Consider the following 142896-nt stretch of genomic DNA (forward strand, 5'->3'; position numbering starts at 1 on the left):
TGATTCCACTGGGCCACCTGAGTCATCCAGGTACATCTCCCTGTCCCAGCGACCTTCATTCCATCTGGAATGTTAATTCAATTCCCCATTGCCACATGATATAACATATCCAGAGGTTCCAGGGATTAGGATGTGGGCATAGCAGCAGGTAGGGCTGTGGCTAGGGGGATGTCAACAGGAGTTGCCTAGGGATCCATGTGCTGGGCAGGAGGGATGGAGAGAGGGAGGGATGGATGGATAGGTGGATGGATGGATGGATGGGTGAATGGATGGATGAGTATTTGAGTGGATGTATATATGGGTGTTTGAGTAGATGGATGGGTGGATGGATGGATGGATGGATGGGTGAATGGATGGATGAGTATTTGAGTGGATGTATGTATGGGTGTTTGAGTAGATGGATGGGTGGATGGATCGGTGGATGGATGGATGGACAGATGGGTGTTTGAGTGGATGGTGGATGGTGTTTGAGTAGATGGATGGGTGGATGGATGGATGGATGGATGGATGGACAGATGGGTGTTTGAGTGGATGGTGGGTGGATGAGTGGATGGATGGGTGGAGTTTGAATGGCTGGACGGGCGGATCAACAGATAGAGAGACAAAGGTAGCTTTATAACAATGACAGCCAGAATTTCCCCCTTTGGGTCAGAAAGCGGGAATTACACCTCCAGGCCTGTGTCATTTTGTCAGCGTGGGGCCCTCTTCCCAGCCTCCCGGTGTCCAGAGAAAACCCAGTGCAGATGTAGAGTAACCCTGGGCGGTGAGCCCAGCTGTCTCCTCTGTGGGGCGATCTTCCCCAGATCCTTGAACTGTCCTCGGTCTCCCTCACCTCCTTTGTCAAGTGGAAGTCTCTGGGGTTCTCCTCCTCTGTGACATGTGGCTCTTCAGTATCCGGAGGAAGGGGGGGCAGCCTGAGCCTCTCTGGGAACCCCTTCCTGCCCACCACCTCCTATCTCTTTGGACCACACTTGAAACTCTAGGATGGGCTGCTCGGGTTTCTCTTCCGGGGCTGTTTGTGGGAGTCCCCGCCCCACAAATGCACAGATGCCTTCCCTCACCCATTCCATCCTCTCCTTCCTGCCAGTGAGCCGCCCCTGCTGGCATCAGCCACTTGCTGACACAGGGACCCTTGTTCAGAGCTCGCTGACAAGGCGCCGCCGCCTGAGTGGGAACCCCGCGGGGCACAGCCCACTGCAGGACATTTTTGCAAAAGTCACTCAAATTCCTGGTCGTTTACATCCTGTCTGCAAACACATCTGAACATGCTTTCCTCCCCACTGGGCACATGACTCCTTGCCCTTTCACCGCCAAACCAAGGCGGGGTAGGGAGGGTTGTCTATACTGCCCACGGGATGGCCGGAGACAGAGTCTCTGAGTGTTTGAAAGTGGGGTCAGAGTGTCTGGTTTCTCCTAGAAGCCAGGCATGTGGCACTCAGGGCCACACCAGCTGAGTTTGCGAGTGGCTGGCGGGGCAGCTGAGCGACCAACCAATGAAACGAGGCCCTGGGAGAGCTGGGGGGCTGGGATGCCATTTCCCTGCCCCAGTAAATTGCATTTTTTTGTCCTAGTTCTGGAGTCTTCCAGCTCTTTTTCCATCCCAAGTGGGCAATGGGATGTCTTTGCCTCTAGCCTGTCCCTGAGGTATCACCCCACCGTGCACTAAGAAAGACAGAACATGGACCAGGAGACCCAGCTTTTTCAGTCAGTGTGTGTATTCTTTTCCCCCATGGTGCGCACTAACTTATGGACACAGGCAACAGACCGCAACAGTATTCGAGCTGCCTGTGGATTTGTGACCAATCGTAATCACAGGTATTTTCATATCACTGCAGTGGACTTTCAAATATCTTAAAGTATCCTTCATGCTCATCACCACAGCAAAATTATCACGGTTATCGTGCCTATAGATGCTTTAATTTAACGGATCTCTAAGTGCATGACAGGGTTTACCTGACAGCAAATGAAACCATGATTTACCAGTTGCCCAGGTGAATTGAAGCATGTTTGACAGCTGGGAAAAATCATTCAGGATTTTTAGAAGTCCCCTATGTAGCTGGATTTTAGACTTGGGAGTCAATCTCGTAGGATTTGCTGCCCGATTTTAAGATGACACACATGTTTGAAGACCTTGACTGTAGAATAGGTTTTGAAATGCCACGTTGGTTTCTAACAGCAGATGGATCTCATGTTGGGGCAAAACTGTATAGCCTTGGTAGTATCTAGTGTACGCTTGTGTGGGCACGTGTGAAAATTTGCAATTCTTTTCTATATTCATCTAAAGTGGAAGAGAACTGGAAATAGAGTGTGCTTCTTTTGCAATTCCCATACCTCTGCTTTATTCGTATATCAATTTCTAAGAGGAGCTAGTGGGCTGTTTTGCCTCTCAGAACAATACTCTTCCCTGACCCAAAATTTGAGCTGACCTAGAACCATCCCCACTGGACCCAACCGGGGACATGCCAGCCTGAATTTTAGTGCTGTTTAAAATACATTAAAACCTCAATTGCTTTTTGAAGAGCTACCTTACCCTAGAACAAATGTGGAGATGTTCTCATGTGGAAATTAGACATCTATCAGAGCAACCCAAGCTCTGCTTTACATAAGAGACCCACAATTATTAAGAAATGTCGATTCCTTGGGATTTGGAAATACAGTTCTAACCAGAAAACAGGAACTGCATGAACCCTTCCTCTAAACACTTTCAGTCGTCTTTCTGTTCAGAGTTGCATTTCCACCTTCTGTACAAATGCAGCGATGACAAGGAGGTCATGAATGCATGACTGAGTTCACTTCTGTGTGACCGGAAAGCTTCCGTGTTGTGAATGTGGGCATCTGTGATTCTCTCCAAAGTTTTCTCTTTAGTGTGGTGAATGTGTGATGGAGGTGAAAATGTTCCATATTCTGAGGATGGTCCATTTTCCTCCAGACCACAGTCAAGCACTGTGGCTTCAAAGGTAGATGTTCAAGCTCAGTTTTGCCCACAGACAGAGGCTGGTCATCACCTGTTTAGCAAGGGCACCATTAACAGTTGTGATCTCCCCAAGAGGAAGGTGATGGTTGTTGTCATATTTTTTAAATTTATTTAATTAATTTATTTATTTTTGGCTGCATTGGGTCTTTGTTGCTGCGCGCGGGCTTTCTCTAGTTGCAGCGAGAGAGGGCTACTCTTCGTTGCGGTGCGTGGGCAACTCATTGCGGTGGCTTCTCTTGATGAGGAGCACAGACTCTAGGTGCGCGGGCTTCAGTAGTTGTGACGTGTGGGCTCTAGAGCGCAGGCTCAGTAGTTGTGGCGCACGGGCTTAGTTGCTCCGCGGCATGTGGGATCTTCCCAGACCAGGGCTGGAACCCTTGCACTGGCAGGCAGACTCTTGACCACTGCGCCACCAGGGAAGCCTGTTGTTGTCATTTTAATCGTGCCTGAATTTTAGCTGACATCCTGGGGGTGGAAAGCTCTGTGGGTGATACCCATTTCTCAGCCAAGGTGAGAAGCAGGGGTCTTACCTCCTGTGTCAGGGGAAGAGGCATGGACACGTGCACAGAATCAGAGTGTGGAGTGATGGGAAGGCAATCAAGGGCGTCTACTATAAACGTTTATGATGAATCTCTCCCACCTATCGACACTGGTTACGGTGCATAGCCCCAGAGGGAAGAATACCCTGGAACAAACAAGCATTGAGGAGAGAGTGAGGCTCAGGGCCTGGGTCCACCCCACCCGGGAGGATTCCAAAAAGCCTCAGGCAGCTCATTTCTGTTTCCTCTTTGGAGGACTAGCTTCGGCGACTCATTCATCCAATCAAACGTTGCACAGATAGCCACCGAGCTAACCTGTCTCAGAGAAGCAGCCCAGAGGTGGAGACACAGGAGCAAGGGATGGCTGGGGCACCCGGGGAGGGCATAGGAGACAAATCCTCGTGAGTGACGTCCGTGAGCGTCACTTTGAGGGATGTGGTCAGCAAGAAAGGGGTGAATTTTCATTTCAGAACGTTTGCTCTGGGAGCAAAGGATGGATTTAAGGAGGACCAGAACAGAATTGCAACGATGTGTCCTGAAGGCCAGGGGGGTTGGATGATGGGCAGACGCGAGTGTGAAGGTGACGAGGAACCCAATGGTGACGAGTTCATGGAAGGCTATGCAAGATAACCAAGGGTCATCTTTGTCGACTCATTCATACATTCTTCTGGCGGAAAGCACTGAGCCTCACCGTGCCCCACCGAGCGTGTGTGTGTGTGAGAGAGAGAAAGAGAGAGAGATTTAGGGTGATGTAGCGGGGAGGAGAGAGAGATGGCAGGGCGCATTTGCTGAGGTGTGAGAAGAAGGAAAGAGTTCCTCCTTGGGACTTCCCTGGCGGTCCAGTGTTTAGGACTCCGAGCTTCCACTGCAGGGGGCACAGGTTCGATCCCTGGTCGGGGAACTAAGATCCCACATGCCTTGTGGTGTGACAAAAAAAAAAAAAAAGAAAAGAAGATTTCCTCTTTGGAGGAAGGAAGCGGTTGCCTACATCTATTGCCTCCGTGTGAATTACAAGACTTGGAGTGTCATGTGGGATCTGGCTTGGATGGAGATGCCCACTGAGTACCACATGTGTGATGGTGGCCATGCCAGTCTCCACGAGACAAAGGTATTCTGGTCTCCTTGTACCTGGGGTCCTATGGAGGGCCAGGAAGGGGAAGAATAAAGCAATATTCTCTTCCTGCATCTTGAAAGAAAGCATCACGGGCACCATCTCTTCCATGCAAAGGAGAAGACACACTCCACTCGCCAGTGACGTGGTTGTCAACGCTCCAGTGCAGACGGTCCTAGACTGTGTCCAACTTTCTTCAGGTTTGAGATGAGTGCGTGAAGGTTCAGGTCTTCAGGTCTGAAGCACGTCTCATCTATTTGGGGAGTGTGCACTTAGGAATAGGATGACTTATTCTTATGCGCTGGGCGGAGGGGTAAAGATGGGGGTGATGAAGAGAGACAGAATTGCCCAGCACTGGGGCAGTCTCCGGTGAGACACACGCAATTTTTTGCCTCTGGGTCTGTGCTGTGTTTTTAAAACTATCTGTGGCTGATAAAATAACAAAATACTCAAAATATAGGAAAAATAAGATCCCTAAGATACCATAAAATATCTTCAGTTTATAGAGATCACCATAATGTATCTTCAATTTGGAAAGGATTCAAATAGATACATATAGAAACTGCACGATGGAGTGAATTTTATTCTGATCAAAAAAAGAATAATTTTTTTTTTGTCCTTTGGACAAAAGATTCCTAAGAAGGAATAAGATTTGAAATATCAATGCTTACTATAAAGTTGCTTAAAGAAAAAAACTCAAAAAAAAAAATCCATGGCAATAGTAAGAAGCTTTTAAAACCTCAATCTGCTCCCGCATCTAACATTTTTCAGTTCCTGCAAACAAAACCTGCACCGGGGCAGGAAATCTTACTAATCTTCAGCCCTTCATTCTTTGTGGTTTAAAAAAAGCCCGGTTTAGAGCTGCACAAGATCTCCATGGAGAAGGTGAAAACAAAACAGCAGAAGCCAGAAGAGTCGGCGGGAAGCCCGAGCTGAGCCATGCGGAGACCCGGCGGCGGCCGGGGCGGGGCAGCGGGCAGGCATCTGGGTGCAGGGGGCCTCTGCTGCTTCGGTATAGCTTTTGCTTGCGTTCCACTTGGTAGCGAAGCAAAGCAACACGGCCGTGCAGAAGCACCTTCATTTGTCCTGACCCCAAGCGAAGGGTGCTCCTTCTAGACCAATGAATATCTTATTTTAACACCACGGTCGGAGGGAAAAAACGGACCTGGAGTTTTCCCTGAGACACATTTTACTTAATTTATGATTAAAAAAAATTTGTTTTTAATTTTTAATTTAACTCATTTTATATTGGAGTAGAGTTGATTTGCAATATTGTGTTAGTTTCAGGTGTGCAGCAAAGTGATTCTGTTGTACATATACGTATATTCATTCCCTTTTAGGCCCGGTGTCACCCTGACCGGAGCACACTGGCTGCCAGAATGATTTTTACGTGGCCGGTGATACCAAATGTCTTCCAGATGCTGGATGACCCATTTTTGAAAAAGTCGAATTCGTCATTAGAAAATGAAAAAGTATATGGGTGTCCTTTTCATTTTCATGGAGTGAAAGTCGCCTTTGCTCACACTGATTTTTAGGGCCATTAGTGGGTTGAAACTTGGGGACCCTTCAAAGACACGTGGGAGACCCCGAAATAGGCTAAGCTGAGGGAGTGTTGAGATGGGAAACGGAGTTTCGAGGCAAATAAGCACGGCAGCTGGAGCGCTCTCCACGTGTGATTATTAATGAACGGTTCCTGACGGGCTGTGTGTTGAAAACATTAACAGAGCAGATTCACGCGTCCCGGGAGATGAGGAACCTTATCATTTTATTTATTTTATTTTTTTCTCTTCTATTTTTTTATTTTTCTTGGCTGTGTTGGGTCTTTGTTGCTGCACACGGGCTTTCTCTAGTTGCGGCGAGCAGGGGTTACTCTTTGCTGCGGTGCGCGGGCTTCGCATTGCAGTGGCTTCTCTTGCTGCGGAGCACGGGCTCTAGACGCATGAGCTTCAGTAGTTGCGGCACACGGGCTCAGTAGTTGTGGCGCACGGGCTTAGCTGCTCCACGGCGTGTGCGATCTTCCTGGACCAGGGCTCAAATCCGCGTCCCCTGCATTCGCAGGAGGATTCTCAACCACTGCGCCACCGGGGAAGTACCTCTATTTTTATTTGTTTTATCTTATTCTCTTCTATTCTACTTTATTCCTACTTTATTCTATTTATTTAACTTTATTTATGCTTGTTTTATTCTTAGTCGCACTTATTTTATTCTATTTATTCTATTCTATTCTACTGTTCTTATTTATTTTGTTTTAGTTTAGTTTAGTTTTAGTTTTTCACAATTTATGGGATTTCTTTGTATTCCAATTTAAGCAATTCAACTGTAATCCAAGTATTTTAAGACAAAGTGTAAAGATATTCCCTGCCTTGATATTTGATGAAATTGTGAATTATTGATCTTATTTTTTTTTTTTTTTGGTACACAGGCCTCTCACTGTTGTGGCCTCCCCCGTTGCACAGCACAGGCTCCGGAAGCGCAGGCCCAGCGGCCATGGCTCACGGGCCCAGCCGCTCCGCGGCCTGTGGGATCTTCCCGGACCGGGGCACGAACCCGCGTCCCCTGCATCGGCAGGCGGACCCTCAACCACTGCGCCACCAGGGAAGCCCTGTAGTAGTTTTTAAATATGAAATTTCACCTTCAGAGATACTCGAATATTTATCGATCATTTTTAGGGTGTAATAGTTTTTAAATATGAAATTTCACCTTCAGAGATAGTTACTCAAATACTTGCAGATGAAGTTTTATGATGTCTGGGATTTGTTTGTAAATAATGCAGGGTGAGATGAGCAATAGATGAAACGAGGCTGGCTGAGTTTGCAAGCGCACGCTATTCTTCTCGCCTTTGAAGAAAGGAACCTCCCATTTTAAACGAGACATTGAACACAGACTATACGGCGCACTCACAGCGGTGACAGGGAAGGACTTCGCTGAGTGGAGTTTGGCTCCGTGGCGCCTTGACACATCCTAGCGAATGTAGGGCCATTAAGAAGTGGTTCGTGAAGCCCATTGCTCATGGCAGGCTGAACAGAATGGTGACAACTTTCCCACGTCTGGGCCACTCCCCTCCCCGCGAACTCCAGCGCAGGAGCAACCTCAGAAGACATTTCCCAGTTTCCCTTGCAGTTGGAGGAGGGGACCTGAATCCTGGGGTCTGTGACCAGATGCATCTGTTCCCAGGCTTTTCATGGGGGCCTCGAGACACAGCTGGAAGTCAGTCTCTCCAGAGGCAGAGATGGGACAGCAAGGCTGAGTTCCCGGGGCTGTGGTGCCCAGAGAAGTATCCTCACAGGCCAGTTTTGGGGGTTGGTTTGGGGGCATTTTCCTGTCTGCAGGGTCCCAAGGCTGCTTCTCCAGTTGAAGTCGTTTTCTGATAGTGCATAACCAACTAGTGCAAATTTAGCATCTTAAATCAACACACGTTTGTTATCTCATGGTTTCTGTTGGGCCAGGAGTCCAAGCCTGGCTTAGCTGGGTTCCTGCTTCAGGGTCTGAGCAGGCAGCCATCCTGGGATAAGCTGGGCTGTATTCTCATCAGATGCTCAGCTGGGGTCAGGTCCACTTCCTGTGGTGTTTGAGGCTGTTGGTGGAATTCATCTCCCAGCAGCTGCAGGCAGGGCTGATGCTTCAGTATCTTGCTGGAAGCAGCTCTCAGGTCACCGATCCTTCTGTATCATGTGAGCTCCTCTATCTTGGTCATTTACCTCATGGCAGCTTGGTTTGCCAAAGCCAGTGACTAGAGGAGAGAGAGAGAGAGAGAGAGAGAGAGAGAGAGAGAGAGAGAGAGAGAGAGAGAATGAGAATAGAGCTTTTCTTGCTAAGAAAGCTACATCGTGTGTAATCATGGCAGGGACATCCCATCCTTTTTGCCATATTCTCTGGGTTAGAAGCACATCTCAGATCTCACCCACACCGAAGGCAAGGGGATTATACAATATTATAAACATATAAACATTTCATATCTGGGCACCCACCGGCTCTTTTAGCAATTCTGCAAATATCCAAATTCCTTTTTTTTTTTTTGCAACATCATTCAGAAGTCTATTCTTTGCTTGCACCTAAGAAACTGAATAGAGGACAGATCAACGGTGCAGCAGAATGACCCCAAACAACACTTGTGTCCCTTAATTATTTCTGCCTCTGACTGTCATATGTCTCTCCACCCTCCCTCACACACACACACAAAAATGATGATGTGAAGAAAGGCACGTGAGTGCAGAGAGGATATCGTTAAGAGCATGGACTCATCATTGTTTTATGGGAAAGACTGTCAGCACGGGTCTGATCTTTGTATGTATTTCCAGGGGCTGCCAAAACAAATTACCTCAAACTAGGTGTCTGAAAAACAACAGGAATTTATTTGCTCACAGTTCTGGAGACCAGAAATCTGGAATCAACAGGTCAGTGAGGCTAATTCCTTCTGGAGGTGCTGGGGGGAGAATCTGTTCCACGCTGCAACCTCCACTGCATTCATGTGGCCTCAGAGGCCACCTGTGTCTTCAAAGAGGTCTTCTTGGACCACCTCCTGCCTATCATCCTCCATCCTCATCACCCTCTCTGCCCATCACCCTCTGTATTTGTCAGGGTTCTCCAGAGAGACAGAAAAAATAGGATATGTGGACATACGTATAAGAGAAGATTTATTATAGAAATCAGTGGTGGTCCAGTGGTAAAGAATCCACCTTCCAATGCAGGGGACGCAGGTTCTATGCCTGGTTGAGGAACTAAGATCCCACAGGCCACAGGGCAACTAATCCCGCACACCACAACTACTGAGCTCGAGCACCTCAACTAGAGAGCCCGCGTGCTGCAAACTACAGAGCCCACATGCTCTGGAACCCGTGCACCACAACTGCAGAGCCCACACGCTTTGGAGCCCACGTGCCACAACTAGAGAAGAGAAAACCCGCACGTCACAACTAGAGGGAAGCCCACGTGCCCCAATGAAGAGACTTTGTATCACAAAGAAAGATTCCGCATGCCTCAATGAAGATCCCGCGTGCCACAACTAAGACCCGAAGGAGCTAAATAATAAATAAATAAATAAATAAATAAAATAAAATCATGAAAAAAAAAGAAAGAAAGAAATGGGTTCATGGTTATGGAGGCTGAGAAGTCCCACAGTCTGCTGTCTGCAAGCTGGACACCCGGGAGAGCTGGTGGTGGTGTCAGTCCAAGTCCAAAGGCCTGAGAACGCTGAGAAGATGGATGTCTTTGCTTAAGCAGAGAGGGAGCAAATTCCTCCTTCCACCATCTTGCTTCTCCATTCTAGCACTCAGTGGGTTGGATGAGTCCCGTCCACATGGGGTGTGACCTCATTCTTTTGGTTTCCAGCTTTCTGGAAGAGTCTTAGCCAACAGCTTTACACTCCTGACATGGCCTCGGATGTAAAATTAAAGACATATGGACTTGCTTGCCGGCATCTGCTTTTTTGTGTGTACCACCAAAAATGAAGTATTTCTTATTCATGATCATTTCCAGTCAGTGGCATTTAAACAGGAAAAAATTACGGTTTTGACTGTGAAACATTTCCTGTGACTTTTGGCTACACTAGTGTTCTACTTGTGCTTTTTTTTTTTCTTTTTTTTTCCTTTTCTTGATACACTCTCTTTACATTAAGAAGCACCAATATTTCAGATATAATTAAAGACTATTTCAAACACTCCTATATATATATTTTTTAGTCTCAATTTTCTAATATCGGTTTGATGACAGATAGATGAGGGAAAAAATGATTCCTACCAATGAGAAATGCTGATGATAAGAAATAAAGTTCTAGTGGGCAGGTAGCTGTGTAGGTGGGGGCTTGGAGGAGGGAAATGCTTGTGGGCTTGGCCCTGGTGACTGCCAAAGGCCAACGGGTCAGGTGCTGCCCAGGCTTGAAGATTAAAGCCTTAAGCTTGAAAGGGCACTAGAGCTGACCTGATTCAGGGTAGCGGGCTGGCTGAATATACACCAGGTTGCAGATCTGTCAAGTTTGGCTGACTACCCAAGAATAATTTAAACATCGGGAGAAAGTCTGGTGAACATGATTCGGTGTGGCCAGGTGCTAATAACATTCATCCGTCCATCCCTCCATCCATCTGACCTTCCTTCCCTCCATCCTCCCATCCTTCCATCCATCCACTCATTGATCCATCCGTCCATCCACCTACTCCCCATTCACCCATCCATCCATCCATCCACCTACTACCCACCCATCCATCCATCCATCCATCCACCGACTCCCCATTCACCCATCCATCCATCCATCCACCTACTACACACCCATCCATCCATCCATCCATCCACCTACTCCCCACTCACACATCCATCCATCCAACCATCTATCCATATATCCTTCCCTCCTTGCTATCTTCCTTTCTTCCTGCCATCCATTTTGTGTACATGTGAGACTTCAAGTTGACCATCCCATATCCTTTAGCCCTTCTTCCACAGTATGGAGCTTTGATTTTATTGCGGGTGGTGATGTAGTGGACATTGTTGATGTTCCCCAAGCCTGGACACCTGACTGCCAACAGCTATGAGTGTTAGCTATTAACTGCCCCTTCTTCACAGAACGGTCCTGGCCTGAAGGTGAGCCACCTTACCCTAAAGGTTATGCCCGTATACTCCCTTCCTAGGGTTGAAGGCAGTGCCTGGCCAACGACTGACGACTGGGGTGGACAGAAGCCCCTCTGGCCTCTAGGAGATACATTCCACGCTCCAGAGTGCCCGGCAGGGTCAGGGTAAGCCCCATCCCCAGCTGACACTACCTCCTTGCTCAGCTCTTGGCCCTGTCCTGGCCAGCCTCCCTAACTTTCTCCTCCCGCGAGCTCTCCCTCCATAACCCACTGGCACAAGAATGCCCATCTCAGGTTCTGCTTCTGGGAATGCAACTCGAGCCTCCTCTTTCTCAGCAGCAGTACTTGATATTTTCTGCCAACTCCAGGAGGGCACTCTGCTCATATATTTTCTGGACTTCAGGCTTCCCATGGTCCTTCTGTCTGTTCTCACTGCTTCCACGTCCACGGGTGAGAGGGGAGGTCAGACTCCATCCTATTAAATTACCATCATATTTCCAGGCCCTCCTTCCTGAACTAGGTCACACTCTAGGGCGTTCTCCAAATTTCCACTCTTACAATTTTAAAATACATTTACCTCCTATTCAAAAATAATGCAGTGCAGAAAATTTAGAAAACACAGACGCCAAAACATCCCTCATAATCTAAGAACTAATCCTTACTAAAGGTTTAGTGTGTGTCCTGCTATTCACTTTCACTTGTTTATAGAGAGTTTCTATAGAACATGCATTGGCTTAGGCTGTGCCTTTAAGATTTACGAGTATCTGCAAATCATTAAACGTTCGTCTACGATGCTTTCAAATGGCTGCGGAGTTTCCCAGTACACACTGATTTCCTGTAGTGCCTATAGTTGTTTTTTGTTGTGTTTGTTTTTACTATTTTGCTGTTGTAAAGAATATTCTTGATGGATGGAGGTGGTTATGGACTGAATGTGTGTGTGTTCCCAAAAATTCATATGCAGAAGCCCTGATTCCTGAGGTGATGGTGTTAGGATTTTAGGAGGTGATGATGGTTAGATGAGGTCATGAGGATGGGGCCCCTGTGATGGGATTAGTGTCCTTATAAGAAGAGGAAGAGACACCAGAGCTGTCTCTCCATCACGTGAGGACACAGCAAGAAAGTGGCATCTGTAAGCCAGGAAGAAAGCCTGGCCAGGAACTAATCTGCCCATGCCATGATCTCAGACTCCCAGCCTCCAGGACTGTGAGAAATAATGTCTGTTGTTTAAGCCACGTGTGAGCGTGTGTTTTAGAAGAAATACATACGTATGCATGAATATCTGGCTTGGAGAGCAGGTTATGAAGGGACCAAAGTCAGATGCATTAACAGTTAAAAACTGAAGAGATAGATGAGGTCCCAGCTTAAGACGGGGAGTCACCAAGGGTAACGCTGAAACACAGAATTGCCCTTTGCATCCATCAAAAATGGTCCAACCTTGGTCACATCCTGTGGTTCAACCAGCATAATGCATGTGTTACTGAACCAGGTGTGTTTGCCTGACACCGAGCAAACCAAACGCTGTGATGCTGAGGTCTGCAGCAGAGAGAAAGGGCTTATTCACGAGGCAGCCAGGTGGGGAGACAGGAGAAGAAATCGCACCTTGGCCTCCCTGAAGGTGAAGGGCTTTGGGTATGTATGGGGCAGAGCTGAGGTGTGGGGAGTGTGTGGAAAGGTGACTGAAGATAAGAAAAAAACGTGTGATCACATTGGTCAGAATGGACAACAGTCAAAAGTCTACAAATAATAAATTCTGGAGAGGGTGTGGAGAAGAGGGGCCCCTCCTACACTGTTGGTGGGAATGTAAATTGATACAGCCACTATGGAGAACAGGATGGAGGTTCCTTAAACTAAAAATAGAGCTACCAGCAATCCCATTCCTAGGTGTATATCCAGCTAAAACTCTTAATTCAAAAAGATACATGCACCCCAGTGTTCATAGCAGCGCTATTTACAATAGCCAAGACGTGGAAGCAACGTAAATGTCCATCAACAGATGGATGGATAAAGAAGATGTGGTACATATACACAATGGAATATTACTCAGCCATGAAAAAGAATGCAATAATGCCATTTACAGCAACACAGATGGACCTAGAGATGATCATACCAAGTGAAGTAAGTCAGAGAAAGACACGTACCATATGATGTCACTTATACGTGGAATCTAAAATTTTGTGTTCTAAAACACAAAAGAACTTATCTACAAAACAGAAACAGACTCACAGGCATAGAGAACAGACTTGTGGTTGCCAAGGGGGGGGTGGGTGGGGGAGGGATGGATTGGGAGTTTGGGGTCAGCAGATGCAAACTAATATATATAGGATGGATAAACAACAAGGTCCTACTGCAGAGCACAGGGAACTGTATTCACTGTCCTGTGATAAACCATCATGGAAAAGAATATAAAAAAAAGAATGTGTGTGTGTGTATCTATTTATGTATAACTGAGTCACTTTGCTGTACAGCAGAGACTGGCACAACACTGTAAATCAACTATACTTCAATTAAAAAAAAATTTTTTTAAAAAAGTGAGTTGATCGTCACTCTGAGAAGGTGCAACTAAGGTCCAGGCTTCTTCATGGGACCATTGTTCAGAAAATGTTGGCATTAGCTTGTTCTGAAGGTTGAGTTTTTGGCCCTGGGATGTGAAAATGTCATCAAGTGGACTCTCAGAAATGCCCAGTTGGAGGGTCTGTGGTGTTGACCAGTCTTACCTGGCCTGAGCTCAAACTGGACACAGCTGAACCCAAGTTCCTGAAAAATAACTCTGGCAAACATCTAACAGTTTAGGCTCTGTGATGCTTGGGGAGCGTGTGAGGCTTTTTGTTTTCTGGGTTTTTTTTTTTTGGTAGCAACAATTAAAGTGATCAGTGAAGGCAGGTTCCAAGTTCATTATGTATTAAGCACGTTACAGTTTAACGCATCTAACTGATGACTCCCCTGGGTTCCCCACTCGGAACAAGAAGCCTGTTCCCAAATGCGTTCCATCCAGCTCCCAGTCCAGCTTATGGACTTCACATGGGTTCTGTGGTGTTTGGATACAAGGGAGGAAGCTTTTTCAAGTAATTTAATTTTCATTCTGGAAGTTAGAGCTTTCTGAAGCCAAAGCATCTGCATGATGTTATGGAAATTTTTATTTTGAACTAAGGAAGGCAGCGCTTAAAAAAAAAAGAAGAGAAGTAGCCAAAAGTCATCTTAATAAATTACAGAAGCCTTCAGAATGCCTCCCTGTAGGGACATAAATCTAAAACCTCCAACCCTGGCATTCAGAGAGCAATGGTGCCTGAGGTTATGGCTGATGATGGGGACTCAGCCCCTCAGTGACCAAATGCACACAGCCTCCAGAAGCTTCTAAAAAGAGAAAAGTGTCAGCCGTGGTTCAGCTCAATTGTCGGAGGCTGGAGATTTGCCAGGTAGGACCTTTCTTTTGAAGGTAATTGGGGTGAGCTGAAAAGTTCCCAGGGAAGGGTCTTTGGAATTTGACCTTGGCAGGAAGCACATGGTTTCTTTATCTATGCTTCTTTCAGAGGCTGGCTTACCTCAAGGTGCCAAAATGGCTGCAGCAGCTCCAACATCCCCTTCCTCCCTCAGAAGTGCCCTGGACGTCCTCTTGTTTACAACTGACCAGGGTCCATATGTCCTCTATTGGCCCCAAGACTGTGGTCTGGGAAAGCGAAAGTGGTAATTGGCAGAGTCAAGGCTGAAAAGCGAGGGGTAGAAAAACATATAGAGAGAAATTTCCCTGGAGGTATGGGGCTCTCTGGCTGAGTGGTCAACCCACGTTAGCTACAAGAAGGGACACTTCAAAGACGGGTTTTTTGGTTTTTGTTTTCGCGCGAAAATGATTACATTACCTTCCTGCCTGTAGAGTACAATCATGTGTTGGGGTTTCAGTTGGCCGAGAAAAAGAACCACCTTCTCCCTGCGTCCAGGTGTGTTTGTTCAGACTGCTGGTCTTGTAAGATAAGCAGTCTGGGGGCCCTGGGGTGTGGGTCCAGGCACCTCTGGCCAGATGTGTGTCTGACCCAGTGCGTACACGTGTCCGTTGTGCATGGCGGCAGATGGCGGCGGAAGGACAGGTGTCAGGAGGGCAGGGAGGAGGGGCCCTGAGTCATCGCGGGAGCCGCAGGGGTGTGATGGGTAAGACCTGGCCCTGGATGGGCAGGGTCGGGAGGGTACAATCCCGGAATGTGACTCAGGGCTATTTCTGTCCGACACCTTCGTTCCAGTGTCCTGAAGGAACACGGATAGAATTTTAAGCTAATACCTTAATTTAAAAAATATTGTAAGCCCGGGACAGGGAAGGGCACCCACATTGCAGCTGTGGCTTGTGACTGTCGCCAGAGATGCCTCTCCTCCCCCCCAACCTGGGCGCCAGCTGCCTCGGATGGGGGAGGGGAGACATGTCCCACCCCTCCCCACCTCCGGCTCGGCGGGGAGACGCTTCCGGAGCCCGGAGGCTCCTGCAAAGGAGGTCCTTGGTCAGGCTGGGAAGTAAGGGCGGCCCTGCGCCCCGAAACCCCTACCCGTGCTCTGCGCTCTGCTACTCCAGACTGGACTTTGGGGACCGCGGGCTGTTGCACCCGAGGCAGGGGGTCCACTCTTAGCAGACCCCGGAGCGGGGGCTTCACTCCGTTGTCTAGAGAGGCCGCCCGGGGGGGTCCCCGTTAAAGAGGGGTGGGAGGGTGGAGACGCGGCCCTCCACTTTGGGAGCAGGAGAGACTGGCCTCGCCCCGCCTCCCGAGCGCGTGCCCTGCCCCTGCGGCTCCCTGTGGCCTAGGGGTGGGGCGGCCGCCAGCGGGGAGAGCTGAGGCCGGGGCGGGGCGACCGCGCTGCACCCTGACCCGGCCCCGCCCCGGGGGTGTCCCTCCCGCCGCCGCCGTCCGCGCGCCACTCCCGGGACAGACACTGTGCGTCGCGGGGCGCACCATGGCGCGCCGGGCAGCCCTCGCGCTGCTGCTGTTCGGCCTGCTTGGCACCCAGGTGCCCACCCGGGGTGAGTGAGCGGCGGCCGGTGGGGCTTGGGGACCCGCGTCGGGGCCCCAGGGAAGGGCCGCGGGAGGGGGTCGAACCTTGGGGGACGGACGCTCCGTGTGGGGTGGACATACTTCGGGGGGCATAGTGCGTAGGACACGCAGTTTGGGGGGCGCACTGGGGAAGCATGCACCTCGGGGGCGCGCTGTGCGGGGCCTACACACTTTGGGGGACGCATGGCGAGGGACGTATTTTGGGGGCGCACTGTGTGTGGGGGGGTGGCGCGTGGAGGGCGACGCGCCGGGGAGCCCCGAGCCGTCCTTCCCGCCTAGAGGGACCCGCTGTGCCAACGGGTGGCCAACGGCCCAAGGAGGCGGCCTTACCCTTTCCTTCCCGCTTTCTTCCCGGGCGCCTTTGGACTCACTCCGCAGGCGGAATGTCAGCGTTTGTTTTCACATTCACAGACTCTTAAAAGTTGGAAGGCCCTGGGTGGGGCGGTGGCCCCCGAGTCCCCTCCCCTCCCCCTCCCCCCGGGGTTCCCTTCAGTTCCCGGGCGCGGGTGTGCGCCTCTGCGGCCGCCCCGCGCCCCGGCCAGAGCGCTGGCAGGGCCCGGGGACCGCGTCTTTGTTTCAGGCGCTCTGTGGCCGCCTCCGGGCGCCACGCCCTGCGGCCCGGGACTAAATTTGGACTCGGCCTGGGAGCCTGAAACCCGGGAAAGGGGGAGGAAGCCAGGAAAAACTCGGGGCTCTAGAAACGCTCAGCAGCTCTTGCGGTGTCCGGGCCGCGGGGACTTTTGGCGAGCGCGCGGTCGGGTGCAGAGCGCCACCGCCAAGGGACACGTGTTCTCAGCCGATCGTCCGTGTGTCCGAGTAGATAATTCGGAAAACCGCACCCAAAAGTGTCAGGAGCAGGACAGGACGCCCGGGACGCCCACACTCCCCAGCCACCCTGGCCTGTTTCTGGTTCTTGCCCGCGTTTTTCTTTCTCCTTTTAAAATGGAAGTTGAGATCCAGTTTTCCTGTCTCTCTCTTCTTTGAAAAGGAAAGTTGGGATCCTGCTGGGCGTGGCATAAAAAACGGGTTTCTCCGACTAACGGTTGTTTTCTGTCCTTACGTGGTTATTTTCAAGTGCACAGCCACTAGGGCAGTGTCTTTTCAGGAGTGGTCTGGTCGGTGGAGGACACGTTTTAGGAGCCAGACACAGGACAGAGAAGGCCCGGTGTTTACCTGGAAATTTCCAGCTCAGCGCTAGAGGTTGAATGTTGAGCCCTGGTCCCCCGCCTGAGTTTTATTTTGGGGAGGATTTGCTAATCGATGTCTGCATTTTTAAAATGTGTGCCACGTATTCTAGAAGTTGTGTGTTCGTTGCAGGCTTTAGAACCAATTCAGCCTGATCCACGAGAAACTCTTGGAATAGTTTACAGCTTGGTGGGGAGGACCTGGGATGGGTTTCCTGTTTCTCTGTTTCCTGCCCTAAATCCCACCTAGCTGCCTCACCACAGAGTTCTTCATTAGTGGTTTTGTTTTTTTTTTTTCCTGCCGTGTGGTTGAGTCCCACCTGCTCACGAGAATTTTTCGTGCACCCCCCTGGCTACACCTTCATTCATGTTTCGTGAGTTAATTGCCCTCTGAGCCCTTAACTGTGTGCCTCGCCCCAGGGAGATGGATCACAAGGGGTTCTGGTCGCCCAGGAAGGTCCCATCTGCTGGGGGAAGGGAAACATCTCATCAGGCAGATAGGACACAGGGCCAAAGAATGGTGACAGTCCCACAGTTCAAGGACTCAGGGGTGGGGAACACAGCCTTGGCCAGTGCGAGGGTGTGGCTGAGTTGGAAGCTGTCTCTGGTGACAGTTGTTTTTCGTGTGTTTGTTTTTTAACAGGTTTCACGTACAGGTTATATTCTACCCTGTATATAAAATGTGTAATTTTCAGAAGAAACCCAGAGCACCGTTAGCCTGGAATTGCCTGATTTCTATGCAGCTACTCGGGGTTGGTTGATGCTTTCAGCCAGCAGATGTTGGGGATTGAATGGCAGGGGGATGGGAGGGGGGCACAGAGCAGTGCGGGGGTGGAGAGCCAGCCTCGCCCCGAAAGAGCAGAGGGAGAACAGAGCCTTGATACGTGCTGATCTCTTGGAGGGCGCCTCCCCGCCCCTGGCTGATCCTTCTGGGGTCCGAGGCAGGGAACGGACTGTTCCTAAGATACAAATGGGGTTTTATCAGGAAAGTTTGCTTTCGAGTTGCTGAAGTTCAGAACACACTTCCCTCTAGAAATCGGGGTTTGGCTTCGTTTCCATTCTGGCTACAGAAGTCCATTGAGTCGGGGGTAGATCTTCATCGGGATGCAGGTATCACTGGCCTGGTTTCTGAGGCCTTGGGACCCAGGGCTCTTGTGTTCCCAGGTTTTTCTGGAAACCCCCGTGGGACAGCGTGGGGTGGAGAGACGCGGGGGCCCTAGAAGGCAAGAGGCAGCTTCGACTTTCAATGGAGCCCTGCTTCCTCCCGCCACCAGGGACCCTTGGCCATGTCTGGAAACGTTTGTGATTGTCTCAACGGTAGGGGGCGTGCTCCTGGCATGTGGCGGGTGGAGACCAGGGCTGCTGGTCCACAGCCCGCAGTGCCCAGGACGCCGCGTATTAGTCACCCAGCCCCAGTGTCAGTCGTGCTGAGGCTGAGAAACCCTGACCGAGCGTGGAGACTTAATATAAACCATTTATCTATGTATCCATCTATCCGTCCGTCCATCCATTTGCCTACCTGTGGCTGTGGTTTGCAACCTGGGATGACTTGGTTCCCCAGGGGGACATAGGACAGTGTCTGGGGCCGTTTTTGGTTGTCACACTGCGGGGAGGGGGTGCTCCTGGCATCCGGTGGGTGGAGACCAGGGAAGCTGCTGCACACCCCGCAGTGCCCGGGACGCCCGACATCAGAGGGTCCTCCAGCCCCAATGTCAGTCGTGCTGAGGCTGAGACACCCAGACCGAGCATGGAGACAATATAAACCATTTATCTATGTATCCATCCATCCGTCCATTTGCCTACCTGTGGCTGTGGTTTGCAACCTGGGATGACTTGGTCCCCCAGGGGGACATATGACAATGTCTGGGGACGTTTTTGGTTGTCACACTGCGGGGAGGGGGTGCTCCTGGCATCCGGTGGGTGGAGACCAGGGAAGCTGCCGCACACCCCGCAGTGCCCAGGACGCCCCGCATCAGAGGGTCCTCCAGCCCCAATGTCAGTCGTGCTGAGGCTGAGACACCCAGGGATTTGTGTCACACGTTCCAGGTTGCTGGTGGCTGGGGGTTTGGTGTCCGTAGTCTTCCTCCAGGTAGGACACTCACATCCCGGGCTTTAGAACTCCTGGCACCTGGGCGACCTAAGTGCGGACCGGGTGGGAAATGGGTCCAGGAAGGTGCTGACTCCAGGACCCCACGCTCCATGCCAGCCTCTGCACAGTAGCCAGTGCCGTTCGAAAATCCAGAAACGCCTATAGGGAAAGCGACACTTCCTGGGCAACTGCTGGGTTTCCGGGATTCCCTCCTCGTCCCCGCCCGAGCAGGTGTGGCTTCTCCGGCTTCCCGTCCGGCTATTCCTGTTTCTGCCTGCCACGCAGAGAAAGTGAGTTTCATTGTCCTGCCTGCGTGTTCGGCTCTGATAAAAAGTTAATTGCGTGTTATTTCCTTTAGGGCTTTGGCTTTTTCTTCATTCTCCGTTTATGATGGTTCAACCCCCCCCCCTTTTTTTTTCCATCTGGAGATATTAAAATACTTGATTTTGGGGGGCGGTTTCTTCATGGGGGGAGATGCACTTTGCTTCATCTGGGTGATATGCTAATTGTTCGGAAAAAGAATGCAGGTGGTCGAGTAGTTATATCCATCCGACGTGTAGGAGGCAGGGTTTTCACGGATGAAATGTGGAATTTTTTCCAGCTGAGGTTTTCCTCCCAAAGGAGACTGACTACCACACACATGGAGTCCATGTGTTTGTTCCTACTGAGATTTTCCAATCACGATGGCTTCTTTTAGGGAGAAAAGAATCCCATGCTGTGTATGACTTACAGACGGGGTTAGAAAGAAGACGGAGGTTGTCTTGGGGTGAGGTGTCAACTCATTCAGCGTCCTGGCTTTCCACAGAATCCTTCAGACACCCAGCTGTTGGAGGACGCCCAGCCCTGGTGGCAGCTGGGGAGACACATCTGGCACAAGACATCTCACTGAGTCCCCATGTGGTTTGTTCTGACACCCGGGTGTCCGTCCCATGTACATCAGTGGAGATTGCCCTTTGATCTCCTTTGCCAGTTCTTAGGGTTAACGATGGAGTGTGTTTACAGATCTCCGAAAGTCCTTTCGGGGGGATACAGTGGTTTTGGAAGTGTTTTCTGCAGACAGAGGCGTGTGTTCTAACCCTCAGAGGATGACACATACTTGAAAATGAACTACCCGCAAGCACTGTTATCAGCATGGGTTTCATGATACAAGTCACGGCAGCCCCTTCGTGGCGGTAGTGTTTACCAGAGCGTCTCTGGTGGAACAGGGAAGGTGTTGTTGGGGGATTAGAATTCAACCCAACATCAACCCAGAAAGCCTCTCTGCCACGGTAGAAGGGAAAGAAACCCATTTTATGATTGAGTGAGTGTGACGCCAGGATGTGACATGCATCACAGGTGACCCACTAAGGCCGCAAAGACGCACTTTTAAAAGTAACTAAGTAAATGTTACCCGTTCTATACAGGTTGTCAAAACAGGCTCCTTTAGCCACTGAAAATATTTACCCACCCTGGAAAAGGACAGAGAAAGATCTTCTGGAAGCAAAGGGTGAGGGAAGAAAAGTCTCTTCGTTTCCACCAGGGCTTTTATTTTTAATTTACAGTCACCCTTCCAACCTTACAGGACAAAGACCCACATCACACACACACACACACATGCACACATACACATGCACACATACACAACACACACATATACACACATGCACACACATACACACACAGAGACACACAGAGAGACACACATACACACACACACACAGACACACACACACGCACTTCGATCACAGTCAGCAGCCGTGAATATTCTGTTATATTTGTGTCCTTCTGGAAGAATGGCCAGGTTGTGTAGGATACACAAATGGTTGGTCTTAGGAGATGCTGCCGTACTGCTTCTGATTTTGGCCCTATCCTCCCAGGGAGTTCTGGTTGCCCACCCAACACTACGTGTTCCTTTTTTGGTCGTGCCTAATCTCTTGGGTGGGAGAGGTTAACTAACCAGAATTCCTACGTGTATTTACCTAATTAATAGGACAGGCACACCTCAGAGAGATTGCGGGTTCGGTTCCAGACCACCCCAGTAAAAGCAAGTCACATAAATTTTTTGGTTTCCCAGTGTATGTAAAAGTCATGCTTACATTAGACTGTAGTCTGTCAGATGTGCAGTGACATTATGTCTTTAAAAAAAAACAATGGGGCTTCCCTGGTGGCGCAGTGGTTGAGAGTCCGCCTGCCGATGCAGGGGACACGGGTTCGTGCCCCGGTCCGGGAAGATCCTACATGCCGCGGAGCGGCTGGGCCCGTGAGCCATGGCCGCCGAGCCTGCGTGTCCGGAGCCTGTGCTCCACAACGGGAGAGGCCACAACAGTGAGAGGCCCGTGTACCACAAAAGAAAAACAAAACAAAACAATGAACATGGCTTAATTGAAAAATACTTTATTTCTAAAAAATGCTAACCATCCTCTGAGCCTTCGGAGAGTTGTAGTAGTAACATCAAAGATCACTGATCAAAGGTCACCGTCACACACATATCATAATGAAAAAGTTTGAACGATTGCGAGAATTACCAAAATGTGACACAGAGACACGAAGTGAACAAAAGTTGTTGGAAAAGTGGCACCAATAAATTTGGTCGAAACAGGGTTGCCCCAAACCCTCAGTTTGTAAAAAACACAGTAAAGCTAAATGCAATAAAATGAGTTCTGCCTGTGTCTTTCACATCTGCATCTGTATCTGTCCACATAGGGACACGGGAGTTCCTTTTTTTTTTTTGCTTTTTGGAATCTCCTGTTTGTATTCTTCGCCTAATTCTTTTTTAAAAAATTAATTAATTAATTAATTTATGGTTGTGTTGGGTCTTTGTAGCTGCATGTGGGCTTTCTCTAGATGCAGCGAGCGGGGGCTACTCTTCATTGCGGTGCACGGGCTTCTCATTGCGGTGGCTTCTCTTGTTGCCGAGCGCGGACTCTAGGCACGTGGGCTTCAGTAGTTGTGGCACGCAGGCTCAGTAGTTGTGGCTTGCGGGCTCTAGAGTGCAGGCTCAGCGGCCATGGCTCACGGGCTTAGCTGCTCCGCGGCATGTGGGATCTTGCCGGCCCAGGGCTCGAACCCGTGTCCCCTGCATTGGCAGGCGGATTCTTAACCACTGCGCCACCAGGGAAGCCCCTCTTTGCCTAATTTTTATGGCACTTTTGGGAGTTGGTACACGGCTGTGTTAGTTTCAGCTTTGTCTTGAATGACTCGGTATGGCCACCGTCTCGCTACTCGTATTATTTTTTAAAAATCCCGTAAACAGAAAACCAGAAACTTGCTTTTTTTTTTTTTCCTCCCCCTAGAGTTAGATACAAGCCCTCTAAGCGGTGTTTTTCCAGTGGCGATCAGGGACCCTTGGACAGGCTGGGAATGTAGTGCACGTCCAGCAGCGTTGAAACAAAGAATATCAAATAGATTAGAGTAGAAAACACCAGCATACTTTACCCACGCTTTGCTAAGTAAGCATCGGTGTGGCTTCGGTGCCAGTTCAGCTGTCTGGGTGGACTGGGCCGTGTCGTAAAATGTCTTTATTTCCGCAGAAGGCAGGCGGGGGCGTTTGAAACCCGTTGCAGATCTGAGCCCCTTTTCCATCGCTCTTGCTTTCTGCACTTGGACGTTTTTGATAGAAGCCCTCTGTTTTCAAAAAGGGCCATAAAGCCGCAGGGCATCAGCAACTTTTCAAAGAGCCAAGTAATGACTCCCAAGGGTGCTTTTGAGAAGGAAAAAAAAAGAGAGAGAGAGAGAATTCATTTTCATTGCTGCCTGTTCACCGCCCTTCGTGAGAAGGCGAAGAGCCAGACCTGTTGTATTCCGGGACTTGGAAGGCATTCGTCATCCGCAGACAATGCAGCCAGCGAATTCCGGCTGTTTCTGTTTGTGCATCCGCAGGGCGTTCCACCCTCCCCTCCCCTCCCCCCTCCCCCTCCCCCCGCCCTGACTCGACTCCATGCTGAGGAATTAATTAAAGACTAGAGGCCTGGCTGGAGTGAGGTAGCGCTGGACAGGTGTGATTGATGATTGATTGGTGCATGGATGATAGATAGATAGATCATAGGTTTATAGAGGATGGATGGATAGACAGACAGATGGTGGAAGATAGATAATGGATAGATGATAGATAGACACACGATAGATGGAGAGATGTCAAAAGATAGATGATGGATGGATGAATGGATGGATAAAAGATGATAGATATGACAGATTAGATAGAAGATAGATAGATAGATGATAGAGAGATAGATAGATAGCTGCAGTACCTATCTCAAGTGGTTGCCATTTGGAGGGGGCCATTATCTCACTGCTCTGAAACCACCAGCACCTAGACTCACCGTAAGCACATCACCAGGCAGTGGGTTATAATCTCTGCATTCCTACAAGATAAGGAGCTGACTCAGAGTTGGGGAAGGAATCAGGGCATGCGAAGGACAGAGCAGAAGATGAGTCTCCTCTGGGGTGTGGACTGCATCCTGCTACCACAGAGAAAGCTTTCCTGGTCACCTCTTGGAAGGCAGATGCTGGTTCCTCTGCAGTCCCGCCCCCAGATCTCTCTCCACCCTAGGCTAACTTCCATAAATGCTGATAGATCTGGTCCGTCTGGATGCGCCCACGGTGTCTACATTGCTCCATATCCCGGGCTTCTCATGATGTTCTCCCAGGCCGGCATGTCCTCCTTCACTCCTGCTTCTTGTGATAGGACCATTTGCCCAGATTCTCAAAATGAAAAGTCAGCTTTCATTCCTGCCAGCTCCTTCTCCCATATCCGATGTTAGCGAATCCTGTTGATTTCATTTTCTAAATCTTTCTCCACCTATGCTCCTGTCTCCATTTCTGCTCTCATTTTTAAGGCTCCCCCCTTACCCCCCCGCTCCCCGAAATTCTTCCAGGAAGAATATAAGAAGCCCTTAACCAGTTTCTTCCCTGGATGCTCAGGTACTTTGAGAAGGCCTAGGGACTCCCCCTCAGAATAACATTTCTTTTTAATGCATAAAATAAAATACATAGGACTGCCAGGGAAACCGATTATATTAAACCAGCTACCCAGTGTGCAGGGGAAGGAGATGCTGGCCTTAGCCGAGGGTGTTGGTAGAGCCTGGACCAGGACAGCAGAAATGAGAGAGAAGGGACCAGCTGTGGTAAGGAGTAGTAAGGAAATAAAAATCTATACTAGCGGCTTGCGAACCGGCTCCCAGAGTTTTTTCTTTAATTGGCCTGGGGCACAGCCTGGGCTCGGGACTTACGAGGTCTCCTTGGATGTGCAGCCAGACATGAGAACCAAGATCTGTGTTTGAGCTTCAGAAACTGTAATATGCATAGGAATCACCCATGGAAATGCTTTAGTCTGGCTGGGAGGGATGCTGAGGGCTTCCTGTAGGAGGGCAGCATCTTATCGGGGCTTTGAGGCCTGAATAGGAGTTTTCCTGGTATGGACAGAAGAGATTGGCATTTACGGCCAAGTAGAGGATTCGAGGGAAGCCCCAAGGACGGGCAAGGTGCCCAAACTGTATGACCCCTCAAATCATTCACAGGATGCTGGGGGGATTGTAAATCTGCAAGGGACATAGAGTGACATCTATTGCATTTCCATAACATCTTACCGAAAAACCCGAGTGAACTTCTTGGCCAGTCATAGTAGTGATTGTACCATCCATCCTCAGCATTCAGACTCCATATTTGCAAATCTGCCTACTTGCTACAATTTATTGGTAACTCCCAAATTGATACTGAGTTCGGGGATTTGTGCCCAGCTGCAAAAACACGGAGTCACCTCTCCGGTCTTAGATTGTAAACAAGTATCTGTGTCGTGCCGCATTTTTGTGCTTTATGCTTGCGATTTTGCTTCTAAGCACGAGAAGGTTGCCACGTGCCTGAAACGTGTGTGAGATGAGCTTCCTTTAGGCGGGAGAAAGAGTGCTGTGGGCATCAACAGTCTAGATTAAATAAGGTCAAATTCCACAGAAACATGCATGAAACAAGGTTATGTGCGATTAACTGATGGTGGTGTGACCTGAGGGCGCAGGGACTCAACCCTGGAGTTCCCCAGGAGCCATGGTTGAATATTATTAGCTCATTCAGCATTTCCGGCGACTGTAGGAACAGAACCACTACGGATGACGTGCCTTGACTGTGATTAATAAACAGAACTGTCAGGTCTAGGTTAGGGGCCTTGGGCCAGTTTCTGGAGATGCAAAGCCTCTGTGAACTGATCAAGTTTGGGGCCTTCTGACGGGTCATTTAGGGCCAGTGCGAAGGGGCAGGGCGGTGACCCAGGGTGAAGGGTGATAAAATTGGAAATGGATTTGGGGCTTTGAATCAGATCCTGGAGATTATCTTTGAGGGTGACAATGACTTGGTTTCCTAGCTCAGGGAGACTGAATTTACCGGGGTCCTAGAACTACCTCCCTACAGCCGGGATGAGGGTCCTGGGCCGCTCTTGCCATCCCAGCCCACCCACCAGGATCAGCACCACCTGGAGGTTGTTAGAAATTCTGAGTCAGTGTCTTTGGGATCGGGGCCCAGGAATCTGGGCTCCCCAAATTCTAAAACTCACTGGTCCACGGCACCCGGAGCCCAGCCCACAGCGTCCCCGGATGCTCTGGGTTCTTCCAAAGCTTGACCCAGCCCAGAGTGGCACCCCCAGGGTTATGGTACAAGAGAAGAACCTTTCCCCTCCTTGTCACAAAATCTGTAAGGCAGAATGTTCAATGACATGGCTTGAGAAACGGCAAAACTATGTCTGGAGCAATTCCTTCCTAGCTACAGAAAAGTAAGGGCATCTCTAATATTTAGAAATAAAATAAGATCAAACAGCATTCACCATCACCTCTGGCCCTGGACCAGCCCTGAACAGCAGTGACCAGCCTGCACGGGGCCAGGGCCGGGGGGACCCTGGTGTTGCCGTTGACATTGCAGGGGATTGGGGGCGAGTTCTGGGGTCTCCGTTTCTTCCTCCCTAAAAGAGGGTCTTGCAGATCAATGGTATTATCTAGACAGCTCCAGGAGCATGCAGGCCGTCCAGAAAATTCATCCATGGCTACTGTTAGTTTTACGTGATTCTTACCTCATTAGTAGGAAGATCTGAAAGCCCAAGGAATCTTTTAACTGCCTAATTTTTATTTTGATTCTAACTTTATTTCTAGAATTTATTTCTATTTTGTTTGTGCCTGTATTTATATTATTAGGTTCTGTGTATAAATGATAAGATTTATGTATAATTCATAATTTCTATAATTTATTATTATAAAAATTTAAATTTTATCTCTACCCTTTTTTCTTTCTAGAGTTTGTTTCATGTATACATATATCCATTGATATAATTCATAGGTTCTGTGTATAAATTATAAATTATATAATTTATAGTTCATTATTATAAAATTTATATTTTCTAATTTTATTTCTAGAATTTATCTCTATTATATTTAAACATATATTCATTTACATAATGATAGGTTCTGTGTATAAATTATAATTTATATAATTTGTAATTTATTATTATGCAACTTTATCTTATTTCTTTTCTAATTTTGCTTGTATAATTTATTTCTATTTTATTTGTATATATTTATTTATATAGCTTATAAATTCTGTCTAAAGTATAAATGACATAATTTGTAACTTCTATAATTATATTTAATTTCTCTTCTAATTTTGTTTCTAAAGCTTATTTCTACTTATTTTTATATATTTATATAATTTGTAAGTTCTGTATATAAATGATAAATTCTATAATTTGTAATTTCTGTAATTATTATTGCAACTATATTTTCTTTCTGTTCTGGTTTTCTTTTTTCTTAATTTTTTACTTATTTATTATTTTTGGCTGCGTTGGGTCTTCGTTGCTGCGTGTGGGCTTTCTGTAGTTGCGGCGAGCGGCGGCTACTCTTCTTTGTGGTGCGCGGGCTTCTCATTGCGGTGGCTTCTCTTGTTGCGGAGCACGGGCTCTAGGCTCGCAGGCTTCAGTAGTTTGGCTCACGGGCTCAGTAGTTGTGCTTTGTGGGCTCTAGAGCGCAGGCTCAGTAGTTGTGGTGCTCGGGCTTAGCTGCTGCGTGGCATGTGGGATCTTCCAGGACCAGGCCTCAAACCCATGTCGCCTGCATTGGCAGGCGGATTCTTAACCACTGCACCACCAGGGAAGCCCCGATCTATATTTTGTTTCTGTTCTAGTTTTGCTTCCAGTATTTATTTCACTTCTATTTACATTTGTATAATTTATAAGCTCCGTGTATAAATTGTGTAACTGATCATCTCTATAAATTATTATCAGCAGGATTTATATCCTCATTGTGATGTCTACGTCAGTGCGCCACCCTGATGGAATTTAAGGGAAACCGGATTCGGGCCTCGTGCTGTGCGCTCGTCACTTGCACAGCTCATGCTTGTGGAACCTCAGATTCGCGGTTCAGCGGGTTTGTGAGGCACGTGCAGCTGCACAGCTCCCCCGGAGGAGCCGGCGCCCAGGGTGGCCTTGGGGACGTCCTGGGGCTTGTCCTCGGTCTCCGGGAGGAGGGAACCAAACAGATGGCTGGGGGGTGGGGGGTGCACGGCGGTGGGGGAGGGCGCACGGCAGGGGGTGTGTGTGCTGTGGGGATGACTCAGGCCCTGCGTCTGGCGGGGCCGCCTCACATCTGGAGGTGTCCCCTTCCGCATCTGGAGGTTGGAGGGGCCGCCTGGAAGCTGCAGAGGCAGTGCAGGCTGCCTCCGATGGGCTGGGCAACGGCAGCCGGAAGAGAAATGCCTGGGTGTCCCCGTCGGATGCCCGGCCCCTCCCCCAGCCCCACTGGGTCTGCTGTTCCTGGGTTTTCGTGCGGGACCCCGGGGGCTCAGCAGAGGGCTCTGAGTTGAGCCGTGAGCTCTCCTCTAAGCGAGGCCACGTCAACGGTACTCAGGAGCCCAGATGCACGGGGAGCGGGGCGGGGCACGGGGCCCAGGTGGGCTGGGGAGGCTCCAGGCCCTGGACACGGAGCTACCAGGCAGACAGACAGACATGTGCACACACACGTGCACGCATGCTCACACGCAGGGCACAGACACGCATACATACACAACACTCATGCTCGACGCATATTTGCGCGCGCGCACGCCCATGAGCACATACCTGCACCGCACACGCACCAGTGCACGTGGACATGCATGTGCACAGGTACACGTGGGCACGCGTGCAGTGCACCCACATGCAGTGTGCACGCCCGCGGGTGCACGTGCTCACAGACACGCTCACACGAGTATACTCACGTGCACATCCGTACACAGACACACCCACACAGGAGCATGCACGCGCACGCATCACGTGTAGCAACATCTTACGTTCAAGTGTGTTGCTGTTGGTTTCAACATTCCAAAGAGCCTTGTCTGCTTGTTCTTTCCAAATCCCCGTCCGAAACGCAGCATCGTCCGCTCCTTGAATCGCTCTGTTTGGGGTTGCTTGCCTCCCCCCGCCACCGTCAGGTGTGGAGGCGTCCCGATGGCAGGGGCGCTGAATATCTCAGGAAGGTCCCAGCGCCGTCGCTTCGGCAGAGGGAGCGTAGAGGGAGTGATAACGGTTGTGGGTCTCTAGGCAGACGTACGGGACCAGAGACGCGCATGTTATGTGTAGGCTTTGCACCTGCCCGGGGGGCTCTTCGGGCCTGAACAAACCCCACCCTCCCCAGCCGCCCTGGCTACCACGTGGACATCTGCCGCATGCTGCAGGAACAGCTGAAACCACACCTGTCCCTTCCGGGCTCTGAGATCCAGAAACCAGCGCCCCTCCCCCCGCGAGGGCTGGGGTCCGTCCGACGCAGGGCCTTCCCAGATGCTGCTGCTTCTGCTGCCTGTTGTTTTGTTTGTTTTTAATTCGGGGGCACATCTCATTGGAAGTAGAGTTGATTTACAATATTAGTTTCAGGTGTACAGCAAAGTGATTCAGTTATATATATATATATATATATATATATATAGCAGATTCTTTTCCCATATAAGTTATTACAAGATATTGAATAGAGTTCTGTGTGCTCTACAGTAGGTCCTTGTTGTTTATCTATTGTATATATAGTCATGTGTATCTGTTAATCCCATACTCCTAATTTATCTGTTCCCCCCTCCCTTTCCCCTTTGGTAACCGTAAGTTTGTTTTCTGTGTGAGTCTGTTTCTGCTTTGTAGATAGATTCATTTGTGTCGTAGTTTAGATTCCACATATAAGTGATATCATAGGGTGTTTGTCTTTCCCTGTCTGACTTTCTTCCCTTAGTATGACAATCTCTAGGTCCATCCACGGTGCTGCAAATGGCCTGATTTCATTCTTTTTCACCTGCCTGCCTGTTCTTAATACACACATGGAAAATCACACACACACAAATACACTTCCCAAACTGCACGTAGACACACTTACACATGGGCACACGCCCAAACTACACACGTGCACATACAAAACCCCACATATACACATACATTACACACACCACAAATACACACATGCCAACTGCACTTAGACACACACATGTGCACACATACAAACCACCCACACACCTACACACAAAACCCCGTGGATCCCAAACAACTCCGTAAACGGACACACACACACACACCCCCAATTGCTCACACACATAGCTGCGCGCGCACACACACACACACACACACACACACACGAGAGAGAGAGAGAGAGAGAGAGACACAGAGAGAGAGAGTGAGTTACAGGCTGACACCTGTCTGTGAGACATTCAGGGGGACTGAACACATTGCAACCTTCTGGAGGCCCCCGGGGATGAAGGTGGCTTGTTACACGCCCAGCACTTCCTGACATGGGACACGTGTGCTCTTTGCTTCTGCCCCTACAGGACGATCCTCCGACCCGCTGTCACCCTCCTTTCCGCTGACCGGATGGTCCAAGTGGACTGTTCCCCGATTCCCTAACTGTGCTTTCCTTCAATCCATCATTAATTGGATAGAAACAGAAATCGTTTTGAAATTGCTTCAGTAAAGCGGTAGCAACAGGATAGAAGCACCGTGGAATTAAAGGCAGTTTCCCCCCTTCTCTGGGATCACAGGAAATTTAAAAGAAAATGTACCTTTTTCTGGGTTGTCTGGTGTTTCTACGAGAAGTACATTTTGGTCACGTAATTACAGAGATGTTTTTCTCTCCATGTTTTTTCTCCATCATGTATTGGAAATTGTTACTCACCTATTTCAAAACCCCTGCTTTTTCAGACTAACACACGTGCAGAATTATCGTGGTTTCCCACTAATTTAATTGCTGCTAAACTCTAAGGTTGTCCAGAATGTAAAACCTAAGCTGACATGTTCTTACGTTTACGCATGAGAGTGAATATTTCAAAGGAGAAATCACAGCATCTGATGCATTTTCAAAGCCGCCAGACATCTCAAAATCATGCCCTTTTTTAATTGTCTTCTTAACTTCCCAATTTACTTTTATTTGACTTATTTCTAAATGGACTCTTTCTTTTAGGCCAAGATTTTGATTTATCGCATGCCCTTGATGGTGAGTAACACTAAAACATTTTGTAAACTACAGGGAATATTTTATTGGACTATAGTAAATCTTTTGAAATATGTCTTACTGTGATAACTAGACTCACATAGGACGAGGAAAATCAAGATGCCCTTGTCAGGGTAAATGAATCTTTTTTGGTGGAATAATTTCCACGTTCTGTGGTGGTGAATGAATGCCACGTGGGGTTGCCATGCGCTTGGGGAAGGGGCTGGTCCCCCGTGGGCTGGTCCCCTGTGGGCTGGTCCCCCGTGTGCTTACTGATTCCATCCCTTGGCTGGTGGCTGCGTGACCCCAGTCTCTGCCTCTGCCTCACGTGCCTCTATGTTTTCCCATTTCCTTCTGATAAAGGCACTCGTCTATAAGGGTCTGTGCTAATCCACTGTGACCACATCTTAACCAGTGTTTCCAAATAAGGTCACGTTCTGAGGTTCCCAGTGGATGTGAATTTGGGAGCCCAGTATTCAACCGAAAACATCTTTTTTTTTTTTTTTTTAATTGGAGTACAGTTGCTTTACACCGTTGTGTTAGTTTCTGCGGTACAGCAAAGTGAATCGGTCATACATATATACATATATCCCCTCTTTTTTGGATGTCCTTCCCACTTAGGTCACCACAGAGCACTGAGTAGAGTTCCCTGTGCTCTACAGTAGGTCCTCGTTAGTTACCTAGCTTATACATAGTACAGTATGTATGTCAGGGCCCCAAGATATCTTTTTCACTCCTGGGGTCCGATGCAGAGGTGTGAGTCAAAACCGTGAGGGCAGTAACATTCCCAAAAGCCAGCGGGGGTTAAGTCTTATTCTTGATGATGGAACCCTCACTGGCTGGTGGGGAGAGATGCCGGGGAGGTGTCTGTGGTCCTAGTGGCCTCAGCCCACACTGCCTGGGTTGCCTGGGGGTCCCAAGGAGCAAAAGGGGTGCTGCACGCAGTGAATGTGCACAGCCTTTGAGGGTCCCGTGTCCCTCCTTCTCCCACACAGGTCCCGGGCTCTCCCTCGTGTCCTGTGTTCTCCTGGGTTCCCCTTTCACTCACAGTCCCCCCACTTGGCGTCATGAGGTGGGAGGGGTCCTTGGTCTCCGTGGCAGCCATGGTCGACGTCATCCTATGTTCCTGTTGCCGTGGGTCCTCCAGTGCTTGGCCACTGCCAGGAAAAAACGATGCTTCAAACGTTTTCTGAGTCTTTTTAAGGAAAACAGAACAGTGTCGGGAGTTGCTTTCTGTGTCCCAGCTGCAAGTTTTACTGACAGAAATGTCTTTTCTCTTTAGACAAGAAACCCACTCCGGTCCCACCAAAAAAAGCCACCGGTAAGAAGCAAAGGTGCCCAACATGCAAATGCAGCCGAGAAATCGTTGTCGTGCGCCCCAGTTTTCCCAAGAGCTGGGTGAGACGTGGTCAGCGATTCACCGGCTCTGGGTCCAGCCTGGTTAATATTTGAATTATGCTGTGATGCGGGTGCTTTCAAGTCCACAGCGGCTGTAAGAGAACGGGCGCTGACACTTCGGCGAGATGCGTTTGGGTCCCCTGGAAGGCATCTCGGGATGCCTTTCTCCTGAGTGTCTGTCCCTGGTTTTGGATACTCATTTCTTGGCAGGAACAGTTTTAGGACCCTGGGACCCTCCTATAACCCATGAGCCAACTTCGATCTCAGCCTCTAGGAGGAGCCTACTAGCTGTCACTAACCCTTTCCAATAAAAGTCAGGAATCAGACCGATCATGGAACTGACCAAGGGTCAGATTCACTGGTGGTTAGTCACCCACAGTAAAATCGATGCCCAGAGTTACAGAGCTCCTATCACTGATTTTTTTAAAAATGTGATAGCTCTCTTCAAATGTTGGGCTTCTCATCTAGAAGGGCATCTTATGAGGAAAAAGATAGCCTTGTTCAGAGCCAGGTCCTCGACCTGTGCAGGCACGCGGAGGATGCTGGACCAGTCATTATTGAACAATGAACTTTGCTCCCTGGGGCAGCAACGGTGTTTCCCAGTCGTGACTCGTGATGGGTCAGTACATCGTGTTGGGTGGATACACAAGCTCACCTAGATGTTGCTGGGACTTGCAAAGAGTCCTTAAAACTAAGAAGGCAACCTCAGAAGCCATCAGGAGTTGTCACATCATTTTGTCAAGCACACCTGGGTCAGTTGAATCATTTTCTTGGTGGGCACAAGCCCAGATCTGGCCTCAGACTTCCCCCCCTTATCTCGTACTATCTACCTTGTGGAAGTTGTTGGCAACTTGGTAGGGGAAGATGCTAGGATGAACAGTCCCCGGGGAAGAACTGTCTGCAGGCGGAACTTGGAATTTCAACTCGGTCCATGGGGCGTACTTGATTTATAAATTACTTTCATTGTTTTGGTTTGGTTTTTGCCTTTTATTCCTTTCCTTGGAGAGAAGGATGATGTGGATACGGTCAGGAATTTGGTTTTTCTGTTGAGACGTTGGTCAGACTGATATTCAAGAAAGTGTTTTGAGATGTGGAGATGCAGTGTTTCCTCCATCTATTAAGGAAGTCATTTCTGTTCCTCGTTTCACCCAGAACTTCAGTATTAACTATCTGTTTTTCTCCTTTAGATGATAACTTCAATTTAGAAGATGCCCTTGGTGGAGGGAACAGTAAGTGGTACCTCTTAAATCTCCTATGTGTCTGACTTGCTTATTTATCATTGCAAAGAGGCTTATCTCTTTTAAATAAGTCGAATTCGTTTTTACCACGAAAACCTAAGGAATAGATGTATTGTTTGTTGTGGTTGAGTTTTTTTGGCTTTGATCCGTAGGCCCGCTTTTATTTTAAAGCTCTTACAGTCTTTGGGGTGATATAAGACAAACTGAATATCCTTGCCAGGGCTGGCCTCGTGGGTGCGTAGGGTCACACAGGGCTCCACACTCAGAAGGGCTTCCCTCCTTGGTGGACTGCTCTGTGGCCGCCATATTGAATTTCTTAGTACAGTTTAAGCAAGGGACCCTGCGTTCTCATTTTGCCCCGGGCTCCGCAAACTCTGTAGCTGGTCCAGCCGTCTGCTTTATTTTCTATTGGAAATACATGAATTTAAGTATTGCAGCTGGATGATGATGGAAGGAAGTCCACAGGTGCCTGTGTGTACGGGTATCCCCATCATGACAAAGTACTTGCCCCGCCGTGACAAAGGACATGCTTCCGCTTCTAACTGTTTAGTGAACCATCTGTGTGCAAATGCACGTTTTGTTGTTTTGACTGCAAAGTGCTCATAATTGCACTTCTCCTCTTTTACAGATGACCCAGTGACACCCGAAGCATCCAAACCAAAACCTAATCCAAACCCCAAGCAGCCCGGCTCTTCTGGTAAGACCTTCTCGCCCCTGTGGGTCCTTGTGTGTTTTTCAGAGTACAGCGATTTCCATGTCAGCTGAAAGGAGGTAATTTCAGATTTAGCACGATCTTACTGTGAACTCTCTGTTCAAGGTAATGCCCATCTTCCAGTCGTGGAAAACAGTTTTCAAAAAGATATTTTTGGTTCGGGGTTGATTTTTAGTTTGCTGATTTAACTTCCAAGGTTTTAATGGAAACTTTAAAACATTAAATGTAAGATTTTAAATATAGAGAATCAATATGGAGAAACGTATCAGCTTGTTCTTTCCCTTTAGAGAAGCTCTTGGTTTTTGTTTTTTTTTTTAAAGGTTTTTGCCGCCTTTTTTCGGACACACCATAGTATTCTCTGAGTATTTGACCAACATCAGTGTTCTGAGTTGAATGGCTGTTGAAACTTCAGATTTTGAGTTGGCTTTTTTGATTGTTTATACATTTGTTTAATTTTTAATGCAGAAAAGTAGAAATACTGTCCGTCCTCTACCACAGTGAAGATGGTTTTTCTCCCTAGTATTTCATATCAATTTAAATGAAACAACTGTTAAGTAAAACTGTCAATCTTTTATTCACACTGTGTCATAACATTATGTTTTGCTTATTAGTATTCCATAAGCATTTTCTTATGTCATTTAATAATTTTTATCATATGACTTTTCTTGGCAGTTATATACTGTCATAACTAATCCCTAATTTTGAAAATGTTATGTTTCTCTGCTATTTTAGAAGTATGAGTTGCAAAGCAAATTGAAGCCACCTTCATATGCTTTCTTATGGTTTTATTTCTTTTTTTTTAATAAATAAATTATTTTATTTATTTACTTATTTTTGGCTGCGTCGGGTCTTCGTTGCGGTGCATGCGCTTCTCATTGCGGTGGCTTCGCTTGTTGCGGAGCACGGGCTCTAGGCGCGCGGGCTTTAGTAGTTGCGGCACGCGGGCTCCGTAGTTGTGGCTCACGGGCTCTAGGTGCGCGGGCTCGGTAGTCGTGGCGCACAGGCTTAGTTGCTCCGCGGCATGTGGGATCTTCCCGGACCAGGGCTCGAACCCGTGTCGCCTACATTGGCAGGTGGATTCTTAACCGCTGCGCCACTGGGGAAAGTCCAGTAATTGTATCTTTGAAAGATTCCTTCCATAGAGTAGTACGTTTATGGGGTTCCCTGCCACCCCATGTCTGCTTTTGATTCTGTTTCCCTTCACCCCAAGACATCAAGACACTCCCGACGGTTCTGATGTGAGACATGATGCTGTCTTTTTCCTTCTAGATGGCTTTTCGGATTCGGACCTTACTGATGGTACTTCAGATGGAGGTAGGGTTCCCCTTCTTTTTTTGTCTTTCTCTCTCTTTTTTTTTTTTAATCTTTTGTCTGCGCCGCGCGGCATGTGGGATCTTAGTTCCCCGACCAGGGATTGAACCCACACCAGGAAGGGCAGAGTGTTAACCACTGGACCGCCAGGGAAGTCCCTCAGTTTTTTATTTTATATTGGAGTAGAGGTGATGAAGAATGTTGTGTTAGCTTCAGGTGTAGAGCAAAGTGAGTCAGTTCTACATGGACACGTGTCTATTCCTTTTCAAATTCTTTTCCTGTGTAGGTTATTACAGAATATTGAGCAGAGTTCCCTGTGCTCTACCGTAGGTCCTTTTTCCACTTCTGTCTTTAAAATCTTAGGTCCATGTGGAGGCAAAGCAGTATTTAAATATAATAAATAAATAAGTATAAAATTCATATATGCTTCGAATAGTTATAACTTGAAGAAATATATAGTCATTTTTATGTACTTATGTATGTATAAGTGATCGTGTATACGTATGTTACATATAAATATATTTGTACTATATTCATCTGTTATGCATATGTAATCTAAAACAGGTATATGTGTAGTATATGTGTATGCAATATATAAGGCGTAGCCAGACACAAGGTAAAGATCTTCTCCCCCAGGATTCCTTTGGGCCACCCTCAGGAGGTGGGGAAGACTGTGCGTCAGCCTTGAATTTGGGCGTCACTCTTGGCCCACAGCCTCCTAGGAGGGCTGCAGACTCAGAGTCTCTGGACCTCCCCCTGGAGGGAAGCTCCTGCCATGGCATTTAACTCCAGCTTCCCCCCCAGGTAGAAAACCCTGGCTTCAGCCCCCAGTTTGGGAAATCTTTTATTTCCAACTCTGCCATCGAGCTCTGGTTCTTGTTTGTTTCTTGGAGAATGGAGCGTAAACGGTGAATAATAATAATAAGATGACGTGAAGATTTCCCAGGAGGTGACCCATGACTCTGACCTCCTTGGGGAGGGACTTTTGTGCTCTGATGTCTCCCCACACTCCCGCCCTGACCCGTGTTCTTCCCCCTGCGTGTAAAATCTGTTTATTGTCCCTTCTCTTTTTAAGCATTTAGGTTATACCAGTTTCTTTTTTTTTTTAATAAAAAAATAACATTTTTTGTTAACTGCCTGATACTCCTTAATACTTTTTTTTGAGTTTATCGTTGCTGTACAGTATTGTATAAGTTTCAGGTGTATGACGTAGTGATTCAGTATTTTTCTAGGTTGTACTCCATTTAAAGTTATTATCAGATATTGGCTCTATTCCCTGTGTTGTGCAATCTATCCTTGTAGCTTATTGACTTTATATATAGTAGTTTGTACCTCTTAATCCCCTCCCCCTATTTTGCCCGTCCCCCTGGGCACAGACTGGGAACCGCTCCTCCCTACTGGGAACCACTGGGAACCGCTCGTTTGTTCTGTATATCTGTGAGGCTGCTTCTTTTTTGTTATTTTCACTAGTTTGTTGTGATTTTTAGATTCTGAACCGGTTTCTTGTACATATCTTTACGCTTTGATATTGGATGTCCTCCATGTGGTTCCCTTAAGGTGGTTTCTAAGAAGTAGGGTTTCTGAAAGGAGTTCCCACTTTTACATCCCTTCATGGATTGCTAAATTGCTTTCCAGAATGGCTGGGATCGTTGATAGTCCCACTGGTAAGAGGACCATGTAAGAGATTGCTGGGTTCATTCCTCTCTGGTCTGCCTTAAATGTTACTGGAAACATTTTTGCTTTGAATCCTTGCTTGTTGGAGTGCCATTGATTGACATCAATGGATGAACCAGCCCCCAAAGGGTTATAAGTCTGTTTCTATCAGTCACGCCCTTACGGTGACATGCTTTTTTATCATCTCGTTTGCCTTCTACCGGGAATGCCCCTACCTCCCCTCTTGAGCTCACATACCTTTCAGAGTAAACCCCTTCTACCCTGGTCCCCAAAGTCATGTCTACAGTGGCTAGCTGTCTACCTTCTAATTGGTTTTCCGTTTAAATTTACATCTCTAGGTGCTGTACAAGATCGCCCCACTTTGAGGAGTGTAACAGACAGGATTCTAGTTTGATACCCGTGTAATGTGCTCTTACCCACTGAATGTAACAGGCCGTACGCTGGCTCTGTAGCTGCGTAACATGCAGCCCCTCCTTTGTAGCAGGCAGCGTTGCTCCATAGCCATGTAACATGCAGTGCCTGTGTGACTATACTGTAAAGTCACACTGGGAGTGACTGGCTGACATTAAACAAAGCCAAAGGCACCCTCACAAGTGTACAGTCCACTGGGTGGATTCCTGGTTTGTGCACTAATAATTGTACAAGCATCAGCTTAACATCAAGTATCAGGAATTGCCTGACGGTCCAGTGGTTAGGACTCTTCGCTTTCACTGCCAAGGGTGCAGGTTCAGTCCCTGGTCGGGGAGCTAAGACCCGCCAGCTGAGTAGTGTGGGCAAAAAGAAAAAACAAAATGAGACAAACAGCAACAAAAGCATCGAGTATCCATTGGCATTAAACGTGGAAAAAGTAGAGGGGGTGGTGAGGTGGTGTCCCTTAGCCCCGGGGAAAGCACGAAGGAAGACCATACCCAGAGGTGGTGGGTCCGTGGATAGCACATGGCTGACAACCACCCCTAGTGAGACGGGGGGCCTGAGAGGTAACAGGAATGTGCCTGGGATGACCCCACAGCCATGCGAGCATTTAGGTTATACCAGTTTCTTTTTTTCTCCACTTTTTTTTCCTCTCTTTTTTTTTCTCTTTTTTTTTCTTCAAGGGTGGAGTAGAGCTGTGCCCACTTCTCAGGTGGGCTCTGAGGCCCTTGCTGGGTTTCTCCCCGAATCCCTGGGGGACTTTGAAGACTCAGTGGGTCTCCTGGGGCCCACCATGGGGCCAGGGGGTTGAGTCAGGTGCCAAGCCTGGATTTCAGGGACACGGGAGCAACACAGGTGATACCGCCCGCAGAACGAGGACAGCCCCTCCCAGCAGTGGAAAGGGACACCCTGATATTAACGGCCTCATCAATCCCACGGTCATTTCTCTTAAGGAACCTTCACAACCCAGGGTCAGAGGAGCTGGTCCTTGGTATGAGTTTTCGGTTACCGAACGTCTTCCCAGCGTCATTTGTCACCAAGCCTCGTTCCTCTCTTACAGGAGGCGGTGATGGCGGCAGCCAGAGGCCTGGAGGGGCGGAGCAGGGTACGTACCCCTGGTTCCTGATGTCCTGGGTTCCTCACGTGTACTATCGAGGAAAGCAGGAGCCAGTGGTCACAGCCTCACTTTTAGTATTTGCAGCGTCATCTGAAAGATACTGGCATGAAGAATGGTTCTCTGGACACGCGTTCCAAGGGGGCTCAGCGGAAACACAGGCACCCCCGGAGATGCTGGGGATTCAGGTCCAGACCACCGCAGTCAAGCGAATATCGCGATACAGCAAGTCACATGAACTGTATGGTTCCCCGGTGCATCTAAAAGGGATGTTCACACTACACTGTAGTCTGTTCAGTGTGCAGGGGCATTATGGCCAAGAACAAACACCACGTGCAGGCCTAAATTTATAAAACTTTTTATTGCTAATGAATGCTCACCACCCTCTGAGCCTTCAGCGAGTCATAGGAGTAACGTCAGAGATTACGGATACCGTCACAAACAGAATCATAATGAAAAACTTGAAATATTAGAAGAATTACCAAAATGTGACGCAAAGACGTGAGGTGGGCAAATGCTGTTGGAAAAATGGCGCTGATAGACCTGCCTGGCGTAGGGTGGCCACAAACCTTCAATTTGTTAAAAAAAAAAAAAAAAACAGGGCTTCCCTGGTGGCGCAGTGGTTGAGAGTCCGCCTGCCGATGCAGGGGACACAGGTTCGTGCCCCGGTCCGGGAAGATCCCACATGCCGCGGAGCGGTTGGGCCCGTGAGCCGTGGCCGCTGAGCCTGCGCGTCCGGAGCCTGTGCTCCGCAACGGGAGAGGCCACAGCAGTGAGAGGCCCATGTACCGCAAAAAAAAAACCCAAAAAACAAACAAACAAAAAAAACCCACAGTGTCCGTGAAGCGCACTAGCTTGAGGTCTACCTGCTGCCGACGGGATCTGCATTTTAAGTTCAGTCGCCCTCCCAAGGTGCCCTAAGAAGGAATGCCACCCATATTACCCAGAGTCCTCCAGAGAAACGGGACCGCTAGGATGTATAGACATGAGTAGAAAGACACTTACTGTAAGGAGTTGGCCCACGTAGTTACGGAGGCTGAGAAGGGCCTCGATCTGCTGTCTGCACGCCGGACACTCAGGGAAGTGGCCAGCCAGTCCCCACGCGAAACACCGACAACCAGGACAGCGAATGGCGTAGGTCCCAGTCTGAGTCCAAAATCCCAAGAAGCAGGATCACCGATGTCCAAGGGCGGGAGAAGACAGACGTGCCAGTGCAGGCAGAGAGCAAATTGTCCCTTTGTGATCTAATGAGACCCTCAGTGGATTGAACGATGCCCGTCCACGTTGGTGAGGGCATTTACCCAGGCTAATGGGTTCGAACGTTATTTTTTTCTGGAGACGGCCACATGGACACATCCAGAAATAAAGTGTTCCCAGCTGCCTAGCAGGCTCTGGCCAGTCCAGCTGACACATAGGGTGAACCGTCCATCACACCGTCCTCCTTTTTATTCACGGGGGAGGATGTCTTGTGCACCTGCCGTGTCAAGAAACAGCTGTAGATGTGGGATGGATGCAGGTAGTTTTAGAATTCTTGGTGGGGGGTGGAAACCCCGTCACTGTAGAGCACATGAGACTAACGAAGAGGTGGGCGACTTTGATTTTTCAGAAGGTACATGAAGAGACGGCCATCTGGCTGCTTGAGGTCACACGGCCTCTGAATGGTCCCCGCTGGGCCCCCTTCCACTGGATTTATCACCCACCTGAGACCTTCCTCACTGAGCTGGGAGGACAGCTGAGCTGGTCCTAGGGGTGGGGAAGAGGTGGGGTTTGGCCCCCCACTGGGAGCCAGTTCTTGGATTGGAAACAGCTCGCGTAGTAAAATGCATTCCGACGTGGCTCCGGAGTGACGGGCCCTCCGAGGTTACCGGGGGCCCCGCCTCTCAGGCCTCAGCCCCACCCTCTTCCTCCGGGCAGGGCCGCCAGCCCCCGGCCCCGTGGTCTGTCCGCGAGGGTTACGTGCTTGCCTGTCACGGTGTCCTGTGCTTCCTTCCACAGCCGACTCCCCGGGGGTGGTCCCTGGGATCATCGGTGCTGTCGCAGTGGCCGTGGCCGGGGCCATCTCCAGCTTCATCGCCTACCAGAAGAAGAAGCTGTGCTTCAGAGAGAACGGTAAGGCGCTCACCGCCGCGTCCTTTCCGTGGGGCCTTGCTGCTTTGAAAAGCGTGCTTTCTTTTAATAAAAAAAGAACTAAAAAGCAGAGCTCAGGTTGGCACAAACACGTGGAAGGCGGCCGAGGGGGTCCTGAAGTGGCTAGAAAACTGGGATCTGACTTTGTGGCTTTAATCCCAGCGTCTCCTGCGTTTAGCCGTGTGAGCTGGTGCAATTTACTAACCATTCCATTTTGGGGGGCGGGCGTCCCCGTAACGGGGAGAGATGAGAGTCTGCGCTTTAGAGTTTTTGTGAAGGTCAGTAAGGTCATTGTGAAGGTCAGTAAGGTCATGTGTGAAGGGCAGTAAGGTCATGCGTGAAGGGCAGTAAGGTCATGCGTGAAGGGCAGTAAGGTCGTGGGTGAAGGGCAGTAAGGTCGTGGGTGAAGGGCAGTAAGGTCGTGGGTGAAGGTCAGTAAGGTCGTGGGTGAAGGTCAATAAGGTCATGTGTGAAAGTCTTGACAGGTTGCCTGGGAGAGAGTGAGTGTTGAAGAAATGTTAGTTCTTACGATTCATTCATTGTTATTTACACGGACCGCCGAATACCACCGTTACCAGCACAGAGATCGGACTTCCATCACTGGGCATTTTGGGACTTTGTACTCAAATGCTAAGTTACTTAGGATTCGTCCTGACGTCAGTGGGTTCTGCTGTTCTGAGCACAGTTTATGTTTGTGCATCTCTGGAAGGCTCTGTCCAGGTCTTGCTTTGAGAACCAGCGAGGGCTGGGTTGCGATGTTCGTGGCTGTGGCTGCCCGTCCTCCATGGAGGAGGCTTGTGGTATCTGAACTTCCCTTCTGTGTATGACCCTAAGTCCTTATCCATACTTTGCCGTTGGCCATAGGTGTCATCTGCCTAAAGGACCCTCTCCTGAGGGTTCTTGGGAAATTCCCAGAAGACTTGATGGAGGCCAAGTTACCCTCTAGGGATGGAGTTTATCCTTCATCTTCCATCATTCCAGATTTCTAGGTTCACAGACACTATTTATAGCCTGAAATTAAAAGTCTGACACAGGGTTTGGATTCAGAGACCTAAAATAAGAGGCCATTTTTATATCCCTCTGCTAGCAGTGGAGGGTAAGGGTGCCTGAGTGCATCTTATTTCCCTCGTGTGAGTGGGTCGCCTTCCATCTGGCCGCGCTCAGGAAAGTGTGGTTGGCTGGCGGAATGGTGGGCGTCCAGCAATGCCCAAATGGATAGATGACCAAGTTCCAGGAGATACTTATAAAAGATCTACAGTTAGAACCGAGTGGGGGGAAACAGAACAAAAGAAAACACCTTTTTCTTTTGCTTCTCCTAGAACGAGCAAAGACTTAAAAGACTAGGGATTCGATAGAAGTGAATTTCTGTTTCCTTTTCAATCACACTTTCCGCTTTCTCTGAAGATGCTCAAACTCAGAGCTTGACGCTCAGCCAGGAGAGGAAGGCACTCACTAGGCAAGAGGCACAGGAAGTCCTGGCCCCGAGATTTTCTGAAAATCTTCAGGTGAACCCCAGTTGGACTCTGGAATTACAAAGCATTTCTGTTACCGTGTGAATGGGATATATGACTCTCTGGATGTTCGTATGTCAAGGCACAGGGATTTGAGGAAACACCCAAGAGTCTTAATAGACTTGACATCATCTCATGTTTGGAAAAGGGATTCAGAAATTGGGAAAACCAAGTGTTCTGCATCCCACCCTACCCCACCCCGGGGTCTTGGTCTTGGGTTCAAGCACTGTTCCCCCATTGCAGGGGGAAGGGGTGGGCATGGAAACGGAAAGCTTCCCGGGTAGAAAGAGTTGAACGTACGATTTTCAAAACCAAAGCGAACTTTCCGAAGAACTGGCTCAGAGCAGGCGAGGATTCAACTTTTGCTTCCGGAGAGGCTGGCTCCATTCATTCCCCTAGAATATGTCCTCCAGTCTGTCTTCGTAGGCTGAATTAACATTAGGTGCGACTTTACATTTTTGATTTGCTTTGTGGTTTTCACAGGTCCGTGGTCTTGAGCTGATGCAGATGCACAAAGAAAAAGGAAAAAAAAGGGGGGGGTGAACCTTCATGAGGGAAGGGAGCGGGTGTTTCTGATTTCAGTAATTAAGCACTTTTGTCTCCAGCTGTAAAGTGTCCAGCAGTGACACAAAGAAACTTAGGTCCCTTTTCTCATATAAGCACCGAGTCTAACGCAAACAGTGAGCATCTTTCTGACTACGTGCGTAGATATCGCGGTTTATAGACCTGCCTTATAGAATGAAGTCAGTGTTTGTTGTCAGTTATGTGTTTTTATGAACAGAGATGGCCAGGTATCGGGTCCATGACGATGCTAGACCTTTTCAGGTCCGTGCAGGACTAGTTTATAGGTTTTATTTCTGGGGTGGTTATTTTAAGGTGTGCAGCTGTGAGCTTGGAGATTTCGTAAGGAGGATGTGGCCACAGCATGTACAGTGAGCTCGCGTCCTTGGAGGAAGCGTGGTTTGGGGTGAACCATTATTCTCTGAGCGTGGCGGTTTGCAGAGTGACTTTCCGGGACCTCGTTGTTGTATTGAATTTTGTAGTGTCTGTTGAATTTGCGCCAAGCTTCCTCTCGAGCACTTATGGGGGAAGCAGATGTGTTTTCCCAACGTGGAGACACATCCATCTAGTACTGTCAGTCTTGATATATACTTAGTTAAGAGCTTCTCCGTGTTACATTTTGTGAGAAAACCTCCACGGCCAGCAGAGTTCGGTAGCTCTGTCTTTTATTCCTAAAGGTTTGAAGTTGTGACTCTAGGAGTTTAATCTGGTTTTCTTCCAAGTGATGCAAGCTGGCCTCTTAAAGCCGTTTTGGGACGCAGGCTCCTGGTTGATGTGTGTCTTTGCGTTTTCGTGGGTTGGGCTCAAGTCACCAGTTTAAATGATGGGTGATGCTGAGACTGACCCGCTGGGACAGGGCACAGTGTTTGGTTGTTGTCGCTGGATGCGGTCGATAGCTGGTTCTCGCTGCTCACTGCACATCCGCCAGCTGCTTCCCTTGTCCATGATGGTAGCAGATTGTTGCGGCTTTGGTGAAATGAGCTACTGCCATGTCCTCTCCCTCCCTTCTTTCCTTCCTTCCTTCCTCCTTCCCTTCCTGCCTTCCCTCCTTTCCTCCCCGCCCCCCTTCCCTCCCCCACTTAATTCTGGTGTCCACTCTGTGATGCTCTGCTCTGTCAGCCTGTCTCCTCAACTTCTGAGCCCAGAGGGCATCTTCCTAACCACTCTCACTGCTGCCTGGGCTGTGGGCACGCACCTGAAGCAAACCTTTCGGACGTTTACTTCTCGTTGTTTGTTGGTTTCTCTTTCATTTTCCTTTCCTGACTTTCCGTTTCAGATGAGTCAGAGACCTAGGGATGCGCAGAAAACCCCAGGTGGGGCCTCAAGATCATCCTTTCCGATCCGTGTTTATCTACCAGGACGCAGAGTCGAAAGCAGACCTTGTCATTTGTCCTTTTCCTTATTAGTAAAACTGCCACCGTGATGTGTTTCTCCCAGACCAGATGCCATACCTTGAATCCTGTATGTTTTCTCCCTTCACGGTGCACAGAAGCGTATGATACTATATTTTAAGGCCCAGGTAGCTTCAGAATAAGGAAGAGAAATGCAGACATTTCCTTTTAAGTAAAATCCAACAGAAAGAAATGGTACCGGCGGGGGCTTCCATGCACGAACCAGGTTTCTCAGCATCCCCCATCCTTGCCAGTGGTTCCTGCAGGGGGTGAGCCGTCCTGTTTTCAGAGTCCTGGGGCAAAGCCGGCCCTGGGTCATAGGGTTTCATCTTTCACGCTCATGATGGAATTTTTACCCTTCTGATTCCATAGCCCCTGGATTTTTATGGTCCATTTCCATGAAGTATTTCCTAACTCTTTCTCAGATCAGTTTTTGCCAATTATGTGAATTTCCCAGTTCGCAGCGGGTGAAAAAAAAAATTCACATATTTAGGCAAAACCTAAAAATCTCACGATTTTAAATTTCTGAGGTCAGCGGAGAAGTGAGTGTTGGGATCTTGACACCCTAGAATTCTTGCATCCTTGAATATCCCCGTAAGCATGGAAGTCATCGCTGCATTTTTTTTTTTTTCTTTTTAACATCAGACCATCTCCTTCTTGTGCTGGCTTCTCGGGCTTCCCTGGTGGCGCAGTGGTTGAGAGTCCGCCTGCCGATGCAGGGGACACGGGTTCGTGCCCCGGTCCGGGAGAATCCCACACGCCGCGGAGCAGCTGGGCCCGTGAGCCATGGCCGCTGAGCCTGCGCGTCCGGAGCCTGTGCTCCACAACAGTGAGAGGCCCGCGTACCGCAAAAAAAAAAAAAAAAAAAGAACCCTGCAACGGAGGCTCTCCGTGCCCCTCCCGTGGGCCTGGTCATCTTCCACCGGTCACCTTGATGGCCTTGACAGTGGTCACCTTGCCGGCCGTCTGGGTCTTTGAAGAAAGCGTCTGCAGATTTCTTGGTTCTGATGAAATATAAAGCCCGTGTCCCGGTTAGCACAGGGGTGCATTTAAATCGAATCTCTGTGCCCCAAGAAGGAAGTCCTGGGTGTGAACTACAGATGAGACCCTGCCGGTCAGTGGTCTCTGGGGTCTGCTTTTGGCCCCCAGTGCCTGCTGTGTTTACATAAACAGCCCGCACACAGAGAGACCCCTAACGCTGCCATTGCTGCAATTGCCTTCATAGCTCAAGCGGCTCCTGGCTTAAAAGAAAGGCATGTGAGTTACTTTGGTTTTGAGTTTGAGATGGGGTGTGTTTGGCCTTCTAAGTGTTGAGGTTGCAGCGGGAAGATGCACCTGGTGGAGCCCGGGTCTCCTCTTAGGGGTCCATGGGGTTGGGTTGGGCGCTTGGCATCGGGGAATCCGGCCCTGCATCCCTGACCACACGGCGCCGGCTAAACGGATCCCAGCGGGCCGACCCTTTTCCCCGCCCACGAAGCACCCACCCACTCTCAGGCTCTCCCCAAATGCTGGGCGTTGGTGACACCAACATCAAAACTGGGTGTGCTGGCATCCCCTCCCCCTCCCCCCAAATGTCTCTTCAGTTAATGGATTGAACATGTCTTTTACTTGTTGGAAATAACGTTTGGCCCCACATGGATTTGGGTTTGGCTGTACTTTATTATTTCCCAGGGGCATTTCTTTTTTCCTTTTCCTTGAACATACCTAGATGTAGGGTTTCTGCGGACCCATTAGAATATTTTGACTGGGTTTTTTCTTCCTTTGCTTTTCTTTTGGTAGGGAGATTCTTTGTCATGTGAAATTAAAGCACATTTAGGATTTATCGTCATAATAGTTGACTACAATGTGAGTGTGTTCAGAGCCAGCCTCCTGCCCGGCCAGCAGAAGACGTGACATTGGCAGTGACCGCCCTGCAGTGTTTTCACAGATCTCTTCAAACTCTCTCCTCTTTGGGTGTTTCTCTTTCTTTTTTTTGTCATCTTAGAATTTTGATCTCTGACTGGGGTCTCCTTTCGTGGTTGGGGGAAAGGCTGGTGGCTCACGGAATCCATTTCATACAGACGGGGGGGATGCGTGTTTCTGGGACCGGGATTAAAAGTGGTGTTGGGTGTTCACGCATGATGCTAACCCCAGATGCTGCAGTTTTGCAAAAATCAAAGCTTCGGGAATATAGGAGAACGGTCGTCCTGGGTCCCGTGAGCTACTTCAGTCCTTTTCACGTCATACATGCTTCCGTGTCCCTTCCCAAGCATGCAGTAAAGAAATAAACATGTTCTGACTGGGAATCTCTCCTGCGTTTTTGTTTGTTTCTAACTGAAGTGTAGTTGGTTTACAATGTTGTGTTAATTTCTGCTGCACAGCAGTGATTCAGTTATACACATATATGTTCGCTTTCATATTCTTTTCCGTGATGGCGTCTCCCAGGATATCGAATCGAGTTCCCTGTGCTCTACAGAAGGGCCTTTTTGTGGATCCATCCTCAGCATTAGCCGTTTGCATCTGCTCATCCCAATCTCCCACTCCATCCCGCCCTCCACCCTGTCGTCCCGTCCTGTCCCCCGCCCCGCTCGCCCGTGCATTTTGAATTCTGTCGCCTCACACTGTACGCTGGGAGATCGTTTCTGGGGGCCGGCGGGGCGCGGCAGGGTCCCCTTTGCGTTGACGTATGTGTGTTCGAAAACTTTTGGAGTAGAAATTGGGAAATAAAATGATAGACTGAAAAAGCATGGGAGCGAAGAAACCAGACCCCGCGAGGTGCCCTTCGTGCCTTGATGACCAGGGCGGTCCTCTGCTTGGGGGCGGCGGATGGAGACAGGAGGTGGGAGGCCAGTTCAGCTTGAGAGTGACCATCAGGGCGCGTTGTCTTGGTATTCACCCTCCTGGGGCGTTCTGTTCTTCTTGCAGCTGACCAAGGCGAGATGAACATGGAGAACCATCAGGGCACCAACGCCGAGCCACCCGGTAAGAAGCGTCCCGAGTGGCCCCCTCCCGCCCCCCCGCGGGTCTGTGTTACCTCCTCTCACCACTGTCCTGCTCAGATTCTTGGATGGGATCCTTTGTGTCTCGAAGTTTTCAAGGGGGTTCTCTGGGGAGATGCTACATAGACTTTCCGGGGCTTGAGGCTTCCGGTGAGACCTAAGTCTGCTTCAAGTTCTCTTTAAATGTCGGCTAGGAGAGTTTTCCAAGTGTCGCCCCACTGCCGCATGGCCAGAGTCAGCAGCTGGCCAGATTGCATCTTCTGAGATGCACCCTTTGCAGCATTTTCACGTGCTGCGGTCACTTTTACAGAATCCTCCCAACCTGGTGGAGAATTGGACCGAGAACAGGAGGTGGTGCAAATTATGGAAACTTCTCAGGGCCAGAGGTGGGACGTTCAGTGATTAGAACCACTTCTGCAAACGGCAGGAAAACACAAATTATGTGTCTATACACCCGTGTGTGTTTCTTTCTTTCATTTGTGTATATATGTGGAGACCCACTCCTTTGCCCAAGAAAGGCAACATTTATTGCATCGGATGCCTGTGGAATTGACATAAGTTTGGGGTTTTTTTTTTTAAAGTTTTTGGCCACACCCCACGGCATGCGGGATCTTAGTTCCCCAAACAGGGATTTGAACCCCTGCCTTCTGCGTTATAAGGCAGAGTCTTAACCACTGGGCCACCGGGGAAGTCCCGAGGTCAGTTTTTAGTGAAAAGTTAACATAGTTTTAATTCTAAAAATACGGACTTCTAGAAAGTGTCTAGCTCGCTGCTCTTTCAAATAAGGGAAGGATGCGCAACACGAGCTGCCCTTTTTTAAGGACAAGAAAATGCGAAAGAGACCTCCAAAACAGAAATGAACTGATCCGAAAATCTTAGCCCTGCATTGCTGTAAATGAACCAACGCCGTGGCCCCTCATTTACAGAATTATCTATTCTGAAATTTGTAGTTTACAGACATTTCTTACCGTCTCAGGGAAGTCGCGAGTAGAGAAATGCCTCTTCTTAGTTTCTTTCTGCTTTTCCCGACGTGTCCGTTTTTTACGAGTGACCGTCGCATCGTAGTATGAAATGTACTGAATTGTTTTTTCTAACCCGTTAGATTTAGTTTTTGCTTTCTGTCAGCAGTGAGCTTTGAGCACACTTCTATCTTCTGTAGAAATAGAGTCACCCGCTTCTGGAATTTTCCACCTGCAGGTCCTCACGTGCTTGTCGGGGCCGCTGGGGGTGCCTTTTAAAATCTGTTCTTGTGTCTCGGTCCTCTGCAGTTCAACAGACCCTTCTGGAGAAATAGGAGGTCGGCCGCCAAGTGATTCATAGCAGGGTCTCGAGCTGGCCTGCTGAGCCTCTCCAAAGATCGCCTGCAGGGACAGAGCGGCCCCGCCGGAAACAAGCCCCGGCTTGTCCTTGCCTTTGCTCAACTTGGGATTCCTGGTTTGAATCTTGAGGTGCGTCACCACCGTGCTGGGTGGGTGAGATTGACTTGGGATGAGTTTTGCCTCCAGAGGGCAATTACACTCACCTTCTCCACGGCCCTGAGGGGTTTCCCGTGTGCTGTGAAAGGCTGACCGACCAAGTCCCCGTCATTCAACCCCACTGAAGTTCCCCAAACAGAAACGCCGCGCTGTTTACCAATTGCCTGTAAATTGAATGCGTCTGAACCTCTGCCGACATTGACCTTTTTATAGAGTGAGGTAAGCCTTCAGCTAGTTTCCTCAAAAGTTCTTCCATTTACTAGGATTTTTTTTTTTTGCCCACACCAAACTAATAAAGAGAAATTAGAAACCAAGTACTTTTTACTTAATGTTTTGCCATGGGGTGACTTTTAAAAAGGTTGTGAAACTAGTGGGATGGTCCCCTGTTCCCTTCTCTGGGGCTGTAAGACACGATCGCGGTAAGTGCTCGCTCTTTATAACATCTTGCAATGAACGGAATGCCTACTCTTCTCCCGGTAACAAACGATGACTTCTCCACCTTTAGAAGCATTTCCCCCGTTTAGGACCGCGCACGCACTGCACAGCGCCCAGAATGCTTGCTTTTATACAGAAGGGCTTTGCGTGGACTTTTGTGTTCATCTCGGGAAGTGCAGAAGCCCTGGTGTTGCAGACGGGCTGGACCCCACCCATAGACTACCCTCCGCGGAAATATTAGTTTCCAGTGGCACAGGCTTGCCTCGTCTAAAGCTCTTAGGATAGTAACCCAGAGCAGTGGCGGTTTCCTGGGAAGACTTTCTCTTGTCACGGATGACGGTGTAAAGAACTGTTGTGTGTTTCACATCAGCCTCTCCAGGTTCAAAGGTATGACGTTAAGCACACCTGCGTGCGCTGCCTCCACAAATCACCTAACTTGGGAGAGGGCTGCTATGACATATCAGTCATGAAGGCTGGGTCTTTCTCCCTTCTGAAGCTCGGAAACTCTGCCAGTAGTTTGAGGGGTAGGCATCTGCGCCACCCCCTGCTGTTGAGGACCCAACCCCTCTCCACGCCCGTATCCTTTCTGTGACCTCTCCTCCCTGCGTTATCTAAAAGCGTTTGGAGTTTCTTTCTCGAGGTATTGCTGGAGACCGTCGTCTGGCTCTTTAACTTGTTCTGTCTCTGACACTATGATAACTTTAGAGTATATGAAATGGTGTAAAAAAAAAAAAAAGGATTGGGTATTTATCCTATCCATTCATTGCTGCATTCAACAAATCCCTATGACCTGGTGTGCACAGTGGTGAACATGACATTCAGGATTCTCCAGGATGGAACACAAATAAATGACATCCATCCATGGATGGGTCGGCCAGTTGTCAAGAGCTGAGGGCCAGGTTGGTCAATATGCTTGGGTTCCCTCGCTAACTGGCTCGGAGCACCTGGGTACAAAGGTAGAGAGCGTCCATGTTCTGCCCAGTGAGTCATCACGGGTTGCCTTTGAGGTCAAGATTGTGCACACTGACTTGCTTCATAATAAGAAAAAACGCATACAGTCTTTTTGTAACTCTGAATAACATTGGCATTTTTATAAGCATTGCAATCATACTATAAGCATAAATGCCTCATTAAAGAAGAGAAGAGTAAAAGGATGGGTATTTCTTTAAGGATATGAAATTATGACTGATTCATAAATAAGTGTACATTTAAGAAATATGTCAACTAGGCTTTTCTTATGGATGGTGGATGTACGTTGTTGTAGACTCGGTTTAATTTCATGTTCACATAAAAATAAACATGATTTTATCAAAGGTCTGTCTTTTGAAAAATTTAATTTAAATTATGTGGCTTGGATCATTAAATACTTGGCATAACGATTGCTTTTTAAAATCATTTTGGAGCTCCCATATGAAGAAATCACAGTCCAACAGATTTTGAAATCAACAGAAAGATTTTATTTAAGGGCCAAAGGGAGACAATACCAGTGGAGGATTTGTTATAAGTCTGGGTCATAATAGATTTGATTAACCCACTTAAGCTGTGACCAAGTTTTTGCTGTCAAGATGCTGCAATGGATATCTCTGTAAGCACATTTTTGTGGCTCTGTGCAAGTGTGTGTGTTGCATTAGTGCCTGAAGTTGGCTTTGTGAGGAAAAAAAGCATGTGTATATTTAATTTTTATGGACACTGCCCAGTCATCCCCCATAGAGGTGCAAATTCATGATACCCCCCAGTGATGTCAGATCTGTTTCCTCACTGCCGTGCAAACTTTCTGATTGGTGCCAATCTGTAAGTTGAAAATGATATCAAATCAACTGCGTTTACATTGCATTTCTCTTAACACAGGTGAGATTGAGAATCTGTGTAGGGGGGACCCATTTGCATTCCATTTCTGGGGGAAATGAATGCATTTTGCCTATGTTTATATGTGTTATCGGTCCTATCCTTATTGATTTGTAGGAACTCTTTACATATTAAAGGTATGACTGTGAAGTAAGTAGCAAATACTCTTTTTCACTTTATCCTTCACCTTTTAACTCTGAAGTGATATTTTCCCCCATTCGTTTTTATTATTTGTGCACAGTGAAGTTAGTTAATGGTTTCTGGGCTTGCTGTCATACTTCTAACACTTCTGTGGGTTTTTTTACATTAAAATATTTGATCCCCTAGGAATGCGTTTCTGTAAAGGGAATGAGGAAGAGACTCCTTGGTATTTAGTTTTTAAAAAACCCGCCATGGGATAATCCCATTATTCCCAAACCATTTATTAAATAATCCATGTTTTCCCACTGATTTGAAATGCAGTTTACATCATCCACTAAATTTCTGGACCTCCCAGGGCAGGAAGTATTTCTTTATTTTTTTCTGTCCTATGGGATCCTTTACAGAAAAAGGTTGGTAACACCTGCTTGAATACATAAAATACCTGTACTTCAAACTGCGTCTTGCAGGGGTCAGGAGTGGTGGAGCAGGCAGTGGCCAGTTATAATATGAAAGAGCAGCTATAATAAAAACAGGAGAGTTTTAATTATTTTGCTGCCATAACAAAATACCACAAACTGGGTGGTTTAAAGAAGAGACACATATTCTCTCCGAGTCCTGGAGGCTGGAATCTGAGATCCAGGTATGGGCAGGGCTGGTCCCTCCTGAGGCCTCTCCCCTGGGCATGTAGACGGCCGTCTCCTCCCTGGGTCCTCACTCGGTGGAGAGTTGTCTGGTGTCTCTTCTTACAAGGACGCTAATCCCATCATGGGGGCCCCACCCTCGTGGCCTTATCTAACCCAAATCACTCCCCAAAGACACCACCCTCTAACAGCATCGCATTGGGGTTTATGGCTTCCACAGATGACGTGTTGGAGGGACACAAGCATTTGGCCCACACCACTGGGCGATGTGCTCAGCACCCCCTAGAGGTGGTCCCACAGAAGCCCTGGGTCCCCCCTTTCTACCATGTGCCTTTGCCCCACCCCTTCCTCAGCCTCCACTCTCCATCCCTCCCCTCCCCTTCCTACCCAGCCTTTAAATTCAGTGTGAGGTAGGACTTCCCTGGCTGTCCAGTGGTTAGGGCAGGAGGCGCAGGTTCAATCCCTGGTCTGGGATCTGGGATCTGGGATCATAAGATCCTGTATGCTGGTATAAAATAAAATAAAATAAGAGAAGAGAAAATCAAATCAAATCAGTGTGAGGCTACAACCCTCCCCAGAAGCCTCTAGGACACAAGCTGGGTGCAGAACCTCCCAGGAGCCCCCCAGCCTTGGTGTGCTCCCCCATATTACCGAACATTACACTGCAACTCTCTCCTCCTCTTTGTAAACAACTCTTCTTTCTCTGTCTCCACACAGCCGGCACCTAGCCTGCCTCTCTGGCTCAAAACAGCTGTGCGTCAAATGTTTGTTGAATGAATGCACAAGCTCATCTGATGTCCCACACTGTGGAGCTGGAAACTCTGGAATTTATAAATCTGGTGCTTCCACTGCTGCATAGCACAGGGACATCAGCTTGGGGCTTTGTGACCACCTAGAGGGGTGGGATAGGGAGGGTGGGAGGGAGACGCAAGAGGGAGGGGATATGGGGATATATGTATACGTATAGCTGATTCACTCTGTTATACAGCAGAAACTAACACACCATTGTAAAGCAATTATACTCCAATAAAGATGTAAAAAAATTAAAAAATAAAAGAACCTACTGTATAGCACAGGGAACTCTACTCAATACTCTGTAATGGTCTATATGGGAAAGGAATCTTAAAAAAAAAAAGAGTGGATATATGTATATGTATAACAGGTAAACTTTGCTGTACACCTGAAACTAACACAACATTGTAAGTCTACTATACTCCAATAAAAGTTTAAAAAATAAAATAACTCTGGTGCTTCCAACCAGTTCTTTTTTTTTCTTTTTTAAAATTTTACTGAAGTATCATTGATTTACAATGTTGTGTTTAATTTCTGCTGTACAGGAAAGTGACTCGGTTATACATGTATACATTCTTTTTCATATTCTTTTCTGTGACAGTGTATCACAGGGTATTGACTATAGTTCTGTGTGCTGTACAGTAGGACCTTGTTGTTGAACCATTCTATATATAATAGTTTGCATCAGATTGTATTGTAATATATATACCGAGATGTATGTAAAATTTATACATTTATATATAAATAATATATATATCGCATATGATATAATTTCTATCTGAAAGGTGTAACTCAGGTGTATGCAATTGGAAACAAAATGCTTCCCTCCACACAGAGGGGTTATTTTCTAGAAGCCTCTATCCAACCACTTCTTACACAGCTCAGGTGGAAAACGCGGAGAGAGGGCCAGGTGAAATTCGCTTCTCTGGCCCCAGCATCCCCAGCCAGACTGACTGTCCCGGCCACCTACAAAGAAACTGAGGTCCACGGATGCAGCGCGACTCTAAAGGTACAGGGTCTTCAAGTCGTAGAAGCAGAGATTAAACATGAGTCTATACTCTGATCGTTGCCTTGGCGTTCTGCTGGGTCTGGCGTTGGCGTCGCCCTGCAGGAGGCTTCTGGGGAAGGACCCCGGGCAGGGAGTGTCCTGCCTGCACCCAGGGTTGGCGCCTTTGATGCTGGTGCATCTCCCATGCCCGCGGGAAGCAGACCCAGGACACCCATTGGTGCGGGGCAGCCACCTGTTTCCCCAGCATCTTGAGGCTGGTTGGCAGCGTAGCGCAGGGAGGCGGGCTCCCCAGGACGCCCTTCAGCATATACAGGCACACGCCTCGCGGGCTCCGGGCCGTGCCGTTTGGGACGGAACGCCCAGCCCTTCGGATTCCGGCAGAGGCACTCAAGTTTGGTTCATCCTTTCTGCTTGGAGACATTGCCCGTTTCCCTTGCCAACTGGGAAGCAGAAGTCAGCACATCCGCCCAGCGAGGGTGGGGTGGCCGGATCGCCCAGCGCGCGCCCTGAAGGTTCACCTGAACGGAAACCGAGGATGGAGCCCTGGTGGGGGCTCTTCTACCTCACGTTCCTGTGTTCTCTGATGCACGTCCGAGGTAAGGGAGGGTTTGCTCTGGGGAGAGCCGCGTGGGTGTGCATTTCTATCTGGCTGCTTAAAAAAAAAAAAAAAACCTCCGCCCCAAACCACTTCCACTCAGGAAATGGCTCTAAGGTGCCAGATAGTAGAAAAACAAAAAAACAGACCAAGTATGATGGCTTTGAGGGGAGAAGAAGGGGCCGGGTACCAATTCGGGGTCTGGGAATTGGATCCAGAAGTGTAGGATGCGGACTCAGTACTTAGAAGCGAACTGTTTTTGTGGTCTGCTTTTGATCTCTGTGTGTCACACACGGGAAAAAAGTGACCCGTGTTCCTGGGGCGTGTTGGGATTTTTCAGTTCCTTGTTTTCGATTTAAAATAATCAGTGCTGCGTTTCTGGATGGGGACAATGGAACTGAGACCCAGCTTGGTTCTGTGGGACTGATCACCCAAGATTGGGTTTGCTGGAAGGGCAGCCTCCGTTCAGGTTTTTAGTGACACATTTCTCACCAATGTCACCCCTCCTGTTGGCAAATTAAAAGCATCTGAATTGTTGACGCCCCAAACTTCAATACAGGTTCTTCTGGTGATGCCAGGATTTTGGTTTGTCGGGGAGCAGAGGTGGGGAGGGACCTAGTTTGGGAACTATAATTTACCCATGACATGGAGGATTTAACCGCAATTGGATAAGCTCCTTTGGTCCTCATTTGAATTTTAAGAGGTGGAGGCCCAGGCAGGATTTAAGAGTGAGAAGTGTTGTAGGTTAGGAATTGAAAGGATTTCATTTGGATGGCAGTCTTGTGACATTTCCTGTTTATCCTGTTTGAGGATGGTTGTTGAGGGGCAGATGTGGTTTTGTGAGACATCCTGGCACCCAGAGCCCAGGATCTTCCCCGAGACCCTTGCAGGAATCCTTGCTGTCTGCACATCGTGCCCCCCCGGCACGTGGGTCACGCAGAAACGCAGTCCAGGCGCTTCTGTTTGCAGGGAGACGTTAGTCCCTGAACTGACACCAGGGCTGAGAAGAGCAAGAGAGCAGAGCTCTGATTCTACACAGACCCGCCCAGAAGCCGAGCCAGCAAAACCTGTCTGAGCGTTTATTCCTGCTGCTGTGCACACGGTAGGAACTGTGGGTTCACCTGCGGGCTCAGGCAGCTCTGCCTCCTCCCAGGCACGGTCGGGTTGCTCCTTTGGGGATAATGGGATGCCAGATTCCTTCAGCGCATCACGTATGTGCTGGGGAAACGTGTTGTGGATTTAACCGCTGTTCTTCAGAAGAGAAAACAATGCAGGAGCCGGCCCTGGCTGACGTTAGCTGAGTGCTCCGTTACGTTCTTTTGATGAGGGCGTGACTTGCGACAGGCTCCGCGGGTGTTAATCGAGTTCATTCTCACACAGCCTTGGGCTGGGGCTGCCAGGCGTGGTGCACTTTTTCTTTCTTTCTTTTTAAATATGTTTCCTGTTTTGATCGAACACGGAACTTTTTTTTTTCTTTCTGAAGATGATATTATTTTATTTTATTTTTGGCCATGCCGCACAGCATGTGGGATCTTAGTTCCCTGACCAGGGATCGAACCCCTGTCCCCTGCATCCCTGCATTGGAAGCGCAGTCTTAACCACTGGACTGCCAGGGGAGTCCCTTGATGCCCTTTTTTTTTGATGCCCTCTTATAGATGGGTACACGGAGGCACAGAGGTGTTCCATCATTTGTCTGAGGTCCCATTGCTGGGAACATGCACAGGCAGGAGAGGTGCGAGGAGGGACGGGAAAGGTAGTGAGGTCTGGATCAGGGTGCGTCGGTGTGAAGATGTTGTGCAGCTGGCCCGAGTCCTGGATAGTTTGTTAAATGCATGGACCACCCCCTCACACCCCAAACCACCAGCAGCTGTCGGCGTGAGCGAGTTCACGAGGTCCCCAAACACTTCCTGCAAGGCTGTCAAGCTGCTTGTTACCTAGGCTCCGGAAAAGCAGACTATCGCTATGGTGAACGTCACTTAACCGTTCTTATAACGACTAAACTGTGTGTATAAAATAAAAGAAGAATTTGATTACAGTCCTGAGGCATAGGGGTTTACAATGCGGCGGTGTCAGATTTCCAGTGTATTGAATTACCTTTCGCTATCAAACCTGGGTGCACTTGAAGGACCATGAGACCAAGACAGGTCTTCGAAAAGCTGATAGAAGCAGAAATGGAAACGCCAGGGGCTGCTTGTCGTGTTTGGTTTGTTGAGGAAAAAATCTATCTATCTACCTTTCTATCTACCCACCTATCTATCTACCTACCTATCTATCTTCTGTCTATGTATCTATCTATCAACTATCTAATATCTATCAACCTACCTACCTACCTATCATCTACCTATCAACTATCTAACATCTATCAACTATCTATCTACCTATCATCTATCTATCAACTAGCTCGCTAACATCTATCAACTATCTATCTGTCATCTAGCTAGCTAGCTATAATACAGGTATAACTCTAGATTTTGTATATACATATACATATATATATATATTTCCTTATATTCCCCTTTTTCCTGTATATCTATTGTATCCTGGGTATACATTACCATTTTCCTGTATCTATATTATACAGTGGCTCTGAAATCCCCTTCTACATGTATTGTATCTTCTTCTCTTATCAGACAAGACTAAACATCTGTGTGTGCTTAAACAGAGCTCCTTTTCTACCTACAGACTAAAAACGTACCGGCATCCCTTGGTATTTGAGGGGGATTAGTTCCAGGACCCCCGGGACACCAAAATCAATGGAAGCTCAAGTCCCTTATATAAAATAATGTCATATTTGCATATAACCCACGCACTTCCTCCCGTAGACTTTATTATTTTTAATTTTTATAAATTTATTTAGTTTTGGCTGCGTTGGGTCTTCATTGCTGCGCGCGGGCTTTCTCTAGTTGCGGCGAGCAGGGGCTGCTCTTCATTGCGGTGCACGGGCTTCTCATTGCAGTGGCTTCTCTTCCTGCAGAGCACGGGCTCTAGGTGCGCAGCCTTCAGTAGTTGTGGGTCGAGGGCCCTAGAGCACAGGCTCCGTAGTTTGCGGCACGCAGGCTCTAGTTGAGGCGTGCGGGCTCGCTAGTTGCAGCGCGTGGGCTTAGCTGCCTCGCGGCACCGGGATCTTAGATGCCAGGCCAGGGATCGAACCCACGTCCCCTGCATTGGAAGGCGGATGCTTTACCACTGGACCACCAGGGAAGTCCCCTGAAATAGAGTATTTTTAAAGACAATTGAGCCAGAGTCAAAAGGGGCACCTTAAATTTGCCTGAAGGAAGTCGGGCTTTGTTCCCTGGGAGTCCTGCTTCAGCTGGGTGAAATCCCTCAAGGACAAGAACGTCCTACCCATGTATGGCGTGCAAAGTGGCTTAACCTGTGGCCGCTGGTTCCGGAAGGACTGGCTTCAATTAACCCACGCTTCAGATGAAGCCTGTAAATTCCTATGTAAGGAATGGAAAGCGATTGTCTTGAAAGGCAGCGGTTCCGACACTGGCCGGAATAATAAAATCTAAGATCCTGCCTGCCTGTGGGGGGTGGGATTCTTATCCCCTGATGGACCCACTCAAAGGTAATTAAATTCAGCACCTATAAATGCTGTTGCTAACGGCTGTAATAAGGGTTTTAGATAGTAATCAGCTTTCCCCCCTCTTCTCAGAGCTAGCCTGGGGCTGTTTTTCTCCTTCGGAGGGAATAGTTCAGGGGTTAGTTAGTGGGAACTGGGACATGTACCTCTATCGTGGTCGCCTCCGCCGTGGAGGCGGGGTGGGTTTTTTCTAGTGCATGGTGTCCTCCTCAGCACTGTGTCATGATTATTCCAACAGCTCTGCCCTTTGCAAAAATTCCCCTTGTCCTGTAGGCTTGTGGGTCTGAGAAGTTCAGGGAAGCAAACTCTGATACAAAGCATCTTAGAATCTTGCTGGGGTAGAATTTGACTGGGGAGGGAGGGGATGGGTTACTAGAGATAACGAGAGAATGCCTCCAAGTGCCACTCAGGTGGTTTCATCTCAAAATCCCTCCTAAATAGCTTTGCTTTTGGAGGGTAGGGGTTCTTGGGTATGGCGCTAAGACCTCCCACCCCGCAGCACGAGTCCTTTTCAACGCCCATCTCCAGGACGTCAGCAATGGGTGACCAGCCTTATGATCGCAGACCCCACGCGGCTCCTTTCCCCTCGGTGTTTACAGAGCCCAGAACATGTGGGATCGATTAGCAACGGCCGAGCCAGCTAAACTAAGCAGATCAGAAACACGTCTTATGTTCCCAGCCCCGTCTTAGGCTCCGAGTGGAAAAAAAAAAAAAAAGATAGTGGAAGTAGTTGCCCTGGGGAGCTGCATCCCCCCTGCCCCCCAGCTCCACCGAGGTTGAACCTCTGAATCAGCAGCGTCCACCTGAGTGATGTCCCTGGCAGGGCTGCACCCGGTGGGGCTACGATTTGAAGCACGTGGGGAGGGTCTGGGCTGCAGCCCCTCTGGGGCTAAACCACTGGCCTGCGGGACTGGATCGTCGCCAAGCCCAGGGTAGGGGAGCGCCTCATACTGGGTGCAGCCCGCCAGCTCTGTGCATGAGTCATGCCCACGGGCCTCCCAGCAGCGCCACAGCTAGGGACGGCTTCCTCCACGACCTCTCCTCGTCAGAAGCATCTCCACACGGAAGGAGGCTGCTGGAAAGAGAAGGGGACACAGAATGGGGTTAGGGCAGGGCGGAGGGACTTGGCTGTTCTCAGAGCCCCAGACGGCGCTCCCTGGCTTCCGGCCGTGAGAAGGCCAGCCGGCAAGGCTACCACATCCCCAGAGACGACCCAAGGCCCTTTTGGAAAACAGCTCCCGCCCAGCCCCGTTGGTTGTGCGATGGATTCGGGAGAGGCCGGGAGGAGACAGATCACAGAGGCTTTGATCATCTCAGGTTGGAGGACACTGTGTAGGTGCTTCTTCACGGGACGCCTGGAACTCCTGGGAAGAGCCTGGTGAGAGTTACCTGTAAACTGCCAACTGGCGATTAGAATGCAAATTCCGGAGCTGCCCTTGTAGCTGAGGGGCACTGGGGGCCCTGCACCGGTATCTGTCCTTTCAAACTGCAGGGAGGGTCAGCCACAGCCCCACTGGCAGCCCTGGAAGGCATGTGTCTTCAGAGTCCCCAAGGCTGACGCTGATTCCTGTCACCCGGCCCCTGCACAATGACCCAAAGCAGAGAGTGGCCAGCTTGTCCCCAAAAGAGGACCTGGCAGAAGCTGGAGGGACACAGACCCTGGCCAAAGAGAGGGGCGCTGAGGACAGACGCGGGACCTCCCTGTGTTAGAGGCGGCTCTCCGGGGTTTGGTGTCTAAACGCACTGAGCCCCGGCCTCCAGTCCGGACCGTGAGGCTGCCGGCGGATGCCCTCTGACCTCAGCTCCTCTGCCGTCCAGTTTCAATTATATTGAATTGTATAATCTATGGATTCTGTCTCAACAGAGCTCTTTTCAAAAGCTCTTTTTTATCAGCCAAAGATGAGATACAAGTTGGTCAGGAGCTCAGAGGTTTTCTGATTGGGCTTCCCTAGTTTTAGAGGCAGTGAAAGTGATGGGTGGGATGTGTGTGGGAAGAAGCCCTTAAGCTGGCAGGAAAGGAACACTCAGCTCGTTAGAAAGGTTTTGTGTGTGTTTTTGAGATAAAATTCACAGGCATCAGAGTCACCCTGTGAACGCTTTGAAAGTGAATAGTGCAGACGTTTTTGTTCAGCATGTTCACAATGTTGTGCGACCATCACCACCATGGAATGCCAGAATGTTCTTATCACCCCCATAAGGAACCCCGTACCCGTGAGCAGTCGGTGCCAGTCCCCCCGACTCACTTGTTATCCACCCAAGTTTCTCCGAGTTGAGCTTGTAAGAAAACTGAAATCCAGCCTCCGCTTCTCTCCAGACCCTAGACTTCCTCATAGTATTTTTAGCAAGTCTGAAACTGGCATGCCAACAAAATATCTGGGCCCCTGAACACTGGGAGGGAGCCGGGGTTGAAATGTTTGGGAAATGCTTGCGGGGGTGTCACGGAGAGGCCAGGGCAGCGCGATTCTGGGCCTCAGTCCAAGATGCATTGTGTCTTAGCCATAAAGGAAGATATCCATAGTTCCAGCCACAGAGCCGCCACCGTACTGCATTTCCCGAAGGCATCCCCTGAGGTGTAAACTGGGGCCAGAGTGTCTCCCGGTGCGTAAACCACTATCTTTCACACGGCTCACGTGTCACCTCCTCCAGGCAGACCTCCAGGTCGGCTCACACAAGACGTGCAATTGCCCCCGCTGCCTTGTGGTCCCCGCTACACCCTGTCCCCACCTTTAGGGATATTCACGGGTCTCTCTCCCCTAAAGAACCAGGAAGCAGGGCTAGTGTCATGGAAGGTCCCGTCCCCATTGGGTGACAGTGTGCCTCGATCAGAGTCGCAGTTCGTAAATGTTTGCAGAATGCACGGGTGCTTTGGCTTTCCAAGACGTCTGTGTGTTTTGCTCGAGGCAGCTGAGATCCCAGGAGCATCTCCCTCCTGTTTAAGACGGGGATACCAGGAACTTCCCTGGTGGCGCAGTGGTTAAGAATCCTCCTGCCAATGCCGGGGACACGGGTTCGAGCCCTGGTCCGGGAAGATCCCACATGCTGCGGAGCAATGAAGCCCATGCGCCACAACTACTGAGCCTGCGCTCCAGAGCCCGCGAGCCACAACTACTGAGCCCGCGTGCCTAGAGCCCATGCTCCGCAACAAGAGAAGCCACTGCAATGAGAAGCCCACGCACCGCAGCAAAGAGTAGCCCCCGCTCGCTGCAGCTAGAGAAAAGTCCGCACGCAACAACAAAGACCCGGCACAGCCCAAAAAATAATTTTAAAAAAAATCTTTTTTTTCCTTTTTTTTTTTTTGCGGTACGCGGGCTTCTCACTGTCGTGGCCTCTCCCGTTGCGGAGCACAGGCTCTGGACACGCAGGCCCAGCGGCCATGGCTCACGGGTCCAGCCGCTCCGTGGCATGTGGGATCCTCCCGGACCGGGGCACGAACCCGTGTCCCCTGCATCGGCAGGTGGACTCTCAACCACTGCGCCACCAGGGAAGCCCCTAAAAAAATTATTTTTAATTAAAAAAAAAGATGGGGATGCCATTGGCAGCAACATGGATGGATCTAGAAATGATCATACTAAGTGAAATAAGTCAGAGAGAGAAAGACAAATACCATACGGTATCACTTATACTTGGAATGTAAAAAATAATACAGATGAACTTATTTACACAACAGAAACAGACTCACAGACATAGCAAACAAACCTATGGTTACCAAAGGGGAAAGCGGTGGGGGGGGGGGGAGAATAAATTAGGAGTTTGGAATTAGCAGATGTCAACTATTGTATATAAAATAGATAATTAGCAAGGACCTACTGTACAGCACAGGGAACTGCATTCAATATCTTGTAATAACCTATAAGGGAAAAGAATCTGAAAAGATATATATATGTATAACCGAATCACTTTCGCGTACAGCAGAAACTAACACTATATTGTAGCTTAACTATACTTCAATAATAGTAAAATAAAAAAGACGGGGTGCCGTCATCTTCCTTCGGAGGCGTCTTTGGTGAGGGGCGCAGCCTGCCAGGAGAGCCAAGATGTTGGGTTGACAAACACACCACAGGGGAAGTGGAGAGAGAGGGGGGACTTTGGTCTTCCGCTGACCTCACGGTGGGTGCTGGGCTTGACCTTTGCACCAGGGGGCATGTCTGGGCAGGTGGGGCCAAGGGGGTGGAGACAGGTGTCAGGGGCCCCGGCGGTGCCGTCGCGGTGTGGCCTAGCGCCCTGTCCCCCCACAGGTCAAGGTGACTTTGATTTGCCGATGCTCTCGATGACCCCGGTAAGTGCCCGTCTTCCTCTAGGAGATGCTGTGCTTCGCGGTCTGTGTCAGCTCTGTGCTGCCTCGGGGCTGGGAGTGGCGGGGATTCCGAATTCCAGGCAGTGAGAGCTCTGTTTTTCACCTAAGACACAAGCCCCGGGAAATGGACCTTCACATCCGGCCTTAGCTGTGGGGCTCGGTCTTAGGTCTTGGTAGGTCTGGGCTCCCCAAGCCAGGGGTCCGCGCATACCCTGGAGGGTTTTCCTTCTCTTAAATGTGGTTCACCTCTATTCGCGGAGCATCTACGACTTGGAAGACCCCCCCTACACCCCACCTGTGTGTGGCCACTACCCTTGAGGTCAGCTGGACCTTCTTGCCAGCAGAAAGGCTGACTGTACATCTCCTGGGCCCGGGAGGAAGGTCTGGATTAAGGCCCACAGTCAAGCTGGGTGGCAGGAGCCTTCAGACCTGGGAGCTTGGGGAGGAAGGAAAGGTTGTGACCTGTAGGCACAGTGGGAAGAAACATCAGTGCTTGTCTACTTAGAAAAATCAGCTTCTCCTGTCATCAGGAGAACCCCCGGTCCCTCATCGCACATCAATTACGGTGGATTTTCCGAGAAGTAAAGAAGGGACGTGATCACCAGACCCACTCAACTTAAAAGGATGACAACCAGGGCTTCCCTGGTGGCGCAGTGGTTGAGAGCCCACCTGCCGATGCAGGGGACGCGGGTTCGTGCCCCGGTCCGGGAAGATCCCACATGCCGCGGAGCGGCTGGGCCCGTGAGCCACGGCCGCTGAGCCCGCGCGTCCGGAGCCTGTGCTCTGCGACGGGAGAGGCCACAGCAGTGAGAGGCCCGCGTACCGCAAAAAAAAAAGAAGCTTGAGAACCAGGGGACAGGGTGGCCTCCAATAGCAGCCCGTCATCACTTCTCCACTTACGAGCCGGGGAGCGACACTCAGCACTTCTGTACTCTCAAAGGGGCTGCTTTTTAAAATGAAAACACACCTTAGGAATCATAGAATTTTAACAATATTTCTTCTGTAGAGAATGGCATTTTGAAAGATATTCATTATCTAAGTTTTTACATTTCTGATATGTTGGAATTTTTACTACATATTATTTTGTAATCAGAAAAAATTGCAGACATGTAAGAAATAGAAAGAACAAAATAATGGAGGCAAGACCTGCTCCCTCCCCAATTTTCCCCACTGACTGAGGCTTTTGCTAGTGGTAACCGTGACAGAGCAGATATGAGATTATTGTCAGAGCACCAGACAAACTTAGTGCAGATCAAAGCTGACACGCTGCTTCCCCCGTCTGACTGCAATGGTGAAGGGCTCAGTCCTTCCCAGAGTGGATGGGCTGCAAGGTCAGGGTTATAGGAGGGCCAGGGGTTGCAGCCACACTGCGGGGCATTGGGAGGTACTGCCCCACATTCAGCCTGGGCGGTTGGCACAGGGTCTGGGATGGATAAAGAAGGAGCACGCCCAGGGTAGGGCACACGCAGCTGAGGGCTGTGGTGCAGAATCATCGGAGGCGTTTTATCAATTAAAAAACGTCATCAACCTGTGAACTGGCAATTCCCTTCCTAGGAAGAAAGGGAAGGATTGAAAGGAGAGACTCAGACGCATACGTGTTTACAGCGGCGTAACTCATCATCGCCAAAAGGCAGAAGCTACCCAAATGTCCATGGACGGATGGATGGAGAAACAGCCTGGGGTCCAGGCACACAGTGGAATGTGACTCAGCGATGAAAAGGAGTGAAGCTCTGACCCAGGCTACCACGTGGATGGACCTTGAACCCACGATGCTCAGTGAGAGAGGGCTTTCTGCAGAGAGGAAGGACCCTGTCCACTGTGCACCCGGCAGTTCCAACCTCCCTCACCCTTGTCAGGTGCCACCCCTCCAAGCACCTTCCCCCAACCTCTTCCTCCTGCCCCTGTCTGCCCACCCACACTGCACCCCCCAGACTCACTGAGCCTGGCCGACAGGTACTCTGCAGCTGATGCCCCGTCCACGAGTGCTGACCTCAGGGAACCGAAACCACCTGGGAAGCTGTGGACCACCGCGTTTACACACCCCCGGCAACAACAGGCCCTCCGCAAACTTCTGTCACGTGAAGAAACACGTGCAAGAAAGTGAGAGAAGCATCGTCCTGGAACTGGGGGAAGCTTCTCTCCAGATCTGCCTTCAGCCGCCCTACCTCTGCTCCGCAGGCACGTTTGTGGGGCACCAGCTCTGCGCCCCCTGCCCGGGATGCTCTTTGCTAAGTCTGTCCTCCTGCTGGCGTCCCAAATCTCGCTACCTCACCTCCTGCAAGGCTCGGATGAAACTTACTTCCTAAGGAGCTTAGCCGACCACCCCAGGAAAGCTTTGCTCCCCCAGCGGGACCCCTGCATAGCTCCCGTGGAGACTGGTGGGCGTGGGTTTTAAAGATGCTCTTATTCTCCCCCCCCCCACCCCCGAATACAGAGTGGAATTTGTGTTCATATCATGTCTGTGTTAGCGCCTTGAAATTCTCATTGTTTATTAGGGCATTAACGATTCTTTCTTGGAGCCGCACGTAAATCCTCGAAGCGTACTGAATGTATGTCCTCTCTCTCCACAGAGCCCACCAAGAAGCCGAGCTCAGGTGAGGGACTCCCTGGCTGCACAGAAATGAGGCTGCGCCCCTGAGATGAGGTTTTTGCAGGTGTTTCTAGGGACGTGGAGTGTGTGAAAGAGGGGCAGGTGTTTAAAGCAAAGCCTAGTCCTTGGGGAACTGGAAATCAAAATCACAGTGAGACATCATTCCTACTAGGACTGCTAGAATCAAAATATGGGCGATACCAAGTGTCGCTGAGGGTGTGGAGACATTGGAGCCTTCGTGCGTTGCTGGTGGGGATAGACAACGGTGCAGCCTCAGCGGAAAACAGTCTGGCAGCTGCTCAGAAAGCTACGTATAGAATTTCCCTATGACGCAACAGTTCTACTCCTGGGTATAGACCCAAATGAACTGAAAACAAGGATTTCAACAGAAACACGCACACTTAGGTTGATCGTGTATAATTCCTACGTTAGTCCAGGAGAGAAAAATTAAGAATAAAGTTGATGAAAAGAAGGATAAAGTTGATTGAATGAAGAATAAACTTGATTAACTAAATAGAGAAAAATGAAGAATCAGCTTGATTAAATGAAGAATAAAATAAACTTGATTGAATGAAGAATAAAGCAAACTTGATTAACTAAGTAGAGGTCCAGAAATTTGAAAAAAGAAAAGAAAGGAAAAAAAATAAAATAGTAGGAATAACGTAACATTAATTACTGTAGATGTAAAATGATTTAATGACTATGTTAAAAGACAGGGCTTAAAGCACTTTTAAATCTGTTATATGCTATTAAACAAAGTGAAAGTAAATGTTTGCGTAAAGAGTTGGAGGCAGATACCGGAGGGAAGTGGCATCACGTAGCAAATGTCGCACAAGATAATCTTCAAGGAGTAAACAGTTTTTTGGGTTTTTTTGTTGGGTTTTTTTTTTGCGTACAATGTAAAGGCTAAACAGTTCCTTTTGTAACTGTGTGTGTGCAGTTTTCTCTTTAAGTTCTACGTTCCGAGGTTTTCCATCTAGTGGCTAAGTGATTTTTAGCGGCTCGGTGGTGATCTGTGAGCAGCAACTGTGACTCAAATACAAGATCTAGTTCTTATTTTATAGGCTGCTACCGACGGAAGGACATTCTTCTCTTCTGAACAGGCAGTGTTGTCTTCCCCCCAGATATCGACCCAAAGCCCACGCCTCCCCACCAGCCACAGCCCGGAAATCCCGACAACAGTGGAAGTAAGAAAGTTCATTCATTTCAAAGCAAGTTTGATGAAAGGTGCCTCTTTTTTTTTTTCTTTTTAACTGTGAGTTTTCATCTGACTGCTTCTGAAGTAGGAACCAACTCAGCTTTTATGGGGGGGGGGCAGTTTGCACCATTTTATTTCCTCGTTGCTCAGACACTTGGAGAATGCTGAGCATTTGGGGACGTCGTGCATTATTGTGCTGCAATTTTTTTTTTTTTTTTTTTTTTTTTTGGTACGTGGGCCTCTCACTGTCGTGGCCTCTCCCGCCGCGGAGCACAGGCTCCGGACGCGCAGGCCCAGCGGCCATGGCTCACGGGCCCAGCCGCTCCGCGGCACGCGGGATCCTCCCGGACCGGGGCACGAACCCGCGTCCCCTGCATCGGCAGGCGGACTCCCAACCACTGCGCCACCAGGGAAGCCCTGTGCTGCAATTTTAATCAGGCTGGAGGACGAGTCTTCTTCTGGCTGTTTCCGTGGTTCCTAATAAGTTCCCTTGCAGTGTGTGTTTTAGGTCATTTATCTTCAGTTTCTCCTTTGTTTTAAAAGCTTGGCAGACACTGCGCCTATAGATCACTTTTTAAAAAAAGGGGGGGGGGCGGGAGGGGGGTAATATTAGCCAATAGCCCATAAAGTCCTCAGCAATTCAAAAACCCTAAAGACCTAAAAGCTGACCAGGCAGAGGTGACCAGTGACACTGGCCAAGTTGAGAGCTTGCGGAAGCTTCCTGGAAGCTTGGTGTGGCCTTGGGATGGGTGGAAATTCATCTCCTCGGCGGTGGTGATGGCCATGGTGAGGGAGATGTCATGAAAAGTAAGACGTAAGGTTCTACGAAGGTGTTACCTAATTGCAAAGCAGCCCAGGCCACTAACTGCGTTCGTTAATGGACGCTTACGTCACTACTTTGTCATCCTTGATACCGAAACTTGGCCTCTGTACAGCGGTGCCAAATTGAATCTCAGAGACAGAGTTTCAGGTGAAGTAGAAAAGAATAGCTTCGTTGCTTTGCCCGGCAAAGGGGGACACAGTGGGCTCCTGCCCTCATAACTGTGTCCCTGGGCTTCCCTGGTGGCGCACTGGTTGAGAGTCCGCCTGCCGATGCAGGGGACGCGGGTTCGTGCCCCGGTCCGGGAGGATCCCACATGCCGCGGAGAGGCTGGGCCCGTGGGCCATGGCCGCTGAGCCTGCGCGTCCGGAGCCTGTGCTCCGCAACGGGAGAGGCCACAACAGTGAGAGGCCCGCGTACCGCAAAAAAAAAAAGTGTCCCTACCTGGGGTGGGATTCGGTGAGGAGTTTTATAGCAATGGTTCAAAGGGTGGGGCTGCTGAGAAGGACCAGGGTGCCTGCAGGGCCTGTACTCCTTCAGTCTAGACATCACCTGGGCTCAGGGGGTCTCCTGATGGGCTTCTGTGCTTCTCAGAGGTTGTCAAACTGTGGCCTTCTCTTTGGAATGAAGAACGCCTTATCGAGTAGTTAACATCGTCCATTTGTTGGGGTTTTCAGTATCTGACCAACAGTATTGTCACGTGTATCCCTTGAGGGGAAACCAGGACCTGCCCCCAGGCTGCACTATTGTGTCTTCACTGCTTCTCCCTGGTCTCTGCATCCCCTCCCTTCCCTGACTGGCAACTACTTGAATCTGCCCTGTTGGAACTCAGGGAAGGTCATGGGGGCTGAAGGAGGCCTATTTCCTGTAATCAAGAAACGGGGGACACAGGAAGGCTTTTGTGCCCAGGAGCTCCACAGGGCCCTGCTCGGTTTCATCCCCTTTCGTTTTTTTTTTCCCCCTCCAATTTTAACATCCCAGCTCCATCGATTCCTTTCTTGTAAAAATCCCTCCCAGCCTTTTCAACAAACTGTTGTCCAGTGGAGCGCTGTTGTTCTACAAGGTGCCATGGAAATCCCTCCTGGGGAGCGTTTCTTGCTACAGGCTATTTGGGGATCTCGGGTTAAATGTATTCCCATGGGCTTCCCTCCTACGGGGTCCAGAGAATGTTGGATGCTGGCCATCCTGTAAGATGAGTCACCCGGACCAGGGTGACTCACCCACCCCAGGGCGTGGGTAGCAAGCCTCATGCTTGGGAGGGGTCCCTCTGTGACTCAGGGTTCCAGCAGCTGACACATTCCAAATGAGAGGAAGGTTGCTTTCTGGCCTTTGTTTTCAAGCTCTGCTAAAACCCAGTGGGGAGATGCCTTTACAATGGTACCCCCAAATAACGAATTTATATTTGATACGAGTTATATGGCTTTTGGTATCAGCCTGACTGTCCCTTAGAAGCTAGTTCTGCTGATGGTTTATTGTGTATTGGGGAACACGTCTTGATTAAGGGGTTTTGGAACACTGATGAGACTCAGTGAGTATACTTTCTGCCTAACCCGTTTGGAACGATTCATAATGAAATGATAAAACGTGTAGAAACAGGGACGCAGCAAACGCAACACAGACAGCAAACGAAGAGGGGAAAGAACTTGATTAGAACTTAAGTGTGGAAACAGCGACACAGGAGTAGAAGCTCTCCTTAAATTTCACGCTTGCCCTCTGGCTCACCCAGGTCCTGTGTGTGTCTCTTGAGAAGAAAGGTGAGTCATTGAAGGCAGTGGTGAGCAGTCCCTTGAATACAGGGTGTTCTGGAACATTCTGCTGTGCAAGAAAGGCTCTGCAGGTGGAATGGGAGATCCTGGCAGAGACAGCGTTTTGTGCCAAGGCTCTGGGGCAGGAAGCTTGGGCTAAGTTTGAAGGGCAGATTAAAGGCATTTGTGACAAAAGTTAAGATTAACTCCAGTGAGGGAACGTACACACGCACAGCAGGAAGGGTAACACGTCATCAAAAACGTGAGATGCTTCTGTCCTGGTATTGATGACGGGCTTTTGCAAACAACGTGACGTCTGCGATAACGCTAAACATCGGAACATTCACAGGGCGGCGTCTGCCAGATTCTTTTCAGGAATCTGTGAACTTCTTGCTTTCAGAACCAAAGGAGGAGGTTCTGGGCGCCAAGGTCAACACGGTGTTTAAAGCTTTGGAGATGTTGAGTACCAGAGGCTCTGTGAAGGCGAGAAACAGCAAATATAAACAAGCCGGAATGTCATGTTGTATTTCGGCCTTCTGTATTGTGTGAACGGTTCGTTGCGGGAAGATGTCATTCTTTTCCTAACATCACCTTGGTGTTTTCCAACAGATATCTATCCAAGGCCAAAGCCACTGCCACGTCCCCAGCCTGGCAGCTCTGACAACGGTGCAGGTGAGTACTGAGACGCCTTCCGGAAGCGTTGGGAGGGATGCAATGGACCATCTTGGAATTCTGTCCTCGGGCGCGTTTGAAATACGCAGAGGTTCTTTAACAAGGAGTCCACCTGCTGTTACCAATCTCTCTGTTGACGGAGGATGCGTTTTGTTTTGTTTTGTTTGGGGCTGAAAGAATGCAACGCGCCCCAAAGACATCTCACGTCACTATGGAGGAAGGGGATTCTCTGTGTCCTTGGTTGCCCTGTTTTGGGTGTTCCGTTGAGTTTTGCTTCCCCTGTCAAGAGCCGTTTGGGGCCACGTGGCCTGAGTTCCCACCATAGATCGAGTGACGTGTTGGGAATCCATGCACCTGGGGGAGGACCGCTCGGGAAGGGATGCTGGCTCATGGCGGTGGGAGAATCGCAAGAATTCCACGGCTTGGCCAGACACGTGTGCCGACGGGTGGGTGCTGGGCAAAGCTCAGCTCTACGGGCATCCTCATTTCCAGCTGGTTGGGTGATGGGGAGTTCCCCTGTTTCCGATTCTCTTGAGATATTATTCGAACGTTGAATTCCTAGGGTGCAAAACACCGTTGCTTACGCCCAGCCAGACAGCCTTCAGAGAGATCCAGGCATCATTTCTCCCCTGCAGGTTTCAGCTTGGGGTGGGGGGCATGTCTGTCTCCAAGACCTGACCTCTAGATCCTAAGCTGTGATCCTTTCTCTGCATCCCTTTGCGCTGCAGCAGGAGATCATGTTATACTTTGTAACGTGCAATGCCATGCAATTGTGGTTAATTTATTTCCTTGAGTCAGAATGAAAAGTACACACACACACACGCACGCACGCACGCACGCACGCACGCAGGGATTTTTGCCTTTCCTCCACTGATGCATCCCCAGAGCCAGAAGCCAGACGTGGCACACAGTAGGTCCTGTAAAGATCGGTTGCATGAGCAATGCCTTAGCTAACTTCGGCGACGGAGGGTTCACCCCTAAACGCCTTCATCAGGACACAAATACCCTCCACTGTTGTTGACTTGAAAGGTCTAACAGCCCCGCCTCCAAAAGGCTGTGCTCTTTGACGGACAGCGTCCAGCAGGATGTTCCTAAGGGGTTCTCTCAAAGCTGTTCTCTGTTCCAAGATGTTTCAGGAGACACCCTTTTATCATTATTATTATTAATTATTATTGGCCACGCGTCACGTGGGATCTCATGGAAAATTGTATCCGGGCCAGATTTGAAGGTGATCACCCAGGTAGAGCATCTCAGAAAAGTCTGAGAGCTCTTCCGCCCCGTTTGGAAGTCAAGGCCCACTTCTGTTAAGTTTTTTGAGACAGAGGGCTGGACCTCGCAGCGTGTACTAGTGACAGGTTACACAATCTAAGCGTCACTGTGGCCCCTTACAAGATGGAGAAGGAAGGTTACCTTGTTAGGAGCCGTCTTGCTGGCGCTGGGAGAATGCGGCCGTTTACGGTTGAGCAGATATTCCTGCCGATGGGGGAGGTCCGACCAACGCCTAAGGCAGGTACACGAGGCACAGCGAGGGGTGGAGACAGGAGGCCAAAGGGAAGAGAAAATTTCTTAGGTTTAAATGTTTCTTGCCCTGCCATGAAACCTGAATTTTATTTCACATAAAGGATATGATAAACGACACAGGTGAACGGGCAGATGAAGAGACACAGGGCGAGGGGGTCCCAAGTTAGGAGCTTCTGGAGTTGGGGTGCACTGCCTTCCACCGTGTAGATAAATTCACTCACTCGGAAGCTCTCCAAACCCCGTCTCCTGGGCTTTTGCAGAGGCTCTGTCCCGTGAGCCTGATGAACTCCTTGGCCACAGGACAGGGGTGAGGCTGAAAGCCCCCACCCTCCCATCGCTGGCTGGTTGCCCTGTTTCCAAAAGTCACCTCATGCACATAAACTCCAGTGTGGTTCTGAATAACAAAAGACACCTTTATCTCTTTTGTCACTTCACAAAAGACCCCTTTATCATTCCTATCGTTTAGGAAATTCCAAGGGGCTCTGTGCTTGGATTAGGGAGGAAAACCAAATACGTATATTTCTGATGAAAATCACAGTGTCCTGTCTGCATCCTCTATATAAATCTTGCTTGAGGCTAGGGGTGGAAGTAGCAGGTTGGGATCCAGGCCCGGCCCGGTGAGAGCCACGCCCCCTCCACCTCCACTGGTCCCGCTCGCCCCCAGCTGTGACGCCTGCATCTCCCCTTCCTAGCTCTGTCTGTCCCCACCTGCCCGCCGGGAGGCCAGCTCCGTGAGAGCAGAGGTTTGGTCTGCTCTGCTCGTGGCCGTGTCCCTATCAATTTCATGGCGCTGGCAGCAGAAGGCAGCCCGACCAGCTCTTCCGAATAAATGAATGACCGTGTGCTTGTCCCCTTCTAGGTGGAGACGGCTACCCCTCCTACGGCAACCCACAAGGTAACACACAGGGGCGGGGCAGCCCACCTTTCCAGGAGCGAGCTCGCCACATCGCTGTGGGATGAAGTGGGGTAGACGTGTAATGATTTCAACCTGAGGGTGTTCAGGGAGCACCTACTGTTCCCATGCTCGTCTGGAAGCTCCTGAACACACATGTCTGTCCTTCAAGGAGGGGTCCATCCTGTGGGGGTCAGAGAAGGAGGGCGAGGACAGTCCTCAGGCTGCAAGATGCCTCGGAGCTCCGAGAGCAGGACTGGGGCTCATGGACTTGCCACTGGGCCACGAATGGCGTCCCTTTCATTGACCACTACTGACCGGTAGCCAACATGGAGAGGAGAGGGGAAGTCATGGCATTCAGCCTTGGAGAGCCCCCAGAGGGCACTGCCAGCCCCATCACAGGTCCAGAAATGGGGGCTGTTGTTGTGTGTCCCTGGGAGGATGGGGTCCAGTCTCTTGGTCATCTGGCATTTGGGTGGAGGGTGACAGTGAATCTGCCCAGCTGACCCCAAGGCTTTGGGAAGAAGAAAGGTATTGAGGTGTCTCTCCAACCTTCAGACCCCATCCCCATGCGGAGTCAGTGCTGCTCTTTGCTGGGTGTAGGGACATTCTGGGGAGGTCCGTGGATGCGTCTCTCCTCGTGGGCAGGAGGGGTGCATCTCAGGGCAAGGATCCAGGTCTGACACGTGGTTTGACGGGGTCCACGGCAGGACAGAGGGACTCATCCTAGCCTGGGGCAGAATGGAGGGGCCCATCTCCAAGGCCGGGTCTAAAGGATGGGTGGGAGGCAGCCAGGACAGGAGAGGTAGGTGCTGTGCTAGGTCGGGCTGGGTACACCCCGGGAACAACTGTGGTGTATGGGGCCAGGGTGTGGAGTGTGATGGGCAGGGGGCAACACTTGGGACTGGCCAGGCGACCCCATGGGCACGTCTGCACTTTCTACATGCTCCATGGGAAAAAGCCTGCCCCTATTTAAGCCTATGTGACGCATGGATCAGAGGGCCAGTGATGGTCAGGGAGATCAGTGTTAAGACCCACTTAGTTCCCAGACTAAAGAAGATGTTGTAAAGACAGTGGACATGGGGATAAGAGGTCAGCCTGGAGGACCGTTTGGTAGTCACCATTGATATCACGTGGTTGTTTTGTATGGGATGGCAGAGAGGAAAGAGGTGTATCAGTTAGCGGTGCTATGTAACAAAAGAGCCCCAAACAGTGATTTTAAACAACCACCATTGATTATGATTATGTGAGTCGCAATTGGGCTAAAACCAGCCCACATCCATCCAAGAGGCCAGGCCAGGCTGGGCCACAAGGCAGCCAGACACGGTACCAGAGAATAAAGAGGAGCATCACAGCTTCACGTCTGCCGGTTCTACTGGCTGAAGACCCAATTCTGAGGATGATGACCTGGACCCCCCCCACCTCCCATGCCACCAAGTCACATGGTAGAGGGTGTGCATGGGGGGTGGGGAGCCCTGGAGAGCGGGATCCAGCAGGGGACAGGGTGAGACAGCAGCACAAGGGAGGGATAGATCCCTGGGCGCCGTGGTAACGCTCTTCCCAGCATCACGGGAGCCACATCCACGGCATGGCCACTCATCTGTCCCCTACGACACGCCGGGCACTTGCCTGGATCTGGTGTAGGACATGGGTGGTTATTTTAGATGGAAGCAACGATTTGTTCTTCTGGGGAAGTGTTGATTTTTGTCCCATCAAGCTTCCATACCTTGGATTTTGTGCAGGAATACCTAAGCTTCCCTTAAAGCATTGATGTTTGCTCTATGGTTGTGTTCAGAGCCCCAGCGTGATTTGAGGATCGGGCTATCAGGCACTTTTTGGTTAAAAAAAATTTTTTGCATGAGTGAACATTCTATGTCCCCAAAGCTACAGATTCATCCAAATTCACAAATACATGAAAAAACATATCAAGCCTATCTTCTGCGCAAAACTGTTGGATGCCCCAGTCCGGTAAGACTGGTTGGTAAGCTCTCCTGAAAGCAGAATCACTTCCTCGGGCTTCTTGTGTGAATAGGAGGGTGGGGAGGGCCGGGGATGTGATTGCAGAGTTATTTACAACCAGCGGAGTTCCGGCTGGCTGTGTTTTTCACAGACCATCTTACTTTTCTGGGTTCCTGCAGGCAACAAGATAGCAAAAATCGTGTCTCCTATCCTGTGCGGGGTGCTGGTGACCCTGGTGGGGGCAACGGGCCCGCTATTTCCAGTACAACAGGAGGTGGAATTGTTGCAGGACGAATGGCAAGTTTCCCTCCCAATTTTATCTTCCCTAAGTGTAAAGCCTGATAAGTATATGAATAAATGTAACAAAACAGAAGCAGACTCACAGATACAGAGAGCAAACTAGCGGGTCCCAGTGGGGAGAGGGAAGGGGGGAGGGGCAAGATGGGGCAAAGAGATTAAGAGATACAAACTGCTGTGTATAGAATAAATAAGCAACAAGGATATGTTGTACAGCATAGGGAATAGAGCCAATATTTTATAATAACTTTAATGGAATACAATCTATAAAAATGTTGAGTCGCTCTGTTGCATGCATGAAACTAATAGAATATTGTACATCGACTATATTTCACTTAAAAAATTACTTTAATAAAATAACAACCAAAACAACTTAGGTCCAATAGACACACTGACACGTCTTCCCACGAATCATCTGTATCTAGGAAATTTGTTCTTAAGATGAAAAATGTTTCATTTTATTTAGAATTTATTACTTTTCAAAAAGTCCTTGAAGTCGTTTTGTTTTGTTTTTTTAATATAGGCCTTTAGAGCTGATTTGAAACCACACCTAAATAATGGCTTTTAAGATCTCTTCTTGTTATACATTTTTTTAATTGAAGTATATTTGCTGTACAATATTATATGTTACAGGTGTACAATATAGTGTTTCACAAGTTTTAAGAGTTATACTCCATTTACAGGTATTACGGAATATTGGCTATATTATGTTATAAAATTCTTTGACAAATATGCGTCACTTAATTTAACTTAGGTAATGAAAGGCTAAATCCTTTTGAATACAATCTATCAAAAAAGTTCATGCAAAATGCATACTTTGATTTCGTGAGTAAAAGGTTTTGTGTCTGCTTTTGTTTAACAAGGCAATGTGTTTAAAAATATTGCAAATAGGGGCTACCCTGGTGGCGCAGTGGTTGGGAGTCCGCCTGCCGATGCAGGGGACGCGGGTTCGTGCCCCGGTCCGGGAAGATCCCACATGCCGCGGAGCGGCTTGGCCCGTGAGCCATGGCCGCTGAGCCTGCGCGTCCGGAGCCTGTGCTCCGCAACGGGAGAGGCCACAGCGGTGAGAGGCCCGCGTACCGCAAAAAAAAAATATATATATATATATATATTGCAAATAGAGTTGAAAGCAGTCACCCGCGATGCACCTGTGTGAGCTGTGTTCAAGTGTCACACTCAATAAGTGATAACATATTTTGAATTAAAAAATACTTTCTGGGGTCCTTCGCTGGTAATGTTATTTCTAATACAGTCCAGTGTAGAACCCCTTGCATAATGAAGGGATGTTAAAGCTGGGCCTTTATTACGGACCCACGGGGGACTTGAGAGATGCTTTTGAAAAGGTTTTCTCATCTGTAAGATTTGGTTTCACTGCCACAGACCTTACATAAGTAACTTGCTTTTGTTTTCAGTGAACTTTCAATCACAAGGGAGTCGGCAAAGATATTTGGGTGGAGTCTGCAGTGTTTGGACCCTTCTCCCAAAAGAAAACCACAGAAGGACTAAATTGCAAACCTTTCTGTGGAAAGGTGCACAGACCCCAGGGAAATGGGTTGGGGCCAGGGCTGGGGGCGTGCTGGGACTTTCTGTTTCACCTTTGGGTCCAGGCTTCCGGGTTTGAAGAATTACACGCCCAAGGACGGGTGGGTAGCCGTCCTTGGGAGCAGAGATCCTGTCTGCTGAATCAGGAAAGCCCTAAAGACATCGCTAAAGGGAAGATGGGCGGGGGGTGGGTGGAGAGGGGAATGCTTTATTGCAGAAACAGCAGCTCAGATGTTAACTCGGGGTCTCCCAAGGTTTGGTCCTGAGACCAACCATGTCTGAATCTGTCTGTGTTTTGCCAGGGGGCCTCCACCTCCAGGAAGGAAGCTATGAAACAAAAGCCTGTTCCAGGAGTATTTTTTTAAGGATTTGGGCGAATTCAAAATCCCAAAACCTGCCCTTGGCCTCCCTCTGCTGGTGGGTCGGTGGTACTGAGCAACCCCCTGGCCGGGGCGAGCCTTGGTGTACGTAACCCCGGACACTGAAAGTTTGCGGGGCGGGTGGGGAAACAGATTATGAAGAACAACGTTACTTTCCGGGCAACATGCCTTATCATTACAGAGACACTGTGCATTAATTTCGCTTGCATCTTCGGCCAAACTCTGTAAGCACTTGTGACCCCGGGAGCTCAGGGCTGAAAATGGGCAAGGAAAGTGAGGCATCGTCTCAGGCGCAAACGTAAGGGGGTGGAGGGAGCCCCAACGAGCGAAGTCACCAAGATCAATACTATTTTAGTGCCATATTTTAAAAAAATAAATAACAAAATGGCAAACTACAGCCTGCCGGCTTGCTGCCTGTTTATGTCAGTAAAGTTTTACTGCAGCGAGAGGCAAGAGAGGCAAGACTGGAGCCCACGTTTATTTCACGTTTTGATACTATGCTCACGGTGGGCTTTTCTGGGCTTTCATTATGATTTTTTTTAAAAAAACACTGCATTCAAGTATTACAACGTATCCTGGGTTCTTTGGCACCTGCTAGAACTTCGCGGCCACTCACCTCCCCCTATTTGAATTTCTGCAGCAGGGGCAGCTTTTGTTCTTTTTGGTTCATACCCTTCCCGTCTATATGAGGCGGAGGCCCTTTCTGGTTAAAGCAGTGTCCTGTCTTGAAGCTCTCTCCTGCCTTTTTCGGGACTAGATAAAATACACGTCCAGCTGATTTACTTTGCTGTACAGTAGAGACTAATACAACACATTATAAAGCAACTACACTCCAAAAAAGAAAATTCTGTCTGCTTCCTCAATTATCGTTTAATGATAACTTCACCAGGTCCACGAAAGGACCGAATTTGGCTGCGGTTCTGTGAAAGTTAGCGAGCTCAGAGAGTCAAGACATGCTGTGACATCATTCGGGGACCCCTCCCACAGTGTGCAGGACCGATCCCTGCTGGGTGCAAAACCCGTAAACCGTCTAAGAAATATGGCAGCTTGACCTTCCCTCTATGGTCCGGTGTTGATGCCCACCATGTGGCCAGGGAATGCCCACTCTCTCCCGAAGGATGGCGGGCACGTACGTTGGCCAGCTCTGCAGGGGTTAGGAGCAACGCACGACCTGTGCGTCTGTATGCAGCCCAGTCCGGGAGCTTGTGCGTGTTGCAGGGACAGTGATGGGGATGGGGGCCTCTCACATGGCGACAGAGGTCCATGCGCTCAAGGGGACCGTGTGAGCCTCACACTTTGCCTTTATTTCATCAGATGGACGTAATAGTAACTCCCCGTTTAGAGGTTATGAAGACTAATTCGGCCACATCCCCCAAAGGGGGATTTCTACAACTAGGAGTGGTCACCCAAAAGATAGAGTTACTCGATTCACTTAAAATGTTCTAAACCCTGAACAGATAGAAAGCAGCAGAAAAGATAGCAGGGCTTTGAGATCAATCCGTAGAGGTTTTTTTCTTTTTTTCCTGGCTATGACATCTTGCATCCAATCTTTCCTTACAGAACCAGAAAACATCCGAGGCCTTCAAAATCCACCCTTTGCTTTGAGATAAAGGCTCCACCCAGACAAGAACCACCCTCATCACTCCCGTGCCATGTTCCTTTCCTTCTGGGCTTAAGCAGCTGCCCTGAAGGGTTTTCCCTCCTGTTTGCAATAGACGTGCTACCTAACCAAGAATTCCTAATTCCTCAGACACATCGATCATCATAAGGTAGACAGCTGGACCTTGGGTTGTAAAATGACTGCTTGATCTGTTGGTTCCATCGTGAATCCAGACAGAGAGTCCAGCTCTGGAATGAACTCCGAAACTACCTCCTGGTGTGACCTCAGGCCATCGACATGGTCACAGAGCACAGGGGCAGCAGGATAGCACCGGGGTCTTGGGCGGGAATGCCATCGGCTTCTAAAAGATGCAGACAGACTGCTGTTTGGGTTTCCAGCAAGCTGGGGTGAGAAGATTGACTGATGCTGTAAGTTCCTTAGTTATGTCAGGAATCCAGACCTGTTCACCACCGCCTGTGAATCGGGAATGAGTGATTCCCGACACTAACGGCAGAATTTGAACGTTATGTCAGCTCCCAAGAGTATTGTCACCTGCAGAGGATGAGGCTGGATTTGGGAAATTTAAGTGCAAAATCGCTGATGTGGAAACCGTCTCGGGGAAGTGATCATGGGATGCTTTTTTCCTGTGAAATAGTCCAGTTTCTACATTTTTTTGGAGAACGTGGGGTAGAAATAGAGATTTGCAGATGTTGTGGCTTTTCGTATTAGTTTTGGTCTTTGATCCTCCGTGGGTACCAGTTCTTAAGGCGACGGCAGTGCCTTCCTTGGTTTATACTTTTCTTTTTACTGGACTAGATGATCTTCTATCCTCAAATATCTAAAACGCATACTAGCTGTTTGGTTCTATTTTAGTAATGCTTTAGGGGAGAGGGAAAAGGATGGTTTGGGCAGATTAGTAGAGTTTGATTCAACTGAGATTAATGCTGATAGAATTTTAGAGTTTAAATATTAGAACCAAAGAGGAAGCCAGCCCGCTAGAGTCTGGATCTCATAAAGAGGACACGTTAACATTCCAAATATTTATGCCTTGAGCTCACCCTTCAGGATTGAGAGCTGGGTCTGCAAAGAGAAGTTGAAAGCAGAAGGCGTTTGCAAGAGCTTCCCCAAAATGGAAAAGAACTTAAAACTAAAGGTCCTGATGAGACGGCTCAGAATTGCATGCCTTCCCTTCCTGGATTTACAAAGATTTGAGCCATTTGAAGACTGTATTTCCTATTTTACGATGCAGGTCCTAGGACTCTTCCCAAATCTTGTTAAGCTTCCCCATAAGTGAGGATGCCTGCTAAACATGCCCGCTAAACATAATTTAACTCTTGTTCAAAAGTGTGTGTATGTACACACACAGATTTACACACAGATGTACATAAATGGAAGTCAAGCATTTTGAAAGGTAACTCCATCCCTTTTCTGTAACTGTCATGGGCAACTTTTCATCATTTAAAATACATGTAAGAGAAAAAAAAAATCGGCCTTGTTGGTTGTGTTCTCTTTTCTATATTTTGCACGTATAACCATGAGACAGCGGTGAAAGGGTCAAAAAGTCATGAAGCTACGTAGCTTTGCATGTATCCAGGAAAGCCCTTTCTACTCCGTTGTGCATCCTTTGGGCGCATGGCCTTGGAGGCTTATGGCTGAGATGGTCGCCCCCCCACCCCGCCCCCAGCTCCGATGGACCCAGCAGTTGTTTGAGAACCAGAGGGGCATCTGTCACCTTCCAAAGGAAGAAATGGTGTCCTCAGTACCCTGTGGAAGAAGATGGATTATGAACACATAAAGAAACATACAGTTGGAGAACAGCGGAATAAACATCACCCTGACGACAAGAGGAAGATACGGTTAGTGTTCAATGTCGTTTAAATTAAAGTATGTGAATAAGGCTCTCTCGGGAAGCCTCTCTTTAAGGCTTTAAGTTCTGGGGATCGAATGTCCAGCATGGTGACTCTAGCTAACAATACTGTATTCTATACGTGAAAGTTTTTAAGAGAGTAGACTTTAAGTATTCTAACCACAAAAAGAAATGGTAATTATGTGACAGGATGGAGGTGTTAGCTAAGGCTAGGATGGAAATCCTATTGCAGTGTATACACAATGTACACTTTATTGTATATATATTGTATATATCACAATGTACACCTTAAACTTCCGCAATGCTACGTGTCAATTATTATCTCAATGAAGCTGGGGGGGAAAAAAGCTCTTTCTGACATTTTCTTCCCGAAGCGTTTTATGCTTGGATTCCGTAGGCATCCAGCACTCCACATGCACAGATGATCATTTCAGTGGCCTTGGCAAGATTTTCTTCTTTCTTTCCATGGCACATTCACTATAAATTTGATATTCTGTGATAGTTCATTTTCTACACACATATATGTATCTGGGGGAGTGCAGCTCACTCAGTGACCATATGTTTCTACTGACGTCATAGAATCTGACTTTCAAATGATGTTTACTCCCGACGGCGGCGAAGCTTGTTCATTTCTGAGACCGTTTCATAGGATCTGCGTGTGCATCTGTTCTTTTATCTTCTTTCAGATAATTTAGTGTAGATTTGGTGGCTTTTTCTTGCAGACATTTGGACGACTCCTTTATCTGAGCTCATCCATCAGTCTCTTCGAAACTCCTTGTGATTCGCGTTCGAGAAGGTCTCCAACATCTCACGCATTTCAAATGCAAGGAGGCATCATCTGTAGTAGAATCATTTCTACCTTCAGCAAATGGTTTCTAACATTTTGTTTGTTTATTGAATTCACTCTTTCTTTGCACCCTCTGGTTTCTTACGAAAGCAGATTTACGCTCCCCCAAAGGTGGACACATTCATCCAAACCCTCTGTTACTTTTCTGGCTGTGTTAACCTGAGATGGTCATTCTTATATCTCACCGATCTTCCTTTTCATTCATTGACAAGTGTCACGTTGAAATGTCTCGTGACGCAGGTGACAGATTTCGGATCCCCATCTGTAAAACTGCGAGCCTGGGGCAGGTGCAGATGAGTTCTGCTGGTTTTCAATAGCTTTTCAGAACGCAAGTTCTAATAGCAGTAACCAACCATGTAATTCTCTCCTCGAATTCCTGCTCTGAACCCATCAACCTTTTCAGGACACGTTAATCCATGTTCACAGGGGGCTTGAATTTTTTTTTTTTTTCCAATTAAGCCCACTCAGATAGCGAGAACCATAGTAAAGCAAGTCATCAGAAGCTAGTCACCAGCCTTAAAAAACCGACGGTTCAGCCACCGTTTCCGAGAAAATGATTCCTCTTTTCACTCGTAAACTCACGAGGGGACATTAGTTCTGGAAAGCTGCCTCTTTGGTAGAAAGAGCACAAAGCTGTCTTCTGATCCTGTTTCTTACGATGACGATGAGGCTGAAACCAGGCAGACTGAAAGCCCTTGTGGTTCCTGAAACCCACCATTCTGATGGGGCAAACTTTTCTTTGGAGAGCCGCCTTCTATGTTAACAATGTATTTCTTGAATCTTCACATTTTGGGGACACACCCTTGGCGTCCATCACATCTCTAACCCTGGCAGCTTTCACCTTGGCCCCCAAAGCAGGTGGTACTGTTAGCAGTTAGGGTTCTTGGCCTCCTTAAGCAATAGAAATTGATCAGAGGCCAGACAAGAAATTCATGCCAGGCTTTATTGGGGCCCCTGCTGCAGCAGGGCGAGCGCGAGGGCGGTGAGCTGGCTCCTTACACGGGGTGAGGGTACGGGTGGGTCCAGGGGTCGGGCTGGAGGGGAGGCTTAGGTGGGCTGCCCACCCCTTAGGTGGTGTTGAGTGCAGGGGGCATGCGCAGGACCCTGCTTTCGCTCCGGGCTCTTCAGAAGTGGCAGGTGGGCTTTTTGGTCTCTTTGTATCTTATTGTTCATCATTTGCCCCAACTGCGCATGCACGCGGTTATTTTTAGTCCCGTACATGTTCTCTGTGTGTTGCTGCTCTAAGAGATCTCTGTCCGGGCACAAGCCCTGCAGCAAAGGGTCCCGGGTCCCAGCCTGTCTCAGTACTTTAAAAGTATTATTATCTCTGCAAATGACTTTTTCAGCACTTTGCCTGTTTTATTCCCAGGAAATGGTTTTGTTGCTTCTTGGGGTCTTCCAAACTCCCGTGGTTAGGAATTCTGTGGAGGGACCATCCACGAATCCAGGTCCGGTTGTTGTCCGGAGATCTGTTCTCTGCCTGTTGTGTAGGTGACCCCGACACACCGACAGTGCATCTACTCAGAGCTCATGCAGAAATGGCCCCTTTCCCATCTCTTGGTCTCCTGGTTCAAAACACAGGGTGGGTAGTTACCCTGCAGACGGGTAAAGTGAGAGGTTCTGCAGCTTTGCGAGGATTTGGGTCTAGGTGATGATTGCTTTTTGAGCCCATCAGAGGCTGCTGTCTTCCGGCCCATGAGAGAATTACGTTTCACATTTTGCCCGGGCGGCCCCCTGAAAGTGTTCAGGGCTTTGTTCTGTGCAGAAGGGATACTGTATGGTGCATGGATTTTATTCCATGTGATAACTTTTCCATGCAGACGGGACCTTCGACCCCAGGAGAAAAGAATTAATGAGATGCAGAATTCCATGTGTTGTCTTGTGATTCTAATGACTTTTCTGTAAAGGGAGAAGATGTGTATATGTATTCTCTAAAACTAGAAATATGTTTTACTTAAAGGGAGTTAAGCCTTAGAGCTGCAGAAATTTCATTTTTTTTCCAATATATTATTCTTAGGTCTATAGTCTTACAAATCTTTTAAAACAACCTGCACAACAATTTCAAAATTCAGTAAACAAAAGAGGAAGTATTGGATATTAGTTTTCACTAAATTTACTAATGAAAATTTCCCAAAACAGTGGCGGTCCTCCAATTCATATATCCCCAAGAATCTTATAAAATTAGAGTCTCCTGACACTGCGAAAGCCCATAGTCATTTTATATTAATTAATTCAGTTAAACCGAGTTCCATTTTGTTTATTTTTACAAATAAACATTTTCTATGACACAAATGAACTTAACTATGAAACAGAAAGAGACTCACAGACATAGAGAACAGACTTGTGGTTGCCAAGGGGGAGGGGGGATGGGGGAGGGAAGGATTGGGAGTTTGGGATGAGCAGAAGCAAACTGTTATATATAGAGAATGGATAAACAGCAAGGTCCTACTGCAGAGCACAGGGAACTATATTCAATATCCTGTGATAAACCATCATGGAAAAAAGTATGAAAAAGAATATTAAAAAAAGAAGAAATGACACAAAAACCTTAATTATATACCATTTTTAAAAATAAATCAATTGAAAGAAATAAACATTTTCAATTTGGCAGACAGAGAATGATTTATTAGATCATCAAGCCAATGTTTAATCTATCAAAGAGTAACAATCTAGAAAGTGAACAAAATAACTGATGTTCTGATTAGAAACACCAAGTACCAGTTTGAGTAATAGTAACGTCAATGACATATACATATGTTCTATTTTAGTAGGAAGACATGAAAAAAAACCAGACTTTTAAGATACATTAAATATTTTACACATGTACACATACACATGGGTGTCGTTGACAGTAAATTGTTAGTAAAGGTATAACTAGTTCCAAGGTTGACGGGGCAGGTATAGTGTATTGTAGTCCCCACCGTGCACCCTCCAGGGTCAAAGTAGTAACTATAGAATTCAGGAGATTTACAAAAGAAGTCTCCCCCAGAGTGCTCAATTACTTGTCGAGCCATTGTAAATTTGTGAAATGGCTTTAAAATTAGTTTAACACTTTTAAAAATCACGGTTAAAAAAAAATGGGTAATCATCAATACCTTGCACATTGCTATAGCCCATGCACACTAGGGAATCAGAGACTCCCAGTGGATGTCCCATGGAAAAGGTCACCATCTGCTATGGTGTTTTTAATGTAAATGTTAGTCTTGGTGGGGTTATTCCCTGCCTATTCTGCTTTCTTTAGAAATCCAACGTCTTCTAACACAGCTTCTGTCTGAGCCTGTTGGTGAAAGGCTCGTGAGATTTCCTGGGAAAGAAAGAAAGAGGGTCAAGGCGTTCATGGGCCAGCCCCATCCTGTGAACCCTTATTTGCAGGTCAGACCCATAAGGGATTAGAATTAGCTCGTCTGGTTTCCCACCACGTACTATTCTGGTTCCTGACACTAAAGGGCTTCGGTGATGTGGGTTGGCCTCTGCCCGAGTCCCATCTTCCTAATGGAGGCATGTCCCCCGCAGTTCCAAATATAAATGCAGTGCACATCTGTGCCTTGCCGCTATCTCCCTCCGCATCGTGGCCACCCCTTCTCACACTGGCATGCGTCCAACATAACTGCTCCTCTATGAATAGCTGGGGATGGATAAATGGTCTGTGGAAGCACAGACGACGTTCCAAACTCCCCTCAACTGAAAATAAAAACAGCACTTGGACCTGACAGACATGGAACATTTTGCCCCTGGGGTGGAGGGCTGGGGGCAAAAGCTGAGACACTCACCTTCGGCCGTAGACCAAAGGGGAGTTAGTTAGCGAGATGGGACCATTGCAGTCCCAGCCCTTTCCCCGACCCTGCGCATTCCCTCACCCACCTCCTCTGCCCAAACTTTTGTTCTCTAATCTTGTATCCACTGCCCACATCTTATGCACTATAACTTTTTATTGTTTATTGCCCGGTTTTTCCCCTCCCCCCTGCCCCCAGAAGGTACATCTATAAAAGCATGGGTGTGTCCATAACTACTAGAGCGGTGACTGGCATGCAGTAGGTGCTCAATAACTATTTATTCAATCAACACTTGGAAGAATGAATGAATCTGTCTCAGTTCAGGCTTCCATAATAGAACACCACAGACTGCTGGGATTCAACAACAGACGTTTGTTTTTCACGGTTCTGGAGGCTGGGAGTCTGAGATCACCGGGTGGGCAGATTAGTTCCCGGAGAGGCTCTCTTCCACATTTATAGACGGCTGCCTTCTTACTGTGTCCTCACATGGTGGAGAGAGAGCTCTGGTGCCTCTTTTTCTTCTTCTAAGGACGCTAATGCCATCATGGGGGCCCCACCCCCATGACTTCATTCAAAACTGCCCAGGGGCCCATCTCCTAACACATCCCATTGGGGGTCAGAGCTTCAACATGTAGATTTTGGGGGACACACACATTCAGTCCATAGCAGAATTTCTTTTTTTAAAACAAAATTATTTATTTTATTTTTGGCTGCATTGGGTCTTCATTGCGGTATGTGGGCTTTCTCTGGTTGCGGCGAGCGAGGGCTGCTCTTCGTTGAGGTGCGCGGGCTTCTCACTGCAGTGGCTTCTCTTGTTGCAGAGCCGGGGCTCTAGGCTCGTGGGCTTCAGTAGTTGCAGCACGCAGACTCAGTGGTTGTGGCTCGCAGGCTCTAGAGCACAGGCTCAGTAGTTGTGACGCACGGGCTTAGTTGCTCCGTGGCATGGGGGATCTTCCCGGGCCAGGGCTCGAACCCGTGTCCCCTGCATTGGCAGGCGGATTCTCAACCACTGCGCCACCAGTGAAGTCCAGAATTTCTTATTTAGGCCACAAACTTCACATTACAGAGGAGGTGTTTCCTCTTGTTATTTTAGCTAAAGACCTTTATGTGATGAGATTAATAGAGATATGAACAAATGTGAGGTTTTAAAATATATATTATGAAATAAAATGTGCCAACATTTGGAACACCTCCAGATGACCCATGCATGATGTTGCAAGATCCTAAGTGGATAAAGGATCTGTCTGAAGTTCAAGATAAAGCTGTGGATTCTAACTTTATAGAGTACAGAATTCATTGATTGGTATCCAGATTCCATGCTGAAATCATGGAACCTTAAAGAAACTACCAATTATCAAGTTTTGGTGTGGCATCAAAGAAGAATGTCAATTGTGTGAAAACCCTATTAAAATATTCCCCTCTTTTCTAACTACCCATCTGGGGGAGGCCAGATTTTCTTACCCATTTCAACCTAAACTATTATTGCAACAGAACAAATGTAGAAGTAAATATGAGAAATCAGTCATCTTCTATTAAGCGAGATATGAAGGAGATGTACAAATGTGTAAATTAATGCTACTCTTTCCCTCTCCCCCAGTTTTTGTTTGGGAAAATAAATTTATTTTTCTGTAAAAATATGTTATTTATACAAAATGGAATGGGTTTATTATTGTTATCTTTAAACTTATTAAATGAATAAATATCAAAATTTTTCAGTTTTAGGGGCTTCCCTGGTGGCGCAGTGGTTGAGAATCCGCCTGCCGATGCAGGGGACACGGGTTCGTGCCCCGGTCCAGGAAGATCCCACATGCCGCAGAGTGGCTGGGCCCGTGAGCCATGGCCGCTGGGCCTGTGCGTCTGGAGCCTGTGCTCTGCAATGGGAGAGGCCACAGCAGTGAGAGGCCCACGTACCGCAAAAAAAAATTTCAGTTTTAATTTCTAATACAGAAAATATGGATACTTATAAATAAATATGTAAAAATTTCAGTTTTAAATTTGAATATAAAAAACATAGATATTTATAGATAAATATCTAACATTTTCAGTTTTAATTTCTAATACAGAAAATATGTTTCTTTAAAACCTACATAAGCAAAAGTTCTTTGGGTTTCTCACTAGTCTTTCAGAGTGTCGGGAATCCAGTGACCAAACTGCTTGAGGATTTCTGCCATGTGGTATAAATTAGGATGCTTTTATGCTGAAGTAGCAGAAAGTCCATCTCAAAATAGCTAACACTATAAAGACAGTATCTTGTAAGGGGACTTACTGAGGTTTAGGGCGTCTGGATTGGGGATAATTTGAGGATTTAATGGTGTTCTCTCATGGTTCACCAGGTATTAACCAGTTTCGATCCTGGCAGAAAATGGCTCTGTAGCTCCGGCCATCACAGCCCCACCCACTAATATCTGCAGGCCCAATTAAGGCCATTTCCTCTTTTGAGAGTGAAGACCTCTTTCCAGAAGCCAGCCGCTAACCCCGCCTCCTTCCTCACTCACACACAATGGGCCGCACAGCCCCTCGCTGAAATTGGGACGCATATATCCTGGATTTATGCGTCCCAATCCAGTTCTGTTAAAAACAAGTAACAGAAAAATGAATGGCGGTTGAGTGGTTACCAGTAGCACGTGACGTAAATGCTTTGCTTCCTGTTTTCTTGCAGTTGTGGTCTTTTATATCTTGCTAGGTTCATGTGTACAGATAAAATACAGATATATAAGGACTTCCTTGGCAGTCCAGTGGTTAAGACTGCGCCCTTCCAATCCAGGGGGCGTGGGTTCCATCCCTGGCTCGGGAACTAAGATCCCACATGCCGCGTGGCCAAAACATTAAAAAAGAAACACAAACGGATCTATCATTGCGGCTGGGACGCACGCATACATGGACGTATACATACTGCAGACATCTTTTCTCTCCTTCTCTCACTTATCTTTCAAGGTAATTCACAGGATCTTTGTCACAAAAACGTGGCAAGTGACGCAGTTGGCTGGCATCTTATTCTGGCTCCTGGGCTTGAACTATGTCCGCCACAGCGCCCTGTAACTTTCCAACAATGTTGCAACCGACGTACCAACGAAAGACTCAATTTTTCTGAATGGCTCCTGGGGAGAAGGCAGGGTCACCTTCGCCGCGGGCAAACCTCCTTCGTGCGGCACCCCGAGAAGAGACCGCCTTCCGCTGACAGCGCCCACGGCTCACCAGGTGCCCATCCTCCTGGCTTCCTGGAGACCCTCCCCCTCCCCCAGAGGCACCGGCAGCGCCCACGGCAGGATGCCTGCTCTGGGTTTCAAAACGGACCTAACCTTTGCCCAGGGATCTGGGAGGACTGCCTGTGGCTGACGGCCCTCTGCCCTGCTTTCCGGCCTCCAAGGCAGAGCTGGAAGGACCGGGTGGGCGAGTGTGGGGGCAGGGGCTGGGGGCGCGTCTACGGAACTGGGTGCTGGGAGGCGAGGCAACCTTCTCGGGCGTCCTGAGCCTTCTCTTTAAACATCTCTGCGGTTCCCCCCAGCTCCTGTCCGGGTGCAACTTCCTTCCCACCCTCTCTAGCCCCTCAGACTGCCACCGGTCCCTCCCCACAAAGCCCAAATGTCGGCAATCAGAACCACGGTTGTCAACCTTGAGGGTGGATGGGGCGGGGAAGGGGGGGCTTGTTAACACGGTACGTATGAGAGACTCAGTTTCCTGATGTTCGGGAGACCTGAGAACGCGCATTTCTCAGAATTTCTCAGGGGATGCTGATACCGCTGCCGGTCCAGGGCTGACCCGGGGAAGCAAAAGATGGGTGGGGGGGGAGAGCTCGGAGTGAAACACAGCCTGGGGGGGACCAGCTTGGGTGGGTGGGAGGCGTTGCTTACTTCTCCCAAGTGTACCAACCGCCTGGCGTTATTTCGCGTCCTCCTGGGGCTTGGGTAGAATTCGGAATTCCTAGGATTCTTTACCAGCGGGAAAGCATCATGAAATGGTGCGTTCAGGGATGGGGTTGAAGGAATCCGCCTGCGCAGTGTCTGGGTTTCAACTTGGCCTTGAAGGTGCTCATTTTCTCCCCAACCCGGCAAGGACGTGCCGTGATCCACGCCCCCTCCGCCAACCTGGACTGTAGCTTGTTAACCCTCTCTTCCCCTCTGGGCCAAAGAAATCCCCTCCTTCTCTCAGAGGGCGTCAAAACAGAGACACAATTGTCAAGCTGTCACAAGTGGGGAGGGGGTGCTCCTGGCACCTGGCGGGTGGAGACCTGGGAAGCTGCTTCACACCCCACAGGGCACAGGACGCCTCACATCAGAGCCACCCAGCCCCAAATGTCAGTAGTGCTGAGGTTGAGAAACCCTGACTTAGCATCAGAGATTCTATCTTCTATTTATCAATCAACCTCTCTCTCTCTCTCTCTCTCTCTCTCTCATCTATATATTATAATTGTAATTAACCTATCTATCATCTATCATCTATCTGTGTATCTATCCTGTCAATCTATCCACATGTCAATCATCTATCATCTTCCATCATCTCTCTTTCTCCCTCTCTCTCTGGCTGTAGTTCGCAACCAGAGACAATTGTACTCCCCCAGAGACACTTGGCGATGCCTAGGGACGCTTTTACTGTCACAGCTGGGAAGAGCTACTGGTATCTGATGTGTGGAGAGCAGGGAGGCTGCTCCGCCCCCCACAGGGCACAGGACGCGCCCATGACAGCAAAGACTGGTCTTTGCTATCTATCTATCTAGCTTTCTATCTTTGGAGCTATCATCTACCTATCTATTATCTATTATAATTCTATTATCGTTTACCTGCTAGATCTGTCATCTATGTATCTCTATCTGTCTATGATTTATCTGTCTGTCTGTCTATCATGATCTATCTGCGATTGTAGTTTGAAACCCTGCATGGCTCTCTCCCCAGGGGCACAGTTGGTGATGTGTGGAGTCGCTTTGTGGGGTGTGGGTACCAGGGATGCTTCTCCACAACCCCAGTGCACAGGACACCCCACATCCGAGAGTCACCCACTTCCGAACGTCCCTGGTCCTGAGGTGGAAATCCTGCTGGCAGGTAACTTCTAACCCAGGGCAAAGGGAAAATTTTAGAATCTCACCACCCCGCGATGTGGACTGAAGGACGCAGACGCTGTCTGGGACGTTTCAAAGGGGACCTCTTGTTGTCGGAACGCTCTGGCGGGTCCTTTTCCCCATATCCCCAGTGTCACACAGGAGCACTGCAGCCCTGGGGCAGAAAGAGGCCAGAATGGGACCAAACGGAATGACCCTGTGGCACGGGTGAGTGGGGACACTTGGCAAACACTGGAGACAACAGTCAGACAAGCACAGAGGCTGGGAAACCGTCCCCTTCCTCTGGAAGCCAGGGGGCCGCTGGGGGCTGAGGAGACCTCGGGGCTCAGAACGGACCCTTCCTGAGACTGTCTGGCTGTGTCAGAAGCACCTGAGCCTCTTTCAGGTTGGCTGGCAGGGGACAGAAACCCAGCACTGTCATATTAAGTAAGTCAGAGAAAGACAAATATCATTTGATGTCACTTACATGTGGAATCTACAAAAATGATACAGATGAACTCGTGTACAAGACAGAAACAGTCACAGATGTAGAAAACAGACTTAGGGTTACCAAAGGGGAAAGGGATGGGGGAGGGATAAATTAGGAGTACGGGAGTAACAGGTACAAACTACTGTACACAGAACAGATAAACAAGGACCTACTGTAGAGCACAAGGAACTATATTCAGTATCTTGTTATAACAAGATGGAAAATAAATGGAAGTAGATTCTTTGTATTAATCTTTTATTAAAAAGCAATAGATTCTTTTCTATAATGGAAAAGAATTTTGAAAAGAATATACATGTAACTGAATCACTTTGCTGTATACTAGAAAGTAACACAACATTGTAAATTAACTATACTTCAATTTTAAAAAATGGTTAAGGAAAAAACCAAAACCAAACCCAAACCAGCACTGACTGCAGGAAGAGTCTTCCCCTGGTTGTTACTCATATCCTGATGCTTCCAATGGTTCAGAAGCTGCAGGGATTTCAGGGAGGCTTCTAGAGGTTCAGTAAGTCCCGCAGACATCTTGCAGCACCCCGATAATAAGTACGTGCACATAGTGCCCAGGGGGCGGGCAGAGGGGTCCGTGCCCTTTTCCTGCTTAGCGACATCAGCCACACTTTCATCGCATACGAGATCTGCATTCTGCAGACAGCGTGATGAGGTGGGGTCCTGCCCTAGCGTTTTCCAGCCGGCCTGGCCCAGCTCTGTCACCTGGACGCGATTTCTGAGATAGCTCTGAGCCCATCTGTGACGGGATGCTGAAAACACCTGCGGCATCTGTCCCTCGAGGCCGATGGCTATCCATCCACGGTGCTGTGTCTGTGGACAGATGCCCTGAGGCTCTGGGCTCTTGCCTCATCTGTCTCCCCACATGGCACGGGGAATCCCCTTCTTATTCCAAGGCAAGTGAACCCCGATGGTTTTAAGCCTGCCAAGCCCCCTGTTCCCCATGGGGCATGAACTCCAGCAAAAAGCTCAGACAGAGATCCCAGTCTGCTGGGCGATGGGTGACATCCACGCCTTACTGCGTCGATCGCTGACGAGGTTTAGCATCGGCTATGTCCTCTCTTAAGATTTTTTCTGTCGCTTCTTGAGCTGAAATTGTACCGGTTCCCAAAGTGTGAAGTGTGGAACCCTGAGGGGGCGGGTTCCTCGAGATCAGGACATCCGCGTGGGAAGAACTCCTTTGCCTTTGTTAAAACTATGTTTGCACAGATGGTGGAGAAGCAACACGGGGCGGGGGGGGGGCCGGGGGGTGAGGCCTGCTGGGGCTATAGTTGTTGTAGTGGAGAGATGACCCCCCCCCCGCGACGCCTTCCACCCCCCCCCAGGTGACATTTTCAGAGCAGGAAGCCCCGTTACTCAGGAATGTCCATTCCTTCTGTCGATCCGTGTTCCCTGGACCCTTGATCCCGCAGGACATGACAACGTGCTGGATGGGCAAGGTCCAGCAGGTGGGAGAATTCCTGAGATACCGCCTGGTTTCTCGGGCCCCTGGTTCTTACGCGCTCCTATGGCCCCAGCCAGTGGCTGCACCCTCCCTGAGGACAGCATCTGGCCCACTCCTCTCTCCTTCTCTACAACCCGCCGTGGCTCACAGGGTTCAGATGGCGACTCATCCACTCATGCGGGCATGCACTCACACGTGCATTCATTCATTCCATTCGTCCACTCCTGCATTCACACATTCATTAATTCACTCGCTCATGCATGCATTCATTCATAAATGTATTCCCTCGTTTATCTACTCCATTCATTCACTCATAATTCTCTCCCTCCCTGACGCACGTATTCAGCAGCCGAGGTGCCCATCACTCCATCACTCACTCATTGATTTTCAGTAACTCTCTCCTGCGTACACGCACCGTGCACGCTTGCATGCCCCTTTCCTTCGCTCACTGAGCGTTCGTTCAGTAAGATCACGTTTCCAGCGTGGCCTCTGCCCGGGCAGCGCGCCGGCCTTGGGCCCGGGAGGCCACTGCAAACGTTTACTTTGGGGCTGGCCGGTTAAAGGTGAGATGTCCGAGCGCAGACGCCTCAGACTCCTGGATTGGGCGGGGAGGGGTCGGGGGGCCGGGGCGGGGCGAGGATGCCCGGCGGCCGCTGCCCCCTCCCGGCTCTCCTTCCGGGGCGCCAGGGGCCGGGCACGAGGCGGCGCCGGCCTGGCGCGGGGCTGCGGCGGTCGCGTGGACCAGCGCCCGGGGCGGCAGAGCGGGGGCGGGGGCGGGCTTCCGGAGCGCAGCCCAGCAGGCCGGGCCGAGGCGCTGGGGCGCCGGGGACGCGTGGTGGGCGCAGGGCAGGGGCGCCGGCCCGGGCAGAGGCTGCCGGAGCGCCGCAGGTGCCGGGGCGCAGGGGCCGGGCGGCGCGGAGGCGGCCTGGGCGCGGCGGGGACTTGGCGCTGCAGCTGCCCGAGCGCGGGGGAGGAGCGGGGCGGGGCGCAGGGGTGCGGAAGGCCGGGGGGCGGGGGAGGCGCCGGCGCCAGGCGGAAGCTTCGGGGGCGCAGTGGAGGTGCTGGGCCTGGGGAGGGGCGCGCGGAGGCGGCCTGGGCGCTCGGGGGGCCTGGGGGCGCGCGAGCTGCCTGAGCGCTGAGGAAGGGCGCGGGTGGGCGGCGCAGTGGTGGTCGCGGGGCGAAGAGTATTCTGCGGGGCGAGGGGCGCCGGGCCAGCCTGGGACACAGGCTGCCCGGGGCGCGGCGAGGTCGCTGGGGACACCCGGGCGGGCAGGGGCCGGGGACGACGGTGGTGTGGGCAGAGGCAGCCCCGGAGCGCAGAGGGAATATGGGGAGACCGGGGTGGGGAGGGGCTGACCCGGGGGAGGGGCTGTAGGGCGGTGCTGCAGCCCCGGGGGTCTGTCTGGAATGCCGAGCTGTCTCCGCAGGCCCGGAGCTCCGCGCGGGTCGCCTGGAGACGACGCCTCCGCCAGGCCCGGCTCGAGGCCGGCCCCGCGCCCAGGCGCACTTGGCCGCCCGGTGCCCACGGCGCGCTGGGCCTCAGACCATGCCGGGTGAGTCGGGAAGACCCCTCGTGCTCAGCCTCCCTGCTCTCCTGGCGCGGCTCAGATTGGCCCGCGCTGGGGGCAGCCCCCGCTCTGCGCGCGCAAGGTCGCCCCCAACCCCTCAGCTCCCACGGTGCGCCTTCCCAGTGTCCCCCGGGGCTGGAGAGCTTGGTGTCCCTGGGGCAAGTGGAGATGGGGGTCTCAGCAGCTGGGAGGCGGGCGAGGTTTAGTATGGTCAGGGGGCGCTGAGATTTGGTAATTTTCCTTCTGTATAAAAGTAGCCCTTGGAGATTAAATGGGCTGGTTTGTTGGCCAGCGTGGAAACGCGTGGGCGTCTCACGGACGCGGAGACCCGTGGGAGTTCGTGCCCCTATGGCTCTGGGAAGACAGAGCCTGTGGTTCCCCTCCCCCAGCCTCGCCCCTCGAGGTCAGACTGGAGGCAGAACTGGTTATTCCGGTAAAGATCCAGGGTTAATCCTGCAGCGGGGCAGCAGGCCGACCGTAGCCAGATGCTGGGACTTCGGCGAGCCTGGCCCCCCCAGGGCTGCAATTCGGTCCTGTCTGCCTTCTCTTGGGTCTGGAGTGGACATCCGATTTGGACAGTAGACTTCCAAAGCGTAGAAACGTGAGGATGGAGAAGTTCCCTGGGGATCCAGTGGTTGGGACTCCGTGCTTCCAATGCAGGGGTCACGGGTTCCACACCTGGTGGGAGAACTAAGATCCCACATGCTGCGACATGGCCAAAAAAACAAAAAAAGCTCCCAAGAAATGTGGTGATGAAACACAACCTCCACCCATGGGAAAGATGCCCGTCCCGTTTTTATCATGAAGACATCCCGTGCCTGCACCAGTCCGGGCCTGAACATGCATGAGTGCATTTTTCAGGAAAAAAAAAAAATCTGGTTACTTTTTATTCAGAGGAGCGATTTGGTAATTCAGGGAGCGGTTTCCATGCTTCTGTACCTCCTCTGTGCCTTAGAGAGGAGAATTGTTGGGGCAGAAAAGGCAGATATCCTGCCGTGTGCTGCGGTGTGCTGTCAGATTCTTCGCAGAGAAGCAGAAAAGTCTGTGTGTTCCAGGCGGCGGTTTGGAGCTCTGCAGAGTGAAAAACACATTTTCTGCCAACCCGCTGGGGTCAATATAATGGTAGCATTCAGGAGGGTCGTTCGGACATATCGGCCACGGAATGTGCTAGAAAGAGCCCATCTGGGTGTTCAGCACTTTGCAGGGAACAAAAAACACCATTGAGTATAAGAGGAGGGGCAGAGGAGGAAGTCGGGATGTTATTTCGGGGGAGGGTCCGGGGGTGGGTTGTAAGAGGGGTGGGGTAGAGGAAGGCGAGGAAGAGAAGTAAACATTTCTCCAGACCTGTTATAAAACTGTCAGCCACCGCCGTCTTCAGGATGAACTCGGTTTTGCGGCATTTTTTTTCCCCCCAACCTGGGGCTGGAGGACAGCCACCCGTTCTATTTCTGTTTTCCCACCCTGCACGCATGCCAAAAGTCCCCTCCCCAGCGCCCTGCCTGGTGGAAACAAAGCCTTTCAATGCAGGAGGCTTGGATAATTGTGGCTGTTTTTTTGATGCCACGCCCAAACCTGACAGATGGGAGTTTCTTAGAGGTAAGGTGGTGTTGGAATCTGCAGACTTGTCCATGAAGTTTTCAGCCTTTGTGACATTAACATCCACTGGTCTGCCTTTGCACTTGAGATGGAGATTTTATCCAGCCATGATTTTGCACCATCATGCCCCGGCCCCTGGGGGCTGGCCTTTGGAGTCATGTGTCTTTGACCTAGAACGTGCCGTTGAGTCTTGGGGTCGCTGGAGAAAGGGGGTCTTCTCTCCACTGGGGCTGTCTTGTCATCCTGTTAGCAGAAGCCATAATCCCTCCCCCTAGCAAAGGGAGAGTCCAGTAGTTCCGTAAAACCTACTCTGCAGACCCAGCCCTGTCTGTCTCTCCCCGAGAATCGGAAGCTCTGGACAGTTGCCCGTCGCTGCTGCCTGGTCCCACTGTAGCCCACCTGCCCCATGCCTCAGCCACCCCAGAGACCTCCCAGATGATGTGGCTCTGTTTATAGGTAGAGATAGGTGATAGATATAGAGAAATAGATAGGTAATAGGTGAATGATAAACAGCTGGATAGACAGACGTTAGATAATGATAGATGGGTAGAAAAATGGCTGGATGGGTGGATAGCTAGACAGATATCTTTTGGGCTGCAGACTTGAGTTCTGAGGTCTGCTGTCCTTAATACTCAGCCCACAGTGGAAATGCCAGGAATTCTCATTCCCTCTTAATACAGGATAATGTGTAGACAGGAGCTGTTGGAACAGGCACACTTGGGCGTTTACCCCAGTGGAATGTCAAGGGTACGATGCCAGCTGCAGGAAAACCGGCTCCAGAAGCTTGGGTCCTGGTGTTCTGTTTGGCGTGACGGTGTCTTTGGGCCGTGCTCTGGGCAGGGCACGGTGGCTGGAGGGGAAGACCGTCTGGTCTTTGAGAACTGAGCTCTGTGTGTTCCAGCCGTGGGCTGTGAATTTTAATTTCTGTCCACAGCAGGGGAGCCAAGGCCTGGATTTCTGGATCCCTTTGTTTTTATCCTGGCAACCAGCTCCTGGGGGTCCCAGACTCGCACTGCTTCAAAGTCCCCGTTAAAGTCAATGTCACGAGTTCCCACTGAGATTCAAAACTGCCATAAATCGGATTGGCCATCCGAGTTTCTTCCTCTGCTGTGGAGACATTAGGAAACTGAGAGCCTTTTGGTTAATGAGACAATATATCTTCCCTTCTCCCATCTCCTCGGCCTCATATATCCTTGAGTTGAAGTCTTTCCAACAAGTGGGTTGTGTGGAATTTAATTAATGGCTCTGGCCATTCCTTCTGAGAGCCCAGTTCTTTTGAGCTGGGTGGGAGTCCTCATGGTGACTCAGAAAATCCAAAGCTCTGTTTCCACCTGTTGCTTTGTGTTCGCCCAAGACCCACCTGTTTTGGGTGAGTTTTTGAGACTTGAATGCAGAGTCACATAAGGGGTCTGAGCTGTGCCCATTTGCCGTGTGGCAGCACCAGGAAGGCTTTTTTAAATTGAAGCCTGGACGATTTACAACGTTGTGTTGATTTCAGGTGTACAGCAGAGTGATTCAGTTATACGTATATATCTATATTATTCCGACTCGTTTCCCTGATAGGTTATTACAAGATAATGAACATGGTTCCCTGTGCAATACAAGTAGGGCCTCGTGTTTATTTTATATACAGTGGTTTGTATCTGTTAATCTGAACCAGGGAATTCTAGTGCTGCTCCTCTTAGCTTTGTCTCACTCGTGTTTAGGGTTTCCTCTTTTCCTGTGTGTGTGTTTCTTTTTCTTGTTTTGAAGAATTTTTTTGCTTTATTTTGAAACAAAAGGATGCATGTGAAATGTCCTCGATGCGTATCTTAGAACAGCGAACAGTTATTGAGTTAGAGTTGTGAAGCTTGAGAGGATTGGAGGTGACCCTCAGCCCGCCGTCCCATGAGACCCGTCGAAAACATAACCCTGTTGTTTTTGTCTGCGTCCACAGTGTCTGACCAAGCGTTCGTCACGCTGGCTACCAATGACGTCTACTGCCAGGGGGCCCTGGTGCTGGGGCAATCATTGCGGGACCACAGGGCCACCAGGAGGCTGGTGGTGCTGGTCACCCCTCAGGTGTCCAACCTGCTCAGGTAAGACTCAGACACACACCTGGTCCTTCCTCCTGAAGACGCAGGTCCCAGCCATGGTTCGTGGGCCCGGACCACCGGCTGTCCGGGGGGGCCTCAGACACTTGCACATTGCCCTCCGGTCGTTATTAAAGGAGGAGGCTCTGCCAGGGGTGTGGCCAACTTCAGAATCCTTGTAGACAACACGCTGTGTGGGTACCGTGTCTTGTCTCAACTACGGAAATTCAGATGCCAGTTATTTTGGGGGGGAGAGGGCAACTTTGAGAAGCAACTGTCCTAAGTTAAAGATTTTTTTTTTACGTTTTTATTGAAATATAGTTGAATTACAATGTTGTATTATTTTCAGGTGTGCAGGAAGGTGATTCAGTTATATGTACATACGTATATATTCTTTTTCAGATTCTTTTCCCTTATAGGTTATTACAGGATATTGAGTAGAGTTCCCTGTGCTCTACAGTAGGTCCTTGTTGGTTATCTATTTTATATATAGTAGTGTGTATCTCTTAATCCCCAATTCCCAATTTATCCCTCCCCCCTTTCTTCTTTGGTAACCATAAGTTTGTTTTCCATGTCCGTGAGTCTGTTTCTGTTTTGTAAATAAGTTCATTTGTGTCATGTTTTAGATTCCACGTGTAAGTGCTCTCGTATGTTATATGTCTTTCTCTGACGTACTTCACTTAGTGTGACCATCTCTAGGTCCATCCATGTTGCTGCAAACGGCATCCTTTCATCCATTGTTACGGCTGAGTAATATTCCATTGTATACATGTACCACATCTTCTTTATCCATTCATCTGTCGACGGACATTTAGGTAACTTCCATGTCTTGACTGCTGTGAGCAGTGCTGCTGTGAACATTGGGGGGGGTGCATGTTTCTTTTTGAATTAGAGTTTTTTCCGGATATATGCCCAGGAGTGGGATTGCTGGATCATAAGGTAGCTCTGTTTTTAGTTTTGTAAGGAACCTCCACACTGGTTTCCACAGTGGCTGGATGCGACTTAAATTTTAAACTTAAATACTACGTAGAACACTTTGCTGATAAAATTGAAAGTAGGAAATACTTGATCCTTGTAGGGAAATTCAGATGACCCACATGACACCAGAAGAACTGAAGCCCTTCTGTGGACCAGTAACAGTGGGAGAAGTGGAGAACGTTATCAAAGGCTTATCTGGGGGAAGGGCCTGGGCCTGGGCAATTGTAAGGGATGTTCTGTAAAACTGGGCACAGTAAATTAATGTCCATGCAAAAAGAACTATCTGAGAGCCCAGGGGGGAAAAAATCAATGTGTTCCTTTATTTTAAGACACTGTGCTAACCTTGATACGGAAACTTGATTTACAGATTTGATTGTGTTTCCATATAGATGAGAAAAGCCCCCCAGTACAGATTATCAACAAGGCAACTCTAGCTGGAATAAAGAAATAAATGATGCTGGATAAACAACAGGGTCCTACTGTATAGAACAGGGAACTATATTCAGTATCCTGTGATGAACCATCATGGAAAAGAATATGAAAAAGAATGTATACGTATGTATAACTGTGTCACTGCTATACAGCAGAAACTAACACCACATTGTAAATCAACTGTACTTCGATAAAATAAAGAAGACAAAAAAAGAAAGAAATGATGCTTGCTGTAAGAAAGCAAGGATAGTTCATTGTATAAAAATCTATCATTGCAATTCATCGCATCACTGTATCAGAGAAAGGCAATGATGTGATCCTTTTATATAAAAGTTGAACACATACCCACATGATTTCCAGGTAGATTTTGAAGATAAAGGTAAAATTTAAAGTGTAGGAAAATCTTAGAAGTCGAGATCTTGGCATGACTGACATCTGGGGCTGGATGACCCTCAGATGAGGGGCATCCTGTGCCCTGTGGGGTGTGTAGCAGCATCCCTGGCCTCCACCCACCAGGTGCCAGGAGCACCCCCCCTCCCCCCGCGCCAACCCTCCTTGCCTTTGTGATAACGAGAAACGTCTCCAGATACCGACATAGACGATTGCTTCACGTGTCTGCCATTTTTAATTACACAAAACAAAGGGTACCAGAACTGCTGTATGTCAGATGTATTTGTGTAAACGTAAAAGGTAGAACAAGCCAATTAGGGAGCCCATTTATAAAATTTATAACGAGGAGAGGGTGTTGTCCATAGAATAATGAAAGAACTCTTCCAAATGATAAGCAGAGATGGATGGATGGATGCAACCAGGGTAGACGGCATGACCAAGGGATACGTACTCTTGTCTTCACAGACATTGAAGTCCTGTCACATCAAACAGCCCAGTGATACGTATGACGCGTCAGGCTGGCAAATGTGTTTTTAAACGTCGGTGTTTTGGGAGGGGGGGCGTGCACAGACCTTAGTCATTGACATGAAGTGATGTCATTAATCTTTAGCCAAATTGGCCGTCACCCATTCTCCCAATAGTGTTTCAAATGAGTGGATGCTCAAGGTGTATTTCTTCTTGTCTAAGATGATTCCTGCAGGCCCCAAAGAGAAAGAAAAGAGAAGAAAATACATTTGTGTGCAGCGGACATTTCCCTGTGCCCGGGCCGCTGGGTCTTCAGAGTCAGACCAAGGGCTGCAGTGGACCCAGCGTTGGGAACGGTGACCCTGGGGGTAGCCACGCATCCTTGGGGGGACCTCTTTGTGGTCCCATCATCATCTCCTGAGTCATGGTGTGCGTGGAACAGTTACATAGAACTGATAAAGCCAAAAAAACCCAGACATGTCTGTTCTCTGCTAGATTCCTATCTCCTCAGCTGTCCAAAGCTGTCAGCACGTTTTTTCAGTCTTTCAGTCTACTCATGATGAACTGTAAAATATTCAGGGACAGTGTCACAGAAAGACTGGGAAAGGCTCACTGAGGCAGACCTAGTTGCACTGTTGTAGAACCAGTTATGTATTTTGCGGTCGTTGGTAGGGTTGAGGAGCGGTGCTCTGTGATGCAGTCAGGGCAGTAGGACATAAACAGTGACCTGTGACTCCAAATGACCAGGGGGCGGTGTTCAAGAGACTGCCATTCCTCCAGGCTGTGTGGTACATCCATGGTTGGGGGAGTCTTTCTGCAGGGAAGGGGACCCAGTAGCATGTGCTTGTAGGTTCACACAAATTGCATTCTTGAAACTTAATTCTCCCTCCAGGAATTTAAGTTAAGGAGGCAAGGAGAGCTGAACAAAAGCCTGTAAGGACATAGGTGCTACTTGTAGTAACGTAGAATGACATTTCTTGGCCCTCTACCTCCCTCTTTATACAATCTTGAGGATGCCATAAATTCCATAAATAACTGGGTAAAAAGCAGGAGGAAATTGGTGATGGCGTGGTATTTTCTTAGAGAGTTACTTTGAATACTGTGCAACGTGAAAGCACAAATGTAGAGTAGAAGTGGAAAAGCTACTAAAAAATAGAAAAGATAGACTCAGAAGCTGCAGCATCTGTCTAAGACTGGGAGTTTCAGAAAGGACAGGAGTGGAGAGAAGGGATTCAAGGAAATATTTCAGCTCTGAGGAAGGATTTTAGATTGTGGGTGTTCCCTGAGCATTGAGCAGAATGAATGAAGGAAACCCAAGTGTTGATGATACAGAAGGTACCATTTCAGAGCACGAAGAAAGAAGAAAAAGTACTAAAGGCATTTCAGGTCTCAGCCTGGTTGAGACAGCTGATGCCTCAGAGCTCTTAGACTACCTAATTTTGAAATGAAATGTCTGTATTCAGCTAAATGCAATTTGAAAGCAAAATCAAGATGTTTCAAATATGCAGAAGCTCAGCCGTTTTACCCCTCAACGACCTTTGAGAAAAAATTACTTGAGGATATACTCAAGCACGATGAAATGTGAATCCAAGAAAGAAGAAATAGAATGTAAGAAGCAGTGCAAAACAAATAAATGAGTAATATTGAGAGTTAATTGGGAATGTATTGGTGAATAATTACGAAAACCTGGAATTAACAGTCCCCATGGGAGGTGGTTGGGGGATAAAAGAGGAGGGAGACAGGTGAACATACGCTAATATCCCTGTCTTGTCTGGGGCGAAGTTATAGATGATAACTATTGTTACATTTGATAGGAAATAGTAAGGTTAAACAGATGCGTTGAGGATTTAAGGGTGGCAACCACCAGAGGACTAGAAAGGGTATAAACAAAAAACACAAGGGAGAGAAAAAAATTGAAACCAAGCAATGAAAAGTAGGAAAGAATTACAAAGAAGAAAGTACCTTTTTCAGTGTGTGATATTGTGGAGTGTGTGATGTCTTGGTACTGGTGACATTAACCTCGGTCTCCTTTGGGGTATCTCTACTGTCAAATCATTATTTTTATCTTTGTAATTGATAAATATCTTGGGAGAGGTACTTTTAGACTATGAAAACATGCTGTTTCTCCTCAAAACCTTTACTCATGGCTTTTAGGGTTCATCAGTGAATTTTGTCTGCAACACTTACCACTGTGATGTTCATCTAATGGTGACTTTTCTCTTTCCATCATTCCTTCTACATTTATTACTTGGAATTCTTCTGGGAGGAAGAGCTACCCCTTTTACCCCATTTACTTATGTATTCACTTGTGATATCAGAATGAATCCGTGAATATTCATTTTATACTTTAGGTTTTGTTGTTGTTGTTTTTGCGGTACGGGGGCCTGTCACTGTCGCAGCCTCTCCCATTGCGGAGCACAGGCTCCGGACGCGCAGGCTCAGCGGCCAGGGCTCACGGGCCCAGCCGCTCCGCGGCACGTGGGATCTTCCCGGACGGGGGCACGAACCCGCGTCCCCTGCATCGGCAGGCGGACTCTCAACCACTGCGCCACCAGGGAAGCCCTGCTTTTGTTTTTGTTTTCTTGCCCAAATTGCGTCAGCTTTGGCTCCTGGGACCTCCTCCTGACTGACTTACTGTATCCTTTTGACATGCCCCTATCCTTTTTCTAGCACCTTCTTAATTTTCTGTCATCGCAAAGATATTCCAGGCAATGATGAAGTAGAATTTAAGCAAAAACAATTTTTAATGCAACAGAGGCACATTTCATTTTGATGAAATGTACATTCTTTCAAAATTTGAGTCTCAAACTTGTATGCAACGAGCGATGTAGGTTTTGAATATGTAAAGTAAAAACTGATGGAGAGCTTCTGTTGGTTTCTACCTACTCAGCCTTCCCTTCTCACTGCCCGTGCACTTTGGAAAGAGAAAGTGCCTTCCTAAGAGATGACCCGAATCAGTCTGTGTTAAGACAGTTTAATGTGTCTTGCTTTTCACGTTTGCCTAAGTTTTAAGCATGAATGGAATGTGGGCAAAGCCACGAGACCCACATGGGGAAAATAAAGCCTGGTATGAAGACTGCAGCAGCAGGGGACAGCATGTCTCATGTTAGATGGTGGGCTGTTCTCCTGGGATTTGGCATGTCTTTTCCAGGGTGATCCTCTCGAGGGTGTTTGATGAGGTCATCGAGGTGAACCTGATAGACAGTGTAGACTACATCCACCTGGCCTTTCTGAAGAGACCTGAGCTCGGAGTCACCCTCACCAAGCTTCACTGTTGGACACTCACCCATTATAGCAAGTGCGTCTTCCTGGATGCAGATACCCTGGTGAGTACAAGGGAGGGCAAGGACCAGACCCTCCACCTGTTGAGGAACCCCCGACAAAGACCATGCTGCTCCCTCCTTAAGCAAGCTGCTAGCTCGTGCCGGTGGATCCCCACCAGGTAACGTCCATCACTATCACCAACATCGTTTAGTCGATCAACATCAGATAGAACACACCTACTGCAGTGGGCCCTGCTGCGTACACTGGGATGCTTGAAGGCATGTTCCTTCCCGAGGAGGGGCTTGTAATCACATTATTTTATCTACACAGGGTAAAATATTAGAGAAATATTCTTTCTTGATTGTAAATTAGAGAGTCCTGAAGGGACTGGTACACCTGGCTTCTGAAGCTATGGCATCTCCCATTGTCATTTGGGGTAGTTGCCTTTGGTGTAGGAGCCCAGGATGGGCACGTTCGTAAAAAGCCATTGGAAACTTGGAATGTAAAATGAGGTTGGAGTGTCAGAGATACATGCGAGCTTGTCTTGGTTGTGCAAAAGCAGCTCTGTAGGAAAACGGGGGTGGAGAGGAAAATAATAAGTGCGTAATCAGAGTAATTTCTTTCCCAAACAGCACAGTTCAGAAAGCCGGTAGGTGTTGGAGAGAACTGCTGTTGGTGGTCAAGCTCTCGAAGACAGTGGATTATATGATACTGACTTGCAGACCTCTCTGTTTATGGATTTCCGGTCTTGTAGGTCACATTTGCTAGAGGAAAGAGAATATATACAATTAAGAGCATTCCATGGAGGATCTTAAGAACCTTGAGGTGATAATTGCATTTCAGTGACGGTGTTACTTCAAACCCTTGAAATCTTACACTCACACTCTTCTCTTTTGAATATAAGTCTAAAAGAAGAGAGTCAGGGGCTTCCCTGGTGGCTCAGTGGATGAGAGTCCGCCTGCCGATGCAGGGGACGCGGCTTCGTGCCCTGGTCCGGGAAGATCCCACGTGCCGCGGAGCGGCTGGGCCCGTGAGCCATGGCCACTGAGCCTGTGTGTACGGAGCCTGTGCTCCACAATGGGAGAGGCCGCAACAGTGAGAGGCCCACGTACTGCAAAAAAATAAAAAAAAATAAGAGAGTCAGTCAAAAAATTGGGTATAAGTTTCCCATCACTGAACGTTGTCTGGCCCATTGTGAAGTTCCTGTTGCATTTCTCACTTGTGCCCCCGAGGTTAAGAGAAGCGTCGCTGTTCCTGAGTCTAAGCTTGTACTGCTCACCACACGAGACAGGCCAGTAAATTGAGAGACGAGGTGTTGGAGCAAGGAATAATGACTTTATTCGGAAAGCCGGCAGACCGGGAAGATGGTGGACTCGTGTCCCAAAGACCCATCTGCCCTGAGTTAGAATTCAAGCTGCTTTTATACTAAAAGGGGAGGGGCTGAAGTCCTGCTACTGGTCAGAATTTCTTCCTTCTTGCAGCCATTCACAGGTGGGCCTGATGAGGTTTTCCTGTGAGCGCAACAGAGGTATTTTAGCTTAACACTCATTGCACCAGAGGCAGGGTTCCCAGAGCTGGGCCATTATGTATTGTTTAAGCTTATGGGCAACATCCCTTTGGTGATTAACTTGCAGCAAAAGCGGTAGAATACAAAGGTTAAACTAAGAGAAACAGGTGTAATATGGAGTCAGATTGGTTCTTCCCTGTGAGATCGTACGGGTCCCCCACGCTCTGTTGCTCCAGGTGCTGTCCAATATCGATGAGCTGTTCAGTAGGAGAGAGCTTTCTGCGGCCCCGGATCCCGGATGGCCGGATTGCTTCAATAGCGGGGTGTTTGTCTTCCAACCTTCCCTGGAGACGCATGGCCTCTTGCTGCGGCATGCCACGGACCACGGCAGCTTTGACGGTAGGTGAAGGGCAGCTGGACATTTGTGGGAGAGAATGGGGCCTGAACACATCCCTCTGCCCCACTGACAGCTATAGTCCCCACCACCCCGTATCTGTGAGTGGCAAGTTAAAGTTGGGGATTGAAGAACAAGTGCAGGAAGAGATGAAAATATAATTAAGTAAGTACACAGTAGGGAGGACCGTTGACAATATCTTCGATGGGTAGAAGGGAGAACTCCTCAGTCCTGATCACCTAGGGTGTGTGGACAACCTTTCTTTAAAGGGCCCGATGGGCGACTTCCCTGGCGGTCCAGTGGTGAGGACTCCGCACTTCCACTTCAGGGGCACGGGTTCCATCCCTGGTTAGGGAACTACGATCCCGCAAACCTCGCGGCGCAGCCAAAATAAAATAAAAAAGGACCAGGTGATTAATGTTTTCAGCATCGTGGGGCGTCTCATCTCTGTGACAGATATTCATCCCTGTCGTTGTAGGGTGAAATCAGCCATTGACAGGACTTAAATGAGCGTGGATGTGTTCCAGTAAAACTTTATTTACAAAAATGGGTGCAAGCCTTCGTTGGCCAACCCCGATATAGAATAAAGGGGAGAATGAACTGAAACCAGACACTTGCCTGAACAGGCGTTAGTCCATGGGAAAAATACTAGAATTTTTGTAATGGGAAAGAAAATGGTAGACTATTGAAAAATTGGAATGTAGATTGGTGCAGCCACTGTGGAAAACAGGACGGAGGTGCCTCAAAAAACTAAAACGAGAACTGCCGTATGATCTAGCAATTCCACTTCTGGGCATATATCCAAAGAAAACCCAGAAACGCTAATTTGTAAAGACACGTGCACCCCAGTGTTCATAGCAACACTATTTACAGTAGTCAAGCTATTGAAGCAACATCAGTGTCCACAGATGAGTAGATAAAAGAGATGTGGCATCTACACAATGGAATATTACTCAGCCATGAAAAAGAACGAAATATTGCCATTTGCAGAAACATGGATGGACTTTTAGGGCATGATGCTAAATGAAACAAGTCAGACAGAGAAAGACAAATGCTGTATGCTGTATGGTATCACTTATATGTGGATCTAAAAAATACAACAAACTAGTGAATATAACAGAAAAGAAGCAGACTCATAAATACAGAGAACAAATGAGTGTTTATCAGTGGTGATGGGGGGCAGAACAGGGATAGGGGATTAAGAGGTACAAACTATTAGGTATAAAATAAGCTACAGGGACATATTGTACAACACTGGGAACAGAGCCAAGAGTTTATAATGACTATAAGTGGAGTATAATGTCTAAAAGATTGTGAATCACTGTATTATACACCTATAACTTACATACTATTGTACAGCAGCTATACCTCAATAAAGACATAATAATAAACATTGATAGAAAAAAGGAAAGAAAAATTCCTTCTAGGTAAGGACGAGGTAACAAAGTTGGGAAAATCGATGGGACCAGCGATTGTCAAGACCAGATAGAATTCCCTGGGGAGGAGTGGAGAATTTTGGAGACCGTGTGCGATTTTATTATTAATTGTTTGCACCATCAGTGGAGAATTCTGGAGAGACTATGCACTTTTTATTTTTATTTCATTTTATTTTCTTTGTTTGGCTGCTTTGGGTCTTAGTTGTGGCGTCTTTGGTTGAGCTGTGGGCTCTTCTTTGTGGCATGCGGGCTTCTCTCTAGTTGTGGCGTTTGTGTTTTTTTTTTTTCCTGTCTCTAATTGTGGTGTGCGGGGTCCAGAGCACATGAGCTCTGTAGTTTGCAGCCCATGGGCTCTCTCGTTGAGGTGTGCGAGCTCAGTAGTTGTAGCGTGTGGGTTTAGTTGCCCCATGGCATGTGGGATCTTGGTTCCCGGACAGGGATCATACCTGCATCCCCTGCATTGGAAGGCAGATTCTTTACCGCTGGACCACCCGGGAAGTCCCGAGACTATGCACTTTTTAAATGAATGGTGTGGGTTAGCCGTCACTTTTGAGACAACGACCATGTTTTAGTGGGTTGAGAGAGGAAATGTAATTTGTGCGCTGGGATACCCGTGTCTTTCCATGATGTCTTCAAACATGTCTTGCATTCTCTTGGTGCACTGTACCATTCTTTATTAACTTCTTTGTCTGTTTGTTAACTCTCTAGGGGCAGACCAAGGCTTGTTGAACAGTTTCTTCAGTAACTGGTCCACAGCAGACATCCAGAAACACTTGCCATTCATTTATAACTTGAGTAGCAACACGGCCTACACCTACAGCCCTGCTTTCAAACAGTGAGTTTCATGCCAAGCCCAACTCTTCTATACCTGGTCAACCATCCTCTCTCAGAATCTAATATCACCTTTTGGCATTTTGAAGGAAAAAAAAAAAAACCAGATCATCCTTCTGCTCGCTTATTTATTGCTTTACATGATAGATAATCAAGGCAGCTAGGCTTAAGGAGAGTGGTTCCCAAAGTGTTGCCCAGGGAACCCCCAGGGGTTCCCCACCCCTCTCTCAAGGGTCTTTGAAGTCAAAGCGACTTTTAAAAACTTAATTTTAACATGTCATTTTCATCTTTTCACTCTTGTTTTCTCATAATTGGACAGTGGGATTTTACAGAAATGCCATGACATGATGTGATAAAAAAGCATTGTACTGAATGCAGGTGCAGATATGAGAAACCAACCGTCTCGTAAAATAGGCAGTGTCACTCGTTTTACAAATTTTTAAAAATATAGTTATATAGAGAGTTATATTTTATGAAAAGATACGAAAGATGTGGCATTTTACGCATTTAAAAAAATATATATATAGTTTATGAAGAGACGAAAGATGTCACTTTTTACACATTTAAAAGATATATAGTAATATATAGTTATAGTTACACTTTATGAAAAAATATAAAAGTTACGTTAACATATAATGGGCCCACGGTTTTTTAATGAGTTGGTACATGGGTTTTCTAATTTCTCAGTTTTAACTTCTGTTGCGGTGAATATGGACAGATGGAATCCACGTGAACAAACATTTTTTGTTCCTCTGTGATTTGTAAGAACGTCAAGAGGTCCTAGAACCAAATGTGTGAGATCCACTGCTCTGGGGACATTGTTATAAGTGAAAATGGAAAATCTGAGAAGATTTTGAGCGTGCTTTTTTAATAGGGGCTGCACTGCCCCCAAGGAGGCAGACACTGGTTTGTGGGGTATAAAGCCATCATATCCTTTTTAATGTAAAAAGCACGGCTGTACCTACAGAATGTAGATATACAAGGCAAATATGATATTAAAATTTCGTAGGAAAGCAATTAAGAAAAAATTGTTTAAAAAGTTTCGAGGTTGGTGAGAGTGGTGATAATGAAAAAAAAAAGGTCGAGAGGGTAAACTTCACCATCTTGTACAAGAAGCCAGTTTCCTGGTCTGCAGCTCGCGTTATCTACTATAAAATCAACTTTTTAAAGTTTTTATCGTTTTCAGGATAAGATGATTTGGGCTACGGTACTGCCCATCTTTCTAAAAGACTCCTGATTTCTTCTTCCCGTTTTGGGGAACATCCCAAGTGAGTTATGATTATGTTTCTTGGTCTGTGGAAAATGAAAGGCTGCAAACGTGGATTGATGAAGCAGTTATTTTTACTGCAAGTCTAGGCGGTCGTTAATGACAGGATCGTCCATAAGTCGTTGAGATGCGTCTTTACGTCCCGCTGTCTGTGATGAGTCCTGTGGTTGTCACAGGCTCTCTGTGTGTGATCACTTCCAAGAGGAAGGCCGGATGCTTTGTGTTTCCTCCTCAGATTCGGCTCGAGCGCGAAGGTGGTCCACTTTTTGGGGTCCACGAAGCCTTGGAACTACAAGTACAATCCCCAGACGGGCTCCGTCTTGGAGGAGGACTCTGGGTCTGTCAGCCAGCATCAGACGTCCTTCCTTAACCTCTGGTGGGGGATTTACCACCGCAGCATTCTGCCTCTTTATGAAAATATCCTGCACGAGGACGAACAGACATCTCCAGGACACACAGTAAGCACACAATACCCTTGACATCCAAGAGTTCAGACCGGGGATAAACTCTCCGTGATCCACACCTGTGGGTTTTCTTCAAATACACGTTCCTCCCTCTTTTTTTGGAGTCTCTTCTCATTTTTTTTTATAAGTGGTTTTATTCTTTTTTAAAAATTAATTAAGTTATTTATTTTTGGCTGCGTTGGGTCTTCGTTGCTACATGCGGGCTTTCTCGAGTTGCGGCGAGTGGGGGCTACTCTTCACTGTGGTGCACGAGCTTCTCATTGCGGTGGCTTCTCTTGTTGCGGTGCACGGGCTCTAGGTGTGCGGGTTAAGCAGTTGTGGCTCGTGGGCTCTAGAGCACAGGCTCAGTAGTTGTGACGCACGGGCTTAGTTGCTCCGTGGCATGTGGGCTCTTCCCGGACCAGGGGTCGAACCCGTGTCCCCTGCGTTAGCAGGTGGATTCTTAACCTCTGTGCCCGCAGGGAAGTCCCTCTTCTCATTTTTTATGTTTTAGGAAAGACAGATTTAGGATATCTTAAGCAATTATCAAGTTATATTTTTATTTATTTATTTTTAAAATGTCACTTTTTATTCCAAATTCTTTTTTTTTGGCCTACAGGATCTTAGTTCCCTGACCAGGGATTGAACCCACCCCCTCAGCAGTGAAAGTGCAGAGTCCTAACCGCTGGACCGCCAGGGAATTCCTCACCAAGTTACATATTTTAAAAAAATCTGTCAAGGCCTACATTAATGAAAGAAATAAGGTTTTTAAAAAGTTCAGCGTTTATAGACATGTTCATTAAAAAAGGACGGAATTAGAAGATAGTAAATAATGTTGATACACCCCAGGAAGGGCTCAGGCAAGGAAAGATACGTCATTTCGTCGCAAGAAAGAAAGACCATAGTTGGAAGTTAATGGCCAGCCCAACTTTAGGTCTTGTGCTAGTTTTCCTTCTGCATCTACATCCTATATTTAATGCAGGAGGATGCTGAAAGAGGCAGGCAACATTTTTTTTTTTTATTTTTTGGTGTAAAACCGTAAATGTTTCATGAGCAGAATTGCTGCTGTGATTTAACAGGGCTGGTGCATAAAAATAATTATTTAAATTAGCCGCCCTCATCAGAGAAAGAGCCACTCACAGATTACGTGGCTAAAGATGATTGATTACAAATGTCATTGGAGGGGGCATTTTCCACTTTCCCTCCTCGATTGAAGTAGCATTCGGAGGTGGTTTCTTTTTTTTTTTTAATTTATTTTATTTTTGGCTGTGTTGGGTCTTCATTGCTGTGTGCAAGCTTTCTCTAGTGGTGGCGAGCAGGGGCTACTCTTCGTTGCGGAGCGCGGGTTTCTCATTGCGGGGGCTTCTCTGGCTGCAGAGCACGGGCTCTAGGCACGCGGGCTTCAGTAGTTGTGGCTCGCGGGCTGTAGAGCGCAGGCTCAGTACTTGTGGCACACGGGCTTAGTTGCTCCATGGCATGTGGGATCTTCCCAGACCAGGGCTCGAACCCGTGTCCCCTGCATCGGCAGGCGGACTCTCAACCACTGCGCCACCAGGGAAGCCCCAAAGACCTTTTAAAATAAGGTCCCAGGAAATTTTATTTCCTGGTCAGTTTTTGACTAGTGCATGTATCGGTACAACGGAGTGCAGTGTCCGCAGATGCTTGCGTTGGGATCTTGAAACGAGTTCACATTTTAGCGTTTTTACTATGGTTTCTGTTTGGTGCACCTGGGTGCTGCTTTTCAAGAGAACTAAAGCTTTCTCTGACCATGCGACACGAGTGAGTAGGAGTTTATTCAGATTCTTGATAGGAAGTTGCTGTTCTTTTCTGCAAAGCAGTATGCGAGGTACTGGGTTGGCTAGGAAGGAAAATAAGACCAAGTCAGGTGGTTCTAAGAGTAAAACGTGGAGACCCTGTGCCTGGGGGTCCTTCTCACCTGGAGCAGTAATGTGAACGCGGATGTCGGCACTGGGGACCACTGGCCATACAGGGGAGGGGATGGGCAGCGGGAGATTGGCAAAGATGTCAGGAGGACCTTGCTAAATGTGGATACCTTTTCTTGCAGGCTCACCTCGGGGGCGCTGGGGTGCCTTGTTCAAGTTCAGCGCCCACTGCTGAGGGGTTGTGTGCAAATGCTGTGCCCCGCTCCGGGGAGCCCTGTACCAATTGGGCGGAGGGGCCCCGCCAGCCTTGGCCTGAGAGCACCATGGTGGTGGTGGAGGAGACCCCCGCTTCGCCTGACGCATGCCCTGTGGAAGATGTAAGTATGTGCTCTTCGCACCGGTGCGATGGGGACACAGACGCTGGTTCCCCCGCGAGATAAAGCAGAGAGGATGCTCCCTGGGGTCCCGGGGAGGGGCTGGGGGGACGGGAGGAACCTGTCTTCAGTTTGCTCTGTGGTATTAGGGCCTCCTGAGTTTCTTTAGAGAAAATGGCAGAATTGCACGTCACAGTAAAGCCAATGACAGCTACATCTAATCCCTGGAAGCTGGAAATGCTGCCTTATATGGAAACGGGGTCTTTGCAGGCGGGATTGAGTTCAGGACCTTGACGTGGGGACGTGGTCCTGGATTATCCGGGGAGGACACAGTGTCGTCAGAAGGGTTCTCCTAAGAGGGAGGTGAAAGGAAGCTTGATGAGATGGGAGAGAAGCAGGAGTGAGACGGGGAGCGATGGGAAGATGTGAGCTTCTGGCTTTGAAGGTGTACGGGAGCCACAGGTGCCTCTATGAGCTGGAAGAGGCGAAGAAATGGGCCATTGGCTAGAACCTCCAGAAGGAACTCAGCCTTGCCAAGGACACCTGCCCAGTGAGACCCAGCGCGGACTTCTGACCTCCAGAACTGCTAACGTCATCAGTCTGCATTGGTTTTTTTTGTTTTGCTTTTCACACTTCTTGAAGGTTGATTCTTTGCCAGGTGCAGCCCTAAGCACTGTAGGGTATGCTGTTCCTGTTCAACGGCACCAGAGCACAATTCTTGTGTCCATTTTTTAAAACTAATTTCTTTTAGTGTGTCGTTGCTTTACAATGTTGCGTGAGTTTCTGCTGTACAGCTAAGTGAATCAACTCTATGTATCCATATATCCCCTCTTTTTTGGACTCCCTTCCCATTTAGGTCACCACAGAGCCTTGAGTAGAGTTCCCTGTGCTCTACAGTAGGTTCTCATTAGTTATCTATTTTATATATAGTAGTATATGTATGTCCATTCCAATCTCCCAATTCATCCCACCCCGCCTTCCCTCCCCCCCGGTAACCATAAGTTTGTTCTCTACATCTGTGTCTCTGTTTCTGCTTTGCAGATAAGTTCATCTGTATCATTTTTCTAGATTCCACATAGAAGCGATATTACACGATATTTGATTCTCTTTTTCTGACTGACTTCACTCTGTATGACAGTCTCTAGGTCCATCCATGTCTCTGCAAATGGCACTATTTCATTCTTTTTTACGCCTGAGTAATATTCCATTGTATATATGTGCCACATCTTCTTTACCCAGTCCTCTGTTGATGGACATTTAGGTTGCTTCCATGTCCTGGCTACTGTAAACAGTGCTGCAGTGAACATAGGGGTGCATGTGTCTTTTCTAATTATGGTTTGCTCTGGGTTTATGCCCAGGAGTGGGCTTGCTGGGTCATATGGGTAAATACTGTTAGTATTTTGAGGAACGTCCATCCTGTTCTCCACACTGGCTGCACCAGTTGACATTCCTACCCGCAGTGCAGGAGGGTTCCCTTTTCTCCGCATGCTCGCCAGTATTTATTGTTTGTACATGTTTTGATGATGGCATTGTTTTCAGCCACCTAGTTTGTGTCTCTAAAAATGAGAAGGTCATTGCCCTTCTAGAAGGAAGGGGTGCTTTTTTGCGAGGTGTGTGTGTTTATTTCATTATTTTGCACTCCCAGGCCATCTTTGCAATTAATTATGCAGCATTGCTGCCACCTACCGGCCATCCATTGAATGATTCACTCTGGGTTCTTTATTTTGGGGATTTGGAACCAGTCCAAAAAACCAAAAAACGATTATTTTCATAAATTCCTGTAACTGCGGAAGAGCTGGGTGTCTGGATCTGGGATCCTTATTCCAAATAGCAGCCTTTGTATGTATAGCCATGGCAGTGTCGAGGAGTAGGTCTCCGTTTTCAAAAGTTGAATATCTCGGGCTTCCCTGGTGGCGCAGTGGTTGAGAGTCCGCCTGCCGATGCAGAGGACACGGGTTCGTGCCCCGGTCCGGGAAGATCCCACATGCCGCGGAGCGGCTGGGCCCGTGAGCCATGGCCGCTGAACCTGCGCGTCCGGAGCCTGTGCTCCGCAACGGGAGAGGCCGCAGCAGTGAGAGGCCCGCGTACCGCAAAAAAAAAAAAGTTGAATATCTCATTTATTTCCCATATAAAGGCATGTGTTAGATAAATATTTTTGCAGTTTGTTATCTTTTCAGCCAAGTGTCCTGTCCTATAGCCTCTTGGGTTGGGAAATGCAGTTAGTGGAAAGATTAGGGATGCCTTTCCTTGTTTTTTTGAAGTTGTTGGCTGTTTTTGCTGTGGTTAATTTCTAAATGGTATCCTTGGATGAGAAGAAGTACCTAGTTTAGACCAATTTGTTAATGTTTCCTATATGAGGAGTGGGTTTTGTTTACCTTTTAGGAAATCTGTCTCTAAATCAGGGTCATAAAGCTCATCACCTCTGATGTCTTACGGATTTTTTATTCTTTTTACATTCAAGTATATAATTGATCTGGAATTGATGTTACGTGATGAATGAGTTTGGGGTCCACATACATCACTGTTACGTGTGGATCTGTAATGAACTCAGCATGGTTTGCAGTCAAAACTGTTACATCTCCACTGCTTTGTCATGTCTCCTTGGCCATCAGTCAGGTACTCACACGTTACTAGGTGGCTCTGTTTTTGGAGTCGCTAATCCTATGGGTTTCCCCCCTCTCCTTGGGAAATGGTATATATGTATGTTTTTAAAATTGAAGTATAGTTGATTTACAGTGTTGTGTTGGTTTCAGGTGTACAACAAAATGATTCAGTCATATATATATATATATATATATATATATATATGTATATATATATATACACTTTTTCACATTCATTTCCATTATAGGTTATTATAAGATAATGAATATAGTTTCCTGTGCTAAACAGTAGGTCCTTGTTTATCTATTTTATATATAGTAATGTGTGTCTGCTAATCCCAAACTCTTAATTTATCCCCCCCCTTCCCCTCTGGTAACTGTATGTTTGTTTTCTATGTCTGTGAGTCTGTTTCTGTTTTGTAAATAGGTTCATTTGTACCGTTTTTTTAGATTCTGCATATAAGTGATATCATATGGTATTTGTCTTTCTCTGTCTGACTTACTTCACTCAGTATGACAATCTCTACTTGCATCCATGTTGCTGCCAATGGCGTTGTTTCATTCTTTTTTATGGCTGAGTAATATTCCACTGTATATATGGACCACGTCTCATATATGTACACATCTTCTTTATCCATTCTTCTGTCGGTGGACAGTTAGGCTGCTTCCACGTCCTGTGAATAGTGCTGCTGTGAACATGGGGGTGCATGTGTCTTTTCAAATTAGAGTTTTCATTTTTTCTGGATACATGCCCAGGAGCGGAATTGCTGGATCATATGGTAACTCTGTTTTTAGTTTCTTAAGGAATCCCCATCCTCTTCTCCGTAGTGGCTGCACCAATTTATATTCCCACCGAGGGGATGGAATTCTTACTTGGCAATTACCTTACAGTGACCCTCGGAAGACGTTTCAAAATCATCTGACTTCCATTATTTCTCCAAGAATTCATCTCCCAGTCTTATGTTTATACATTTGAAGGTCATATGTCTTTTTGGTCTGCTTTTAACATCTTTCTCTTAGGCTCTGGTTTTTATCATAATGACTTATTTATTATCATTTGAATTTACCCTATTTGGGTTTGCAGCACTTATTGAAACTGTATTCCTTCTGGTCATTCTTTCTCTGTCTGTGTCTCTCTCCTCTTCCCACTTCCCTATCCTTCTGTGATTCCAGTGACATCTACAGTAGGAATTTCATCGCGTCCCATGTGTCTGTGACACACTTCTCCCATCTGTCTTCCCATGCTTCCGTCTACTGGCCTGTTTTCCAGTTAACCAGTCTTCTCTTTGGCTGTGTCTAATCAGCTGTTAAACCCACATCCTGCACACTTTATTTCAACTATCGTGTTTTTAGTCCACATAAACACCAAATGTTTACGAGGGGGTTTTCAGTACTCCCTTGAAACTCTCCAACTTGTCCCATCATTTAAAGTATTTTCCATGTTCAGTTACAGTCTGTGTGCCATCCACCATACATCTGCGTCTCACGTGGATCTGGTTTTGTGCTTTGATTTCGTTTTCTCTTGATTTTCACGCCTTTGGTCTTGTCTCGCTGCGTGCTGGTTAATTTCTGATTGACTGCAAGACGTTGTGTATGGAAAAATGGCAGGGATCCTCTGAGGCTCTGAATCACAGGATCACCCAGAGAGCATTTCTTTTCTTTTTTTTTTTTTTTGCAGTACATGGGCCTCTCACTGTTGTGGCCTCTCCCGTTGCGGAGCACAGGCTGTGGACGCGCAGGCTCAGCGGCCATGGCTCACGGGCCCAGCCACTCCGCGGCATGGGGGATCTTCCCGGACCGGGGCACGAACCCGTGTCCCCTGCATCGGCAGGCAGACTCAGAGAGCATTTCTTATGTGTTGTTTTTCTTTTTTCAGCAGGAAGTTTTCATAGAGATGGTTTGCCCACATGCTATTAGAGGTTGAGTTGGCGTGAAGTTGGGTTTTGGTGTTTGTGAAGGTTGGTCTTTTGCTGGTTCTCTTTTCAGTGGCGTCCTAAATGAAAGCTTGTGTTTAGAGTGTCCCTCTTGGATACCTCATTATTTATGGGCCCCTCAGGGCTATAGCCTTTCAGTTGCCTCGAGGGGAAATAAAAGAAATATGTGTGTGTGTGTGTGTGTGTGTGTGTATGTATATATATATATATTTTTTTTTTTTTTTGGTCTAGAATTTTAAGTTGCTTTTGGCAGGAGGTTTACTGGGAAACAAGTAGCTTCACCCATTGATGAAAGTGGAAAAATCCCTCTTCGGTTCTTGACTAGATTTGTATATTTACATGTTTTAGTTTTCACCACCTCTTGCAGTCATAACGTTCACAAGATGATAGCCCATGATGCGAAGGAGTGTGTCTTCATCATGTGTCCTAAACTTATCTGCTCGGGCTGCGTCTGTGAGCATTCTGTGTCTGTCTGTTGGCAGTCCATTCCCTACACAGTCTGGCTTTACGATACTCTCTTTCTGCTTTCATCTTTCTGGGCTTAGAGTCATTGGCTTCTCAAGTTACTTTCCATCCTTCAGCTGCTCTGTCTTCTTTGACCTGAGAATCCTCTGAATTGTTTCCAATCTGAGAGTCTCTCTTTTCAAGGTGACCCAAGCTTGCAGCAGCTAGTTAGGGGTGTGGATCAGTGAAATAGTGATCATCTCAGGAGAAAAATAAATGCAGAAGTCACATTTTACGTAGGTGTGTTCGTAAGCCTGCCAACCATTGGCTGAAAGGCTGGCATTGCACCATCATATTATCAAATCCTTGTCTTTGAATTCTCTCCTGGCTTTCTGCACATGTGAAGAAAGACGTCCCTGTTTGTGGCTAGGAAGAGTAAGGGGAATATTTACTATTACTGTTTCAGTTTATATTTTAGTTGTTAACGTTCATTGTTTTTTTTTCCTCTTTCTTTTATTGAAGTATAGTTGATTTACAATGTTGTGTTAGTTTCAAGTGTACAGCAATTAAACATATATATGTACATATATTTTTTTCATATTCTTTTCCATTATAGCTTATTACAAGATATTGAATATAGTTCCCTGTGCTATACAGTAAACTCTTGTTGTTCACCTATTTTATATATAGCAGTTTGCATCTGTGTCTAGGGGTCTCGTTCAGAAGTTTGTATCTACGTCTAGGGGTCTTGTTCAGAAATGTTAGCGTGAGTTGACATAACTTCTTTTCCTGTTTAAATTTGTAAGGGTCCAGCACATCTGCAGAAGACAAGTGGAAAAGTTGTATCATTAGTTCATCCTTTCTTATCAAGTAAATGACCCTGAGTTAAATCTCTTCCAAGGAAGGATAAAGTTTCACGATGGCCCACGTGGAATTTATTTATGTGTTCTTTCTTGAGAGAAATTAAGATGACAAAATTGACATTTTCCCTAATCCGGTTCAACTAATCTTTCTGAGATTACTCACATCTGTTGGCAATTAACCGTTTGCCAGGCCAGCTGCTTCGTTTGTCCGTTACATCCAGTGTCCGTGCTGTGTGTGATTAAAGAACTTGAGTTTCAGAGACAGTAAGTAGTTTATCCAGTTTCTTTTTTTCAATGGGTGTTAGGATTCAAACTAGAAAATTCCACTACCCAACCCTGATTGGATGAGGAAATTATTTATTTTTATGGTATTTATTATTTGTAGATAGTGCAGTTATCTCATTCGTCATTTTTTTTTCCCTAAAGGTTGTTTTGGTGTTTTGTACACCAGGGAGACTTAGGATGCATTAATGATGTGGATTGAATAGGGCTCGTAGAGGGCTTGGTGGTCAGAGAGGTGTGAATTCAAATCCCCCCTCTCTCACTTGCTACGTCTGGCATGTTTAACAAGTATCTCTGTCTGAAAGTTCAACTTTTCCTCAGTAAGAGAAGGGATCAGACTCTCTACGTCATGGGGTCGTTGTGAGATTAAAAGGAATAATGTGTAACAAGTTTATGAGTTTAATTTAGGAACCAGTGTTGAACATCTAATAAAAAGGAGCTGTTATTATCCTGGCCTTTCATGTTTTGGATAAAGTTATCATTTTATTTTCTACTGTAATTATTAGAACTTAATTTTATTTTTGGCTTTCACGTACATAATCAAGATCAGGAAGAATGAGCCCATATGTTTTGTTTTTATTTATTTTTTAAATATTTTATTGAATTATAGTTGACTTCCAGTGTTGTGTTAATTTCTGCTGTACGGCGAAGTGGTTGTTATACATGTATCTATTCTTTTTCATATTCTTTTCCATTATGGTTTATCACAAGATATTGAATATAGTTCCCTGTGCTCTACAGTAGGACCTTGTCATTTATCCATCCTATATATACTAGTTTGCATCTGCTAATCCCAAACTCCTGATCAGTCCCTCCCCCGCAACCTTGGCAACCACCGGTCTGTTCTCTGTATCTGTGAGCCTGTTTCTGTTTTATAGATAAGTGTCATATTGTAGATTCCACATATAAGTGATATCATGCGATATTTGTCTTTCTCTGTCTGACTTACTTCACTGAGCGTGATCATCTCTAGGTCCATCCATGTTGCTGCAAATGGCATGATCTTGTTCTTTTTTATGAGCCCGTATTTTAATTAGCACTTTCAAGTTGACAAGATAGAAAAAGCAAAATTTAAAAAGAGCAACTTTATGAACACAGTGTTCTCTCCTACATTAAAAAATTTTTTTACTGAATTTCACCAAAAATGTACTTTTGTGCACTTTTTACTGCCAACTTACTTCAGTTTCCTGATGGCCTCCTTTACCTCTGCCTCAGGACATTTGCACGTGCGTGCTGTCCTGCTTTTCTCACCATTGTCTCTTACTCACCACGTCTCCTGCTCATCTTTCAAACTTTGTTCCAGATGTTACTGCTTCAAGATTCCTTACCCCTCCTGACGAGGTCGATCTGACCTTGATAAACCTGCCCTTGGTTCTCTGTCATTTTCCTTTGCAGAACTTTACAGGATTGTCATCTTATAGTTGTTATTGGTGGGACATTCATCTCTCTCCTTAGACAGTAAGCTGCATGAGGGTGGCCCACTCTTTGGTCTTCTTACGTCACTCTCTGTGAATAGCCTTTGGACGTGTACATAGGTGCCTCCATTAATACAGGGATGACCTGCCCTTTCTCCGAAACCCAGAGATTTGGGAGCTGGGAGTACGAGTTGCCAGCCTCCGCGTCAGGTCAGCTCACTCAGAATCTCTGGGGCAGTGGCTGGGGAATCTGCCTTCCCAGCATGGAGACTGGTTTAGCTCTGTCTGACCGCCACAGTCGGGGTCAGCCCAGCCCACGACACGATTCCTGCCGTGTGTTTGCCATGAGGATGGGCAGCTGTGTCCACGTTCTCTTCTCTGTAGTTACATTGCTGGAGCCTTTGGACTTGAATGGGCTCCAGCCTGGGGCACGGCCTCGGCCCCCAACCCTGAATTCATCGGGGTGGGCTAGCTACTGTAAGAAATAGCCCCCCAAATACATACAAGTGTATTTCTGGTGCGTGTCACACTCAGCGGAGGCGGTGAAGCTGTGCTGTGGTCCATGCGGTCTTGCGGGGATCCAGGATTCCTCCCCTTGGCCTCCGCTCCATCACCATCCAAGGAAGCCCTTGTCCACGGCGGCTCCTTAAGAAAGGGTTAGGCTCCCATGAAGAAGCCACCCACCGCCTGTAATGCATTAAGTCGTGTCCTGTGCATCTGGGATGATCTTTGCTACGTACCACCCTTGGGAGAGCCGAGAAACTAGTCGCTCAAATGGTTTTCCGTAGGGTTTCGTTTTCCTGTGGAATCCCGGCTGAAATTGGAAGAGGTTGTCTGCCAAGGGACATTGCTCTTCACCTGACCTGTGGGGACAGAGGGTAGGAAACGTGTCCCCCACCTCAGCACCCAGTCTGGGGCGGACTCAGGTCACATCTCCTCAAGGCCGTGGTGAGAATTCATCACGTGGTCCTGCTTAGATGCAAGGAGCCCAAGACGAAGCAGCAGACACAGGCGTTGGCGAGCTCCTCTGAGCCATATTTGCCGTATTTGGAGGCAGAAAAGCATCAGTTGGGTGTTTGTATTTGCACGAAGGGTTGTCCTAACTTGGCGTTTATTCTTCTCTTTTTTTTTAGATGATAGGTTGGCCGGAAATGGAGACTTCCGCTGGAGTGATGTGTGACCCGTTGTCACCACCCTCCACCCAATTCGCAGACTTCACAGGGACCCAAACCAGTTCGGTATAACTCACTTCTGTTTCTTTCTAATTCTTTTTTTTTTTTTTTTTTCTGTACCGCACAGCATACGGGATCCCAGTTCCCTGACTAGGGATCGAATCTGCGTCCCCTGCCTTGGAAGTTCAGGGTCTTAACCACTGGACCTCCTGGGAATTCCCTGCTTCTACTTCTTAAGCATGGCCGTGTCTCTGCATGCCCGTCCATCGACCACCAGAGGAGATGCCCCATGGGCTTCTTCACCATCCCGTGACCTTTCTAAATGGTTTTTCCATTGTGTTGTGATGAGTCTCTTTATTTTCGAGGTGGATAGGAGACCTGGTTGTCTATTCAGATTTTGTTTCCCTCCTCCATCACTGAGTTTTGTGTTGGTCCTTTGGTCGTTCTCTTATATCTTGCTTTAGGAAGACTCAGAAAAGAAAAAGATACAACATCAAAATGGCCTATATGTCTTCCTTAATTTCTGTTAAGTTTTCGGGACAACTTTGCACCCGTGTTTCACGTCACTATTCAAGGATTATGGCTTTCCCTTTTTTTTCCCCCGCTGAATTTACCCGCATGAATCTGGGCTTTTGTCCCCAGGCATCCTCAGAAGATTAAATCCAGACAGACTCTTAATCTCGCTGACAGACCATCTTAGTCAAGTGCTTCCGTAGACATTTGGTCTAAACTAATTGCCCCTCTCTGAAAAGTATTTTTGTTGCTGTTTTAAAATTTTTACTAGAGTTGATTTACAATGTTGTGTTCGTTTCAGCTGTACAGCAAAGCAAATCTGTTATACATACACATAGATCCACTCTTTTTTAGATTCTTTTCCCATATAGGTCATTACAGAGTATTGAGTAGAGTTCCCTGTGCTATACGGTAGGTCCTTATTAGTGATCTAGTTTATATATAGCAGTGTGTGTGTGTCAATCCCAGTCTCCTGGTTTGAAACGTTAACCTTTACATCGCATGACAAATGTCAGCATCTCATCTTGTGCAAGAGAAAGCTGGGGAGAAGTTTAGAGTGGCAGAGCACACCCAATGACTTATTTATTTAGCACAACCCATTCGTTTGGTCTTATTTTCCCAGGAAAAAGAGTTCTCTGTCATTTTGGTTAAGACTGCGGTCCTGTGAAGCCCCCTGCAGACTAACGATGGAACGGTTATGTTTCTAGCAGCCCGTGGAGAGCGCGGAAGGTGGCCCACCTGAGGAAGCCTTGGAGCCACGCCGGGAGCCCCCTGTGAATGTCACCAGGGACCCCAGTCTCCAGGATGCTTTGGAGGTGGTGTCCTCATTGTCTGCCTTGTCCAGCTCTCCTGATGGACACTGTGCGCTAACTCAGGGGCCGGCTGCGTACACGCACTGGCGTTACCCCCATTTCGAGCCTCGCTTGTGGAGAGAAGAGTCCGCCTGCTTCTCCCGCTGCCTGAGACCCGTTTGTCTTGCGTTTGCCCGCGGTGGTCGGTCCACCCTCTTTCCTGTCCCCTGCTCTGATAATCACGCCCGTTCTCTCTTCAAAAGCTGTTCTGCAAAAGTTAATTGAAGTTATGGGGCTGTGCTGTGTTTTCCCGCAAAGTGAGCTTGGAAGTTCATGCACACTGTCTAAAAAGACGAGCGTAAAAGCTGGGAAATTTGGCGGTGTGGGGGGGGGGGACCTTTCAGTCCAAATCGAGCATGCGTTGATTTCTTCTTGAAGAAGGAAGTGAAAGATGCTTTCTTCGTGACTCTCCGTCTTACAGATGCTCTGGTCTTAAACTTCAGGCTGTGCGATGATGCTTTTAATGATGATGAAATGCTTTCATTTCTCTCTAACCATGACCTAGTAATACCTTTTGGTCTTTTAGAGCAAATACAGCTCTAGAGCTGAGTGTTGGGTGTAGGATGAAAATTCGTATTGAGTTTTTGGATTGTGTTTTTGTCTGCTGAGGCTGCGGTAACAAAAACACCATAGTCTGGTGGCTTATGAACAGTAAGAAATGGATTTCTTGGTGTCTGGTGAGAGCCCACTTCCTGGCTCACAGAGGGTGTCTTGTTGCTGGTTCCTCACATGGAGGAAGGGGTGAGGGAGCTCTCTGGGGTCTCTCTTCTTTTGAATTTATTTTTTAATTGAGATATAGTTGAATGTGTCCCATTCTTTCCAGAAAGTTTTCATTCCCGGGAACTCACGGAGCCCCAGTCCAAGCGCTCTTAGCGGGGAAACGTGCTGAGTTATCCTGGAAAAGATCTTGTTTTCACTCTTGCAGTTTCTTTGAGCAACACGTTGGCAATGTTTCAATAAACTGTGCGGGGATGAGTGTAGAAAGCAGAACCTTATATGTAAAAACTCTTTGAAAGCATCGTGGCAGATAAACAGTGGAGAAAGTGTTGCCTGCCTAGTGGATAGAAACAGTAGCATAACTGTCTGGTGTCCAGTACTGTCCACCCCCCACCCCCCCTTTTGCTGATCTATTTGCGTGCCAACCAAAAGTCAGGGGTGTGTGTGTGTGTGTGTGTGTGTGTGTGTGTGTGTGTGTGTGTATGTGTACACATTTGCGTATTTATAATTTTCCTCATACGTATCCTTTAAGAAGATGGAAACCCTGCCATGGCAAGAAAAAAAAAGATTTAAATTAGTATTGAAATGGTCTTGCCAGGCTGTCCAAAATGTCATACGCTGTATTTACACAATATGAACCTTTTCTTCATTTCACGTAGTTTGGTTACACACAGGGATACAGAACATGTTGTGTTTTTTTTTAACTTTTAATTTTATTTTGGAGTATAGTTGATTAACGATGTTGTGATAGTTTCAGGTATACAGCACACTGATTCCATTATACATAGATCGGTATCTATTCTTTTTTCAAATTCTTTTCCCATTTAGGTTGTGATATAATATTGAGCAGAGTTCCCTGTGCTCTACAGGAGGTCCTTGTTGGTTATCCATTTTAATTATAGCAGATACAGAACCTTTTTTTGGTGGGTGGAAAGATTAAGATGATCATAGAAGCGTGTGCGAAAGGGTTTAGTGGCTAGACATTAAAACAAGTCTTAGGAACAAGTGGACACAAGTACAATGATAAAGTATAAAATTTCAAAAGAGTCAGACCAACAAAGCATCTTCTTGTGAGAAGGTTGTATTAAATTCAGCGTGTGGTTTGTTCAGAAGCAAAGTGTCAGCACCGTCTCCCTGAGACGTGGTGAGGTTTGTCCGTGGAACCGATTGCTCAGCCAGGTGGATGCCCGGGCCAGCTTTCACTCGCTGACGACGGTTTTTCTAACACCGTCTCCTGTGGGCTTGTCTTCCCTAGGTGGACCTGGCCATCTCCGTCTCTGAGATTTCCATCGAAGAAAAGGCACTGAGTCCCGATGAGGAGCGGAGGAAGTGGGAGGAGGGACGCATCGATTACCTGGGGAAGGATGCGTTTGTCCGGATTCAGGAGAAGCTGGACCGCTTCCTGCAGTGATGGCGCCATGGCGTTGGGTGGTCCTGTTCCATGAACATCTCGAGTCCTTTCCGAGGGAAAGACTCTTCCACGATGTGCCTCTCTTTATGGTTGACCAGCTTGAGTGCCTCATGTCAGTCACATGGTCCATCCAAAACCCAGCTCAAAGGCCTGTGTGACCCCAGCTACCCATGCCTCCTGGGGGTTCCCCAGGACGTTGCATCTCCTTATACCTTGTCGGCAAAAGGGAACAGGAATAACCTTCTGGTCAACCCTGGGTCTCTGGTCTTGCTTGAAGGAGCTCAGGATTCTGTCCTGGGCAGGTCCTGCCGTGTCCGTCCTACGTAGGGTTAGATGTCACTGCAGAGTTTCTGTCCCAGTGCCCGTAACACGAGGAGAGGTATTGAGTGCCCTGGGAACCTTTATTCAGTGCCTTGGGACTTTGCAGAATGAAAAGTCCTTCCTGTGAAGATGCAGCAAACGTTCGGATGCCTTGAGTGTGACTCCAGTGTGGACTTTCCCAAGCATGTCTGAGAAACACCAGCTGTGGTTCCTCTTCGGCAAAAATACCCAAGAGGACTTGCAAGTGCATTGACAGATGCCCCATGGAGGTGTGTCAGAGATATCTGGAAGGAAGCTTCCAGCTGGCTTGGAAGAGGTGACCACTTCCAAACTGGTTGACCTACTGGTGTAGGAGAACCCAGGGTTTACGCGGAGGGGTGTCTGGTGGCCGTGCGCTCACGGTAGCCGGATTTGGTCGAGGCTGTTTCGAGGCAAACCTGTATGCGGCCCCGGACACCAGGCTGCCCTGTGCTGGGTCACACTACCTCACTTCACAGTATGGAGTCACTGTGCTCTCCAAGCCGTGCCAACTCGGTTCTTCCGGGACAGTTCTCCGTTTGATGACACTAGACCCTTTATCCCATGAGAAAGCCTCACCTCCAGAAGCATCCGGAAATGAGTGCGGTACGTTGGAGCTCCTCCCAGGGTCGTTGTTGGTTGCCACCGTAGGATAATTAAAGCCGGATGTCAGTCGCTGTACTGAAGAGAAGGAAATGTAGTTTTTAAATGTTGGAATGGTTTATCACACATGTGCAATCGAAAATCATGAGTTCATTAGACACAGGTGTGGAAGAAGCCTGAGAGGGCTGTGTTCAAATCCATCTGAGATCTGGGTGGACTTCTGGGGTTCGTTGCGGTATTCACGTGTGTGAGGTGTGAGCTATGGAGGGGTTGTTTCTTTTTATCTATGGGTGAATGATTGGTCGTCTTGGTTGGTTTCACACAGATGATGCTTCAGGGGCTACTTGGAAATAGCCCTAGGGACATAGTCCTTGGGTGGGTTGCATGGGGTGATCACCAACCATTAGAGTTATCCCATAACTTTGTGTTGGGGAAGGAACGTCTGTGCTCTGAGCCATAGTGTTGGACTAGAAGAAACGGGAGCCTGAGTCTGGCATCCGTGAGAGGAGGGTTCCAGGAGATGAACATCTGAGTCCGGTCCAGCTTCTCTGGAGAAGAGGATTCTCCAGTGCCTATGGTCGATTGCACATTGGCTTAAAGTGTACGCTTAAAATGGACTTCTGCTGCGCATCCTAGGGTCAGTCCTCACGTTTGGACAAAGGCTAGCACACTGCAATTAAAACTTTAAGACAGCAGTGGGGTCTCCTTCGGATGTGTGTTGGGGTGTGTTCTGAGCCATCGGGATAACACAGGAATGGGACACCTTTGTCCTGCCATAAACTTAAATAACCAAATGGGTTTTTTCAGAATGGATGGTAGCAGTAAAATGAGTAGAACTGTTTACTTCTTACCTTTGGAAATCTCATAAGTTCTCTCCAGGCATGCTGCCTACTCTCCAAGCATTGACTCGTCCATTTCACCCATCCATCCATCCATTCACCTATCCGTCATCCCTCTATCCATCCTTTCATCCATCCATCCATCCATCATCCATCTCTCCACCCATCACATGGTTTTTTGAGTTCTCTCCAAATGGCAGGCACTCTGACACGTGCTCAATCAATACATGAGAATGTACAAGAACCTGTAAGAACATTTTAACGACGTCTAAGTGATATCCACCCAAGAGGTGTACTACGAGGTTATTTCCTGAAGAATGCCAGTGCCAGGATTCGGGCTGTGTAATGTCAGGACTGCAGAGTGAACGTAAGTTGAATCTTTGAGAGATGTGATTTGACCTATACTATCACTAATATTTTGGTACATAGGAGTTTTTTTTTTAAAAAAAAAACACATTTAATTGTTCTAGAAATATTATCCAGTTATTTGGGGGCAGGATGAAATGGCAGGTGAAGAAAAAGCATTTCCAGATGTATTGACCTGGCCAGCTGGATTAAGGTGTGTAGATTTACAGGAACACAGCAAGTATTTTTGTTATTCAAGGTCACTTGGTCAAATCCTGGCGCTGAATGCACAGGAGTTATCCTAATGTTACTGAGTTTCGGTGTGGAAATGCAAACAACTTGAAGTAAAATAGGGTTTCTTTTAGCCACCACACCTGAATTAGGAAAAGTAGACCAATTCTCCTTCCCGATTTCATAGCTCTCTGCCCTTCAGAGTACCATGCCATTTTTACCCTAGTGCCTTAAGGTAATGTCTTATATACCACTACTGTCTTAGTATTTTTGGTTGTTCGGGTTTTTTTTTTTTTTGAAATTTATTTATTTTATACAGCAGGTTCTTATTCGTTATCTGTTTTATACATATTAGTGTGTACATGTCAATCCCAATCGCCCAGTTCATCCCACCACCACCACCCACCCCCCGCTTTCCCCCCTTGGTGTCCGTACGTTTGTTCTCTACCTCTGTGTCTCTCTTTCTGCCCTGCGAACCGGTTCATCTGTACCATTTTTCTAGGTTCCACATATATGTGTGAGCATACGATATTTGTTTTTCTCTGACTTACTTCACTCTGTATGAGTCTGTAGACAACACCGATTGTTAACCACGGTAATGAGCAGAGAGAATCAGCAAGTTTACTATAATAATCAGATTGTATGATTTAAAAAAGGGGGAAAAAATGGGAAGGAAATCGCAGAAAGAGGCGGCATATGTATACATATAACTGCTTCACTTTGTTTTACAGCAGAAACTGACACAACATTGTAAAGCAACTATATGCCAATTAAATTTTTTTTAAAGTTAAAAAAAAAAACCTAGCACTGGACTGTCGCCAGAACAAACCGCTAATGGGGGAGAGAAAGATGGGACTTGATGTCACGTAGACACTCACACAGCTTGGGGATGGGGACAGACATTCAGAACACGGAACAGGATGGGCTAGTGCACAGCACGGTGATGAAAGCTGACGATACTGTATTAGGAGCTCGGAAGTCGCTAGGAGAGTAGATCTTAAAAGTTCTCATCACCAAAAAGAAAGGGCAACTATGGGACCTGGTGGAGGTGTGAGCTCATGCTTGGTGGTGACCGTTTGGCAAGATTTATAAACATGAAATCAGGGCTTCTCTGGTGGCGCAGCGGTTGAGAGTCCGCCTGCCGATGCAGGGGACGCGGGTTCGTGCCCCGGTCCGGGAAGATCCCACGTGTTGCGGAGCGGCTGGGCCCGTGAGCCATGGCCGCTGAGCCTGTGCGTCCGGAGCCTGTGCTCCGCAACGGGAGAGGCCACAACAGTGAGAGGCCCGCGTACCGCAAAAAAAAAACCCCATGAAATCAGGACTTCCCTGCTGGTCCAGTGGTGAAGACCCCGAGCTTCCAATGCAGGGGGCGCAGGTTGGATCCCTGGTCAGGGAACTAGGGTCGCACATGCCATGCAGTGTGGCCTAAAAATAAATAAATGGTCACAGAATTTCCAAAGTAAATAAATATATGAAATCGTTATGTTGCAACCTTGAACTTACACCATGTTTGCACGTCAATGATAATAGAGCTGGGGAAGAAAGAAAAAACAAATCACAGGCATTGGTCTCTGGTGGGTCCCCCACCATGTTTGGGCTTGACACCCCCAGTCTGCGTGATACATGCAGGGATTTCCTGGTGGGGTTAGTTAACTCTGCCGGCTTGTTGCTGCTTGTTATGCGAAATAACTTTTCTAGAAGGCCACTCCTTGGTATCAACAAAACGCACAAAAATATTTCTCTGGCCAAGTGCTTTGTAGGAAATGTTGAAAAACATGCCCTTTTAGAGCAGTTTCTCAAGGACTTTTTTTTACCCCCTGCCTTTTCCTGTAAGTTCTTGGAATGAGTCCTTCACTAAGTCATCCAAGAACTATTTTTCGATTATTTACTGTTCAAGGAACCAGGAACCTCTACAAGAGATTTGTAAAAATATAACCTTGGCAGTTTGGGAAAAGACAGTAGGAAAACAAGTTGGGAAGAAACCCTTATACTGCTTCCTTTTCAAAGCAATCTGCTCTGGTAGGTGTCCTTCTAAGAGACAGAAGAGGAGAGACACAGACACAGAGGAGAAGCCCCAGGAAGACAGAGGCAGAGACGGGAGGGATGCAGCCACAAGCCCAGGGACGCCTGGAGCCCCCAGAAGCTGGAAGAGGCAGGAAGGACCCTCCCCTGGAGCCTCTGGAGGGAGCGCGGCCCTGGGACACCCTGACCTCAGAGTCTGGCCTCCAGGATGGGGGAGGATGGACTTATAGTGTTTAAAGCCTCTGGTTTGTGGTCATTTATTACAACCACCCCAGGAAACTAATACACACACACTCTGTCAGCCTGTCTAGATCTCAGCTCTTCATCAAGACTGTGTCCTCCTCCAGAAAAGCTTTTATAGACCTTCCAGGTTTCAGTAGTGGGCCAAGACCAGTATAGAAAGCGCCCAGTATTGGGGACCAGATGTGTACCAAGCATTTGATGTCCCTGATTATTTCATCATCCAATACCCTGGGCATGGGCACCTACTATTTCCCGTAAGGGTTTGACCAAGTGCAAAGGCAATGCCTTAGACAAAGGATGGTCTTTTCAACAAATGATGCTGAGACCACTGGACATAATAGGCACAATGATACAGCTTGATAGAGGACTCTTAGAACGCTTGGGTGGGTCTTCTTGAGCTGCCATAACAAAGCACCCCAGACCGGGTCCCTCGAACAATAGACATTTATTTCCCCCTGTCCTGGAGGCTGGAAGTCCGAGATCCAGGCGTGGGTAGGGTTGGTTCCTCCTGAGGTGTCTCTGTTGGGCGTGTAGATGGCCATCTTCTCCCTGTGTTCTCACAAGCAAAATTGAGGAAATCTGAGCAAGACGGATGGATGGCATCCATGCCCGTATTCTGGTTACCATGGTTACTCTATTACTAGAGCTGTATGGTTGAGGGGAAATAGGTAAAGGGCACATAGAAGCTCTGGTGTTATTTTTATTTCCTGCAACTGCACGTGAATCTATAATTATCTCAATGTAAGAAAGTTTATAAAAAGAAAATAGACAGCTGTGTACATCTCATGCTATAGTGGCATCAACTGAACTTGAGTTTCAGGGATGAACCCAAAGACATCATGATGAAGAAACAGAACAAGAAATTTGCACCGAAGACTGCTTGCTTCCAAAGTCATATTTTTAACCACCCTGGAAAAAAAAAAAAAAAAACCCAGTGGATGAGGGTTCTGATTTCTCCATATTCTCACCAACACTTGTCATTTTTTTTTTTTTATTCTAACCATCCAAATGGGCATGAAGTGGTATCTCTGGTTCTGATTTGTAGTTCTCTAATAAGGAACGATGTTGAGCATCTTTTCATGTGCGTATTGGCCATTCCTGTCATCTTTAGTAAAATATCTGTTGACATCTTTTGCCCATTTATTAGATCATTTGTCTTATTTTTAAAAAAATTTTATTGCACTAGAGTTGATTTACAATGTTGTGTTAGTTTCAGGTGTACAGCAAAGTGAATCAGTTGTACATATACATATATCCACTCTTTTTTTCTTTTTTTTCATTTGTCTTATTATTGAGTTGCATTCGTTTGCGAATATTTTCTCCCAGTCTGCAGTATATCTTTTCATTTTCTTAATGAGTGCTTTGAAATTTGATAAACTCTAATCCACCCCGACAGATCAGGCTTTTGCTACCTTATCTAGAAAATTCCTAACCTAAGAGGACAAAGATTCTCTCCTAAGTTTTCTTTGGCAAGTTTTGTCGATTTGTCTCTTCTGTGTGGGTCTCTGGTGCATTTTGAGCTCATTTCTGTGCACGGTGTGATAAGGAGCTAAATTTGTCCTTTCGCGTATTTTGAAAATCCAATTATGTCAACACCGTCTGCTGAATCCTCCACTGCGTGTTTTAACAGGCTGCCAAAGCTCTGTGAAATTTCCCTAGTTTGGACATTTGAGTGGGTTCCCCAGACCCTGCAGAGCATACTCACACTCCTGCAAAGCTTTCCTTTAGAGGTATTGATGGGGAAAAAAAAGCACAACCTAAAAGGTGAGAATTATGCTTTATTCAGTGGACTTTGTGAGGACGGAAGCCCTGGACACAGGTTCTCAGATCGCTCTGAGGGACTGTTCCCAAGAGGTCCGGGAGGAGCCTGGATAGATAGGAGATTAAAAAAAATAATAATAATCCCAGATAGCTGAACATGAAAAGATGACTGCTAATTAAAGAAAAACAGACATCTCAAGTGCGTGAATGTAGTGCTTTTCTGTGTGTGGGGAGATGCAAGAGTCTGGGCTCACGGAAACCATCCTTCGGATGTGCACCTTAAGTCTCTAAGGCCAGGGTCCTGTTGTTCTCCACCCTGAATCCCCACCGTCGGGGGCGCTACAGAGGCTGAGGGCTGCAACATCCTTTGTTTCCTGAGAAGGCAGGTGACATTCTTTGCCCCCAGAGGCGGAGGAGACGGGGCAGGAAGACAAACGTGCAAGCCGGCCAGTAACGGGGGGTCAGAAACAGCCCGTGCACAAGCGCCCCACTGCCCTGCCCGTGGACAGGGCTCTGAGAGCGAGTGAGCTTTCCAAGGGGCTCAGGCAGACCCTTGCTCGGGCTTCCCTGGTGGCGCAGTGGTTGAGAGTCCGCCTGCCGATGCAGGGGACGCGGGTTCGTGCCCCGGTCCGCGAAGATCCCACATGCCGCGGAGCGGCTGGGCCCGTGAGCCATGGCCGCTGAGCCTGTGCGTCCGGAGCCTGTGCTCCGCAACGGGAGAGGCCACAGCAGTGAAAGGCCCGCGTACTGCAAAAAAAAAAAAAAAAGGTAAGGCCCAGAGACGGGCGGGCTGCATGAGTGATCACACAGCTACCCCGAAGCATGGCGGGGGTGGCCAGAGAGCTGGGGGTCTCGGGGCTCCGTCTCCTGTCCGGACCCCTGTCCCCCTGACCATTTGCGGGCTATAGGGTCACGTCCAGCATCACCTCACTTCTAGGCAAGGAGGGAGAGCCTGTGTCGCTATCACAAACCCAAATTGAGTCACCAGGCTCTCAAACCCTACCCTCGCCTGCAGACGAAAGCGCGAAGTGTTTAAACCACAGCCAAAGAGGATACCTGTGGACCCACGTCGCCACGGAATCCTCCAGCTGTGCTCCCTCCGTGAGGGGTGCCTCACTGTCTGATGATTTAGGAGAAAGGTCAGCAATTGATGGACAAATCTGACCCTGGGTCTATTTTTGTAAGTCCCTCTGGAGCGAAGAATGGTTTTCACGTTTTTTTCAAGAGTTGGACAAGATAAACAGAACAAAAAGAAGGATATGTAAGGCGGACCTTATGTGGTCCACGCAGCCTACCAGAGTCCCGTGTGGCCCCTCACGGAAAAGCACTGCTGATCTCGACCCCTGGATTTGGAACAAAAAAGTCTTCCAGCGTGTTTGGTATGTATTTCTGACACATACCTGGTTGCCAGAAAGAATTAGATGGGACTGACTTACAAGAGGAGAATGGCTTACGCCGGAAGGGTGAAGGATTTCGTAGCAAATCACTGAGAGGTGAAGTTAAGGATGGTGTACTGGGCGTGGCGTCCTCCTGCCTTGAAACCAAAGGTAGTTTCTCTAAACCAGGTGAGTTGTACACCTGTCACCTTATGAGCTTGTGTTGGCAGAATGCCTAGACAGGGTGTGCCCTGCTTGCAGACGGGCTGGTGGGGCTGGTGGTGGATGGAGGACCAAGCGAGTCAGTAGGTTGTGGAAGAATGCCAACACGCCTAGTGGACAATGCTCTTGGGGTCTAGCCCCACAGCTGGACGAGGCATGCAGCAACGCCCGTGGCCAGTGGCCTCAGTGTTTTCCTCAACGAATCGATGACTTAAATGAAGACAATCCCAGGACTTCCCTGGCGGTCCAGTGGCTAGGACTCTGCGCTTTCACTGCAGGGGACACAGGTTCGATCCCTGGTCGGGGAACTAAGACCCCACAAGCTGCACTGTGCGGCCAAAAAAATACCAAAACAAATTAAGAGAACCTCCTTGCTGGCTATAGGGCGGCCCCCGGACCCTGCTCCCAATGTGCCTGCATTTGGGGTAGAAAGAGACAAACTACAGACATAAAATCACAGAGGCTGTTTCTACAGGTGGTGCTGGGCAGTCAGACCCAACATCTTGGCGGTTTTCAAGGTCAATCCAAACCCACTGGCCACAGAGGGGTCGACTTGGATCTAAATTGTTGCTTGCTTTGGTCAAAAGCTAGGAGATGATGTTCCAACGGAAGGGTTTCCTTTACGTAAAACAAGATATTGGGACCCTAGGACCAGCCATTGTACTCCTGGTTTCTACCCAAGAGACATGAAACAAGCTGTGTCCACACAAAGATTTGTACAGGAAGGTTCGTAGCAGCATTATTGCTCAGAGTGAAAAAGTGGAAAGAACCCAAATGATCCATCAGCGCAGGAATAGATTCCTCAGTGTGTCGTTCCCATAGCAACCAAGATCCCCAATGCCAAGGTCATCTGCCATTGTCAGTAGAATATTCGGTTTAAACGCATTCGCTGCTTTGAATTCTCAAGTCCTCAGAAGCAAACACACAGTGAGTAGAACCGCCAAAGAATCCCTGGACAGAAAAGAAAAAACAAAAAACGCAGAAATAAACGTCTCTCCCTTGGAATAAAAAGTCGGCCTTTCAAACCAGGTTGCTGGGAAGGTGTGTGTATTTTTCCACTATATTAGGATTTAACAAAGGACGGCCTCCAGCTTTCGAATTCTTTGGTCCCAAAGACTGCCTAATCCCACGCGCCGCAGGAAGGTTGAACGCGCTAGCTTTTGGTTTTGAAGGCCCTGGTCGGCCCAGATTCGGTTTATTTCACTGAATGCATGCAGGCCTCCACCTTCCCATCGCTGGGTAAGTAAATTCTCACTGCAGGACGGGCGCGCCTTTCCCGCGTCTCCGCTGCGCTCCGGGAACGGGTCGCGGCCGGACAGCTGGAGAGGGGAGGGGGCGCCCAGGGGCGGACGGCGCGTATCCTGGAGGGTTTGGGGAACACCGCCACCCTTCCGGGGGAGGCGGGGGGGGCTGTCCCAGTGCAGGAGGGGGTGCATCTTCGTTTTGGGGTGGAGGGGACACGCCGGCGCTCGGGATGGATGTGGGGGGGCGTGGCAAGAGAATATAGGAAGGAGGATGTGGTCGCGCTGGGGGGCCGCCTGGAGGAGGGAGCCTAGTGGGTGGCGCCCTAGTGAGTGTGGGAGGGGACAAGGCCGCGCCGGGGGGGCGGGGACCTGGGGATTGGACCGGAAGTGTATGGAGAGCGGGGGGAGGGGAACGGGAGGGGAGAGGACCTGGGGGTTGGACCGGAAGTGTATGGAGAGCAGGGGAGGGGAGGGGCGGGGACCTGGGTTTGGACCGGAAGTGTATGGAGAGCGGGGGAGGGGCGGGGCGGGGACCTGGGGGTTGGACCGGAAGTGTATGGAGAGCGGGGGGAGGGGTCAGGGGAGGGGAGAGGACCTGGGGGTTGGACCGGAAGTGTATGGAGAGCAGGGGAGGGGAGGGGCGGGGACCTGGGTTTGGACCGGAAGTGTATGGAGAGCGGGGGAGGGGCGAAGCGGGGACCTGGGGGTTGGACCGGAAGTGTATGGAGAGCGGGGGGAGGGGGGAGGGGCGGGGGAGGGGCTGGGCCGCTCTCTGCCGGGGCGTGGCTCGCCAGGTCCCCTTCCTCTTCGCGGCCCGCCCTCTTTTGTTCCTTTCCCTTCCGGTCTCCTCGCCACCCCCAGCCCCCCGTTTCGTGGGGCGAGCACTGCCCGCCTGTCCCCAAGCGCTTTCGTCCCGCGGGTGTACAGGCCAGAGAGCCGGCCTCCAGCTGCCTTTGATGACTCCCGTGCCCCCAGCCCCAGGATCCAGTAGGCACCGGGCGCAGGGTCCCGCGCACCTGGCGGTGGGCGCGGCGCGTCCCGTGTGCGCCGTGGGTCCCCTGGCCGAGCGCTGCCTGGAGCGCAGGACTTGGCCGCGAGCGCTCAGTGTCCCGGGCCCGCCCACGAGATCCGGGGTGTGGCGTCCTCTCCCTCCCTAATCCGCTTAAAGTCCTGGGGCCTCCGGGGAATTGCTCTGGTAAACAGGTTTTCCTGGGTGGCTTTCTCGGGGCGGGCACTCGCAGGAGACTGGGGCCAGGAAGGAGCTGATTAATCCTGGCCGGGGCTGGGCACGGTGAGCACACCCCACCCCCCCCGGTCTTCCTCCTGCAGGCTGGCCACCAGGATGTGAATCCAGACTCACGAGGGTCCAGGATGCCAGACTTCTACTCTATGGCCAAGGGGAGAGGCGTTTAAATGTGGTAGCCTCGTTGGCCCCTCAGCCGACTTTCTGTGTGTGCGTCTGCGGGCCCGTGGGAGTTTGCCTGGTGGTCAGTGTTTACCAGATGGGCATTGGAAATCCGTGTTAACCAAAAGCCTGGGGCGTAACGGGGTGTTGGAATTTACAGAAATGGGGCTGGAGATTCTGTTTGGAGCAGAGACCTTTGCCTTTTCATGGGTAGATTTAGTTGGCTTGTTTTTGACGGGGTGATGGCTTTAGCTGGATTCATTCTTGGCCGTTGTTTATTGCAGGCGCTTTTATCGGTGGAGGACTTCTGGGGAAATACCACACAGATTGAGGCCTGGAGGGAGGGGCAGGAAGCCAGGAGCCCAGGAATAGCTTTGCATAGAATTTGGCAAGGGTGGAGACCAGATTTGATCCGTTGAAGAAATTCTGCATTGGAGGCAGTCAAGATTCCCCAAAACTGTGCAGAACAGGAGCCCTGGGGACACTTGGGCCAAGTACCCAAACAAAATACAGGCTGTCCTGAGGGTTTTGGAATGGCAAAGAGGGATGGGGGCCAGGGAGCTGCTGCCCCGAGAAGTACTATTTGGGGGAGGTTGCATAAGCAGGTAAGAAGGAACCAGGCATGGCTTTGTTGACATAAGAGAAGCCATTTTTGGCCTGAGCCATTTTGGGATCTAAGCCTGGCCACTATGCTTGCCCTTGAACAGGTCTTAGTAATGAATGATTTTTTTAAAAAATTAATTTTTATTGGAGTATAGCTGCTTTACAGTGTTGTGTTAGTTTCTGCTGTACAGCAAAGTGAATCAGTTATACGTGTACATATATCCACTCTTTTTTGGATTTCCTTCCCATTTAGGTCACCAGAGAGCACTGAGTGGAGTTCCCTGTGATATACAACAGGTTCTCATTAGTTATCTGTTTTATACATAGTATCAATAGTGTATATATGTCCATCCCAATCTCCCAATTCATCCCACACCCCCCTTTCCCCCTTGGTATCCATACGTTTGTTCTCTATGTCTGTGTCTCTATTTCTGCTTTGTAAATAAATTAATCTGTATCTTTTTTCTAGATTCCACGTTTGTTTTTCTCTTTGGGACTTACTTCACTTTGTATTACAGTCTCTAGGTCCATCCATGTCTCTGCAAATAGCACAATTTCATTCTTTTTTTATGGCTGAGTAATATTACATTGCATATATGAACCACATCTTCTTTATCCATTCTTCTGTTGATAGACATTTAGGTTGCTTCCATGTCTTGGCTATTGTAAATGGTGCTGCTATGAACATTGTGGGGGGCGGGTACGTGTCTCTTTTGAATTATGGTTTTCTCTGGTTATATGCCCAGGAGTGGGATTGCTGGATCATATGGTAGCTCTATTTTTAGTTTCTCGAGGACCCTCCACACTGTTCTCCATAGTGGCTGTATTAATTTACATTCCCACCAACAGTGCAGGAGGGTTCCCTTTTCTCCACACCCTCTCCAGCATTTATTGTTTGTAGATTTTTTGATGATGCCCATTCTGACCGTGAGGTTATAACCTCATTGTAGTTTTGATTTGCACTTCTCTAATGATCGTTAATGATCTTAAGGGAACCAAAGAGCCAGCTGTTCTCAGGCAAGAGAAGGAACAGTAGCAAAGGTAACAAACCAGTGGTGACGCCTCCCAGTTCTGCTTCAGTGGGGATTAGTCTGAAGCCTCAACCACCAGATCCACTGGGACCTACAGGAGGAGGATGATACTGACCTTTTCTGACCCTGTGACTTCAGTCAACCAAAGCTTAGACTCTGTGGACCTCGGCCCCAGTGCAATGCTCAATTCTCCCCTGCTCCAGCCCCTTCATGAATATGCATGTGCCACCCAAGCATTTTCCCCGCCCCCTCCACGAATATGCATGTACCCTGAGATTAAAGCTTCCCCAGTTTTGCTGTTCGGGAAACACTGCTTTGGGAAAGGGCCCCTGTGTTCTCCCTACTTGCCGCAAATAATAAACCCTTCCTTCTCCTGATTTTGGCTTGGTTGTCTTTGGCTGCACACCCACCAAGAGGCGACCCCAGTTTTCGGGTAACGGTCCTGGGGTCTGGCCTTGATCTTACGGGTCTGAATTCACTTTAAGGAATGCAAAGACTCTAGTGGCTTCAAAGTATCAGGGACAAGGGTGTGGGTGGGTCTGGGAGGGAGGTGAAAGAGCACAGCTCCTATTAAGTGGCATGTGGGATCTTCCCGGACCGGGGCGCACCGTGTCCCCCGTATTGGCGGGCGGAATCTCAACCACTGCGCCACCAGGGAAGCCCTGATTCTTTGTTTTAAATAACTTTATTTTTTAAATTGGAGTATAGTTAATTTACAATGTGTTAGTTTCAGGTGTACAGCAAAGTGAGTCAGTTATACATATACATATATCCACCCTTTTTCAGATTCTTTTCCCATATAGGTTATTACAGTGTATTGAGTAGAGTTCCCTGTGCTGTACAGCAGATCTTTATTAGTTTTCTATTTTATATATAGTCATGTGTATATGTTGATCCCAATCTCCCCATTTATCCCTCCACCCCCTTTGCCCGCTCGTAACAATATGATTGTTTTCTATGTCTGTGACTCTCTTTCTGTTTTGTACATAAGTTCGTTTGTACCAATTTAGTATTGTGTTCCTGAGCGGTGAGAAGCTGAACCTGAATTCGGTAACACTTTGTCTTTAGAGTTGGTGAAAGGATTCAGCCCCACACAAGCAGACAGCTTGTCTTCAGGCCATTTTATTTTGACCCCAAAGGAGATCTCTAGGGAGCAGGGACCTAGTTTTCCTGGGCGGTCGGCTCTTGTGGGTCAGCTTCCCGATCGCACCAGCAGAGGGGGAACCGACCACAGCAGGGCTGGAGCCACGGCTTCCAGAGGTTGTCCGGCATGTCCAGCTGCAGTGGAACCGGGCTGAGCGTCCGGCGATGGTCCTCCACGGCCTTTGTGATTCTCTCCATCACCTGATGGAATGAGGACTCCGTGTCTGGCGTGAGGGCGTGGGCCTCGGAAGGGTCTCTCGAGAGGTCAAACAGCAACGGTGGGTCATGATGGGCTACTTTGTCCCCAGAGCATGGGCAGACCCCTCTCCCGTAGCAGGCACTGGCTCCGGCTGGGTGGAACACTGGGGTCACGTAGTGGACTTTCCACACTGCCCCTCCTGGAGGAAGGGCAAGAATTGGGGAGGGTTGGCATGGAGACAGAGGACACATTGCTGGAGAGCTGGGCGATTCACAAGTGCCAGGGGCTGGAAGCAGCCCAGGTGTCCATCAAGTGATGGATGGATACACAGCATGGGGGCCATCCACACAGTGGAATATCACACAGCCATGAAAAGGAGTGAAGCTCTGACACAGGCTGCCACGTGGATGGACCTTGAACACACGTTGCTCAGAGAAAGAAGCCAGACACAGAAGGACACACAGTGTGTGATCCGTTTATAGGAAGCGTCCAGAGCAGGCAAATCCACAGAGATAGAAAGTGGATTCATGGTTACCAGGGGCTGGGGGAGGGGGATTGGGGAGTGAGTATTTAATGGGTTTGGAGTTTCACTGTGGAGGTGATGAAAATGTTACAGAGCTAGATGACGGTGAGGTTTGCACCCACTGTGAAGTGCTAAATGTCACTCAATTTTTACAGTCGAAAAGGGTGAATTTTATGGTGACGTGAATATCATGGACTGAATGTTTGTGTGTCCTCCACCCCTTCAACCCCAGATTCATTGTGGAAGCCTTGAGCTCCAACGTGATGGGATTGAGAGATAGAGCCTTGGGAGGTGATCAGGGTTAGACGATGTTGTGAAGGTGGGGCCCCCGGGATGGGATTTGTGTCCTTATAAGAAGAGAAAGAGGCCAGAGCTCTCTCTCCCCAACATTAGGACACAGGGAGAAGGTGGCCGAATCTGACCCAGAAGAGAGTCCTCCCTAGAACCAGACCGTGCTGGCACCTTGATCTCATACTTCCAGCCTCTAGAACTGTGAGAAATAAGTGTGCATTATTTTAAGCTCCCTGCTCTGTGGTCTTTTGTTATGGCAGCCGGAGCTAAGATGGTGAGGGAGAGCGCCACAGAGCTGTTTACAAAAAGGAATGAATTACTTGTCTGGACGGTGGTTTCCTAAGTGAATTCTCAGTGATGTTTTTCCTGAGCTTCTCTCTAGCTGTGAAGGTTCCACCAAGAAAAGGAGGGAAGGAAGGAAGGAAGGAAGGAGGGAAGGAGGGAAGGAGGGAAGGAAGGAGGAAAGGAGGGAAGGAAGGAAGGAGGGAAGGAGGGGAGGAAGGAGGGGAGGAAGGAGGGAAGGAAGGAAGGAGGGAAGGAGGGGAGGAAGGAGGGGAGGAAGGAGGGAAGGAAGGAAGGAGGGGAGGAAGGAGGGAAGGAAGGAAGGAGGGGAGGAAGGAGGGAAGGAAGGAAGGAGGGAAGGAGGGGAGGAAGGAGGGAAGGAAGGAAGGAGGGAAGGAGGGAAGGAAGGAAGGAGGAAGGAAAGAAGGGAGGGAGAGAGTGGCGTGCACCTGTGAGACATCCTCCAGCGTCTGAGAAGACTTACTACCTAGAGGTCAGCTGGCACCAGACCTAGCTCAGCCTCAGGAAGCGATTTTGACCAAACGGAAGGAGAGACTGAGGCTGTCCTCACACCAGCACTGCCCCCCGCCGTGGGTCAGACCCAGGACTGCACAGCCTGAGCCCTGCGGCTTCCTGCTGCGCGGGGAAGGAGGCCCCCACTCTCCCTCTGGCATCCCCCCGCATCCTCGCAGGGCAGCAAGTCTGGGGAAGCCACACGTGTAACCAGAGGGCAGTGAGCGGGACTCTGGTGGCCGTGCCTCTTCCAGGACCAGGCGGGAGGGCTCCCTTGGATCTTGGTGTAGGAGGACCAGGGAGGGAGACGGGGCAGGGCTGGGGCTGCTCCTGGGACCTGGACAGGAGAGTGAGAATGAGGCCAGGGGTTCCCATGCAGCCAGCAAGTGTGGGCAACCAAGACCTGTGGTCAGACAGGCATCCCGTTCCCTTCGTCCCCACAGCCACCAGATTTCCCTGCGCGAGCCCTGGTTCCCAGGCTAGCACCGCTGTGGTTTGGTATTTTTATGGGAACATTGGCTTCTGTTCCCTTCGAAGCATTTATGGTGACCTGCTGTCTTTTTTGGGTTTTTTTTTTTTATATATTTATTTACTTATTTGGCTGCGCTGGGTCTTAGCTGTGGCACGTGGGGTCTAGTTCCCTGACCAGGGATGGAACTCCGAGCCCCCTGCATTGGGAGCGCAGAGCTTTAACCAAAGGACGCCCAGGGAAGCCCTGCGACCTGTTGTCTTAACAAGTGTCAGTTTTCTCACCTGTGAACTGGGGACAGGAATTGTCATCTGCTGGGGTTTTCAGAGTAAAATGAGTTCATCGGCATCGGACGGACACTCGTTCAATGTCCGTGATTGTTTTCATCGTTCAGGATGAGTACAGAGAGAAGACAGACAGAGTCGTAGGGAGGGGACTCAGGCCAGAGAGCGGTAAATAGACACCAGAAATGAGAAGATTGCCAAGAGTGCCGGATGCCTGGAAGAAAATACAAGCGGTCCAGGTGATGGAAGGCGGACGTGGAGGTGTGTGTGTGTGCAAGGTGCGGGGTGGGGTCATAGTGGATGCGGGACGTGAAGGTCAGGAACGGAGGATGGTCCGCCTCCTGAGCATGTTCTCCATGGCAGGGACGGGTGGTGCAAAGGCCCTGAGGCAGTAACTGCAGGTTCTAGAATCACAGGGCATGGTTCTGCTGCAGCTTGGTGACTGGGGGCTCCTAGGGTCCGAGCTCTTGCCCCAGAGAAGGGGAGGGGCTGGCTCATGTCACAGGGAGGAATCGGTATGGTGGGTGGTCCTGGAAAGGTTTTCATGGAGGGCTAAGTGGACAATGGGAGTGGGATGAAGAGGGGACCTGGGGAGGCCGGTGAGGGGGCCGTCGAAGAGACATGGCAAGTAGGAACAGGGGACTTCCCTGGCGGTCCAGTGGTTAGGGCTCCACGGTCCCAATTCAGGGGGCGTGGGTTCGATCCCTGGTTGGGGAACTAAGATCCCACATGGCGCGTGGCACGGCCGAAAAACAAAAAGTTAAAAAAAAAAAAAAAGAAAGTAAGAACACACTCCCTATCTACCTTGAAAAAAAAAAAAATCGAGATATTTGCCCAATAACTGAGAGAAGAGAGGTTCGGTAATGGGGCAGCCACGGGGTAAAGGAAAAGAGGATGAACGTTGATCCCAGCTATCGGTGCCACTCACAGCAGTGCTTGAAGGTTGGGCTATGGAACTGAAGGAAAGTTTAAAAAAACCCTTAAAAAGGGAAATCTATAATATGTGACTTTAAAAAATCAAAAGCGTAGCAATAGAAATCATCCCTAAGCATAAATGCTGGTAGACTGAACTGTGCAATTGAATGAAAGTTTTCTAAAAAATCGTAAAAGGGGAAATCTATAGTATGTAAGTTTAAAAAGGCAAAAATGTAGCAATAAAAATTATCCGTAAGCATAAATAGTTGTAGATTGTGCTAGGTAATTGAATGAAAGGTTTTGGGTTTTTTTTGCCACGTCCCATGGTATGCAGGATCTGAGTTCCCCAACCAGGGATTGAACCCGTCCCCCTCTGCAGTGGAAGCACGGAGTCTTAACCACTGGACTTCCAGGGAAGTCCCTGAATGAAAGTTTTTTTTTTTTAATCTTAAAAGAGGAAATCTATGTTATGAAATTCTTAAAAACCCAAAAATGTAGCAATAAAAATCATCCCAGATGATGATACTACTGGAAAGGATGGACAGGAAAAGGAGGGAGATTTTTTAAAAATCTATTGGTAACTTCCTCAAATAAGGGGGATTCCAAAAGGTATTCTTTTATTCTTGTTTCAGACAACTGGACATGTCCAGAGAATGGTTTTGAGGCATAAAGAAAAAAGAGTGAGTTGAATTGCCAGAGGGCTATAGGCCTTCCCAAACCCTGGAAGAAAACCAAGTCCTTAAGGCAAATCCACAAAAAAGGGAGAAAATGTCAGGGCAAAATGCAGAATAATAGAGAGGGAAACAGAAATGAAGAAAAGAGAAGAAACTCAAATAGCTGAAAGTCTGTTACCACAGACCAAGGCAGAGGCAGAACTCAAGCAGTTAGAAAACTTAAAAATACAGTTGTTTAGTAAATCCAAGAGCTGGATTTAAAAAGATTCATGGAAACAGAAAACCTCAAGCAACTCCAGGCAGACGATGATGGAGAATCCAGCTATAAATACGGAAGCAATTAAAATACAATGAAATGACTTGGTAAGGGAGTAAAGTGCTTGGTAAAACGAATAGCTTTTCAATAAGAAGTGCGGAGACATAACATGCCTCAGTTTGGGAACACTTGATATTGTAAAGATACCACTTCCCCCCCAAAATCATTTATACGTTGAAGACAATGGATATTGATATTCCTGTGGGATTAAAAAAAAATAGTTGCAAATGATTTTACAATTCTTTTGAAAGGACTGTTGGGCCACAACAGCCCAGAAAAGTTTGAGATGCAAAAATTATTCACTAAACATGTTACTGCTTGTTTTACAAAGTTATCATTAATCTAACAGGTATGAGATGGTGTCATGAAGTTAAGACACGTGGAAAGCAAATATAGATTAAGAGGACAGACTGGAAAGGTTAGAATCAGGTTGGAACACCTGTGTGTGTACAAGTGTGTGTGTGTGTGATGATAAAAGTTGCACCTCACCTCATGGGGCTGGGGGACGGGAAAGCCATAGACCAGAGAATTCCCTTCCGATCACCACGGGATGATCGACAGTGAAAGGATGTTGCCGGCATCAGAAGAAAAATACCGCCAAGAAGGAAATAAAGGAGCTCGCGTGGACATGCAAAAGCCACAAAGAAGCAGAAAATGCGAACGGAGGCCAAGACATGACTCCTTCAGGCAGGCTACTCACTGTTCCGTTGGTGCCACCGGGCTGCGTGCAGGAAGCTCTCGCAGTAATGCATCAGGAACTCGTGCTCCGAGTGCTGGGCTGTCCCCAGGAGCAAGGGCAGCAGGTCCCGGCCGTCAATCACCCTACAGGCAGGAGCACAGGGACTCAGGGCGGGGCTGCTGGAAGGTGGGCGTGGCCTTAACAAGCCCAGGGCCGCCCCGGGGCAGTCAGCACCCCATCCGCCTGCACACAGCGCCTTCGGCTAAAAGATGTTGGAGGGTCCAGCTTGCTTGGCTGAAGTAATGGTCCCCCCAGCCTTATTCTGAAGCACAAAGAGCTGAACAAAATGGAAACACCTGCTTGGTTCTATATGGATTTGAGCTTTAAGTCGTTATAGAACATGCGGCATTCTTCAACAAGACCTGGAATCATTTCATAAATATATATAATAAAAGAAATCTATATGCATATGTAGTGTATATATGCAATATACATCATTATATAAAAATATATACATTATATACAAATAGACATATATACACTATATATGCAATATATAATATATACACAATATATGTATTATATATTCAATATATACACTATATATTATATATACTGTATATACAATATCTATACATATACACATACCACATACATATACCATAGATATGTGATATATATACCCACCATATATACATAAAATATATGCATACACCATACATATAGCACATATATATATATACACCATGAATATACACAATATATATCATTTCATTTCCAAACGTGTATTCATATACACATACACACATATGTTTACATATGTGTGTGTATAAATATATATAAATGTATATATAAATAAAACCAAGCAACAATATATGGCTGGATTTTATCTTCTAGCAAAATACATTTGTGATATACATGATGGACAAATTTTTATTTTTAAAACAAATGAGATATTATAAATTAATGTTAAAAATTAGCAGCCAATTAGGAGGAAAAAAAAATCAACCAGAGACATGATATTCAATGTAAGAGAAGAGAAAAGAGGAGAATGTAATATTCAACATCTCTGCTGATAAAGCAGTGGAAAGGATAACACACATATATGTATATGTGCATACACACATACTGTATGTGTCGTTTATATAATAAATAAATTACATGTATAAATTAAATTGATTTTAGTTCTATTATTTTAAAAACAGATGCTCTCACATACAGCCAGTAGCAATTCCTAGGGAACAATTTGACAAAATGTATCAAGAGATTTAGTAAATGGCCACACACTTTGACCCAGGAATTCAACTTCCAGGGATTTTTACTAAGAAGGTAATTATGACAGGCAGTAAAATGGCAAAGCCAGATTTTTTTCAAAATGAACACGGCTGAAGTCCACCTGTAAGAGGTTAGTTGAAAGAATACTGTAAAGCCATTAAAATTTTTGTCCGTGCATAAAGTGTCTAAATATATATAGATATGTACATATATATCTCTCTATATATACTGAATATTTTATACAAATATATAAAATATAAATATATAATATATATAAATATATATAGTACATAGGTATCATATAACTTAATTATGTATTCATCTCTACCTTGTCAAGTTTATGAAATAATTTTATTTTCTTTCTATTCCTCCCAAATTTTCTATAATTTTTAAAGGAAGAAAAACTGGAATCGGGCTTCCCTGGTGGTGCAGTGGTTAAGAATCCGCCTGCCAGTGCAGGAGCCACGGGTTCGAGCCCTGGTCCAGGAAGATCCCACGTGCCGTGGAGCAACTAAGCCCACGAGCCACAACTACTGAGCCCGCGAGCCACAACTGCTGAGCCCACGTGCCTAGAGCCCGTGCTCTGCGACAAGAGAAGCCACCGCAATGAGAAGCCCGCGCACCGCAATGAAGAGTAGCCCCCGCCGGCCACAACTAGAGAAAGCCTGCGCGCAGCAACGAAGACCCAACACAGCCAAAAAAAAATAAATAAAATAATAAATAAATAAATAAAATAAGAAAAACTGGGATCATGAAAAGTCCCTACCACACTACATCAAAAGGAATCTCTTGTGATGAATCGTTAGTAAATTCATTGATGCGTTTCAGTGACCATCGTCCTTATAATCAAATGGCTCCACTTAAGACTGAGAAGAGAAGGACATTTTGTGCATAAAATGAAGCAGACGTTGGATCCCAGCAGAGAATGATGAGCGTTTTTCCCGATACTGATCTCACGGATGTTTTATGCCAAACAAAAGTGACAGTGATGTTTGACATACATGTTGGCTCTACACAAAACGCAACTACCTTCTTTGGGCTGCTCTGTACCTGTCATGGGGCACCTGGCCACCCCCCAGCTGGACCACGGTGGGGAAGACATCCATCAGGCTG

At 48.2% G+C, this 142896-nt stretch overlaps 4 protein-coding genes and 1 long non-coding RNA gene across 5 annotated transcripts in view; 4 read left to right on the forward strand and 1 right to left on the reverse strand.

Annotated features, from left to right (window-relative positions):
- The first annotated feature begins 16080 nt into the window (after positions 1 to 16080).
- On the forward strand, positions 16081 to 49198 carry LOC309977842 (CD99 antigen-like). Its single transcript, XM_082864176.1, has 10 exons — positions 16081 to 16177; positions 30890 to 30922; positions 32202 to 32240; positions 33505 to 33546; positions 34184 to 34252; positions 35537 to 35581; positions 38724 to 38768; positions 40773 to 40886; positions 47272 to 47328; positions 48614 to 49198. The coding sequence occupies exons 1-10, from the start codon at positions 16111 to 16113 to the stop codon at positions 48637 to 48639; spliced, it is 537 nt and encodes a 178-aa protein (XP_082720302.1). The 5' UTR covers positions 16081 to 16110; the 3' UTR covers positions 48640 to 49198.
- A 5020-nt stretch (positions 49199 to 54218) lies between these two features.
- XG (Xg glycoprotein (Xg blood group)) lies at positions 54219 to 73906 on the forward strand (the record flags this gene model as incomplete). Its single annotated transcript, XM_082865442.1, is given in 6 exon segments — positions 54219 to 54464; positions 68490 to 68517; positions 68909 to 68971; positions 71561 to 71596; positions 73732 to 73799; positions 73801 to 73906. Coding segments are annotated over 6 exon segments (522 nt in total). The 3' UTR covers positions 73882 to 73906.
- On the forward strand, positions 59207 to 66123 carry LOC309977844. The gene is made up of 4 exons (XR_014327099.1): positions 59207 to 59239; positions 62097 to 62137; positions 64726 to 64749; positions 65870 to 66123. It is a non-coding gene; the product is annotated as an uncharacterized lncRNA (long non-coding RNA).
- Positions 73907 to 88731: 14825 nt separating the features above from the next.
- Positions 88732 to 122576, forward strand: LOC309978432 (glycogenin-2-like; the record flags this gene model as incomplete). Its single annotated transcript, XM_082864906.1, has 11 exons — positions 88732 to 88894; positions 92279 to 92404; positions 95952 to 96093; positions 101504 to 101678; positions 103360 to 103522; positions 105662 to 105788; positions 107287 to 107509; positions 109560 to 109754; positions 118426 to 118530; positions 119685 to 119792; positions 121801 to 122576. 11 exons carry the CDS (start codon positions 88732 to 88734, stop codon positions 121954 to 121956), a joined length of 1683 nt encoding a protein of 560 aa, XP_082721032.1. The 3' UTR covers positions 121957 to 122576.
- Positions 122577 to 135381: 12805 nt separating this feature from the next.
- LOC309978287 (arylsulfatase L-like) overlaps positions 135382 to 142896 on the reverse strand; it is a gene marked incomplete at both ends in the record, with an annotated part of 17979 nt that continues 10464 nt past the window's right edge. Inside the window, 3 exons of the mRNA XM_082864697.1 lie at positions 135382 to 135761; positions 140530 to 140651; positions 142834 to 142896. The exon at positions 142834 to 142896 is cut by the window's right edge and continues 100 nt beyond it. Of these exons, the coding sequence (XP_082720823.1) occupies positions 135382 to 135761; positions 140530 to 140651; positions 142834 to 142896 (565 nt within the window). The remainder of the gene's footprint in view (positions 135762 to 140529; positions 140652 to 142833) is intronic.

Source organism: Leucopleurus acutus (genome assembly GCF_964270905.1).
Source record: "Leucopleurus acutus genome assembly, chromosome: X".
Classification (NCBI taxonomy): domain Eukaryota; kingdom Metazoa; phylum Chordata; class Mammalia; order Artiodactyla; family Delphinidae; genus Leucopleurus; species Leucopleurus acutus.

What these genes read in the sequence shown, in the direction of transcription:
- LOC309977842 (XM_082864176.1), top strand. Translation starts at nt 16,111, where the DNA reads ATGGCGCGCCGGGCAGCCCTCGCGCTGCTGCTGTTCGGCCTGCTTGGC. An exon ending in CCCACCAAAAAAAGCCACCG is followed by an intron (nt 32,241 to 33,504) that starts GTAAGAAGCAAA and finishes TTTCTCCTTTAG; the next exon opens with ATGATAACTTCAATTTAGAA. An exon ending in TGATGGTACTTCAGATGGAG is followed by an intron (nt 35,582 to 38,723) that starts GTAGGGTTCCCC and finishes CCTCTCTTACAG; the next exon opens with GAGGCGGTGATGGCGGCAGC.